The sequence below is a fragment of the Zootermopsis nevadensis genome, unplaced genomic scaffold, assembly GCF_977971745.1.
Source record: "Zootermopsis nevadensis isolate Lab colony 2312 unplaced genomic scaffold, Znev_1.0 Znev_ptg000030l, whole genome shotgun sequence".
Taxonomy (NCBI): domain Eukaryota; kingdom Metazoa; phylum Arthropoda; class Insecta; order Blattodea; family Termopsidae; genus Zootermopsis; species Zootermopsis nevadensis.
In genome coordinates, this window is record NW_028259162.1 from 15,024,680 (window position 1) to 15,168,858 (window position 144,179).

General features: G+C 37.8%; 4 long non-coding RNA genes across 4 annotated transcripts; 1 reads left to right on the plus strand and 3 right to left on the minus strand.

The window, feature by feature from the left end:
* Positions 1-8,538: 8,538 nt before the first annotated feature.
* Positions 8,539-89,743, minus strand: LOC110829778 (uncharacterized). The gene is made up of 6 exons (XR_002543076.2): positions 89,629-89,743; positions 13,158-13,592; positions 12,415-12,525; positions 12,132-12,226; positions 11,117-11,386; positions 8,539-9,107 (listed from the first exon to the last, which is right to left on the minus strand). It is a non-coding gene; the product is annotated as an uncharacterized LOC110829778 (long non-coding RNA).
* On the plus strand, positions 35,831-40,303 carry LOC110829780 (uncharacterized). Its single transcript, XR_002543079.2, has 3 exons — positions 35,831-35,934; positions 36,260-36,405; positions 38,176-40,303. It is a non-coding gene; the product is annotated as an uncharacterized LOC110829780 (long non-coding RNA).
* A 22,834-nt stretch (positions 89,744-112,577) lies between the features above and the next one.
* Positions 112,578-117,215, minus strand: LOC110829775 (uncharacterized). Its single transcript, XR_002543075.2, has 3 exons — positions 116,969-117,215; positions 115,102-115,823; positions 112,578-114,213 (listed from the first exon to the last, which is right to left on the minus strand). It is a non-coding gene; the product is annotated as an uncharacterized LOC110829775 (long non-coding RNA).
* Positions 117,216-129,932: 12,717 nt separating this feature from the next.
* On the minus strand, positions 129,933-136,055 carry LOC147872149 (uncharacterized). Its single transcript, XR_015537822.1, has 3 exons — positions 135,935-136,055; positions 131,588-132,117; positions 129,933-131,366 (listed from the first exon to the last, which is right to left on the minus strand). It is a non-coding gene; the product is annotated as an uncharacterized LOC147872149 (long non-coding RNA).
* Positions 136,056-144,179: the final 8,124 nt, after the last annotated feature.

Here is a 144,179-nt window from a genome sequence, read left to right on the forward strand (position 1 = left end):
TGGGGTTTGAAACTTTGTTGTTGAAAGTGAGGTACAGATGAGAAGGGATTTCCTCTCCTTTCCTCTGCCCTTTACACAACCACCCTTAAACCTAAACCATCTCAATACGCCCCTTGTAAAGGAAGGGAGACAGAGAAGTCTGGCTAATTTTGCTTTGTCCGCTCGGGGCATGTTTGGTGCCAATGTTTGTGAGCGAGGCAATATTTCTACCGCTTTCCTTCTTTACTTCCTCCCATTTGTTGTAGGGACCATTAGAATATATAGCACAATAAAATATACAGTATCTGAGCCGACAAAGGGATTAAGCGATAGGAGTCCCGGCTTCTTCTCTAAGGCTTTATTTGCTAACAGCTCAGGTTTTGACAATTTGGTATTATAAATTGCAGTTTGCACATTCTTTATGGCCTTATTTATTATATCTGTATAAAGTGTTATGACAGTTTCGGTGGCGGTAGCAGAACTTTATTTGAGCCTTGTTACAGTCGATGTTTCGGGTTAATATACAACATGTAAGAAATGTTACTCTGTAAGACTTGAGGTTCTCACAGCGGTGAGTATGAAGATTTCTGTCTTCTGGTTTGTTGAGCTGTGTAGTCTGGTCGATGTTAACCAACGTTTCGGAGGTCATACTGCCTCCGTCATCAGGGCGATGAGTATGAAGATTTCTGTCTTCTGGGTTGTTGCGCTGTGTAGTCTGGTCGATGTTAACCAACGTTTCAGAGGTCATACTGCCTCCATATGTATGACCTCTGAAACGTTGGTTAACATCGACCAGACTACACAGCGCAACAACCCAGAAGACGGAAATCTTCAAATGTTACTCTCATCGTAGCCACAAGATTCGAGAAAAGAAAATATGCGTCAGTAAACTCTCAAAGCTGAATCCCTGGGCGCTGCGTTCCTTATTGAAATAGGATGACAAATTTGTTTCATTAATGTATCCCAAAAGAAGAAAACATTATGTCCAATGGTGATGAAATTATCAGATAGTAAGCCACGACACAACAAAATTTATGAGCATCGTTTTAGATTTTCGCAGCGATTCTCAGGAAGGCAACACCCGCGTATAATGAGAGTTACCTTTTCCTTCTGGTTTGTCATGTCTTGAAATAAGGTGTTTTATTCTTTCTGACTTTGAAAAACAAAATAAACAGGGACCTATGTTTATGATTTGCGACTTTTCACGTTAAGTAATTTCAAAATACATTCCTAAATAAAATATTATAGAGGATTTCATGTTTTCACGGAGATGAGTCCGAAGATGCTGGTCTTCTGGGTTTTAGCGTCGTGTAATCTGTCAGAAGTTTACCAACGTTTCAGATGTCCTTGCTGCCTACAACCCAGAATGGAGCCTTCTTTGAAATTCTAGACGCTCCTGAAGTTAGCCTCGTGGTGGGGCGGTTAGTAGCCTTACTTAGTATTCGAAAACTCTTTGGTTCAAATCCCGGCACGGTGACTGATTTTTATGTGGTTTTGATGACTGAATTTTTGTGTTTATCCTCGGTTCCTCCAAGTAAATACTGAGACAGGACTTTAAATTCAGCCACGACCGCTTTCTTCCATATCCTTTCCAATACATTATTTATTAATAGTCCTGTTTTCAGACAGTGTTAGTCTGAGCTACTTTCAGCATCCTTAAACATACCTATATGCAATAGATTTTCTAGAATGGGTTTCGACAGTGGTCTAGGGTGAAACGTTTTGAGAGAGGGGAGAGCTGAGTGTGACAAGTAATATTTAGAGACAGCTAGGGAAAGCTGATAGAGAAGTAGGCCCACTTATATGAACCTGACTCAGGCCCTTTCATCTTTACTTTTAATTTTTTATTCTGTATACAACAGCTGAATAGACAGAATAATACACCGACAAAGGCCAGTGATAATCTACATGAGGGCGCTGATGTCAGTGTCTGGCAAATAAATAGATTGGTGAGGTCGTTTGTTCCTTTTCATGCCACATAACCATTTGCCATGGTTGGAATATACTGTACGTACTAGTATGATACCCGGAGATAAAGAATAACTAACTCCGTGGTAAAGAGTTTTATTTTTTATTGCTGATAGTTAAGCATCTGAACAAGAAAACAAAGATTCACCGCTGTGTTCACAAAAGCCCACCATGGAATCCTAATACAGCCAGTTGAAACCATACCATACCTTAAAAACTTATTTCATTAACATCTTTTTTTTTCAGTGTCCCACGATTTGGTCCTCAAAATATTCTCTTCGTTTGAGGCTTCCAGATCAGAGTGTTTGACACATTTCTTACTTGCTGATGCATGCTAAATTTCCCACCCATCATTTCCTTTCTTATTTAATCAGCCTAATAATAGGTCTAGTAGGTGAGCGAATGTTATGGGCTTTCTCATTACTGGTTCTATTATTTTGAAAAGGTTTTTATATGAAGTTAATTTCAACTCTGCATTACTCTGCTAATGAAGGAAGCTATGATATTCTAAGTTCATAAAATCTGTCAGTTGTACGTGACGTAATTAAGAAACACGTCCAATGTTTTATTGCCTTGGTAATGTGTAAAAATACAGAATTAAACGTGTTTTATTTTTATTTGTATTGTGAAGATTTTTATGACAGCCATTTCGCAACACTGTTCAGTTCGCAGTTTTCACTCATAAGTGCTGAGGCTGTCTTGGCATTTTTATTTCTACATCTGCTCGTCCCAGACACTCAATGCCACATATGGTGGCATAATTTTCTCACGCTTACGGTGTATGACCAGAAATGCAAATAAAAACCTTCTGGAAATTTGTTCATGTTATTAAAGTGACATATATCCCAATTAATTTATCGTCTGAGTTAATCGAAATGGCAAAAATATAAAGTTAACGTGATCACTTGGCACAATTTACCATTTTAATACTTTAATCTATGAAAACGTTCAAGTACATTAGGCAACGCATAGAAAATAAACTTTCAAATTGATTGCCCTGACGAAGGAGGCAACAAGGGACTCTGAAAAGTTGGTAAACTTCTACCAGACTACTCGGTGTTACAACCCATCAGATGACTATCTTCGTTGGTCATTTTATATGAGACTACACAAAGCAACAGTCCAGAAGACAGTCATCTTACTCGTTGCCTTGAGAACCTGAAATGTAATGATCATAAGACAAAGGTAAAGTTTCGATTTACCCAAAGCCTCGTGTTATTGAGGCGTTGGGAGAACGAGTTAAGAAATTAGTGTAACTAATAACAGTAAACTATGGGTCATAGTGTTGGCTATTTGTCATTCATCGCGGTGCCAGTTTGATAGGATTCTGAGTTGAACTAGAGAATGGTGAAGACACTAACGCCTAAAGATGGCAAATCTGCTTCATATGTGCCACTGTGCTCTCCATGTGACAATTTTTGAGTTAAATAGTGGAGTTTCAGATTTTACGATAAGGCAGCCGTGTGTTAAAAATTGGAGTAGTATTCTGTTCTGTTAATTTACAATAACCTATGCCGTGTTTAACCCACTGGACTATAGACTAACACAAAATCGTCTTGTTTTAATGTGAACAAATAATAAATTGGAGGGGACTATCTGCTAGGATATTTGTCTTGCACTCTGGTAGAAGTTTGCCGACGTATCACCAGTGTACATGGCGCGACATCCCAGAAGCCTCTCATCTTCATAGTCGCCGGCGCAAGAACCAGAAGTCTAATCAGATAATCACAGGTGTTTACATGTCACATTGTGTAAGTTATATGGACCTAGTGTTCATTATAAAACTCCATAAATCAATATTTTCCTAAAAATTGCTTCCTGTAAAAAGTTCTTCATTCTCTCCGCTGAATGAAGGCACTCGAAATAATAATGACCCAACACACAGTCACAAGTTTGTAGGTAATATGGAAATATTTTAACTGTTTTTTGATGATAGATTGTAAAAATAAAAATTATAATTCTGCGAGTTAAATGAAAATATGTCTATGTAATGAAATTGATGAAAACTACAGAATAAAATTCTTTGTTACAGTCTTCGCCCATTCCAGTGTTTGTCGACTTCTTTATAAAAAGAAATAATATTATGTGTTTATTGTACACCCCTGACCGCCCTCGTCAGATATGGGCTGGAACCATTTTGTCGGCAGGAGGCTGATGGTTATGGCAGTTGTCATTTCGAATTGTGTGGTATATCAACATTACAGGAATCCATCCGAGCTGACAGGCGGGGTGGAACTTTGCAGTGAACTTATGTGAAGTGAAGAGGAGGTAAGGGCAAGTCTGTTGCATGTATGCATGTTGTCTGCGTAGATGCTTCCAGGCGGTGGAACAGAAAAGACAGGAAGGTCATACAGAGGTCCCGGCTAGCTAGGTCTCATAAATCATGTCTCACTTCGCTGGCAGCATCTTGATGGAGCAGGAGGGGACAGAGGGCAGACGAGAAATGACCCGAAGTGGCTCAGACACTTGCTGGCTGTTAAGTGGGTAAGAGTCTTTGTTATGATGTGTCGTTCTGTTTGCATAAGGCTCCTGCCGAAACAGTCATCTCTGACAAATCTTGTATGTCTATAATTTACAAAGTTTATGTTGGTGTTGGTCTTCTGTGTAGTAACGCCGGGTGGACTTGATAGATACCAAAGTTTCAGATGGACATACTGTCACCATCTTCTGGCCTAAGACGACTAAAGCTTCGTTCACACTTACGAACGTTCGTAACTCATTTAATATAATTTGTATGAGATCGGTTCGTATGTAGTGAACGAGGCTTATAATATTTTATCAAGTACGAAAGCATTATATAAGATTTTTATTATATATATATATATATATATATATATATATATATATTCTAAAGCGATTAAATCACGGCTGTAAATGTTGTAATGGTCTGTCTAATTATGGGGCCTAACGCACAAACAATAATAAAGTTGTGTAACTTCTTCCGTGCCGGCATTTCTTGGCATTAAGTTGATGTGTAGTCAGTCGGTCGTTATTGCGACAACTCTATCCTTCTCTGACTCTCTCATGTGAGTTCGTATCTTGTTTATTATTAAAGTGTACATGTAGTCATACGATTGAGGGTGTTTGAGAACATGGTGATGAGAAAAACGATTGGACCTAAAGGACCCCATTCACAACGCCAGTCTCCATGTGCTAACAAGTGATTGCGCAAAACACTAGACCAACTGGATGTAAAATATTCGTTTGCTAAACGGATTTCAAACACTTCAGTTTAGTAATTTTACTCTGACATGAGTTTTAATTAGCGATTCAGCATGATTGGTCGTCATTTCTCTGTCTGCATCGGAAACGAATTTTTTCTAACTAGGGTTTTATACCCTTCAGCCTTTGAATTCCTGTTTTTTGTAGAATTCATTTTTTCATGCCAAAGGAACTTAGGAGGAATTTTCAGATGGTCGTAATAAATATGGACAATTATTACAGGTGTGAGTTTATGCCGATGTTCGACATCTGTACAGCACAGTGTAGCAGTAAAGTAAATCTGTCCCACTATACGCCATGTATGTGCTTGGGGGGAGTGGAGGTATAGCTCCTACTCATTCTTGACCTCGGTACTAGATGGGGGTGAGTGGTCAGCATCACGCCCCGGCCGGCTTTACCCCCGGGAAAGGACCCCGGTACCCATTGTAGAGGAGGCTGGGTGGGCCCCAGAATCGGTCTGGACGCAGAGGCTAGAGGAAAAATCCTCTGCCCCCGTCGGGGATCGAACCCCGGTCGTCCAGCCCGTAGCTAGTCACTATACTGACTGAGTTATCCCGGCTCATACAGCACAGTGTAGCATCTAGAGAAATAAAGTATGTTGGTGTAGAGGTCATTGTTATAGGTCTGCCGCCACTCTCCATGAAGCTGTTCCAATCGTGTACATGACGAGCTGTATAGTAAACGATTAAATTGTTTCACGTATCGATCGGGAAAACTGATTTGTACGGTTCCGCAAGAATTTTAGTTGTTTCGTGATTCTTAAGAAGCGAATTAATCGGTGGAGAAAGTATTCAACAACTCATTTGTTACATAAAATTAAGACGAAGCATTAAAAGTGAGTAATGACATTGTTTGTACAATTCTTCGTGTAACTCTACTACAAGTCTCTGTGTGGCCTTTGATGTGTGAGAAAATAAGAAGAAGAAATGGTCGTGACTTAAAAGAACTAAGCAGAAGAATGAACAGCTTGTTAAAATCCGTGATTCTGGACCTCTCGATGGTATGAGCAACATTTACTCTGTTAGTAGCATTGTTAGACGAATGAAAAAGTTAACTACAAAGTGCAGAAAGAATACAAGAACAAATATTATTGGTATTAGATTTTTATCATTCTCTAGGATGAACAAACACTGGTCATGTTCAAAAACTGAAATGAAACCGGAATTGGCTCAGAGCCCATAACCTTTAAATTATAACCCTTTTTATAACTTTGTATGGCAGAAGAAAGACAATGGAAACCAACCGATAAAAAATTTTTATTTCGATGTTTCATTACTAGAAACCGAATACGGTTTCGTGCAATGGTCTACTGCAGTGACTAGTTTGGGACGCTAACGTGTTTTGGATATTAAGGAAAACGTTCAAAAGGTTAAGAATTATGAATATGTTCTCCGACAGGAGGCCTATCAGGAGAAGAGTCAAACTGGTGAAGCGTATAAGAAAACGTAGCATTTAAAATCACGGTGTTAATGCTTGAAGACATAAAATAGGAAAGAGGAATACTCATTGGAACACTACAGTAGAATATGAGTTATAACCACTTTGCAGACGCAGCTGCCAATATCTAACATATATTCACACCGCTATCTCCACTTTATTGAATGAGAATTGACGTAAAATGGTATATATGGAACCCCCCCACAAAAGGCACGATTTAATATTCATACGTATCTGTTCTCAAAATAAATCGATGTAAAATATAATGGATGCCATCGCACAAAGAACAGAGGACAACAATATTTAGTGTTAGGAATGAGTTCCAAGATTTAGATAAAAGTAGTGTGATTTAATTTTGATAACACTAACCAGCTGATTCCGATGATTCCGCAATACTGGTTTTTTACATTTGGTCAGACGTTTGTTACACTTCCATTAAAGTGTGACGAATCTGTAGGGTTTGAGGTTTTCACGGCGGTGAGTCTGAAGTTTGCAGCCATCTTCTGTCAAGAATCTACTGTAGCACACCAACAAAGATGTGTACCAAATTAATTTGCATTGCTCGTAATTTGAAGCTAAATGGTAAATATTATGTACCACTTGTTATAACAATCAATAACTGAGCTTTTTGATAAAAAAAATGGGTCTTGTATGATTCTCATTGTAGGTCTAAGCGCGGATTATTTTCTTAAACAAGATTAACGAAATTATATTTATACTGTGGACGAGCTGCATTTCACTTGAAATGCAGAATGAATTCTTTGATGTTATTTACAAGAACTTCGACTTAAAGGTGGAGTTAACAGATGCTGTTTAGTAACCATTTCCCATTTGATTGTTTTGTATCTCACATAATACCAGTTTCGACTGCATCAGAAGTATGTAGAGGCAAAGAGGAGAAGCTTATTTATGTAATAGACGAGTTTTGGTTCGTGATAATTTTTTTAAAATTACTATTAATCTGCAAGCGTCGTATAAACACAGTCTCACCGAAATCCGTTTTGAGATCTCGGATATGAAATGAAGGCAATATCAGACAGATATGACCTCCCTCGTACACGTTCACTTTGTGCATTCCGTGAAAATAAAGGCACAGTTGCCTGTCCTGTTGTCTCCGATCTTCAAACCACATAAGTTAGACGAATATCATTTGTCAGGCGACACCAGCATAGAAGTCCGAATGACTAAGTAAACGGAGAAGCCTTTGGCTTCGTTATGAAACGAATCTATAATGAAGCATTAAGTTGTAACTACTGGAAAATACTACCAGCGGAAACTGTTACTGATCGCACACCTACTGTAATTTTAATTCAATTTATGGCCTAAATTGTCTTGGGAGACACGTAAGAAATATATTATCGCGGACAGAGGAGCTTGCACAGTGGGTAAGCCAAGTCCCGATACGCTCTTCGGGCCGCGCGGCCGTTCATCACTGCAAGGTCGGAAGTTTACACCCTCGTCCCGTGTTTGCTGCCCCACGCACAGCGCAAAGACAAGTTAGGTTTTTTATTACTTGCTTTTACATGTAGAACCTACCGCGAGCCAGTGGTCTTATTTTTACTACAGAAACACACAGTGAAGCAACATTTCGGCGGCATACAAAGATTTTTCCGGGAACATGTATACAAAATGTACGAACGAACATTTTGGATACAAAACTTCAAAATTGCAAGCTACAAATAATTAATTAGATAAAGTCATAAAATATAACTTATTTGTACAGTCTCATTTCTTCCATGTCAAATGGAAGGCGTACTGAGAAGCTGTTTTATACATGTATTCTTCGCGGTTGCATTTGGCATAAAACACACCTCGGCAGAGCTCGGATTGATTTAAAAAGATGGTGGGGAAGGTTTTAGAATTTCCTGCCCACACGGTGCAGTGTATTCCAGTACCAGTTGATAATCTCACTTAAGCACTACCCTGTTTTTTAACGATCATTATATAATTTAGATAATCCTTTGTCATTTCAATCAGTTTTACATCTTCATAACGTACATCGTAAAATATATGTTAAAACTATGCTTTTATACAAATACATCTCCCCCAAGTTATGTCATGTTATCAGGTTTTCGAACCAAAACGTATATTTTCATTGTTATCTCATATATGTCACGACTCAACTGCAGCTCAACATTTTTTAATGATTTCAACTAAGGAACAAGACTTCTTGGTACTTCAGTTGTATTCGTATTCCCCTCAGCTCAATCTCAGCTTCTTCATAGACTGAGAAGCCATATTTACATTCACACAAAACAAGCACGTCACTCTTTTGAACATTAATTTTTTTGGAAATCAGACAAATAGAACTTGACGTTAGCATAAAATCATTGAATTAAGTTTCGAAATGCATTTGTCTAGTGAAAGTGGACATATTGCTCCCTGTACACTTGCAGAGACACCTACAAACACGTATGGTTTTATTTATGATATTCTTGGGTCATGTGGTTCCACTGCTTTCTATAACCGTCTTTTCTTGTACTATGATAAAATGTGTATTTCTGAAACAAAATATCAAGAAACAGAATCCGTTGTAAATGCATTGTTTTCGTTATAACTTTTCAGCGTCTTAGATTAGTAAGCGATTTCTTTCAACAATTGGTGAAAAATATTACTACAATTTATTTTGTTAAAGCAAGAGATACATTTAGGGAAACGTTAGCAAAATTTAGAAAATACAAATACACGTAATTAAATTTTCCTACAAAAGTAGACAGTAAAATACATATCGGGTAGTCAGAGAGGCAAGAGCTTATACGGTCTGCTCACAGATAATTGCTGTTCTGAAGGAATTGTGAATTATAGGATCGCCTGACTCAACTATGTCCTTAATTAGACACGATTTCGGAAAATTACACCTCTTTTACAGTGTCCTTTCCTTTACGTGAAATCTTAGAACTGTGGTTGGCAATTTGTATTAATTCCACAGGAAGAACTTACAGAAAACGAGTTCGACTATAGTTAAAGATAATAATATCAGATTACCACGAAACAAACTGGCGCATTGCACAGCGCATGATAAATAGTTTCTTTTCGTTATGTTTCAAATAATAGTAAACGATAATATTTATTCTCCCATCTTCTTCGTCTTCCAATTGATCTTTCCAAAAGACGCTCCCTCAACAACAAACAATAAATTAATTACAAAATAATATCTAACCCTAACAATTAGGTCTAATTATATATATATATATGCATGTAAGCGTATATATAAATTTCTTAACGTCACTATCGTCTTCTGAAAAAGAAATGCACTGTTATGCATTATAAGTTCCATAGAGCGCCATGTAATTTTTGTCTCTACCAACTATGCAAATAATTCACTGGAATATTCAGTTGTAAAAATAATGTACAACAAAAATTTTGCGTTAATTAATACGTACTACCAAGGTCAAAGGTCACTTATAGCGACTCTGGGCTGGGGGGTGGGTTTGTTACTTGCAGTCAGCGGTAGAAATAGCGACAGTACAAATCCAGGTTGGTGTAATAAATGCACGTGTTATATGGAGGGTCGTTAATTTTAAAATGGAAACATTAATCAGAATTGTGGCAGAAGAGTTATAGATACACTTTTTCTTGCTGTTTGACGGGGTATTGGACTCTTCTGTCATGTTAAGTGTTCTGTGCATACTTTGAGTAATTAATAATGAACACACAAGCACACTTTATTTTGAATTCAATCTCCAGGCTCGTAAGTAACGAAGTATAATTACAATTAATGCCTTCGTCTAATATGGTTTTCAGTTTTGTGATTGAAGAAGTGCGTGCTTACAAAGAGCAGAATCATGATGCAAGACAGTCAAATATTTCTAGCTGTCACTCCTTTCTGTGACGTAGAACCATCAGTCGCCTTCAGTTAAAAATTTACAATTAAAATTTGAATTTTGCGCCACCCTGGGTTAACTCCAGCGTTGTTGGAGGACAATGTGTGGTGCTCTAACGAGGTTTAACTGTGTTTATTTTAATGGGAATGTGGAGACAATAATTAAAGTAGACTAGCACCGTTTTATCTCTGTCCTCTGTCCGTTTGCTAAAACTGAAATCGAAATTACCGCAGAAGAGTATTCTGCTGCTGGTAGGTTGGCAACATCCTTTCCTCGCGTCTCTATTTTGTTTGGAAGCATCTTGCTGTTCTTACTTTATTTTCAGCTCCGCTCATATTTTAAAGTTGCAATCTTACCATTGTTTCATGTAAAGGAATTTCGAAAGAAATGTGTACACGTAAAATGAAACAGTGCCGGCTTGCTATCCATGATATACAGAATGATACAAAAGACGAGACACAATGGCTGCATAGTTATATCAACGCGGAAAGCTGTCATTTTTAATACTTAAGTAAAAGAGTATTTTTATATGTGCTTGTAAAGTTATTCGTAAAAACAGACAAGAAAGTTAATTAAACTCAACGCAAAATCGTGAGACTAAAAATATACAGAATATCCCAGAGACATAAGTACACACAATCAGTTAATAAAATAAATATATTTTAACAAACTGAACCATTACATACGTCAGCATTGGCACTTGGTGAATTAGCGAATCTAGTGCAGATGTTCAACGAGAAAACCGTTAGCTTTGTGACACAGTCGACAGCGGCGAACAGCTGACTGACGAGCGGCGACCAAAGTTGATGCTGCTGCGCCTGAGCAAGACTCTTCAGTTTCTTGTCGGAGCTCGCGTCCTTGAAGTAACCCCACGAGAGAAAGTATGATGGGATTAATCTGGCGATCGTGTGGGTGACTCAACAAATCCTTTGCGTCCTATCCATCCTTCAGGAAATCTGTTGTCAAGATAGGCACTGATAATAATGGTAATTTGGTGGTGCCCCGTCTCGTTGTTAAACCACTGGTTCGTCTCCACACAGCTGATAATGAATTCTTGAATGAGTATAAATATTTTGGGGTCATTCGTTATTCCTGCATATGCGCTTAAATTCCAGCTGTGTTCTAACTTTTGCACCATTCTGTATACTTTAAAGTTTGGTTTCTACTACATTGAACTTCCTTGAATAAAGGCATTGGCTTTCATTGCATTAAAACCTCCTGCTACGTCCTTGTTACTTGTTGGGAATCCATTTTCTTTCTTCGCCACGAACCAACAAAACTCTCATAATATTATAGAAGTTGTTTACAGATAAGGAGGTACACATTTTGATTAGAGCTTATTATGCAGAATTTTCAGTCGAGTTGTTAGGATAGTGGGTGTCTTCTGAGTCGTTGCGAAATGTAGTCTCTGGAGCGGCGGTGAGCGTCTTCCAGACAACATGGCGCAACAACCAACAAGACAGTCGTCTCGACACTGAGCCTTGAGAATCTAAATTCTCACCGAGTTCTTAGCAATTTCAGAAAAGTCCCTCAGCCTATTCCTAAGCCATTGACCTCAACAGATGGTCGCATACAACTTATAATAATATCAATTGATACAAAGAAGCGGTAAGTTAGGCCCAATATTGTTTTAAATGTAAGGTAGAACCCTTCTGGTCAACTAAACAATGCCTCTTTTAGTCTTATCCAACCCTCACTTACCGGTGCTTCCCAAAAGCTCCTTCTTTTGTCCCGGACACGGCTTCATCTCATGGCCCCACCTGGCCAATTTCAGTCGCCGGACCTATCTCCTATCCCTATTCATGGCATTTCACACAATAAGTAACATAACGCATAATACGCTTTACAAAGCCTAGACTGACAGGCCGTCTACAGACACCGAAGTTTAAGAGGCTCCATGTTATTAAGTAATAAAGATACATAACAACATTCGACAGAGGAATGAAACTTATCTCAAAGAACTATTATTTTCCACATGTTCTACCTCAGCGACAAGGCAGCTCTTCAATTGAAAGTCGACGGACATGGGATCAGGCGTCCTCATCCAATCCACCGAAAAGGGAAACTCGCGTTGAGTGAGTCGCGAACGATGTTACTGTAATGAGGAGCAACGTCACGTTGAAGATTTTGACGTAAATACGTCTATATGTCATTCGGCAAAAAAGTGAAAGGAAAACATGCAACGAAAACGTGGAAAGAAAATGTGTAAGATCCGTATCAACAAATCGACAACAATGGTTACCTAGGGAACGTCGTGTTTACTCGGCATTGTTTTAACCTAGGAAACGTCATCAAAGCTTTGTCACATTTATGGGCTTAATGTTGATGTCAAATCCTCAATGTAGTACTACTAGATCAAAATCTTGTATAGATATGGTGTTTGCACAAAATGTTGATACTCTAAAGTGCACAAATTTTATAACATAATTCAGCTATCACAGACCCATCTTAAGCGTAACTAATTCAGGTTAAATAAGCAATGTCTTAATCAAACTTTACTCAATTGTAAAGCATGTATAAAGGAAATATTTAGAATAAAGCCAATATATAAACTTCCTTTCCGTATAGACGTATTTACGTCAGATTCTCCGGAACCGTGGTTCCACTGTCAAATTTTAACTCCTCCTGAGGACAGACGTAGATCTTAAGTATATTAAAATAGTTGATAGCAGAAGAAAGAAAAGTTCCAAAAATTTTGTAATGCAACAAACCACATTTAGCACTCACGGATATGTTGGAAACATTTTCTGGGATTTTCAGTTGCTGTTCGCTACGCCGTTGATATATAAAAAGTGGCTTCGTCCGTGAAAACATCTCCTTTCGGGTTGTCTGTATCCATTGCTAGGAAATCCAGAACAGAGATAGTAAAATCAAAGCGTAGCACTTTGTCTTCCTTATTAACTTGGATGAGCCACAACTTGTACGCGTACAAACGTAACCGTTTATGCAGGACGTTGTGCGCAGTTGTCTTCTGTGTGCTGTTAGCGGTTGCATTGTCCGTCGGACTTGTACCTGCGTGAAATGTATCGTCATATGCCGTTGAACATCTTCTTCAGAAATTCCCGGTCGACCAGCGTGCTTTGTTGGCAAAACATTAGTGGTACGGTACCTCGAAACATCTGGTGGCTTTGTCCATAGGTGTATCTCCGTGGTACGTTCCACCTAAACGGTTTTTGCAAGAGAACAGGACTTCAGTTCAACCAGAGCACACACACCTTGCTTTCGCTTGCGGAGGTTACTGACAAAAACTCTTTGAGATAAGCTTATTTTTTATGTCACAAGGTGTTATGTATCTTTATAGGTTTACATGAAATATAGCATCTTAAAATCCCAAATTCCGTAACGGGACACTGTGCATTATGTATTAAGAATCAGGCCTTTGAAACCGAAACACCAAGAAACAAAGCCTAAGGGGAGGAGTCTTGCTCGAATATTTAAAGATACAGTTCTTGTTCTCTAGTACATGGACCAATACTTAATGCTGTTTAAGGAATAATTCCTGTTAACTCGGAAAATCGGACGAAAATAATTAATACATCCTGTGCACAACGCGTAGTTATAGATTGTCGAAGCAGGTGGTACATGCAGTTAACACTGTATTTTGAAGGGTCAGTATGCAAGTTGTGTGTGTGTATTGTGGATCTGTTTAAGTGTGCAAACTATGAAAACGTATAGATGATATTGGCAAAGACTTTCGACAAAGGACAGACCCGCCCTCTCGTGAGATAACGAAGTCAACACTATCATGTCCCATTTTTCTTCCCATAACGTTACATGATTTTGGTATTTTATTACTGTTCGTATCACACTAAATACTACGAAATGATGGAATTATAAATAGGAACAGAATCATACCAAATAATCTACAAGCATTTTTCTTAATTTTTGCAGACAATAAATAATAAAAGTATAATATGAGTTATTGCATCTCCATGGTTTCAAGAATCGCCGGACATGTGTTTAAACTTATTATTTTTGATGGCATATGTCAGCGTAGTTCGTGAAGCTGTCAATTATTTGCCAATGTCTGTCACAATTTCACCAGATTTCCGTCCATTAGTGAGGCATAGGGTTCTGTCTAGTTCATGCCCTGTTCGCTTGGTGCTCCGGCTGCTCTAATCCGAAGTGATGCCACCGTCACATCGTATCAAGGTTCACTCGCGCCCACCCTTCGCAACTTCGCAACCAGTGTCACGCTACACAGAACCAAAATCTAGCTGACATCGACGGAAACATTTTCCATTCTTATTTAAAGTTTCATCCTGTTACTTTTGTTTGTATATCTCTGCCGGGTCATGTATTATACATTTCAACGATTGCTTTTACGTATAAGAAACTGTCACTGTAATTTGTTTTGATGCTAGAAAAGGTAAAGGTGTCTGTCTTCCGGGATGTTGTGTCATGCAGTTTGGTAGAAATTTATCGACGTTTCAGATGTGCTTGCTGCCTCCATCGTGAGGAAGCCTTGCGCGAGGAATTGGTTTGAGACATATCAAACCAGTTCTTCGCTCACGACTTTCTCATCGTCCTGATGATGGTAGCAGCAGGTACCTCCGAAAACTTCTTACTCGCCGCCGTGAGTACGTGATATTTCACATAGTTAAGAAAGTTATCCCTAGAAATTATTAAGCACATAGTAAATCAGTACAGACCTTCCTCATCAAAGTTATTTTTGTCGATCTTAGATTTCTGAGTTGTTATCGCATGGGGTTATAGGTACAAAAACAATATAGCCATCCGCAAGTTCTCGCGCCGTTATAAACCAGAAGACCAACATTAAAACTGCGAAGAAACTAAAACACGCAGTGAAGCTAAAAGCACATGATATAAAATATGTAAAACCATGAGTAAAGGACACAAAATTAAAAATGGAACAAAACCCTGCTGTGCCATTCTCACGGATTTGCAGTACATTTAGTAGACCACTCAGCTCTGCCCCTCTGCACCTGTTCTAACAACTAATATTATTGGCCATTGATATTTCTGACTGGACGGTAGCTTCTGCTCTGTGATTAAACTTCTAATGTGTGAATGACGAAGAGATGTCTTTCTCGAGATTTCGGACGCGTCACCCCATGCTCCGTCTTGGCTGTATATTACTGTAGAGTCTAATAGGGTCTACTAATAGCTAAACTCGTCGGAAAATACACGTAGACGTGAATCACACTGCGGTAAGTAATTTCATTGCAACGTTGAAAGTCGTTATTTCTAACCTTCACCTCATCTTCCTGATAACTTAAAAGTCTGCAGTTCCTCTTCTCCTTCAACTAAGCCACAAATATCTGATTTCTAGCGCTAATTTCTTAGGCGGCCTGCAGGTGGAATTCAACAAACTTCGTGTCCCGTCACTATTATCTACTTCAAAATCGCGAGCTTCTCCATAATCTACGCTCTACCGGACAAGACAAACGGCGGGAAACAGTAAGAAACTCAAAGATTGCTGTCTTCTGGATTATAGCGCCGTTTAATCTCGTAGGAGTTTATCAACGTTTATGAGATCATTGCTGCCACCATCACCAGGGCGATATTCCATATATGAAAATCATGTATGCGTTGTCCAAGTGCAAAGCAAAACTGACAATGTTTGCAGAACTGTGTGAGCATATTTACTGCTTTTGTCTTCGGATATGTCACTTTTTCTTCTAATTTCATGGCATACTGTTTACAGTTTCAGTTTTTAATTCTATGTCCCAATATTTGTGCTAAATAAAATAAAATTATTGTGGAGATAACTGTCTTCCGGTATGATGATGATGCTTACTGCTTCCATCATCGCACCCTGATGATGGAGGCAGTTGGAACATCTGAAACGGCAGTTAGTATCTACCAGACTGCACGAAGCAACATCCCATAAGACAGCCATCCTCATACTAACCGTCAGAACCTGATGTTTCTCCTAGTTGTACGACGTTAGTTACTACGAACAAGAGACCGATTAAACAATCTCTCGGGTTTGGCTTAAATGTCGGATTAAGTTGTTAGCAGGGGAAGTGAATCAGGAATTCGCCTGTGAACATCCTTCAAAAGACATGAAAAGTGAATGTTTGGTTGTATGTAAATAAGAACACAAACAACTATTAACGCTATAAAGAAGACACTATTGCCAACATATTTCTAGTATTTTATCTGAAATCTTTTTGCAAGAAATTGAAAAGAAGTTTTAAATAGCAATAGTGCTTGTTTGCTTATTTATATTCTAATACACTACACGGTATGCAAAGTTTTAAGATTTGGTTGTATGGTTTACAATTTTGTGGAATTAAATAAAGAAACCCTTCGTTTAAAGATGTATTATAAAATCGACCGCCAAGAGTCATATGATGTGGTTCAAGTTTATAGTAAAGCTTTGGTTTGCCACCATGGCGAATGGAGCCAAATGAGAAAGAACAATATTATGGTTTTACTAGCTATCTGCTAAGCGACGGCTTAAAATACTTTCGTGCTATTATGTCATAAATTATACAGCTCATGTGTAAAACCAAAGACAAGCATCATGCAGGAGAAGTTTCAAGCTGGTCTACCTCAGAGACAAGTAGACCGTTCTGCCATGTTAAACAACTTAACTCGCATTAATATCTGTAATAATGCAAAGAAGCTTACAGTATTTGGAACAAGTTTGTTAGGAATTATTTCCAGTTTGAATTTTGTGGTAGGGTGAGACAATAAGCGACTCCAAGCAACATTTATGAGATAAGTGTGGAGTAATCCCAGTTCTTGTTTTGTGAGATAACGGACTGAGGGTCTCACGGCGGTGAAAACCGAGTGGTCGTCTTACAGGTGGTTAGTAACGTTTTGGAGATACGTATCGTCTCCATTTTCAGAGTGGAATAAGTCTATTGGCTCTCCACCATCTACATCACCTATATAAACGTCCCACATTCTAATTCGATACTTAGCCTGAAGATGGAGGCGATAATTTCCTCCGAAACGAAATCATCTACACAACCCATAAGATCACATTTAACATGCGTCATACCACTTAACATAGAAATTGAAGATTTATAACCACCGTCAACACAACAGCTGGTTTTTCGACTCATCTCGAGCTTTTTCAAACGAGTTCTCATATTCATAGTCTCCTTCAGTGTTAAGGTAGACGTGTTTTATCAACATCATTTTGCTGGCAATATATTTAAACCATTCATGTTCTCAAAGTGCAAAAGAACAATGTCACAGTTATTGTGTTAAACATTTTGTCTGAACATACGATACCATTGATAAATATTCATATCATGATAAATCCTACTTGTTTTAGAACTAAGAACTTTTTATTCTTAAAGTAGCCAGGTAGCTGTTAAGACCTTTCTTTAATATTTAATCAGTCTAGAATGAAGACATTAATATTTAAACCCACATAGCTTCTAATTATAGCTCTACAATTGTATGTAATATGGTTCTGAAGGATGTAAGTTTCTTATGTAAAACGTGTCTGCGATGTTGATCATATGCTGAACGAAGAAAGTAAGTCATAATCATCTCAGAATCATCATGTGAAATAGCGTTTGGATTTTGATCCTGCATTAACAAAACAGGTAGTATTTTAAATTTGCATATCTATCTCTAACAGCGTCAAATTAGGTTATTATTTTACAAGATCCAAAATAGATGTAAATAAATTAACTGCAAAAATTATGACAATTTCAAAATAAACATGTAATAAGACATACATTTTGATTCAAAGCCGTCCTATTACCAAATACAAATACCTCGATGAGCATCGTCTTTCTCGAGGAGGTAATAGTTGCTCAGCTGGGCTGGACGACAAATTTCTCGCTTTTATGAAAGGCGTAGCTTTATTACCGTGTTCTCAGGAGCCGACCACTGGACTCTGTCCTGATACACATGATTCGAATTACATTTTACTTTACTATTACTCAATCCTTTAAGTCTGAGAACATTTGGCAAGATAATAGTTTTTATATTGAACACCCGCGTAGCCACAATACTGAAGGACGGCCCATTGTCGGCCGTTCGTTCCTGCTACTTGAGGACATATCATAGAGTGGTACTTGAGTTTAGGACAATTCTTTCATGTTCGTCAAGAAGGGTTCAAATCTAACGTAATTCCTGTTGAATTAAACCATTCTTTAGTGCCCGCCCCTCCTACAACCAACAAAATAATTTATTTTTAGAAAATTCTTATAATCCATAGAATTAGCGGCCAAAAGGAGAGCAAAGTAAAGACAAAGCTGAACGATATAGAACATGGTGTCACCTGCATTTTCTCAAGTAAACACAAAAGGGCAAGTTTAATCCACAAATTCTGTTCACGCGGTACCATCTTTTGTTTAACACCAAAGTCTGCGTTGATTCGATATCATCTTATAAATCATTGTATGACTACTCATTAATCATCAAAGTTGGACATGCACAGGATATCCGAAGTGACGTAGTAGGCGGGCTGCTATTCCCATGATGCCCCCTCTAGCGATGACAAATGACAGCTGTCTTACAGCATGCCATGTGGCGGTGAACTTCACACAGAGAAAACTCAGCGTTTGTCAGTCGGATTGTTTATCATCAAACTTCCAGCGTTTTACATGAAATGGCTGACTGCTGGATAATACATAAAATGTTATAGGCCAGTACTGCAACCTCCCGTGTTTTTATAAGTTAATCATAATTTAATGGTTGTGAAAGTTCACAAGTTATTAATCCAAGGCTGTCGCTAAATAAATTCCGCTTAGTTTTATGTGGTGTGTGTGAAATATTTTATTTTCAAGACTCATGACCATATCAAACTTTGTAAATTAAAAACGGCGAATTAAATGTTAAATTTGGCTGAATGATATAAAACACTATATCTTATATTTAGGCTGTTTTCGCTAAGAGATATAACTAATTTGTAACAAAATTGGAATTTTGCGACTTGTTTTTATAAAATTGCCATAAAACAGCACAAATTACTACATTTATGTTAAGAATAATATTTGTAACAAAGTAATCTGTGTTTTGGAAATTTCCCGTTGTTTATATTTCAATATTTCAGGCTTCTAAGGACGAAAGAAGATGCAGCTTCCAAAACGATGCAATTTTATTGAAATATAGTCGATGGATAAAGTCCAAAATATCACTCTCACTCCCACAGGCTCCTGGACCTACCCTGTCGCCAGAAGAACCAATGCCAGGCAAAATAGTTTAATATTACAAAAATTTGAAACAAATATACTCGCGTTCTGGAAACATTAGACATAAGAGTTGTAATGATTTTTATTCCTTATCACGGTTATTTTGTAACAGAAAATTTGTCGTTAAAGAACTAGGCAACAATGATTTTCAGTGTGGTCCATCATAAGAAAAATAATGTGCAGTTGTTATTTGTGATATTATTTTATTTTTTCCTCAAGTTTAGAGTGGTTTTGCTTTATATGCATCTGAGATGGTGTTAAGAACACAGTAAACTTATTACTGCATTTAGACGCTAAAAAATCGCCTTTTGTATATATATATATATATATAATAAAACGGTTGTATATGGCAGGAAGGATTTTTTCTGATTGTATTTTAATCTTTTTGTTTTATTTATATTACTATTGGCTTAATTATCTCATATTTCTGTTTCCACATATTTACAATTTCTTATACCAGATATACACATTTATTAAATTATTTGCTCACACTGTTTAATAGGGCTACTTCGTCACACAGCTGGACCTGGTTTTATTGTTATCCACAAATATAAATGTACACCTGGAAGGCCAATGTGGGCAAAACAATTTGATCTGTAACTATTAGCATAATTATTCCTTCTCAGTTTCAAACTAGCCTCTCATTTTTATTAACGCTACGTGATCTAATGGCCACGTGGTCTGGCATGGGCCTTGACCACTCGGACACTGGGATCGTGTGTTCGAATCTCGTTCAAGGCATGGATATTTGTCCACGACTATGTTGTACTCTCCTGTCTAAGTAGAGGCCTTGCGACGGACTGGTAACTCGTATAACGAGTCCTACCAGTGTTTAACTAGACTGAGAATTTTCTCATGTTTGAGGAGGCCAAGGTTCTTCAAAGACTATAGACCCACTAATGGTGAAGTAACCTCCCATGTGTGAGGCGCCAAGATTTTTCAAGGACTAGAGCCACTAAAAGGAAAAAAGTTCTCATGAATACAGGCGACCACAGACGATGTCTCCTTCTTCAGCTCTTGCCACCTACTGATTAATGTTACACGGTCTGTTTGAGAGCATAGGTCAAGCATGAAGAAATTCAGCCTTAAATTTCGAGTTTCGGAGACTTCCATCAATTTCAAACACTTTCTTGATTACTGAAAAGGCCTCATTGTTACAATCTTCAGTGGAATTTGAACGTAGCAAATATTGTTGTTGGAAAGAACATTTATTTTAAATAATTTGAAGACAAACTTATTACAGACTTCGATCGAAATGTCACGTTAATTAAATTTTGAAATCAAATAATATACTGAATAATTTTTAATCCAAATATTTCTTTAGATAGGTTTCTTAATTCTACAGTGAAATAATTTACTGGTTAATGATAGACTGAAATAAATTGTAATACTTTTTACTGAAAATAAAACCCGAGAGAAACGTCATGTCAACCCCGCAAGGTACAACACTCAATTGCATTCATACAAGACTTGAGTTTCACTTCATATCTATTATACTTCAAGTTTGTCATGTCTTCGTGCAATCTGAGGTTCCAGTCTCCCTCGTGTACTGTAGCAGGACAACACATTTGTTGATCTTATATTTTAGATACTCATTAGCTACTGGTTATGTAATTTAAAATATTTGCTCTGTATTTCTCTGACCCCAGTCGCCTTTATGAGAATTAAGAACTTGAATTGATTGTTTCATTAGTTAAAAAACGTCTGTTTTATCTGAAGAGGTTACGTAGCGCCGATGGATAAGGAAAATGAGACAGGCAGGCGTTTTCATTGTTATTTCTGTTCTCAGTTAATGCACGGAGCGCATTCTTAGATCGAGTTATTAATGGCTCATATGAAAATACCTGATTTACCTTACAGCGTGTACCTTGTAACAATGTACAAGAGTAAATAAATAATCTGTCAAGAATGGAGTGCCTGTTCTGCATATTGTCAAAAGCACCCAATTTACTGGAAATGGAAATGCGGGTAGATGCAGGAAGTAACGATTCATAAGAACCGCCCAATGCCTACTGGAACAGACATAATTTCTTTATATGATTGTTACAAATGTCATGATAGGTGATAAATTTATAGGATTATTTTGAGTATTGTCACAAAACTAAATTAATTTTGTGTGGAAGCAATCTTGGTAGTGCAAACTTAGTCGTAAGCGGATGATTTATTTTATGTGAAAGAACACGTAGTTTGTAATGTACCTTACTTTTTAAATTGAAGCATGTGAATACTGTAGTCCATTCGTTCCCAAACAGTGGCCCTCGAATCCCTTCGGAATAAGCAAATTTTTTCAAGGCATTTGCAGTTTAACTTATTAATAGTTGAAGTTAGTGCGTTTGTAGGCCTATCCTTTATGGGATATTCGTAAATAAACAATGTTGGTGGTGCTGTTTTATTTGCATTTTATTGCCTGTGTCTTTTTAATTTGATCATTGAAAACGGTAGCTAAAATAGTAATTTCCTCTAAGAAAGAGAATGTGTGACGCTTTAGAAGCGTTGAAGATTGGCCGATTTAAATTATGTATTGAAAAAGAGAAAGACATGCCAGGAAAAATGTGTTTAAAACCGCAGTCATGATATTAAGTGAATGATTTTGTGTCATAATTTTTTAAGTGAATAGTTCGTGCAGTGAACAAGTTTGAAAACTTATTCTTTAGACCTGTATTGTAACTTGTCCTGCCTGTGGTACGCCACTGATTAATAAATTATAGGACCAGTTACTAAGTGCAAAAGTAATTTTGTCTTAGTGGTCAGTTATTTCCAATAAATATCTAATTTGAAAGAAGAATAGGCACTTTACCCACAACTCTAATTTGGCTACCTACATTTTGTGAACTAGTAGGTCTACTATACAGTTCCTGAATGTATAATTTTCATTGCCACCTATCAATCAAAGGAAATTCTTAGGATTCTTCGTGGTACATACTACATTTATACAGGGTGATTGAGAAGTATGTTTACAAACTTCGTGTGCGTGTTCCAGGATCAAAAATAAGGAAAACAATATTCCTATGAACATGGGGTCGCAAATGTTTCATTTTAAAAATAATAGCCAAAAATAAGTTTCAATGAATTGGCTTTATATCAAAGTGAATCCAGCATCCAGCAAAGATTTTCAATTAACGTTTAGGCAGGAATTATTGGCGACATGCTTATTGGTCCACACATGCTTCCATCGCGTCTAATAGGACCTTCAAATCGGCGATTCTTAAGAAGACACTTGCCACGTCTCCTTGAAGATGTACCACTGAATACAAGAAGACAAATGTGGTTTATGCACGACAGAGCCCCAGCACACTTCTCCCATCGCGTCAGGTATCATCTCAATGAACAGTACACTCAACGATGGATTGGGCGTGGTGGCCCAGTAGCATGGCCATCGAGGTCACCGGACCTGACTCCATTGGACGTTTATCTGTGGGGTCACTTAAAGTCCGTCGTTTATGCAACACCCATAAACAATGAAGACGACCTATGTGAACGCGTGCAGAATGCATGCCGGATGATTCGAGGAAACCCTGGTGTGTACGAACGAATCCGCCAGTCTTGTGTACGTTGTGCTTGTGCGTGTGTGGAGAATGGAGGAACAACCTTTGAGCATCTGTTATAAAGAAACATCCCTACCCTTATACTTGGCAATAAAGACATACGTTGAAACTAATTTTTGGCTATTATTTCGAAAATGAAACATTAGCTACCCCATGTTCATAGGAACATTTTTTCTTATTTTTGATCCAGGAACACGCACACGAAATTTGTAAACATACGTACGTCTGACTCATTCTGTATAATGCAAATAGACGTAACCTATGCTGGAAAGTGATGAGGACAGGATTTGCGAAATCTTATTTCAAGAACAGCGCAAAGAAAAACGTCCATTTGTAATTAAAATTAAAAATTCATCACCCGAAATACATTATAGACTAAATAATAACAACGGAATCACAATACCTATCATAAGCTACAATAAACGGTGTTCATTTGTAGTTAAAACACTGCGGAGAGTATAGCTTCAAGGAACATCAGACAGAAGCCTATAATTAACCAACCAGACAAGTCATGATTGTAATTAATTACCAGTTCGAAATTAATAAAGCAGTTTACGTGTTATATATATATATGATCATGTGGTAGCGTTGCTTGCCTGTACAAGTTCTTTCGTGAAGGCAAATTATTTTGAAGGTACTCCTGTTCAGGATTTTGATAGATGAAGCTGTACTGAAGAAGTCCTGAGTGAGAAAGATTAAAGCAGCTGTTGAATAGGTACACATTATACGCGTATCTGTTTTGATCTGAAAATTTATATTTCTCAGTCCTAAACTGTGAATTTTGTTAATTCGATACGATCATTCATATCCTCCCTGTGAGCGCAATGGGAAAAGTCAGTTCCTGATATCTTACTATAGAGGTGATAATGCACAATGTGGGATAAGAGTTACAAGGAATACGAAGCAAAATGTAATAAGATATTCTATTGTTTGGTTGGAATGGATGGTATTTTATGAAAAAAGAATTATTGGCAGTGGAACTGGACTTTTGGAGATAATTGGCAAGAATATGGACTCGTACTTTCATTGGTATAAGACGAAAACAATTAATGTGGCATGACCATATTTAAAGAATCGCACGCAACAGACTGCCAGTTCTGCTGAGGGGTACCCGAGAATTAGGTTGATGGAAGGAATACACGATTTAATGACAGAGAGAGGATAGGAAGAAAGACAGGATGGGCAGAGATGAATTTCGACTGGGAATCGGAAGGCACCAGAGACATAGCAGAACAGAATGTCAATAGAATCATTTTAGTCCTTTCCGGTATTCGGCATATTGAGACCAGTTCCGGATATTACACGACGCCTTTCAACACGTTCTCTCCAGTTCAACATGATTTGTGTGTCCTGGTACCTCATTCCAGGATAAAAAAAATCTGTCGATGTGATTGGTGCATGAGCCGTCGGTAGAATCCGGTATTTTCCGAACTGGCCTGTACCAGACGGTTTGATTTAACCAGAAATGTATTATTTGAAAAAGGGTAATTGCACCAAGAATGACCAACGTCTTGTAATAACTAACAAACTGACCAACTAGCTAACAACCATTCCTTCTTGCTATGCAAATAGTTGTTCAGTTTGCCCAGAGAATCCCCGTCTTTTATGGAAACGGAAGGTTCATTATCGTGTTCACAACAGCCTACCATCGGTTTCTATCCTGAGCCAGATAAATCCAGCCAGCATCCTACAACCACATTTCACAAAATCTGTTTTAATTTTGTCTACACTTAGGAGGTATTTCGAGTGGTCTCTTGCTTTCAGACATTTCTCAACTCTGCCATGCCCGCTACATGCTCAGTCCATCTTTCCTTCACGTGACCATCCTAGTAATATCTGGTACGGAGTACAAATTACGAAACTTCTCATGTAATTTTCTCCAACCTCATACAAATTCAAACCTATTCTGAAGCAACCTCAACCTGTGTTCTTTCTTTGACGTGAGAAACCCTCAGAAAACAATATTTAAAGCTATAGTTTTGTAAAGTTTATTATTTGCTATTTTAAATGGCAAATGAAAACACAATGTTTTAATTACATTGTATGTAGCAAAATTAGGATCTGAGGTTGCACGGCGGTTACACGAAGATGGATCCCTTCTGGGTTGTGGCACTTTGTTTACCAACATTTGCTGAATCCATCATCAGGACGGTGAGAAAGCCGCGCGCGAGAAACCGGAAACGTTGGCAAACTTCTGTCGGGCTACAACCCCTAAGACAGCCATATTTCCATTGTAGCAAGCTCACATTAATTTCGATATTGAGATCTGAGGTTATCACAGCGGTAAATATGTCGATATTGGCCTTTTGTGTTGTAACGCCGTGTGTTTATAGATCCCAAAATGTCAAAGAAATAATCTGCATCCATCTTCAGTGCCGAAACTCAGAAGACCACCATCGACAAACAGATTCTATTAGTACACACAGGGACAGACAATTAAAAACGTACTGGATCTTTGTTTTGCCCATAACTCTCTCCAGTTAAAGCCAGTATTCACCCTTAAACTCTAAAGTAGCTGATTAGCTGGGAAGTAACCAGAGGAGGAAGCAAGCTTCTCTCTGACTCCGCCATACCCTCAGGTTGTTGGAGGCATTACTTGCTACTCAGGGTCTGCGCTCACCTCACCACACCTTATAATTACGACTTCCCGGCTAAATGGGCATGCTGTCAGCTAGCACCTTCATTTGTCTTAGTGCCAGGCGGATGTTGCCCGGGAGAAAGTGGCTGGTGGACTGACAGAACGATACTTATCTCAGGTGATGTCTGCACTATAGCCCAGTTCACAAAGCCTACTTACAACAAATGTTCAGTGGTCTTTTTACGTCTCTCTCTAATCTAAACAATGATCTACATAGATTTCTGTATGAGATATCTTGGGTGTGATAATACTCTGGTTTGGGATTTCCATTATCTGAATTATGTGGGCAGCATGTGAATTGACACTAGAAGGGGTAAATGTAGAACCATTGCCATTGTTCCACGAATCCAAAAATATTAATGTAATAAATATATTTACTTGAGATGTGATATCACTGCCTCTGTTGCTTACACCTTCTTATGCTATAAACGAGACTTGAGGTTTTTTGACATGTAAATAGTTAATTTATTTTAATTAAGAACCTGTGACTCCTTTCTTTGTCTCTTATTTAAAAACAATTTATTATATATATAAGTACATGTCCGTGCAGATATATTTTCTTTACTTATTGTTTTTATCAGCAAAATCGTTATTGCTTTCCTGCACTGCATCTCTTACGAGCGAATAGTTTTACAGACAGTCAATTGAAGATAACAAGGAATTTTATCGGAAAACCGGTCACTTCTTTCTTTTATTGAAATAAAAATACAGCGACACACTTTTCTTTGCAAATAAAATGACGCGTCACTTATTTCATATACAGGATGAGTCAGAAGTATGTTTGCAGACTTCGGGTGCGTTTTCCTGGATCAAAAATAAGAAAAAGTGTTCCTATGAACATGGGGTCGCAAAGGTCTCATTTTCGAAATAATAGCCAAAAATAATTTTCAACGTATGTCTTTATTGCCAAGTATAAGGACAGGTATGTTTCTTTGTAACAGATGCTCAAAGGTTGTTCCTCCATTCTCCACACATGCTCGAGCACGACGTACACAAGGCTGACTAATTCGTTCGTACACACCAGGGTTTCCTCGAATCATCCGGCATGCAATCTGCACACGTTCCCTTAGGTCGTCATCATTCTTTATGGGTGTTGCATAAACGACGGACTTTAAGTGACCCCACAGATAAAAGTCCAATGGAGTCAGGTCCGGTGACCTCGGTGGCCATGCTACTGGGCCACCACGCCCAATCCATCGCTGATGGTACTGTTCATTGAGATGATCTCTGACGCGATTGGAGAAGTGTGCTGGAGCTCTGTCGTGCATAAACCACATTTGTCTTCTTGTATTCAGTGGTGCATCTTCAAGGAGACGTGGCAAGTGTCTTCCTAAGAATCGCCGATTTGAAGGTCCTCTTAGACACGATGTAAGCATGTGTGGGCCAATAAGCATGTCGCCAACAATTCCTGCCTAAACATTAATTGAAAACCTTTGCTGGAAGCTGGATTCACTTTGATATAAAGACAATTCATTAACACTTATTTTGGCTATAATTTCGAAAATGAAACATTTGCGACCCCATGTTTATATGAAGATTTCTTCTTATTTTTGATCCTGGAACACGCACACCAAGTTTTTAAACATACAACTGACTCATCCTGTATTTCTTTCTTTTTAAATTTTCAACTACTGATGCAGTCTTTATGCCTTTCTGTATTGGGTCTGTTTACCAAAACAATATTGTCTAGTTCGCTTTTATTATTGGCGGAATCTTAGATATAAGTTTCATTGATGAAACTTCACTGTAAATTTGCATAAATAAAGGCATATAGGAGAATTACACTTTTTGAGGACAAATACCAAAGTTATTCAGAGCAGAAATGGTTAAATTGGGTAATACTCCTGAACGAGAAAACACGTCTTAGCTTATTAAGGTTAATATTTCTATGATCTGTAAGCAGGCCCGCAAATCAAGAAGCGTTTTGCGATGGAATATTCTCCTACCTGAGTCGTAGTAAAGATCCAGAACGAATCTCAGTTGACTTGAGGGCAAAAACGTAATAGGATGATGTCATTTCCACTAACTAAATTCCTGGTAGCAAAATCCGTAGGTTCAACACCGACAACACCAAAGCCCTCGACTAGCTACGATCTTAAGCTAACTCCATCCATTTGCCTTCTTCACAGCCACCTCTCTAAGATCTATCTTGTGATTATCCTCCCATCTCTTTCTTCGTCTGCCTAGTGATGGTTTTCCAGAAGGATTCTCCACCAAAACTCTGCATGCATCCCTTACCTCCCCCATACGTGCTACATGTTTAGCCAATCGGACCCTCCTAGAATTTACTATCAACCTGCACAATTCACTCAGCTCTTTCTCATGTAATTTTCTAAATTCCCCACTTATCCCATCCCTCCTAGGCCCAAATATCCTCCTGAGATAACGGAGATAACGCAGAAGGCTACAGTTGAGCCTATCAATTGGTATTAACAGGAAATTGTCGCAGTTATTCTGGCAATTTAACAGTTGAATCCTAGCAATGTAATTGATATTCTGTTACTGGGATACTGGGAACGACCCGTTCTTCGAGTGCCTGAGCACTGCGGGTCCCAACTTTTCGTTGGCTTTGATCTATGGACTCCTTGGACGAGGGATCGGCCTGTATATTCTGTTACTGGGGACTAAAGTGCATTGAGTTTAGTCCTGAAATAATTATTCTCCTTTTATAACCATATTATATTTTATGTTGTTATATATTCGTTGTGTAATATAGAAATGCGACTACAGACTACGCAAAACAGCTGTAATTGCTTAGTGCGCAAAAATGCTGACATAATCACATAAAGAGACTTGGAAAACAAAGTAGTCCACACTTCGGGCAGCAGGCCAAACTAATAGAGTTTTCTTTTACCTTGCCAGCTACTTGGTCGATCGGTCGAACGTGTCAGGGCATATTCATGTATAATAATGATTAATTAGGGCAATTTACATAGTTATCTGGCCGATCTAAATCCCTCCTGCCTCCTCTAACCCCGAGGAAAGAAACGACAGGTGTTTTTGTTGGTCTCTCACAGTACTGGCCAGTTCACAGTGGTGGCTCTGCATGGAATTCGAGATGCCTTATATATTTTATTCTAACTAGAATATGCAATTCCTTTGGAATAATTATAAAGTTATAAATTATTACGGATTCATTAATTCTGTTACCAACTAGTTGAGATGATCGGAAGTTACATCACATAATTTTGCCCATTTCTTTCAAAAATGAAAATAAAAATTATATATATATATATATATATATATATATATATATATATGCTGGAAATAATCTTTCGCCTTTTAATTGGACACTACATAAAATATCGTAATTGCCAAGAAAAATCTTCTAAATAAGATATTTAAATTTGGAAAATTGTTAGCTGCAAAGTTTTATTTTGTAAAATATTAATATTATGCGCCTGCACTGACACCTTGCATGTCGTAGTTTGTTTATAGCTCGTACCTCGTAGAGAAAATGATTTTTATGTTTTACTGCAGTTGGTTTTATAGTGCTGTTTTAGTGTCTGTTGGCATAATATAAGCCTGTGATTAAGAGATCATTTAATGGCTAACGTAAGTTTTATGAAAATTAATATACAGTGAATACCTTGAGAAATGAAACGGGTTATGTAACCTATGTACGTGTGGGCGAAAAACATTAGAATAGATCTTAAACAACGTCTGTCTTCGTTGAGTGGATTCATGGGTTTTAGGATAAGCTGTACTGAACTCTTTTAAACATGATAATGGACTTTTAGGTTCCATAAAAAATGAAAAATTTCTGAAGTAGCTGAGGGATTGCTAACGTCTCAAGAAAGACTCTTCTACATAATATTAGTCATAGAATCGGGAAAGCTTCAAAGTTTTGCACCGTTTCTACGTTATAATTTTTTTACACACAATACCCAAAGGGTCAGATAAGTTTTTCTATTATGTGTCTCTACGAAATTTCATTTGATTCATTTCACTGCTTTGTCAGTTTCTGTCAAAAGGGAACAACTGAATATTACCTTTAGACTTCGGTCCTCACAAGTTCTGAACAAAATAAGACTAATAAATTAAATATATTTTTAAATATTAACAATTACACAAAATATATTTAAGTGACACCACTATTAGTTGGGACAGAGTGCATTAGAATGATGCCTTCTTTTCGTTCCATGAAAACAAGTCGAATAGTCTAAAAGTTCTTCGGCGTCGGACAAAAATCCGCCACTGGTCTCTTGCCCACATCAGCAAATGGCCTTGTCCTTCTGTTACCACCGGTGACGCATGACTTCCTGACTGGATAAAGCATGAACTACTAACATGCAACATTTCTGTAGCTGTCAAGTGCCTGTCAGCCTTGTTAACTGGATAGTGCCTGTCTCTTTCAGTTGCTGACACCACAAGTGGTCTTGTCCGTTATTTAATCCAGATTATTTGAACTATCTTATAAAAATGATGATTGTATAAACACAGTTTTGCGGATGGCCTGATCACAAGTTCTGGTAACTTACGCACATTAAAAAATAAATAAATAAATAAAAAGAAAAGTTTACCTGAGCCACTGTCAGGTTTCATGTAACAAAAAGAAGTTCCCGCTGGCCCATGTTTTGTTTGTTAGTTGACAGACATGAAGTTGTGCCTTTGACATGTCTGCCATAATAAATTAACGTTGGCCTATAGCAGACAAAACCATTTTGATACAAGTTAGAAGCAGTTGATAATACAAACAGCTAACAAATATTCCTCAATTTTTCTTTTTGGTACTTCGTTCCTGAATCGGTGTCTCGTGGCAATTTACAGTCTCGACGACCAGAGTTCGATTCCAGGAACTATTCTCTTAGCCACCACGTCCAGACCGGCTCTGAACACTAAAACTCCTTTCACTTGGATAAAACTGTCGGAGCGTTAAGCTGACCACTCAACTTCCTGCACTGTTTGAAACTTTGCACTGATCCCTCAGTATATCTCTGTGTGTCTTGCACAGGGACAACTTCGCGTTTACCTTTGGCATTTCTGCCTTCAACCTTTCTTGCTTTTCGGACCGATATTATATCTTTAAATATCTCAAATCTTGTCATTAACAGCATGTTTAACTAACGAAATAGATGGCTTACGGAACCTGAAGATTCATCACCGAATTAACCAAAGTCCTCAATGCATACCATTCTGCAACTAAGCCATAGTTTTAAATCTAAATTACGGCACGCACTCTTTATTGCTAGACAGAAAATAATTGTGCTACTCGTTACCAAGGAGACAGACGTTACAACAGTGAAATGGCGCCCATGTTGAAACAACATCGGCGTCATGCAATGGACAACAATTTCATTTGACGTTCTTGTAATTTCCTCTCAGATCCAATAAAGTGAATTTGAAGACATATAGAAGGTGTTAATGCATGAAAACATTGTGACACTAGAAGAAATATAAGTACAAGAAGCCTCATAATTTGCCTGTAGATGGAGTATGTTGCACGCAAGGGGAAACAGATAAATACGAAATTGTAATCGGGAAACTGAAAAGGGGTGGACACTTTAAAACTTTTGCCTAGGTACCACCAAGGACGTCATTGTTGAGTTACAAAGAAAGGTTTCGAAGACCTATTAAGTTTCTATCATCAGCTTCCACTGATCGCCCGGGAGTATTTAGTAACTTTATTTGTATAGTATACTTCAAATATTACGTACTTAGGTTGCCTTTTACATTGTATTAATAATAAATATATTTTTATTAATTAACTTTTTGAAATACACAAATAGAAACTAATTTCTTGTATAAATATTATCCTCTGCTTGATCGTTAATTATTTTGTGTTTTAGTGCTGTACTGTTGTACACTGTGATTCTATTCTTAAGAAAAACTGTGTTATTAGTTATTAATGTATTGGCGGAATGTGGAATTTCGTGTGTGTGTGAAGGTGATAAATTATTTATTAATAGTTTTAAAAGCCCATAAATCTTGTACTCGCTGTGTGGCAATAATTTTAAATCGTGAGTTCAGTTCTTTTCATAATTTCCTGTCGAGTACTCACAAGCTGAGTTAGTTTCTTTTGTTAGAGAGCTGGTGTGTTGGTAGTGTTTTACGCTTGTATTTGGGTGGTAATTGTTTCGAATTTTGACCGGATTGTCGGCTATTCTGGCTATATTCTTACGCTTACTTCCTTATACTGTCCGAACAAGTACCAAGAGAGCAGCTTACAACAAACACTGACTTGCAATACCTTATACCGCAACGTAACGGTAACCTGGGTATTTAAAAGAGAGTTAAGGAAGACAAGAATCGATTCCCCAAATACTTTCACTAATCCCGAGAAATTATGTTTAAAAATTTGTTTCTTTCAACGAAGTTATCGTTTTACAGGGGCACTTGTTTCTTGGTAATAAATAGTTTTCTGCGTTACACATCTTTATACTCTTGTATGGTCAGAATCGCATGTCCTACGAAACTTATGTGAATGTCTTTCTTATACAAATTCTACAAACAAATATTTTTAATAAAAAAATAAATTATCAAATTAACGTACCTATTCTTACTAAACTATTGATATTTTCCATTTAGGCGCTAAATGTTTTGTGTTGTGTTAGAGACGGTTTCATTTAAAATTTTCGAACGTTGTTTTCGGGAACCCGAACATTTCCGAATGATCACAACTTTTCATTTTACACTCGCTCTTTCATATTCAGTTTCTGCTATACGTAAAAATCATAATCTGAAGTGGATATTATTTGATCGGGACAAGTGGTAATGATGAATCATTAGTTTTACTTTCCTCATGTTATATGTCAGGTTACGTGCGGCATAAATTGCTGTAAGGAACCGAAGCGAATAGCGATTTATGTCGGACAGGACGGAGAAATGTACACTAATAACAGCAGTGTAATGAATTGCTTCCTCTTCGTTGAACATACGTTATAGATCACGTCTTGCCTAAGTTACATGGAGTATAATACTCCTTAACGTCATCGAGAGAATTAGTCAATACGCACACACAGATACACGCTTTTATTACACTAGTAAGCATTATCCAATTACTATAACTCACTTTAATGTAACTCATCATGTAGTTGGAAAATGTCTCGACGTTGTGTCCTCTCAACAGGCACATCTAACAAGTGATCCTGAGAAATCAGGGAGGATCTTTAAAAAGCGAGACTTCTTAGGTTAGCGTTTTCCAGTGTTGACATTAGTCTACATTTAAACCAATCCAAACTTACTTCTTGTACTCTTCCTCGAGTTCTGTTTCTATGTCCTTTGTAATTCCATGTTACGAATCTATCGTAAACGACCAGTTTGACTTTGTTCTTCGTACAAATGAAGAATCTTTAGGCTCACCGCTAAATTTAGAATTCTATTATGTAGTTTTTTAAATTTATGCTAATTACGCATCAAGAAACTTCAAGACGCTACGTGTTCAGTGATAACAGAATAGAGTAAGCAGTTAATTCTTCTCTGAATATCTTGGAAGTGAATAAAATGGTAACTAGGTTACTAAAGGTCAAGGAAGTGTTTTTAAAATAAGGCTGTAACGGACGCTGGTTTTACTAATTACAGTTCACAGACAACTTAAATTTAGACATGCATAATAAGTATTAGGACTACAAAATCGACAAACAATGCCCATTGTTTAAAGTTTATCGCCCGTTTCTTTTTATTTATTCTTCCCTTTTCACGTTTGAAAGACACAACTATTTTCAATTACTGTCCTAAGAATTCCCCACCAACGAATGCCTGTCTAATTGCTTTTGTATTGTCCATTAATTATTAAAAAAATCCATTTTCTTTTGTATTGAAATTTTCATGGAAGTAAAGTGTTAATTCTCTTTTATTGTATTATCTTAAAATGTAATCAAATTCTGTTCAGTTCCAGAAATTACAGGAAACATATCGGAGTGTTTTATGCGAATTGCTTATTGCATTGCATATTAATCAAGTTCTGACTGACAGGTGCGTGGTATGAAAGAATGCCAATTATCGTAAAATATTCCGTTCAATAAAACATTCAAGGTGATGAAATTTTAACCTAGGTTTCATAATGAAACCTGGCGATAACAATATTATTATTCTCCGAAATGTAACACTGTAGTCTCCTTTTGTATCTCCTTTTGTACCCAACATAATTGGGCGAGGGAGATGTGCAAACATTATCTTTAAAAATGACATTACTCCGGCCAAGATTGTAACTGCTTTCTCAGTAAAGCGTTGTTAATGGCGAAGACGAAACCGAATGTAAACTAGACTTCCGATTTTCCTGGTCTTTTGGGAAATATATTTTCCGGGATAGTCAAAACTTAGATCATCGTTCAAATTATTGAAAAATAAGCAAACATAATAAATACGCAATTTTAATCATAGACATACACTACTTATATTTTTATAGACCTACTAATAAGAAAGATTTTGTATAAAACTTAATATAGCACGTATCAATTACTTTTAACAAAAATACTCCAGTAGATAGTAATAACGTCCTATTGTCTTAAACATCAGATTTTGGCAATAGTTGAGGAATGTTAATGAGTTGATATGTCATTGATGTATGTATTCCTTTCTTTTAAACACTCTATCTCAGGCCCGACCAACTTGTAGGTGGCGGACAACATGTTGCCCACGATAGTGTTATATTGACCGCTGAGACATTCGAAATAATAAAAGGTCTTTTAACCGATTCCCTGGCCAACGCGAGATATTACGCCAAAGCAATTCCACCTGTTTCCTGGCAAACTATGAAAGAAAACTTACCACCACTTCCATATTGCCCAGTGACCCTATCATAAACTTTATGAAAGCGGTTGTTCTTTGCCCGGATTAAAATAACTGTGGACGATTGCCGACATGAATTCTCACGGGGATGTTTTCTAGTTGACGACTTGCAAATGTGCTGGCACCAGCAGCGGCTTCTTTTAATATTTTCATTGCTGGTCTTACAGTCGGTCTTATTGTGCAAAAGATCACACCCAAGATAAAATCTATGCGACGTGAAACACAACACATGGTGGAGACAATCCTTAGCTTTTAGTGTTTTCAAACTGGGGGACCACCTTTTAAACTCGAGAGTCTGCAGTATATGTACGCCGGTTCCTGACTCTTAGTACGCCTGTACGTGTCTAGGCGAATGTTTGTGGCTGTCTTACGGTTTTCATGTCAGGTACAAAAGTTTTATATTTTTAGTGTTTTTGTGGGAAGAAAATAAAATTATTTCTCAGTGTAGTGGTCATGAGCTTTTTATTTATGGCGACATACATTACTAATTAATTTTGTAAAAATGCGCCAAAAATAAACACACCCTAGCCTAGGTTGTGAATTGCTTTTTTTTACAAGTTTTTTACATTATTATCAGTGTGTTTTATTGTATATAATGTACAGAAAAATACGCAGATAAAAGTATATATATATAAGTATAATTATACGTATACTTATACATTCCACATTTTATGTATTAAATTTCATGCTGCCCGCATACAGACCAAATTTTGTCGAAGTTGCCCACATAGCAAAAAAGGTTGGGCAGACCTGGACTGGAGGATAGTTTTGAAATGGATCCTAAGGGAATATGGGCAAGGCTATGGACTAGATTCGCTTGAGTCAGGATAGGAACTGATGGCGAACTATTCTAAACAAGGCAATGAACGTTTTTGTTCCATGAAAGGTGGGAAATTTCTTGACTAACAGAGTTATTGCTTAAGAAGAGGTTCATATTTTTGCTGTCGATGATATTAAAGTGGATTATTTTATGTTACAACACATAGAAATATATTATTCCTTTGAATATTGTTGCTTTATAGAAACCGATGAATCAGAATGTGGCTAATTTATTTATTGTTCTTGTATTTGTAAGACAAGTGCTTAACACTGTAACAGTATCAAATGCTGTTTGTTAAATAAATCTTATTATGAGAGATGGCACTATTTATGTTTTCTGCAATACTATTCTTGAAAGTTGTTTCTATTTTGTTAAATGCTTTTAAGAGATCTTCTCAAGGACCACCCGTCAAGCGCAAGGATACAGTCCGTAGTGCTTCTAGAGTTGAACTGGAACTTAAATAATTTAGCCCTGCTTCACAAAAAAAACACCCACTTTATTGTTTTTCACGTCCAATACGCAGCACAACCAGAGAAGCGCGTATCCAGACAACGTATCTGTGACAAGAGTAGCACGGTAAAGGTCTGATGATGACTTGAGGTTGAATGAAGATCCAGACGTGATAAAACGTATTGTGTTATATGTAAGTTTGTATTGTAGTCAGGACGGACTTTGCTTTTATTCAAGTATCATTCCAGGGTCACAAAATGCGTCGATCGCCGTTGTGATTATTTTAATTACAGAAGTTCTATGTTGAATCTTCGTGGTAAGAACGCACAACATAGCTCTCTCTAAAAACTAGGAGGGATGATGTACTATAACTTCTTAAATACTCTAGAAATATTAATGTTAATATTTTAATTTGTAAAGCATCATCATTTAAAGATTGTAAATATAAATTTATATTTAAATTGACAATTCAATTATTTAATTATTTAATAATTAAAATATTTACTTTCTTTCCTCAGATTGTCGTTGTATTGCGGTACATTTGACATTCAATGAAGATATGATACGAGTAATCTGAGGAGGAAGGAAGGGCCCAAGTGCTGTTTATATTCATAGACAAGGAACTCCTTGAAATTAATTACTGTGGGCAATGCTGCAAAAAGAGGTATATTCCAATTTATGGAAATGTTTTCCTTACGGGTCTGTAATAAACGTTCGGGCAAGGAAGGCCGATAAGAAATGCAAACATTAGTCGAATTTTCCTACAGTGACACTACGAACTTTCTCATAGTTTACTACAAGCCCTTCCCATTTTTATCTTCTGACGTCACATAATATTAAAGGTATTATAGGGCCTATTAGGATCTGAGGTTGTCACGGTGGTAAGCACGAAGATGCTGTCTTCTGGGTAAACTTCTACCAGACTACACGGCTGTATACAACCCAGAAGACAGCCACCTTCTCAACTTAGATTTAATGCGCTAATGAGAATTTCTGTTTCTGAATTTCACTGTCAGTCTGTGCAAAGTTGTAAAGCAAATAGACTATTGTATTAACCCGGATTGCAATGTTGAGGCTATGTTGTATTAGGTAAAATTGCATGTTAAACTTAACCTAGATGTGAGAGCTTACAGAATGAGCTTTCATGGAAAACAATGATAAAGTCTCCATCTTGCAAGAATTACAGTTCTCCTCCTTAGAAGGACTGCTTGTGGGCTAATGATAACTTAACTGTGTCTTGCCAGTTCTGCTTAGTCGTCGCCGCTCATTACCAGAGTTCCCTGAAGCGTGAGGTAAGTCATTCAGTGAATAGCCTACTGTGTGTTCACTGCATAGACCATTAATTATGTTCCCCTTCTGTCGACGTCTGGGGAAGTGAATTCTGTCTGAAGACTGACGAGACTGTGTTACGAACTAACGGAAACTACCTGCAATGCATTATCGCATGAATTTCCTGCAGTTGTACTATCACATGTTTGAAACATGGTTGTACATATCAGTCTTCTTTATGTCTAAAGGTAAGAGGACTGACACAAACATAACGAGACTGATGCTGTATCTAAGCAACCAGTGATAGTGAGGGTAAATAAACAGACCATGTTTGACCTTGATCTATCCTCCACCAGTGATTCAAGTTTAAATTTGATCGCTTCATTTAGTAACAGTGGACGTGTGTTTTTGTACAGACATATTTTAACGTTCGGTCGAAAAATGTCAGATTGTAAATTGGAACGAAGTTTTAACATTAAGTTTCTCGTTATACTTAAGAAATCCGCGGCGGAAACTTTCCATTTATTGACTGAGGCTTACAGTAAAGATTGTAAGTCTCGTGCACGTGTGTTCGAATGGCAGAAACGATTCTTGGAAGGCAGGGAAGGCATGGAATATGATGAGCCACCAAGTCATCCACGCACATCAATTATAAAATCATGATCTTTTGATTTATATTATATGAATTAACTTGCTTTTTGTGCTACTGATGATAACCTCTTGAGGTCGAAACGCATTTGGCATTAGTATCGTACACAGTGTAAACAGTTGTTTGTATGCACATATTATATTTCAGTGAATCTATCACTGACTTCATGGATATTCATTGCTTATTTAAAAAAAGATAAATTAAAAAAATTAAATTAATTATTTAAAAATATAGATAGACCTACTTCAAACTCGAGAGCATAATTTCATTTCAGATTTACTTGTAAGGCGAGTTTGTACATAAATTATTTGGGTGCTTCTTCCAGAGAATTTAATGGAATATTATGATTGTTCTGATGGCAAGTGTTGAGTGAATTTGTTAATTATCCAGCTAAATATAATTACAAATTTTTACATTTTTGAAATATGTGATTTACCAGCCCGCTCTGTACACATAACATACACATTTAGAAATTTACTAACAGATCATACAAAATAATATATATTGACTTTACAGTAAGGAGAATAGTGCTGAGTGAACACGAAGAATCACCACGGACATTTGTCTACAAATCACAGGTTTGGAAGGAAATACAACATTCTTTGACACAACACTCAGGGGTGTGTGGGGGTAAACTACTTGACACGTGAACGACCATTACGAGCGGTTCATGATGGTCACTATGCAAGTTTCGAGCACTTCATGGCAAAAACATTTATCTAGGTTTCAGCTATGGACAGCGGTTCAAGGCGTGTAGTCGACTCCAAGTGTGATCGTTCTGTTTGTTTTTGAAGATTTCGTTTTATTGATGAAGAGTATTATATTTTGCCAAGTAAATCACTTCTTGAGGCCAAATGTGTTTTGAATAACTAGTGGAATCGCTATAATGGTTTGCAATTGTGACGTCACACATACACACAAAATTGTTTCACATGTCTATAAGCAGAATTTGGAAACAACGCAGGAACCAAATGTCCAAAACGAGAAACCTAAAGAAGAGAAAGTTTCAGAAGCAGTTTAACATCACAGAATGGTGGCATTGTAGTATTGAAAGAACAAGTGGAGAGAAATGCAGAACATTTTTCTTCGAAACTCAATTACGTCAAGCCTTAGCTTAATATGAAACGTGGATGTGAATTGCGAAAACCAAGTGGAATTTCCATAGAAATTCAGCAGTCAATTGTCATAAAAATCAAGGAGAACACAATTTGCGAAGTACAGCTGATTATCAGCATGTTGACAGCATAAATTACGTGTGTCAGATACTTGCTAAGTACGTTATAATGGTCATGTCATGCTCCACTGAAGCTGTGTTAGTGATGTCCTTGCTGTCTGAATGACACCCATCTGTCTTGTGTCATTCAGAGTGACAGCTTTGGTGATAGGCTATTCACATTTCATAATCAGTGCATTGTCTCTTTCATGACAACCTAAGTCCCAGGAAAAATAGTGACAAGGGGCTCTAAAATCTCCACTACCCTTTCTTCCTTGAACATTACCTTCATCTTGTGATTTTCAGCCATTGAGTTAGGAGATTAAATCGTTTATTTTCTGGATTTGTAAATCATAGCAAAAGGAACAAACACGTCTACTTGCTTTCAAAGATTAAGATAATAATCAGTAAGTTTGAATTTTATGTGTAGGTCTATGGGTTTTGTGTAATTTCTAGTGTAAATAGCGATTGTCTCCTTAAGTAGCATTAACCAGTTGATCTGTGTACTGGAGACTTGTGTTTCTTTGAGAGAAGAACTGAATTCTTAAATGTCATTTAGACGATTTTCGGCTTTAGAATGGAAATGGTAAATGTGTGGGTAATGGGATCTGTGTTATAAGTTGTGCACACCCTACAAAAATAAAATAGTTTATTCTTGTAAATGGGAGAGCGTGGCAGTCCCAAAAGACGGCTTCGAATTTGAAGTGACCATATGCACTTCTGTAGAAGCTTACAACGCAGGCACAGAGAACGCAACCACGGCTCACTGTAGACCAACATTGGAAACCTCAAGTAAGACTTGAACCAGTGGACATTAAGCTGAGTAACTCAATTTAGATAATTCATAAACGTTCAGTGTGGTATTACATGAAGTATGGTTTTGTATAGTGCGACCTTTTTATGCTCACTGCTTTATAACAAACCATCGTTTTATTAATCGTATGTTTTTAATGCTGTTTACTCATTACGAGAAAACAATTCTGTCAAATAACCTTATTATTGATATTGATCTAATAATGCTGTAGGTTTAATTAATTAATTTATTTTTATTTTGGTGACAAGACTTAACTCACACGTGACTTACAGTGATTGTTTTCGAGAGAAATAAGTTTTGGTCCATTACCGGTTCAATACAATCCCAGCTCTGCTGGAAACAAACTCATGGCTACATTGCAATAACCAAAAGATTTCGTAAGAAAAATTATTTGATTAGACAGCCCTGTGTCGAGTACTTTACGAAATAATAGAAAAATAATTTGTAGTTTTGTGCACTGTCTGCTTGAGTGTGATAATGTAAAATAGTGATTTTTTTAAAATAAGTGCACTAAGCGGAGAATACTTTTTCACTTCTGTTGTTGTTGTCGCTGTTAGAGCTACAGGCGTCCATAACGAGATCAGTGTTTGTGTTCTAAAGTAGCCCTATGGCTTTGTAAGCGGAGGCTTTTAATTTTGTATTGAAGTATAAAAAAAATGGCTACGTTGTTGAACTGACAGCTTTTGAAATATTTTTATTTTCTAGTCCTTCCCTTATTTTCCTACCCCATTTGTCAAATGCAGAGAGTTTGGGTCCATTCACTATGACTGCAACATAGCATCAAATACAGAAGGCGGCCCCATAGTGTGACGTGGTTTCATGAACGTAGTCACCGAGACGTCAACTGCAGCCCACAGTGTCAACTAGGGCTCGCACTGTCGACTTCAATGAAGATGAAGGGGCACTTAACCTGTCTTACATGCATATACAATGCAAGGGTTGAGAGCAATTTACAAGCTATTCAACCTTATGGGCCATCATGAGTCACATAAGACCAGATAATAAAAAATATATGAAGAGAAGCCATCTTTCACATTTACTGACCTTGTGTCTGCAGTTGGCTGAGCATGTGGAGCCAACCTAGACATCTTGTGAGCAAAAACATGAAGTCAGACTCACCACTATCGACACCTTAATAAGCACTGAATAAACTGAACAAAGCCAAGATAACCTTCGTAATTAGTACACTTCAAGAACAGGCAACAGCTTTATTCTTGAAATATAGGTCTTGTATGTTCTAACATTGCTACAAAAATCACGAAGCAAATGTAGCAATTGTGAACTAAATTCAGCAACAAAACACTCTTTACGAATATAGGAGCGTTACTCTCACATATCTTTGGCAAAACAAGTCTTATTAAGCTACATTCACAAATTCCTACTCTCCTCTTAAAAATATTTCAACATGTTGCGATTAAGTTTAGTAGGCCGTAAAGATATGGATAAAACAATCCGCTTATTATAAGCTTTTGCACCAGTTTAAAGCTACTGTCGGTTTAACCCCAGGGAAATAATTGACGATGTCAGTTGGATGGTTAACTGATAGAGTTCCAGATCGGATTCTGGCTAGATAAAATATGATTCCGGTTATTCGTGTAGACTTTCAATTCTTGGCCCTAATTGGCCCATAACACATATATTTATTAATGTTCTATCACTGGCTATTGGCATGGGTTTTATGTACAGAATTTCATGAAAAATATAACGAATCATTCAGTAGTTGAATGACAAGAGAGGCAAACATTTATTTAGACGTAATAAGGGTTGAAGATTTCCGTCTTCTGGGTTGTTGCGCTGTGTAGTCTGGTCGATGTTAACCAACGTTTCAGAGGTCATACTGCCTCCGTCATCAGGGCGATGAATATCATCGACCAGACTACACAGCGCAACAACCCAGAAGACGGAAATCTTCATACTCACCGCTGTGAAAACCTAAAATCTTACATACGTAATAAGGTTTGTTCACACTCACATGATGTACTTCTTTCTGCTAAAAAATCAGGTAACACTGAAGTAATTGTGCAGAACTATAGTAGGAGAAGGTATTCGTTCTTCAAACTTGTACGTGGGGTGACTTCTCAGCAAGCTGGTATTTTAACAGCTTTCTGTTCAGTTTATCTCTGTCCTTTGTCTCTCACACACATACACACATTTACAGTAACATGAGAATGAAATACACAAGATGTCACTTTTTAATTTATTTCACAAGATAAGACACGTCCTGTCTCGTAGAGTGAATTGAAGTGTCGAAACAGCAGGGAATTTTATCGCTGGTATCCGTTTCTGTGACAAACGCTTCTGTTAAGTGCTATGTTTTTCAGCATTTTATGGTTTCATTAATGTAAAATACTGCAGAGACAGACTTTTCATTCTGATGGCGAGTTGATGGCGTCTTTCTTTCTCCCCATTGTTAGAAAAGGCGATCATCGCCACATACAACAGCGCTTTTGGATTCTGATAACGACCAGCACGAGAGAAATTTGTTAGTCACAAAGCCTATATTTTTTTGAGCTCGCTTTATTTTTATTTGTTTGAAGGAGCAGAATAGAGTAAATCATGTAATTTGAGTTTCAGTGTGGGACATGTAGCCTTAGAATAAGAATGAGAACCAGTGTACGTGTTGTTGTTTTGGACTATAGGCACAATTGATGGTCATAAAAAATTATGGTCTGCAGTAGAATTCAAGGTTTCATTGCTGTGATTACTACTACTACTAATAATATTAACAAAAATATTTTAACTACTTGTGTGTGTATAAAACCTGTTAAATAACGAGATTTATCGCCAAAATGATTTCAGTAAAAATAAAAATTTACCCAATAATTTTATCACCCCGTACATAATAGATCTTTCTTATTAAAGCTATTACAACCATGAAACTAGAATTTGACTAAACTAAACCTATAATGAAACCCGTATTTGTAGACTAAATCGAACTTCTCTTGTGAAAGTAAAGGAAACATTACTTATCCCTCTGTTAACACTCGCGTCGAAGTCTTGTGTCCATAAGAACTTCTTCGTTATAGAATTTATCGTATTAAGCATTTTATCTCTTCATGGAACACTATGTGTAGTGTACTGTTACATCAAGCCCTTGAGATACGAACCTAAATATTTTATTGCCGTATTAACACTCAACTAATGTGGATTTATGGTAACCTACAACATTATTTAGCCTACTGGAAAGGAAACAGTAAAGAGATTTGAGCATCTCTGTCAAGGATAATAGATGTCTATTAAGGACTATAACTGACGACAGCAGTTGTGTAGTTTATTCGACATATTACCATCGTAAACATTATGAAAGGAATACGTTGAACTGCACTAAGGCTTGCTGATCGAGAGGCAAATGGCTGCAACTTACCGTTATGTACACACAAAAAGTACTCCTAATTAAAGAATGTTAAGTGAATGCACAGACTTATTTGCTATCCATTGGAAGATGATAGGAGCAAATGTTGAAAGGCCTCGTTAAGAAATCCAGTGGTATTTGGAGGCGAGGTAAAATAATTCGACTGGGCTAACTTGTATTCTGCTACCCAGTCCTCTACAAAACTTTTCAGTTTGCTTAAAACAATTCCGATATTTCAAATTTTAAGTAGTTATATGTTGAACGCGGAAGTATAGAACACTGAACACATTTATTCCCAATAGGTTATATTATTTGATTTCGTGGCCAGTATCTCAGAGTACATAGCGTCTAATGATAGACGATTAATAAATAATGAATTGTAAAGGATATGGAAGGAGGCTTTCGTAGCCTAATGTGTAGCACTGTCTCGGAATTTGTCTGGAAATACTGAGGAAATCCACGAAAAACATCAGGAAGAATAGCAGATATCCGGATCAAGATGTGAAGCAGAGACCTTCCTGATAGGAGTGCTAACCACTTAGTCGCGCTATTCGGTGGGTAGTTTATGAACCGGTACGCCAAATTTTATAATTCATGAAATGCCAACATAGACTTACGTCCTCTCATTTGTTTACAAGAGTAAATAAATGTGAATGTGCTTTAGTGAGTAAATGGACCATGTCCAACAAAATGTTGAGCACTTTTCTATGCCATTTCTGAGTTGGTTCTTGTCTGAAGTTTTAACTTTAGCTAATGTAGCGGAAGACTTGCGATGGTGGAGATTATATGAGAGACAAGCAGCGCCACACGTAGTGAAATGGGAAGCTGCAGGTGGAACATTCCGTCTTGTTGATGTTCTAATTGCCATGTTCCTTTTTGCAGTCCTGCACCTTATCTGTCTCGTGGGATAATAATTACCTCGCCAATTCACGTGACCATAGTCTAGGCGCCTGGTCGTATCTTCTGGGCAGCCATTCATCAAGAGGGTAGGTAGCCATCTGTTTCGTTGGTCACCTCCCATGTACGCTCTGCGTCCTAAAAAACTAGACTTCAACGAAAGTAGTTGGCTGCTCTCTGGTGAAGCACAGAGGAGTTGAAAGGTGTCCACGTAGAAAAGGGAAAGTTCACAACATATCGGTATTATCACTGCAGTGGGAGATGGCGTTCTGACTTGTGACATTGAATAGCATTGACAGTTCTTACCAACATTTCGGAGGAACATACTGCCTCAGTTTTGAAGAAAAAACGGGTTCTGTACGGGCTAAGGTGTCTGGGCCATAATCCATAAGACCATAATCTAAACTGAGAGTATTTGAGAACCGGCTGCTGTAGAAAATTGTACCTAAGGGATAGGAGGATGAGGACAATTACGAAATTAGGAGTCTCGCCAGGGACTGATAGTGTTCCTCTCTAACGTTAATGAATTTGACTGAGACCATGCGGTGCAACATCCCAGAAGACATCTTTATGATAATGAATCATTGGATTTCATAGAAGGTGGAGATTCTCTGATCAGCTAAGCGACTAATAGTTTCTCAAGAAGGACTTTGTTAAATCGAACCAGTTGATATGGCTGGTCTGTTAAAATATTCTCTGTTTACTTTGTCGGTTGTAGGCTTTAATTCCTTCTCGATTTATTCCTCTGAAAATGTCTAGGACGCAGTCCCGATAAAACTGGTAAAAGAGCTATTAAGTGTGGGCAGAGTTTACGACCCACGATGTCGTGTATTTGCGAGTTTTAAAAAAGCTTGTAACTTGAACATACAATCTCCCTATAAGCTTTCGTGTTGCTGTTCTAAGTTCATGGATTACATTGCCTTTTTATGCTGCGTATAATCAATCAATTAATATTACTTTTATTAACTTCTGTTCCTTGTCAAAAAAGAAAACAGACGACTGCTGTTTCTGGTGTAAACATGGAAGAATCAGTGGTTAAGTTAACATTTCGAACAACTGTTATAAAACAATGTGAAGGTTATAAATCAAGTATCCTTGAAAGCGATGACGAAATGTGTGTGTATTCGCGTCAGCTAAACAAGGCGTAGTCGCTGCTTGACGACACAACACGTTTGTGTGAGGTTTGTCATCTCGTTTCCATGTGGGCTGAGTTCAAACTCTTCAGGACATGATCACGTCCTCACGACTCCCTGTCTCAGGCTGCATCTCTCTCAGCTTTACAGGTTTGGCTCCAAAGTTTCCATTCGTAAGGAGCGAACAAATTCTCTGTGGCTTTGATTCTTCCTCTTTCTCTCTCTTTCTGTCTCGAGTTTTGTTTCCTTTCTTGTCTATTTTGTTTCATCCTGTTTCGTAATATAGTTTTCTGGATCTCTTCCCATGAGACGTGGCCTAAATGCTGCACCATCTTGATGAACAGGACAAAACGTCATGATACGAATGTATTTTACTTACAAGTGTAAATACAAGCGTATCGTTACACAGCGGAGTCCCGATTACTGACCTTCGGTTTACCGACATTCACATTTATCCGAAGTTCCGTGCCGGAACGCTCCATTTTATCAACGGTCTGCATGCAGCTTTTACTAATTCGTTTAAAAAAATAAATTCTTTACTTTACAAATTCGTATTATGTTAAACACTACTTTTTTAAGAGAGATTTTCTCATTTGACCCCGTATTGTATTTTCTTCGTAATTTGATATTTAACCTTGTACTTTTAGTTAATCTTCTGCATTATCCGACCATCCTTCGGTCCTGTTAAGGTCTGTTAATCGGGATTCTACTTTAATACTTAGGTATAAAGTTGTTCACAATAAATTGCAGAAACAATTATAAATATTTTAATTTTTCCTTTGTTTTGTAACGTTCCTACCCCATTAATGACCATTTGTTAAGTCGTAAGAACATTTTGTACCTCGGAAATTTCTGACTTATAGGCTTAATTGTAGGTTTGATGTAAGGTCGTGTGATTTCTTAAATGCTTTCAGTGGAACTCAACGGCTGAGTATTTTCCAGTTAATTTCTCTGACTGAAAAGAACAATCTCTGCTCTCTCTTTCACGTCTCACTGGATCTTTCACTATGACCAGGAGTTGTTATTCAATTAAACCAGTCTTTTTTAATTTATATTCTTGTCTTCTAATTGCCTATACTAAATTACAGAAGACTAAATGTAAAGGTAAAGTTTTTCCTGGTATTGATTGATCACTCGGCCAAGAGTTAAGATCTGTCTTGACATATCCGTCTGCTTTGCCCCCTCGGACAGAATCCCAATACCAATTAGATTTATTATTTAAAATAAGAAATTGATTGTATAACAACGTGACAAATTCCAAGAACAATTCAAAATGGAAGCGTGTGATAGATGACAGCGAAATATGATAGTTATTAATAATACATGAAATATTTCATTGAATTTTGTAATTATTATAGATTATTAATGTTTATTTTTTATTTCGAAACTCTACTCTTTTAAAAGTCGACAGAAAACAAATTACCGCTTGGAATGTGTTTACCATAATAGTCACAAAAAATAAAATGCAACACAACAGGAAGTTGTAGCAGGACTAGTTAATACTTTGTCCCGCAATTAAGAAGAAACTCTCATCAAAGTGACTTGAAATGCTTGAACAACCTACAGGTACTTAAAGCAGTGATCAGTCATGAATAAATAAATACGTTCAAACCTGAACAGAGATGCATAGTCTACAAGAAGTACAGTATGCAGCACGATGCAAGTCTTGATGATTACTACATCGCCTTAAACTTAGATGTTTAGTACTTACATTCTGTGCCTTCGATTTTAAGTTTGTGTACTTCTTTCCTATTTTGCTTTAGAATGAAGTATTAATACGTTGTGCGGTGTGTATACACTTTATGAAGTTATAGGCTTATAACCCTTTAAAACCCAAAGTTTATTTAAACAATATTTAAAATGTTGGTACTTATTTGAAAGAAAACAAGTCTCCAATGCAAAGACTAATTGCTTAATGCTTTTTATGGTAATATTCGCTATTCATTCTGGAAATTACACGAAACTCGTAATATAGACTGTGCAAATTGCAGAATTGTTGACTGTTAAAGTAGTTGGTACATATAATTTAGCACTGTCCTTTAAATAGAGGAACTGGAAATATACAAGGAAATAATATGATTAAGATCGTACTTAAAGGAAATTATTTGCTGAAAAATTAAATTAGCATAGTCAAGTGTTTTGTGATGAAATCCTAGCAATTACTTCAACGAAAAGAAAGTTTTTTTTAAATTTTTCACTACGTTTCTGATGCCCCAGAAATAAAGACACTGCTTTATAAAGAATAATGAGTCTGATTAATAAAATGACGTGTTAGGGTAAATGTGGATGAAATGATAATACGTTATCCTAAAATCTTCCTTCTTTAATCAGACTGCGCGAAAACCTTGCAGAGTGGAGACAGTCGAGAATAGTAGGCAAAACGTCACCGTTTGTAACTAGAATTTTAAGGTTTACTTTGGACAGCACTGTTATGTTCATAGCCTGAAGATACAGACTAAAGATTAATTTACTGAACAAACCTACACACACATATACACACATTTGCTGTATGTCGAGTTTAGGTGAAAGAGAATTTACAACGTGAAAATTACCGGTTGCAACTTGGCTACCCTGTTCCAGCTTTACGTTTCAAAATAATGAAAAGAATCGAGAGTAGAAATACCGAATAAAAAAAGTAGAAAAAGGAATCAAAGGAAGATGTTGGTCGTGTGTGAGGGAGAGGTAGTTACATGAACGAGTTAGGTGGGTGGAATGGCGCAGGGCGAAGGATCGTGATTTACGTCCTCAAAGCAACATGGACCGCAGAAGAAGACTGTTGAAGCTGCTTACCACATGTACGAACAAGATGGATACCGGTCGTTTCTCTCCTTTTATCCAGACGTTGAAAAAGAGATGACAGTTCTTGTATATCCCTCCTTATAACATGTCTTCAAGAATAAATGCAGACTGTACGTCATGAATCTGGCAGTGTATAAAAGAGAATCTTAAATACACCGCACCTTTAATATATTTAAACAGTTCAACTTACTGAATATATGATCATTAACAATTCTGGCAGAGCTTCATCTTTTTTGCGAGGACCCCCGTGGTCGGATTCCGTCGAAGACGACTGCAATGTGGAGTGCCGAGTTGTATACGTGTGCTGTATAAATGCAGGTACGTTACATACACGCAAAACCTGACTACGTTGCCAGTAGCTCAGACTAAATAGAGTCGAATGATGTGATCATTCATGAATGAAGGATTTTAAAGGGTGTGGAAGGAAGCGACACGGTCTAATTTCAGGTATGCTATTATCCCGGTGTTTGCCTGGAGAAACTGAGAAAAAACATGAAAAACCTCAGGGCCGAGATTTGAGCCCAGGTCGTCCCGACTACGTAGCAGAAGTATTAACCACTCAACTAAGACGTTAGTTGGAGTAAGGGCTATGAAAAGCGTGAAGTACACATATTTTCCAAATTTGATCTTTACGCCTTTAAATATCTCACTCAACTCGATGTTAATTTACTGCATACATAAATATGTTAAAAGAGCGATAACATATTCTCGTAATTTCGTTAAATATTGACAAATTGAATTTGAAATAAAATTTATCGATCTTAATGACAAAGCCGCTTGTGAGAGCATGAAAGCTATTGTATTCCAGTTTCACGTGAACTAGATGTTATATTACAGGTTATACCGTTAATCTTTAGACTGGATCCGGCAGCTGACATAGCACTTTTCTCGCATGGAACCGCCGCGGTAGCCGATTATTCATAGCCCGCTTTCCGCTGTAGCTTTTAACTTTCCTTATTTTATAGGAGAGTCTCGAAGTAACGGGACTAGCATAGAAATTTCATACCCAATACTTTCTTGAAGGTTTTCCAAAGAGTGCGAATTTTTTACATACACATTTTAGACTGCTCTACAAATACAAATCACAAGTATTTAAATCGGGTGATCGCGAAGGCCACAATCCTCGACTTATAACTCGTTCGCCGAACACTTAATGTAATGCAGACATATAATTGTTAGCAGTGGGTGCTATTGCATTATCTTGCATAAATTTTCCTTGTGATTTTTCCCCAGCAGTCACATGATCGAAGAAGGTGAGAGATTCAATCCCATATAACGTTTAGAATTTATTGATTAAAAATAACACGGGCCTAATTATCCTCCGTGCACTAATTGCACACCAAATTTTAACTTTTAAATCGTGCAATGACACTTCATGAACAGCATGAGGATTTTCTGTGCTGGAGCATCTGTAATTTTGGTTGGTAACTTAACCACTTATAGTGAATGTCAGAATGAAACGAAGGTTCTGGGACAAGAACTCCATTGAATATCGATTTATGAAACAACCTGCAGATTTGAATTCTTGCTTCGCAATTTGAAGACAATTTGCGGCCATATTCTTGCAAGGGCGTAACTTTAACAGCGTTGTATTAGTTTTAAGCTGTACTTTTTTCCAATTCAACCTGAATAGCGAAAAGACGAAATGACTTCTTCGGGCTTGCTTCTAATAATTTCTGTTCATTTTCGAACTCACAACACTGCGAAATGTACGTCTACATATCTCAAGGACAACTAGCAAGGCTAAACACTCAGCGCTATCGAGAAATGCCAGCAATCATCGAGTGACAGTTGGACGAACAGTTTTCTAGCCGGCCGATCTAACGACAATTGGGAATCCATCTTGATCGATGCAAACAAAAGTTGAATTCGTAATGCAGACGTACACACCTTTGGAGTTTCGAAGTAGAAATTCTGATCTCCAAATGTAGCTGTGGCAAATTCGATACAAATCAAGGCAGCAATCAAGCACGTGGAGAGTCAAGGCAATTTTCACAAATAGCCCCTCTCATAGAACAAGGTAAGGACTTGTAGCTACTTCGGCTCGGACCACCATAACAACTTGCTACCTGTATTAGCCTAATACCGTTATCACGTCCCGGCCAGTCTTTAACCATTGAAACAGAATGGTTACTATATGTACCAGCTGCTATAACAGTCAGTAACACTGCTTTTTTTCTTTTTGGATTTGTTTGACTTTCAGGGTAAATTGGTAATATTTCCTTAAAAAGCATAAAGAAATTTTATTAAATGCTATTTAGATGATTTTCTGCTTTGAAAGGTTAACCTTGGAGTACTGAAGAGATTTTGATTGAAATTAGTATTTTAGGATTGCACTGAAATTAACCTATTATTATAGTCACCTTGGTTAATTTCGTTTCATTGTGCGAAGCTACCAGGGTTTCTTTCTGCAGATGAATGAATCTAATGACGCACATCCATCCCGATCAGCGGTTATCAACCCGCGGCCCACCATTGTGTTTTGTGTGGCCCTCATATATTTCTGTAATATTGAGTGTCATTCTGTACAGTGGTAAAATATTTTCCGCCTAAGTTAAATGTCTAATTTTAAGAGAATAGTTAATAATATTAGACACATTTCTTTAAAATTAGTCGATACGCTACTGTGCAAAAATGTCTACAACAAATTAGTTGCATTTTTAATAAATTGTCACGAACACAGTCGTCATTTGTAACCTGGCCATCTGTGGGTCGATCAGAACGGGTGCAATGTGTAGGGAATCCCTGATCTGGAGTAGAAATGCTTAGAGCTTTGTTTCCACGCCCTCCATTAATAAATTTTTATTGCCTGAATTTAATGCACAACGCAGCACAGCGTTAGCAGCCAAAACTATCACCAAATTGCATGCTTCAAGGCCACTTAAGGACTTAATCCTCCTTTACGTCGCGACGCCTAAGACAGCAGTACCGAGGTGCTAGTTTTGCTACGCTGCGAGTTCTGAGCTGTCTTCACTTACCTGGGTCTCGCTATTCGTTTCGTAACCTTGTACGATTTTGCTGTGGCTTTGAAGCATAGAATTTGGTGTAGGACTCTTTTGTTTCAACAGAGTTTCATTGAACGTCGCTCGCTAGTTCAGATAAAGGGTTGCCCCTAGCATCAAACATCGAAGACTTTTAAGGAACGTGTGTTTGCGCAGGATATTTGCGCACGTGATAAGTCATTTTGAAAGGACGATTTAAATGTGGACTAAGAGACGCGTAGTAACACCTGGTATTGGATATTCGGACCCGAAACGTTGCAGAGGATATGCAGTCGCTGGGGACAATAAAATATACAGAGCTCCGATACAGTCAATTAAGGAAAAGTTGTGGAGCCGGGAGAGTTGTAAATTGAATCGCTCTACGAGATTAGCTTTTGCCCGTTCCCCACACAACTTGCCTGTTAATATAAATCATTGATGTTCTCTGTCTCTTTCTTAGCCCCCTGAATAATAGGCACATCAGATGAAATACCTGATATTTTTGCTGGCATTCACGGCATTACATTTGTCTTTCAGCAGTGTTGTTCAAGGAAACACCCTGCATTACATGTTCGCACTTTCACTTTGCAAGACTTTAAACAGGTCTATGCCTAATGAATAATGATTCATCGTCTGGCAGAGCTTTCAGGAAATGTACTGAAGCGCCTAACAAGGCCAACAGTTCTTCTGCATTCGTTAAAGCAACGTCAGCTGCTTTGAAAACGTTCTTTCCATCGCAGAAGTTGCTTCATTGCACATCTGTTTATACCTGTAAATATGGCTGCGGTTTTCCTGGAACAGAAACAGTAAACGAAAACTTAACAAATGGAAGGAACTTGAATCAATGTTTCCGTTACTGATTTATGATACTTTCTTCTTTTTTGAGTGAACATACAATGTGCTTGTTAACCGTTATGTCCTTGTGTCTGAGCCTCCTCCAATAGCTTTCGACCAAACGATGTATTTTATGAATTTGGTACATGAAACATGCCATTAAAGAACACCAAATTTTGTGTTCTTTAATCTCCTATTGGTATTATATGGCAGTACTATGGACTTGTGAGATGTAAATGTCACAGCCAGGGTACAAAATTTGGTATCTCTTGCTCCCCGTTTGTCTTAAGGGGGTCCTCGAAAATATTTTACGATTCTACGTAAGCACATAACAAGGAGTTCTCTCTGAGTTTACTCGTATATTTGTTGGTTTATTTATAGCCTTTTGTGAACCCTTTTCGAATTTAAAAGCGTCTCTACAAAGCTTATCAAATATTTATTTCATTTATGTTTTATTAAAATATCACAGTGACTGCGGATCTAATTCGTGGGTTTTGACTGCATGGGTACTATGATCGTTGGTCGAATCCCAATCAAGTTATGCATGCTTGTCATGTTCATGCAGAGGTCTTGCAATGGGACTTCCCCTCGTCCAAGACGTCTTTCCAAATGTTGAAAAAAAACTTTCAAAACTTCACGTATGGAGGCGGATAAGAATCTCAAAAGATAACTGTTGAGCCAGGTTATGAGGGGGTTGGTTGGTATGGGAAGACAACACAATTTTAGGTAGTAATATTTTGAAGCTAAAATTGTTTGAAGATATTACCATGTCTTAACTATAAACCTCTACGGTGGGTAGGAGGTACTTCTTAGAGAGAATAAGAGCGGCTGCAGAGTGAAGCTGCTGATGGCTCACCTGGTTGTGCTGCCTCAAAATGTTCTATTCTTTTTACTTAATTAGTCATCCTGAGCGAGACTGTCGAATATTCGAGTCGCTTTATGGAACTCAAACAGGAGTCTTGAGATTAATTATTAATTATTCAAGACATAAACATTCCATATAGTTAAGAAGGTGTTGAATTTTCGATAGTCATTGCATGAATCTTTCCCAAACGAAATTATGAGACTTTTGAATGTGAATGTGATTTGGAAAATGAACTTGGAGACACGCCATCTTATAAGAAACAAACAAGGATGCTTACAGATACGAGGCCTTCCTTTTTGATATTTAAATGAATGTCGATTTAACTAAAAATGTTGCTGAATGTTCTTAATTTCTGTAATGAAATTTAGACTGCAAGCACTCTTACAGAAACCTGGCAGCTCACTCCTGCTAACAACGCATCATTCACTTCATGGAATCTGTTTTTATCTTGAGCTAACACGTAAAACTGTGTACAGTGCATAGTATGTAATTTATGTCACTGAAAACATCCTGTCAAATGAAATTCACTTTTGATCAATATTTTGTTTCTAAAGTTGTCCCTGTCTCAATTAAAGTTTGTTCAAGTCGACTGAATTGGATAGAAAAATAAAATATTTTATGTTCATTTTACGTCGTACATGACCCTCGATATACAACTCAATCCAATTTTATGTTTATGTCACACAAAGATACCAACCAACGCCCAATTAATTAGTTTTAAGATTTATACAAGTTTTTTTTTGTAGTAGAGTGACGTAATTTCAAAAAAACGATTCCTGTGCTGCCTCTGTCTCTTTTCTTTTGGATCGAGCCTGTTTCGAATAACTCTATGTGTCTCTATCCGGTTTTATATATGCAGACAACGTTATTTTCATTAACCCTTCTGCTCCAGTATTTAAATTTCTGTGTCACCTAGATTTTTATTTGCCTCATTCTGCCACTTAGCTACGATAGAGTTCGCTGCATAGTAATTTATATACATAATATATATTATACATATAATGATTATAATTATACAATAATATATATCTTTATGTATATAATTTATATATACAGGGGCAAAGAGATTTTCCTTCGGCCACTTACCCCACCTAGTGTAGAGGTTACAAATGAGTAGGAGCTATAAAATCTCCCCCCCAAGCGCCTACATGGCGTACAATGGGACGGCTTTACTTACTTTACTTTATATATTCGTAAAACATCCAAATTTTATTGAAAACGCTGGAGTAATCGCGCAGGGGCCAAACATTCCAATGCTTGTTTACTGTCTGCAATTGCATCCTCTGGATGTAAGGTAAATATAGTCAAGTTATAATTGCACTTTGTAACCCTCTAGCAATATTGTAATTTAAATAATTAATTTATAATTATTGTTACTTGTGATAATAATTAATTTGGTGTCATGGAACTACTATATGTTGAGTACTACTATCACTTTCTTTGTGAGTGGTGTTCGATTATTTTATTTTGGTACGAAGCCACTATATAATAATATTTAATAATAGGGGAGAGTAGATAAACATGACACATACTTCACGTATTAAAAAAATCAGTAATAGTGGGGGAAAAATGAAACTCAGAAATTTACAGTAATTTATACTCTAGGGAGTTTCTACAAAATCAAAGTCGAAGTTTGTATGATGTCTTATATCCACCTTTGTTAGGGCTATAAAATTAAACACCTGTTTCCTCACTGGCTGGTAGCTAGGTTGAATCTTGTTTTAAACGCTAAAATAGTTTTGCTTCGTCCAAGGAGATGTGTACATCGTCGATCCAAAATCAAAATTGGAGTTCTGCAAGAATATTTCAGAAAAGAAAATAACATAATTGTCAAACAATAAAATAGTTGCATCATGACAATTTCTGTTTAACTAGCAATTAGATGTATTTCCCGCTGGTTAAGCAAAAATTACCATAGAACAAGTGTTTAATTGACAACCAAAAAGACCTTTGCCTCTCCGGAATAACTATTTTTTTTACAGATTCGCAAATTTAATTTTGTGTAGACTATATGACGAATATATTTTTAAATCCGAAAGAAAATCAAAAGGCAACTTCCACAATAGTAACATTTTTAAGTCAGGAAGATTTTCTTTTAAACTTAGCAGAAAAGGATAAAGCACCCATGTATACTGGCCGGTAAATAAAATTTTCAATAACAGCGATAATTTAATCGTGAAAAGCACCTATCTTAGTTACAATTTTATAACTGTGTAAAATTTAATGAGTGTAAGACAAAATAGAGAAGATATGTACTTATTATATTGAGTAAGTCTTATTTTGTCACTTTAAAATCCAGCGTCGTAGAGGGTGTTCAAATTAACTATAAGGTTTGAGGCACCGTCCAATACTTTCTATTTATTCTTAAAGTACGTATTAAGAAGTTGATTTATGAGAACCTTACGAGCTGTAACTTTCTTCTTATCTTAGTATAAATAAAGTAGATGAATTTGTAATATTATAGGAGAAGAAATGTGATAAATTTTACCCACAAATATGTGATTTGTTCTATGAATGAAAGAGTAAAATATTATATACTTTATGACGTATGTTATATACATGACGTAGTATATATAGTATTGTCATGGAATTTATAAAGTCAGATCAGAAGACGAATTTCAATGTCCTCTAATCCACTTATTAAAATTGGCAAACCAGATTACTGATATTTAGTAAGAGCTTGGGAGTCACTGTATAGCAAAATAAATGTGTAGGAGATTACTTGTAAATTTACTTCAATAAAAGTAAGTTTTTAATTGCACTGAAGATAAATGTAACACATCTAGGCCTACCAAATGACAGAGTGCTTTATGTGTGCTTTTTTCTTAACACATTATTTCGGTTGTGTTATTATAATAATTATTTATTTTACTATTTAAAGTAGTTTGTCCCGCTACGTGCCATACAGGCGCTTGGGGTGAGTGGAGGTGTAGCTCCTCTCTTTCTTGACCACGGCACTAGATAGGGGTGAGTGGTCAGCATCACGCCCCGGCCGGCTTTACCCCCGGGAAAGGACCCCGGTACCCATTGTAGAGGAGGCTGGGTGGGCCCCAGAGCCGGTCTGGACGCAGAGGCTAGAGGAAAAATTCTCTGCCCCCGTCGGGGATCGAACCCCGGTCGTCCAACCCGTAGCTAGTCACTATACTGGCTGAGCTATCCCGGCTCATTATTTTGCTATTTAATTAATTAAATAGGAGCAATACATATATGCCTGTTTATGTACGAACAAAACAACAACATACAAATATAAGATAATAAGACTAAATTTATAACACAAAAAAAGTGTGTAACTAATCAGTAAATAAAAAATAAATAATTCTGAAGTAACTTTAATGTATTTTAATGTGACGAAAAGTGGAGCACTGTATAGGTTCAGTAAGATAAGAATGACACGAAGATGACATAACATATGTCGAAACAAAAAACTGTTCTTTGAAATGAAGTTGTGTAGATGGAACTAATAATGAGCAAATTATACGGATAACCCCAGTCGAGATGACAGCCACACAAATCTATGTTGTTAAACCGCTCTTAACAGGATTTAGAGCTTCGTAATTGGAATATGTTCTATATTAACATGGTGAGTTTAACATTGGTGTCCCAAATAGCTTAGAAGTATTGTGACAGGGTGCATATTTCAAAGGCAATTATAGTCCTATGCTACCAAACATCTAGATTTCGCTACTCGCTCAGTCACCACTATTAATAAAACTTAGGAAGACGCTTATTAATCTTGTCTGTTTGATGTATCTCTTTGTATGCTCTTAGCTGAGTTCTTGAAATGCGCTTCCTCCGACACTAATCCACCGAACAACAAGCAGTTTTGTTTCTTTCCGTGTTCACCTGTTCTGAAGAATCTATTGGTTCCCCACGTTCCTTTCAATTAAAGGAATTAGGTCCACCGCGAAGGGGGAGGAGAAAGGGGGTAGAAAGGAAATAGTAACAATAACTATAGGAGCAAGATACTAAACATAAAGATAAATGAGCATTGCTACCAAATAGAATGGATTAGAAACAACGTTATTATGTAGTAAGCCAATAACTTGCCACAACATTATTATGCTGAACTTATTAATTCTGAACGTTTTGTCAAGGTCGCATTTTATAGCTCATATCTGTAGACTGACACTTTCATTATAAGGTACCCACATTCCTGGGTTCAGCTGTCAGCAGTACAGCCAACTCCTGAAGAAACACCCATCTGAAATATATAATTTAATTTCAAAAAGCCATAACCTAAAAGACAGACTACAAATGATGGGCCCCAGGCAAAGCAGGAGTTTCCCCATTAACACTGGCATGTAAGAAATATGGGATTAAACCACTAGTATTTTTAACAGTCCATTAATTAAAGATGTTTGGCTCGGTTATATATTCAGTCCCGCGGACTTCTGTTTTATTTGGAAGTCACGGCATTACTTTATGGCTGTCTCTTTCGCTACTTTTTGCGGTTTCGAACTTTTAGTGTTATAAAATTTATCATTTTCTTCTGTGAACAACTGAAAAAATTACATTGTCCTTTTCTGCCCATTTACGAATTACACGGAGCAGAGTCTATTCTTGAGAAGCTGATAGTCGGTCAGATTGGCAACAAAATTCCCATCTAATACAGATCCCAATTACCATTTTTACATGAACCGACAGACTGGTTCTGGGGCCCACCCAGCCTCCTATCTAATGGGTACCGGGGTCCTTTCCTAGAGGTAAAGCGCGGACGGAGCGTGATGCTGACCACTCACCCCCATGTAGTGACGAGGTCAAGAATTAGTAGGAGCTATAAACTCCTCTCCCCCAAGCGCCTACATGGCGTATAGTGGGACAGCTTTACTTTTTACTTTTACAGACAGAAATTATCACACGTGTCACCAAAGGGGGCTTAGACGGCAGATTTGTAAATGTGACATTGTCGGTCACCGTGGGTTTCGTTCTATGTGTACGGGACCAGATAAACTTTCATCTTGACACATAAATAAGGTGAGGTCTTTGCTTTCTTTCTATGCAATTTAACAAATTGCACACGACAAAAGATAAACATCGAACTCTGAAGCACTTGAATTTATTTATGGGCAGTGATTTACACGAATTGATTATAGTTCTTGTGGGAATAAGTGTTATATTTATGTGGCATGTTTCAGTGTATTTCCTTATAATTTGGAATTATAAAATATTGGACTCAAACATTCATTAGAATCGAGATTCTTTTGACTACCTTCCACCTTCCTTCTAGCCCACCTACAATCTATCTTCACCTGCCAACAAATTCAGCGCCACATCCTACTTGTCACTATTGCAGAAATGTACAGTGAAACAGTATCTTAACTCTCCTATTTTTAGGCCGTGAGGTGTTTGGAATATGGCGGTCAGCTTGTGGGATTTCAGTCATACGATGCTTCTCCATTGTCCTTGCGGTGCCCAGATTATATAAACGAATAACTGCGAGGATCTGAAGAGATGTGTTTGTTGCTGCCTGTCATCGTTATTAATAGTATTCACTGTTCAACTCGGTTCCAACAACATGCAAACTTCCTCGTCTCACTCTTATATCAGTTAAAACTACTAACAAGTGACTACCATGATTTTAACATGAATGTCATCTGGGATGAGTCAACACTCTGATGATGGAGGTAGCAAGCACCTCCGAAATTTCATTCACCATGACTTTATTTATGTTCTGCTTGTTTGTTGCATTATTCTTCTGTTTTGTTCTGATTATATTCATCCTCCTTCTTCATTTTTTCATCATCATCCTCTTTCATCTTTACTCCTTCCCGATTGTGTTAATTTAATATTAATCTGTTGCATTAAAGGAACTGTTTGTTCATTTCATTAAAAAAACAAACAAATGCGTATATCTCTTCTTGTTGATGGTTACAAATACTGTTATACTGTTTAACGATGCCAACTCACTTAATTCATGACTGTTAGCATGATTATGTAGATTTATCTGGAACGGACTCGAAAGGAGAAGGAAGCGGTTGAGATCTCCTGTTCAATGCTGGGAATTGAGAGAAATCAAAGTGAAAAGCACTCAACAGCAGCAGGCAGAAATTAAATTATAATCCAATAGGCACACATCAGGGGCGATTATTGTTTAATTCTGTCCTGGATTACACTGATTCCATGCTTCATGTTTTATTAAAATAATCGTCTGCTTTGTTGTGGGTGGTTTTCCCCACTCGTTCCTTCTTATTCATTTTCTATTTTGTGTCTTAGAGCCTAAAGTGTAGTCTGTCACATCTTCCGCTGTAATAATCGAAATATTTGACTAAACTTCAACAATTTCTTGCTCTTTTCAGAACAGTCTGCATTTTCTTTTCTAATTTGGAGGTATTCCACTCTACCGCATGAAACAGTCCTGCAGTATAAATAGCCTATCCAACGGAACATCCATCGTCGCCCATTGCTCTACCGTTAACGAACATCTCTACACTATGCCCATCCCGCGCTGTGAAGCTGTAAACACGCCATTCCATCTTGGCTACAGCGTGGTGAAGGTAGCACTATATACCTTACAACAGCAAGACCGCTCCAGCCAGCGAGTCGTAAAAGTCATCCCACGTGAGCATTAATCCTAATTAAGGAGAGAAACTGGCGTGGTGATCGTGTGTTTATAACCCTCCCTCTGCCCTCCCCCTTCTTCCGAAATCCACCGTTCTCAAACTCAATCCGACAGCATCGTCTGTGAGGTCCAATCACTCGGCCAACCCCAAACCAGCATCTTAACTTCGGCAAGGCACTCGACACCACAAGGATTTGTGCCTGTATCCAACAATGTTCAAGAATGAGGTATAGAAGAATAATTACTGTACATTGTTTGACAAAGATTTTTCTGAATCAGATACATAATTGCCAGTAAAATTCCATGTTGTCTATTGTCTGATGTAGGCCTATGGCTGACATAAATTTTCGGAAGTTGAACATACTCACGTCTTCTTGGTGACTTGTTGTCATACTGAAATTTAAATTTAATGTTGTAGGGGCCTCCCCAGTAGACTGATTCAAAAGATCTCGGGTTCCATCGTTTTCCAACTATTCTTAAAATAAACGATTTGGGGCGAACATTTGTTTCGTTACAGTTTGCTTAAAACAGGTGAGCCTGGCGAACGGTCATTTGACAAGGACGAATGGGTTAATTATTCGACCTAACTTTGGAAGGAAGGTTGAAGGCCGTAGAACCTTTAATTTGTTGGTCCTTTGTCCAAGGTCTTCAGTCCTACTTCGAAGTCACTGGTCCTAGGTGCCTGATCCTAAAGAATTTAATTACGCATAAGGTCGTTAGCACTTTGCAGAACTGTCAAGGCGCTTAGCGACGCGAATAGATGCGTGACAAACAGCCTGAGTATGCCACTATTCGTGCGTCCAACGTTGTAGGTCCTGGGACCAAAGTCATTGCACCTAGGCCAAGGCCATTCACACAGATCCTTATTTTGTCATACTTTTATAACAAACGGAACAATTGAACGAAATTTAGACGATTTCCCGGTATCCACTCGTGAATGCTCTTTTACAGGCAGAAATATAAGTATTTTGACCAAGAAACACTACCTTTGCCTTTTACCAAAGAAACCAACAGCAGAATTGTCTTTCGGGGTGTTTGGCTCTTGTATACCTGGAGACTCCGTAATCGGTTTCAATGTCACCTCCGCGCGTAGAAACGCGTCGAAATATCGACAAATTTGAGCAAAATTCCCAAAATCAAATTCGTGAAAATCCCTTCTGTAGTACTCAAATTGTTTGTTACATTTGACACAAAAAAGGACCCACAGACAGGAATGGCAAAGCTAACAGGATTGTTTTTGTATCTTTGTTGCGAACGCCAAAAAATCTGGGTAGATATTTGATAACTGTGGATCGTCCTAATAAAATCTCCTAACTGGACAGCTTACACCACTGCTTCCCAAACCTTTTCCTTCATTACCCAAAACCGCTTATCACAAAGTCCTTTTTACCCACTGTAGGTAAACACTAACTGTACAGAAAACATATATGAGAAGTAAAAATTATGACTTGAATATTCATTATAATATTTTAAATAAATTAAAAATAATATAATGAAGATTACCTTTTCCAATTGTGTACGGTACGATTTATAAACACAGCCAGCGGGATACGTACCTCACACCCCCATAGCTAGCAACACACTGCACTTAAACTTTAGACTAGGCAACTAGACTCACTAACTTTAGTTTAGGGGGTCTGTACTTGTAGACGTATTTTTTTTTAATTCTCCACGTGCATGGGAGCGCGGCAAAAATGATTGAATCTAATAACAAGCTCATGGCGTATTTATTAAATAGCAAATAAATACTTGTTAGACTGTTTTAGAGTATCGGTGCACAATGACTGATCGCTTTCTTCAGAGTACTTCTTCTACACTTTCACGGTAAATTTTAATGTGTTGTTATAAAAAAAAATCATTTTTACCCTTTTTTGGGTAATTTATCCAGGTTTGGGAAGCACCGACTTACACGATAGCTATTTCTCCTTTCGTTAGGTTCTTTTGGTGCTGTTGGGAAAGACTTTCAAGCAATAAATAAACAAGATGGCTACACGCTGGTTGGACGGTGTCATGAACCTGAAGATCCAGCATGTTCGCGTGGGTTGACAGGGAATCAAAAGCTGTTTGTACCTACATGACTAATAGACAAGGCGAGACAGCTTGCAAGCTGCCAATACCATACTTCAGCAACCTGTCATGTAAGACAACACAAAATAATGATCCTTCCAGTAGCTGAATTGGTACCTCATTTTATTATTATATCTCGATCCACAAACTTGACACTACACAAAGACTATTTCCAGAGCAACAGAACGTTCGTTTTGAATGCAAATTGAACTACAATGATACAATATTGCCATCTATTCTTTAAGTCATATGTCCTCCTCCGTGCCCACCACTTTGTTAAATGTAAATATGAAAGTTTATTCACCCATAGAAACTTTTGACACATTATTTACATAGATTTAACTCCCCATATGAATATATTCATAGTCCACATGTTTAGTACTGCTCTGTCTTTAGTGATGCAGACCGCCAGTTTGTATCACTAGGTTCTTTCCTTGCACCCCTAAAACCAACGCCCGTCTTCTGATTCAAATAAAGTATCTAGGAAGACAATCTCCCATTGTAACACCGATATGTATCAGCTGGGTTTTACCGAACCAGTAACTGGGGCGGGCAGAGGAGTAAAGGGGAAAAGACGGTGTAATTTATGACACCATTTATCATTGTTCCACACCCTCTGTTGACTTCGAAGCCAATTTCGAGATATATGTCCGAGATACGGGACTCCAGAAGTTACGCCACAAGGCTTTTGGTTCATACTTGACTTGATACGTTTCACTCCTTTAATCTTATCTCCAGTAATTTTGAGAAAGTACAGTCTAGTCAGGTGGGTGCTGGAGCATTATCTCCCTTATTAGCTATATTGACTTTTGTTATTAAGGTTGGCAGTACTGGAATCTTAATATGATTGAAATATTTTTCAACTCTTGTGCAAGGCTGTCCAAAGAAAACTACTTGTGACATGAAGTTACAGAATTTGTTATATATATATATATATATATATATATATATATATATATATATATATATATATATCACTGCATGTAACTCATTTGATTATTAATTTCGGATTGTGTTCGTTAGTTCGATGTACGAGGTGCGATCGGAAAGTTTCCAGACTATGTCAATAGAGGGCGAACCGGATGTAGTACGAGCTTCTGCTGCTAGGGGGTGCGGCCTACATTCATAGTGAATCAATGTGCCAGCCGGCATCATCGAATTAGCATTTGTTTCTTAGTTACGGGCGTTTTGGTAGTGCATTACACCGACCCTCCTGCGATTTCGGAATGGCGGATTTTCATGAACAAATCAAATTTTGCCAAAGACTCGCCAAAACGGCTACGGAAACCTATGAAATGCTAAAGAAGGCATTTGGGGAGTCCGGAAACGAAGCAGCAATCTTCACAATGGAAGAGCCCATCGTCACCACGACAGAAGAAGGCAAGACAGGTCAAGAGCAATGTGAATTCAATGCTGATCTGTTTTTCGACCAGGAGGGGATCGTCCATAGGGAGTTTCTTCCTGCAGGTCAGACGGTCAATGCTGAATTTTACTGTGGGGTCCTGAGGCGGTTGCGTGAAGATGTGAGACGTAAGCGGCCGGCAAAGTGGCGCAACCACAACTGGCTGCTGCATCATGACAACGCGCCAGCGCACACCGCCCTCAAAGTTCGGCAGTTTTTGACCTCAAACACCATGGCCGTCATCCCGCACCCTCCTTATTCGCCGTGTGACTTCTTTCTCTTCCCAAAGATGAAAATTCAGCTAAAGGGAAGGAGATTTGAGACGATAGAAGAGATTCAGGCAGAATCGCAGATGGTGCTTGACAGGCTGACAAAGAAAGATTTCCAGGGATGCTTCCAGGCTTGGCAGCGGCGCTGGGATCGTTGTGTTCACTCCCAGGGGAACTACCTCGAGGGTGATGGATGAATTTAATACCTGAGATAAGTGTACGGAATTTTTTTTTTTTTTAAAATAGGCGCAGTCTTGAAACTTTCCGATCGCACCTCGTATACATAAGCCGACAGTGTTTTCATTACGACACACTTACCTGTATCCCCGATTCATGAATGAATTAGAAATTACGCAAAGTGAAAAAGCTTAAGTCAAAATATGCTGCAGTTTTCGTATATTAAATAAAGGGTTTACGTTCATGAGAGTGTATGTGAAAAATGAATGTGATAATTGTGGAATGTTTTGGTTATTTAAAAGTGAAAAAAATACTGCAAAAACAAAGCATTTATTTCATTGCAGTTTCTCTTACCCATTTGTCTTTTACGTGAACTCGAGCAACATTTTACTGTCGTAATTTGGTGAAGTAATAACAGATTCGATCTTTCTCTCCGGGAGGCAGAAGTTAGTCAATAGGACAGATTAAATCGTGTTGGAAATGACAAGACTACGGTATTTTTATGAGAGAGTATAGACTACAACTGTCAAAAATACCTAGCAGTAGCAAAATCTTGTGGTCTACGTCGACCTCAAAAATGAGACAGGTGCGGAATTGGCTGCGTGGGCCAATGTGTCGGACGGGCGTACATTATTAACGCTTCGAAGACGAAGCCTTCAAAATAATATTTGAAAGCTCATAACATAGCTTACAACACAAACATGACACTTTCCCTTTACAAATATATTTTTAGTGGTCAGTGCTAGTTAACGAAATGATCGCTGTTTACCCCTGAAAATTACATGAAACTCATAATTACACTCCTTTAGTAAAATTCAGAGTTATTGATTATTACACAGGTGGCGCCACAGAGATTTAAGATTGAAAACCACTTATAGGTAAGATAATGGGGAAACTGAATAACATAAATGCCCCTTTCGGCGTATTTAATTTTTTTCAGAAATATCTTGATCACCTTTCGACACCGAAAATATTGACTGGTTTTCTTACGTTAGAGAAACAATGAGTTTTTGATTTTTAAAAGGAGCAACTCTTTTTACAAATATTAGCGACTGAGAATTACAACTGAAGTGTATTTTGGCTTAATTTCTTGCTGGCGCGAACCTACACAATAATGTGGCAATATGCAAATTTCCGTTAGAGTGATCGTCTTAAAAACTTAATCAAACCTTTCAAACTCTGTACAAAGGTTAAGGTTAAAGTGACCCGCCGCTCTTCATATAGACGCTTGGTGAGACACCAGGTACAGCTGCTACTCATGACTACATGAGGCTGAATGGTCAGCGTCTTTACTCCAGGGAATTGACCCCGTTACACATTGTATAGGAGGGTAGGTGGGCCCCAGAAACTGTCACGATGTACAGGCTAGGAGAAAATTCGTTGCCCCTGCCCGGAATCAAACCAGGGTTGTCCAGTCTGTAGTCGTCTCATGCGGAGAAGAGTCCTTATCGAGAAACTAATACTCGCTCAGTTGGTCAGAGAAATTAACCGTCTTTTATGGACTCGGATTTGTCATTACCGCGTTCGAAGAGCTCACCGGATGAATTCAGTCCAGACTGTCTGATCCTATTCATTCAGGATAAAATTTACAGCCAACTCTCAAGTTATTTGAAGTCATAGATTAGTGACGGATACTCTACAAGGTATCGTTAACTTCTTTGAATATATTTGTTGTCATTTTTATTTGCAGTACGTATACCAGTTGTGGAGTTCATTTATGTTTTGTGTGCACCACACAATTAAGGCGTAAAGCGGAATTGGAGGTAAAGCTCCCAGCATCCTTAACCTGAGCATTATAGATGGATGTTAAGTGGTCAGCTTTATGCTTCAGTCACTTTACTTAGCTCGGGGAAAGAATCTACAGTTCTCATAGGATAAAAATCGGTGTTGGTCTTCTGTGTTCTAACGACTTGCGGACTTGTGGGTTGATACCAACATTCCGGAAGAACATTCTTTTTACCTATGAAAATATGGTATCAACCTACAAGTCCTCACGGCGTTACAATCCACGAGACCAACATTGATATCTTCACCGAGGTGAGAACCTCAAATTTGATGTCATTGAATGGACCGGTCTCGTGTTTGCGATGAGAATAATCCTCTGGGTTGAATGCGAGCGAAGACGTCAAGACCTGGACATTCTCTTGTCAGCATCGGCGAAGTGTCATGGCATACCAGGGCTTGATACGGTACCCAAGAAATGAATGTCTGAATTCTTATTTATTTATTATCGCAACATTTGATTGCGGGGAATTGAGAATAAATGACACATCGTATGTACTCCCAATAACCGGCGAATTTTCAATACAAAGACAGTGATCTATCAGTTAATACAGTGTGATTATTGTCTTGTTTACATTATCCCCCTTTGTGAACCATTATAAAATATATTGCTAGTTATTTTAGTTCGTTATGAGGTAGACAACATGTTTAGGGAACTGTGCTCTGTGGAGTTCAGTGAATGATGTTCTGCTAGTGAACGCCAGAAGAACGTAACCTTGAATTCAAAGTACTGTCCACTGATGACGAGAAAAACCCTGCTGGGGGAAGTCGTTTCTGGTGCGGTGCGGGGAGAACGTTACTTATCAGCTGGACTAGAGGGCTGCTATTGGTGGGAAGTGTTGTTATGTCAGAGTTTTACTCTATTGCACACAGACTAAAAACATCAAGCAGTTAAGAGTAGCGTGTAGTGAACGCACTTGTAATGTGTTCTGCGGGTGGTGCGATAATATTCTGGATTAAATCACTGTGCCGCTGTGAGGTAATCTTAAAGCTGTACCCATTAGAACACATGAAAGCCTGTCGTCTGTTGTTCGTTCAGTGGTTGTGGAACGAATGCTTTTAGGATCGGTCGTCACTCACCGCGTAATCTTGCGCATGCGCGTATATCGAACTCCTAGCATGGATTTTCTCCTGATCTGTGGACTGTACCAAGTACAGCTGTTTCCACCACGAACGGTACAGGCGACCCCAGACCGTATAAAGCGTGCCGATAGTTTGTTGTTAACAGCAGACGATAAATTAGTCCAATTAACCGCAACAAAATTCTTCAAGGTGAGGGAGCTAAGGTGGCTGTAGCTCGGCAGAATGTGTTACCGGTTGTCCAGTCACGGCAACATTTGGAGCTAACCTTGTATGGCCGCATAGAATAAAGACGAACAGCAGGCTCACATCTGGGAAAGAAATTAGCACGCAAATATCTCCACAGAAAAAAGAAAGATGGCTGTCAGAGAAGTGCAACAAGAATCTGTCAGTAATACCAAAAATGCTATCAGCTAACCTTCAGTTTACTGTTAATAGTCTACTAATAATCAGCTGCAGACGATATTTTCTTCGGTCTCTGTATTAACATAATAAGGCTCGATTTGAAACAGAACTTAATGTGTGAAGTACTAAATGCTGTTTTCTAGGTGTGCCATGTGGAAATATTTTAAACGCCATTTGGAGAATAAAAATGAAATAATCATCTGTAGTGTGTTACAGAGGAATTGATGACTAACGATGATGATGATGATAATAATAATAATAATAATAATAATGAGGGGGCTTCGTAGAAAAAGCTGTGCAAGATGAATTTTTATCGATAATTTAAAGAATAGATAGAACAGTCGCTGATAATCTATGTACCCAATGCATATTAACACACAAAACCAAGTAAATTAGAGGCCTGTGCTTAATTAACATGATAGAAATGTTATTAATTTCTTTTGATCGTGATATTTTGAAAATTTAAGACGTGTGTGAAGTTAGCAGTTCAATTAAATACTCAATACAGAGTTCATAAACCTAGACTCTTAGTGAAAACGTATTTAAACACTTGAAATAGGTAATAGTAGATTATACAAACCACGTTTCAGAGGTGCTTGTTGCCTCCTTCATCATGGCGATTCTGATGGCTGGAGCAAGCACCTCCGAAACGCCGGTGAACCTTTACCACACTACATGGCGCGTAACATCCCAGAGGACAGTCATCTTTATTCTAGCCGCCGTAAGAACCAGAAATCTCATCTTATAAGCTGTTTGCCATTACGCAATCAATTTATGTCTCATTCTGCAACGCTGCTTCAAAGTTCTCTGCTCCTACCGTAAAGTGTTGACTTGAAGTGGATTAAGAACACCTTCAAAAATAATAAAAAGGGTGATAGATGAAAGCTAAGAAAGGAAACAGGCGAGGAACTGGATGGCTTTGTAGATTGTAAGATTAAACTCGACAGCGTACCAACATTATCGAGAGAACTGGGCGATGTCTAAGACAAACAGAACACGAGGCAGTTAAACAGGTAATTATAGCTCAGGCAGAGCTCATGGTAATGATGAGGTGTGGAGAGTAGTCGGGGTAATAAATTATGAATTCACACGCAGTACGATGAACAAGCCCATAAGAAGGGCGGGCAGGAGACATGGACAGAGTAAATTAGTAGAAGCAAGAGAGAAGTCTAAGTCGACTTATAATTAGCTGTGATGGGGAAAATAGACATCAGGTTGAAAGAACCAGTATTCACTACAGCTGCAGCTGTTCTTTGTGTTTAGTAGTTACTGCTGAGAACGTTAAGTGTTGTTATGTTGACTGCTAGCTTATTAATGGTTGCATATCTGTTGAAGAGTTTAAAAAGATCGTACCTTTATACAATGCGGGAAAGGATAATATACAAATGAAGGAAGATTAAAACAACACTGTAAACTTATACAGTTTAGTTCTGACAGGCGCTTTCGACGTAAGTATATATATATATATATATATATATATATATATATATAACATGGCTAACATCCATACTCTTCAGATTAATTATAAGAAGAGAAAATATAGCAAATACGTTTTTCTGTAGAATGAATAAAAGTGATAGATTACGTCAAGAAAATTAAGAAACCTCTGAAAAAGTATTGATGTTATAGGTAGTCTTTGAATTGTTGGTCTATTAAATGTGTCTCCAATTAAGCTAAAGGTCCAGTTATAAAATTTGCTTATAATAGTTACAGCGACAAGCTGAAAATCTTTTGTACTGTTGCACGAAATAGTCGTTAAAACTGTCCGATCTAAGTTTAGACGGTTTTGCGTAAAATTTTTTGTTGTCAAATGTAATAAAAATCGAATTTTAAGGAGTGCATCTGGTTCCGTGTTTATCAATAGGTTGAAAGTCCGTCTATACAACAATTTTTGATTATAGTATTATCGCTTATTAAGAAAACAAAATCAAAATCAGTAAAGCCACTCTAAAGTTGTTACGTAGACTCGTAGTGGTTTTAATGGAGGCAATGACCGAAAGGTGGCGTTACAACTAACTGCCAGCTTACTGCATCTTGAAGGCAAGTTGTGATGACGGACTTTTTGCCTTAGTTTCTTTTCTTTGTGCGCTGTGAAAAATGTAAAGGTAAAGTTGTCCTTATGTCTAAGTAATGTAGATATTTTTGGAATTGGAGGTCAACATCCATGTATTAATATTTTTCTTTATTTGTGGTTTATTTAATGACTCTTTCAGTAGCTCTGACTTCGTATCGTCGAATGGTAGAATGATGAATGAATAATGAATTTGAGAAGATACTGAAGGAAGCTATAGTCACCTAATTTATGATACCGCGAAAGAATTTTCCTGAAGTGGATTCAAGCAAACTGTCAGGCTAGCAAGTCTCTGGGCCGAGATTTGAACGCGAGACTCCTAAAACTTAGTGACAGAACTATTGATCCTGCAACGTTGTTCTGTCTGATGTATTCTTAAAAGTGGCAGAAGATGGAGGTGAATTATTACTAGTCTTCACACAACAAATCAATATTACGAGCTTTAGATTTGTATTGGGCGTCTGTGTTTATTTTGGTACCTACTAGTATAAAATTATTGTTTAATTAACACCTACTTATACCAATTCTTCCCGACTTACCATTCATAAATATTATTTCATCTTTCTTTAGGCGTTGCAAGATATAGCTAACTGATGATTTATTGTCCTTAATTTGCTGTTTAATATGTTCCATCATTGACAGTTATATGAAGTCCTTAATTCTTTGCAAGTTAAAATACGGTCTGTAAATAATACATCTTGCATCTTCAAATACTGACGTTCCATTAGTTGCGAAGTAGGCACAGCGTTGTTAAATAACGTGTATCTTCCAATTTTTCAAAATTTTAAAACGCGGATAGTGTTATTTCACATACGCAAAAATCCCTTCGTTGCATCTTAAATACGGAATTTGAGCTTCCAATTTATTTTTGTTGGAATCCCATAGGTATATAGGCTTATCGATTGTTTCCTTGTTTACCTCTCAACTGTGTTCAAAACTCTTTTTCAATAAAACGAAAAGGAGAGAAAATACCTGGGTAAGTATTACGTTGTGTCTGTGCTTGTGGGTTTTGTGCCATGTAGTCTCTCTCCTCTTCTCGGTTTGCAAGGAATCAGAGCAAATCCAGTAAAAGCCAGTCACATAGGCGGGTCGCACTGGGACTGTGGTGGCACTTTGCTCGTGGTCGCTGCAAATAAACGTCTCAACCTTTCCTCAGCGCCCCCTAGGGACCAATCCAATCCATTCGCGCCCTTCTGCTACTGCTATTGCAAGGGTTCAAGTGAAAATAGTCTCGTGGTCATCTGATGGTGAGGTGTGATTCTTCCCCCGAAACCACTGTATCAACTTCTCTTCATAGTGCTCACGCCTAGATACTCCGCAACACGCCACACACACATTGCAGAGGTGCATGAATAAGGCCTATATCTGTGATGTGTTTCAGAAATCGCCCAGTCTGCCGTGTAGATTTTAATTTTAATTTGAAACATTTAATGCGAATAATTCCTACAGCTTTAGTCCCAATTGTATCACGCCGACCGACCATGAAGTTGATTTTGTGGTTGGCGTTCCATTTATGGTGGATATTTCCACAAAACTAACACTCAGCCATGCACAGACGAGGTAATTGAGACCAGAAGAGATTACATTTTTATTCTCTGCCTAAATGTAGATATTAAAATATAATACACAACATCCCCTGTGCAGCATATTGCAAAATTATGGACGGTTGGATTTATGTCGTAGGTATTTTTGTTTCCCTAGATGTTATGAAATACTCCCGTTTCAGTGTCTTTGCCATTTAAAATAGCCCTCGCTGTACAGTAATTTAGGGTTTGGAAATTTTTATTAGTCATTTTAATTGTAATATCTGTGACAATTTAGTGGCAAAGGTGATGCCCTATTTGGGGCTAGCTGTGTTGCACAGCAACAAAGTTGTACTTGGTGACGATTGTTTCAATTGTCTGACCACTGCTTATATAGTAAACAATTCCCATCGTCCAAATTTTTACGTCATTGTTTCTCAGTGGAGAGGAAAATTTACACTTGTTTGCATCACCCCTCGATCAAGCCAGATCATTACTCATGTACTACATTCAATGATAGTGCTGAAAGAAAAATAAATCTCTATTCTTATCTAACTTATTCAATAATTTTACCCGCTAAAACAGAATAATATTGTTTTGATTAATAGTCAATAATATCAGTAGTGAAATAAACAGGGTTGATATGTATGTTCATCTTCTTACAGTCTCGCTTATGGTAAAAGTAGTAGAATTGTGAGCCCGAAATTGAATGGTTCTGTTCAGCTATTTTTTAGTTTTAATATTTTTTTGTGTTTTAACAGTGTTGTATCTAACGGCTTAAGTAAATTTTCTTTCCCAAGTTTTCTTCAATTAGTAACGTAATAAAGGTAATCAGGGTTTTATTTTCACCGTGTTTTGGAAAGTAAATTATCAGAAACTAGCAGCTACACATTATTGTATAAACTACCCGTTTACAAAAATTATCAGAAAATACGAGGTGCGATCGAAAGGTTTTCAGACTGCGCGTATAAAAACCCGTACACTTATCTGAGGTATTAAATTCATCCATCACCCTCGAAGTAGTTCCCCTGGGAGTGAACACAACGATCCCAGCGCCGCTGCCAAGCCTGGAAGCATCCTTGGAAATCTTTCTTTGTCAGCCTGTCAAGCACCATCTGCGATTCTGCCTGAATCTCTTCTATCGTCTCAAATATCCTTCCCTTTAGCTGAATTTTCATCTTTGGGAAGAGGAAGAAGTCACACGGAGCTTAGAAAGGAGGTTGGGGTCGGTTCTTGCAAGATCTTTGAGCTCCTGACAAACGAGAAGTCGATTCTGCTTCTGGTTCTCAGACAGGTTGCGTCGCATGTGGAGTTCTTCCTTTAGAATCAGCTGACAGGTCCCATAGCCTATCCCAACAATGTCGCACAAGTCGTTGATGGTACGACGTCGATCTTCGTGAATGGCCTGCCGAATCTTCGTAACATTTTCGGGCGTTGTGCTCGAAGATGGTCGTCCAGAACGCTCGTCATCATCGACAGAGGTTCGGCCATTTTTAAAACGTGAATGCCACACAAAAGTTTGTGCACGACCCATTGCGGACTCTCCAAATGCTTGCTTTAGCATTTCATAGGTTTCCGTAGCCGTTTTGGCGAGTCTTTGGCAAAATTTGATGCACACGCCATTCCGAAATCGCAGGAGGGTCGGTGTAATGCACTACCAAAACGCCCGTAACTAAGAAACAAATGCTAATTCGATGATGCCGGCTGGCACACTGATTCACTATGAATGTAGGCCGCACCCCCTAGCGGCAGAAGCTCGTACTACATCCGGTTCACCCTCTATTGACACAGTCTAGAAACTTTCCGATCGCACCTCGTATACTCTTATATGTTGCTTAGGTTATTTAAGGAAAAGCGGTAAATTGGCAAAATGGGGTGTCAAACGCCTCTAAATATGGCACTATTTATGATGTACAGCTACATTATCCGAGATTACAATCCAAGGTCTCCAGTACTATATAGTTTATAAATTAAAATTAAAATAAAAAAATTCTTACTAATACCTGCTAACTGTCCAATTGCAAAGTCCTCCTTCAGAAACAAATAACTTCTAAACTAGTCATCAAAGCTCCTCCCATTATGGATCCCGAAGGCATATATATACAAGAACCTGCCACTAGTCACCATTTTGAGCCAGTGAATTCGGTCCATTCCATCCAACCTCATTCCTTTAAGACATAATCAGTATTATCCTCTGGTTTAAATGGCCTCCCATTCAGCTTCTCCCTACTAATATTTTGAATGCACTTCACATATATCCTGTGCGTGCTACATGCTCCTCCCACCTTAAAATACATTTGATAATACTAACAATATTCGGCGAAGAGTAAAAATGATTAAGATACTCATCATCAGTTATCTCCAGCCTCGTGTTATTTCCTCCCTCTTAAGTAGTAATACTGTCCTCAGCATTTTCTTCTCAGACGCCGTTTATCCATGTTTTTTCTCCTTAGACGGAGAGATTAGACACACATTCACAAAAAGTGTTGAGTAAAACCATAGCTTTTTAGGTCTTCTATAAGCTTTAATGTAAGCTTAGCCCGTCCATATTTACCTGTCGCGTTATTTCGAACGGAGTAGGCAACCTGTGTGACCACAGGTCATTTTTGCAGAAGAATGGTGAGAGAGATTCTTATTGGAACACATCGTTGCGCAACTTGGATCTCGAATCGCATTAGTGCAAGAATCACATAAGGAGCTACAAAGCCCTCGGTTTTCATTAATGCAAAAATGAACCCAAGGAGCAGGTTAATGTAACAATGACCAACACGATATAGCGTGCACAACACGTTTCGAATGTTAGTGTACTCCGAAGAATACACTATTCCATCCTTGTTACATTTTTAACGTAACATGTTTATTTAAGAGACCGTGCAGAAAAGAATCTGAACCGAATAATAGGCTGGTATCCAGATGAATCAGATTTTTGCGTGAAGGTTAAAAGATGATTTAGCTAATAGTTACTGTGGACATAACAGATGGGTGTGAAAATTGTGAGAAATTCTGGCGTAACCTCGTTCATAGCTAAGATACAGTTACTAAACTCTGCTTTGGGTAGTTGTTAGTTGCGTTAGTCTGTTCAGTAGATAATTTATGTTCTGAGATAAATTCTCTGACTTCATTACGCCGAGTTTTCACCGAGCAAGTTACTAACGTGCTTCTAATACCCTTACGTCAGTAGTTAATTTATGATGTTATGCTGTGATTAGCTCGTTCACAATGTGAAATACTAGTAGGCCCATGCTTCGCTGTAACATTTATACACTAGCCGCCTATGGCAATGTCTACTGAAAAATTACTTGCGTGCACAAAGTTGAAGTGAATTTTAGCGTTTGCATCCCTTTGTACCATGGGCAATAGACTCATTTAATAGGATAAATAATGAATTGAAAGTTATGTGGAATGGACCCACCATGACCTAATTTAAGACTCAGTTTGGAGGTATTGAGAAAAGCACAAAAGCCCTTGGTCATAGACGGTCTCCGAGCCGAGATTTTAATTCAAGACTTCCTATTACAAAGTAAGAGTGATTACCATTTGTCCACGACGTTTGGTCTTAAGCATGTTTGTAGCGGTTTTTAGGTACATATATTAAAAATGGTGTGGTAAAATTTAAATACTTTTACATACCAGGAAAACTACAAATGAAACACTAATGATTCTAGCAGTTTAAAATTTGTTTTTCACAAAAACTAAAAGACATGCAGAAATTGAACTAACAACATTGGGAAGAAAACTTAAATATTTCTTGTAAGATGCAAGTAAAGTAACGTAACTCTATTGCTAGCCACTAGGAGCGCAACTGTTGACATGGCAGTAAAATGACGACTCAACCTGAAAAGATTAATTTAATTCGGAAATGGAGAATAGTTATGAAATTTTCTTTATAATGGTTACTTACTACGTGAAATTAAATTCGAGTAGAGTTGCCATTTTACTTCCATGTCGACAGTTGTGCTCTTAGTGGTCAAAATTATACTTACCTAAATGCTAATTTTTTTTTAAAGTTTTTGCAATGGTGTAGGCTTCATTTCTTTATGGCGTTTAATTTCTGTTAAGTAGGTATTTAATAATTTATTCCCACTTTATAAAAAAACGGGATTTTTCTTGTTGTGCTGACTAATAATAACAATTCCTTTAACTACGCTAGAATCCGAAGGTTCAACTCTACTAATGTTAAAGTTTGATTCTCACAACACATCCCTACGCTCTGATCTAATATAATTTACCCATATTCTTAATCTATCCTTCCCCACCCTCATAACACTCATCCCTAAGCTATGACTTGGTATAATTCTTCCATGTTCTTATTCACAATTCGATATTTCCGTAACGTGGCTCTAGAACACGCATTCTTCGTAAACTCCACCTATTAGTCCTTATTCTTTTAAATCACTGTCTGCGTACAATTCTGAGGCATCTGTTTAATTTCATTGCACAGAAGATCTTGTATTGAACAGATGTTAACGTTGCATCCAATCCTGAAGCAAGACAACAGACCCTTGTGAGCTCTCCGCTACATCTTAATAAGTGTTATTGAAAAACACAACACACGAAATAATATTGTACTCTTTTTTCATATTATTTTGTTTTTATCTTTTTCCTACAAGTTCTTTGCGTATATTTTGCATATTAAACCTTATTGTCATGTAAAACATTCTGTATGGGCACACCCTAAGTAATCACTCAGTTTCGCCAAGACCCAATCGATTAGTGCCGTGACTCACACTATTATCAGGTACATAAATCTTTATAGACAAAGCAGTGATATGTGTTAATTAATATTAGGATAGAAACAACATTCTGAAACTACAATGAAAGAGGAAGTGAATCAGACTGCGTGGACAGTTCTTTCTTTGTCCTGTTTGACAGATCGTTAATTTCGTCCGAGGTTAACTTTGTAGTGTAATGCACAGAGCGGAACGCTGTCCGCCAAGCAGCGAGGATGTGAAACGCTGGCTAAAATGAAACACAATGTATGTGTTTAAATTTCAAAACAGTTCAAATCATCGAATTTGATACGTCACGTAACAAACGAAACCTGCCACGTGTTTCCTAGCGAACATTACTAAGATAAATTCTAACTGATTTTAATAAAACACATGTAATATTTTATTTGTTATACTTGCTCAGTAGTGGGTAGTAAGTAGGCTTTTAAAAACCGAGTTTAAAAACCGGTTTCTTGGATAAATTTGTAAAATTCGAAAACCGGTTTTTAAAATTTAAAAAACCGGTTTTAGATAATAGAATTAATATGTAATAATTTCTGCTAAATGAACTAAAAATCTTAAAGACTGAAATTAGTTCCAAATTATTAAATGCTTTAGGAGTACGAATTCAAGAAAGAAGACCAGTTGGATTGGTAACCCTTTTGCTATATTTGCAAAATCCACAAAACATTTCAACAAAGAAATCTAGTGTATTTCCACTAGCTTCAAAACTCGATATTATTAAGTTATCTGGAAAAATATTGTCTAGAATATATCCAAATTCTTGTATGGAAACAGATTCCGATGATGAATATATCAGAGACAGAGAAACTATTAATCAGGGCAATGCTCTAAAAGAAGCCATGAAAAAATCAATTCATAGGTTTTTTGAGGAACCTGAAGAAATAATATCAAATCCGAAGACACTGAAGGCCGAATTTTCAGTATTTGAGGCAACCAATAAAAGAGCAAACAATTTAGATTTATTATTTGCTGCTCTGAAAACGGTAAAACCAAGTTCAGTAGCCAGTGAGAGAGTATTTTCTATTTCAGGCAATTTTGTATCTAGAATAAGAACAAGATTAAGTAATCGTTCAGTGGACATTTTATGTTTTTTGGAATCACATTTCCTGAAGAAAAATACTAAATGAAATAAAAATGTATAATTTATATTTTGTACGGATTTTAGTTATTTTAGTTTTTTATTTGGTTTTGTATAGAGTATATTTTATTTTGTTATGTTTTTGTAGTTCCATAAATATTAAATAAACTGAATTTTTCTAAAATAAGTACAAATATATTTTATTGTTTTAATTATATTGTTTTTTTATAAAAATTCTAAAACAGGTTTTTTGGAAATACTGAAATTTGAAAACCGGTTTTTTTAAAAGTCGGTTTTTGTATAAACCTTAGTAGTAAGAGCTACAAATCTAAAATAAGTTGCGACATTATTTTAATACTTAAACGTAATTTATTTACGTATTTATTGAAAGCAGACTGCAGGATATGAAATGTAGTCAGCTGACTCAGAATAGGGTCGAATGGTTGGATTTTTATGGTTGTGTGCCTGTGAGGTCTGTAATGACCAGGACATCCTTGAAAAACTAATTACGGTTATTAAGTGTTGATTTTGATGAAGGGTGATTGTGTTGGTTGGTTCGCTAGCCACCTTACCTATTAGTTAATACACTGGGTCAGTAATTTAAATAGCATTAATGATTAATGTGTCTTATTCCGCAAATAAGCTTAAATGAGACAGAAAGTGGGGGGGGGGGGGGTGGGTGATAAACTGTTATTGGCGTGAGAGAGGAAACAACATTTCCTGTTACTGCCTGTATTTACGACGTATCTAGCTATTCATCTCACATTGTTTTATCACCTTGACACCTGAATACAGCCAGGAAATATCCCTTTTTCCTTATTTTTCCTGCTCGGACTACGTTACTTGTTGAAGTTCTGGCCACAGTTGAAAATGATGACCCTCCACGATAACCTACAATTTCCATGTATTCAGACATGTAACTTGACCCCGACTGGTTCAATCTCAAGATACTAGCTCCAACAACGGACAGCCTTGTCGACAAGCCGTCTTGAGCATTGTAGTCAAATCTCTTTGCTCGTTTGTAATAAGGAAAGTTCCGATGCAGAACATGTAGTCAGGGACAGACTTGAATTTTCAAACAGCTGTTAATATTTACATGCACGTGACTAGTCGAAATTGTTGTCCTTTTTATAAAATGAATTTGCAATTTGGTTAATTCTGTAACTTGGTAGTGTGAATAAAAGTAAGATAACACTATCCTTTCACTGAGAACTGCAGCCATTTAATTAATGTCATAGAAATAGAAGTTACGCGTCGTATGGCTGTGAAGAATGATCATTTCCAAGCTCTGAACGCCTTTACTTCTGAAAAGTACATTTACTTATCTTCTCAGCAGTAAGTCCGAAATATTCCTAGTGCAGGGTTCTCAGGTACCTTGCATAATTCGGATGGCTCCTTATTCTATTGCGTTTTCCCGTTGTCTCGGTAATCAACATTTTCCCTTGTGTTAAACGGATTTTTTAAGACTTTGCCTATCTTACATGTATCATTAAAGCGCAACGTTTAGGAAGTTGTTTATACTTCTGTCTTCAGGTAAAAGGATTACAGAAGTCTAAATGTTGCCCCTCCCCTGTTTAAGCTAGTCTGAAACCTGGACGATGTATAGAGTAAAAGAACAGTTTTACAGAATATGCGCACCTTCATCACAGACATTCAGACTTCGACTAATTTTCATCATTTAAGTGACCCTAAAACCTGATCTTGAAACATGAATCAGTATACTAATATAAACATTATTATTATTTTATTGTTATTGTTATTATCATTATCATCATTTGTTTTTGTATGTAATTTATATTTTTTGTTTATTTTTGTTTTAGTGTTTGCCTGCCATAGGCTCTTTGCTGTTGGCAAACACTCTAATAAAGGAATTGACTTGAATTGAATCTGTGTACATGTTCGTAACATTTTGCTATTGTATCCGAAAACTATCCCGACGGGGGCAGAGGATTTTTCCTCTAGCCTCTGCGTCCAGACCGGCTCTGGGGCCCACCCAGCCTCCTCTACAATGGGTACCGGGGTCCTTTCCCGGGAGTAAAGCCGGCCGGGGCGTGATGCTGACCACTCACCCCCATCTAGTGCCGAGGTCAAGGAAGAGAGGAGCTATACCTCCTCTCCCCCCAAGCGCCAACATGGCGTATAGTGGGACAAACTTTACTTTACTTTACTTATCCGAAAACTATGGAAGAGGTGACGTCACCTAACTAGAATCTTCATGGGGCTTATTTACACTGTTCATCTACTAGTAATATCATAAGATAATAATATTAAGTACGGATTGCAAGGCATGTTATGTGGATGGGAAAAATAAATTAATTCCGAACGTTGGGGTGGCATTTCTTCGAACGTAAAACGAATGACAAACACACACACACAGCATGGTGATCTCGTAAGCCTATTATTCTTCCCCACTGAGAAGAATACTGTAGGCTAAGAAATACAAAGATAGAAATTATGTAAAGTGTATGTTCTTCATAATAGGTTTCATGAATATTTATCTAACCTACATTAACACCAACGAATTTTGTATAAAACAGTTGCAGTTTATAAGACAGATGCGTTTCAGTTCTGCCGGACGTCATGAGTGTCCGCTGAACAATTTCACTGAGGGCTATACAAAAAGAAGTATGCAAAGTTTGTTGCTGGTTTGTGTCTTAGTTTCCTCTTCCATCAGATTATCAGGGCACCATACACACATCTTTTCTTACAGGAATAAGGGATGTAAACTTCGAACTACGGTCGTGGACCGAATTTCGAATTCAGTACCTCTCAGAATGATATTCAAATCATTTCCTGCTATGGTAACCTGCTCTGCTCATAGCTATGAAATCAGGCATGATACGTACGTACATTGTTAAAGGACTGAATGTATGATATGAATTTCAATCGGGATTACTAAATTCTTGGGCTTTGTCCATCGTCTGTTATTCAAAAGAACACAACGATCCGGAAACAGCTAACCTCAGTCACTGAGGTTAGCTGTTTCTAACGGAACCAACAGAGTAGGTGTCCCTTCCCCTTTCATACGAGGACGAAAACAGATCCATTTCCCGAAACTTTGTGCTTTTTTTGAATACCAGATGATGGAGACAGTCCAAGAATTTGGTAATCCTGAGTGTAACACACCAAAGTCAGAACCGTTTACAGTTTACATATACACTGCTTAACAAATATTGTCAGACGAAGACCGATAGAATAGGTAACCGGTAAAAGTTTTGGGAAATACCAAAGGGAATATTTTCGTTGTACACGTATAAATTCCCGGGCCTAGTTATTTAGTTAGTTAGTTATTATAATTATTAAACTTACAAGTAAATAATTTTAGCTCCACACCAAGCAGAAATTATACTGAAGAAACACTGCAAAAGCAACTGCTGTTATACAAACCTACAAATTTTTTAAGTTTATGATTTCAACAATCAATATCTTCTTGACTGTTCCATATACGAAATGGTCAGCCAATTCTTTAATTGATTGTTAGTTATTCGTCACGTTCTAGCTTGAGCAAAGAATACTTTATAAGCCCTTTCGTGTCTGTTTATCGCATTTTCTTAGGACGAAATGTAGGTTCAGATTGTCGCTACAATTGGTACCAAAAATATTGTTGGTACATATTTTTTAAACAATTGGAACCGAGATCGTTGTTTGAATGCATTGTTGCAAGGGCGCTATTCTAATATCTTAACATAATATTATTAACATTATTATTAATCTTAAGATAACGGCGCAGAATAGTTGAAAGAAGCTGATAGTCGTTTAGCTGGTCAAGAAATCCCTTACACGTGCTACAAACATACAAAGAAATAGAGTATAATTCTTTTATATATCTTAATTTTCGGTGTTTTTGACGCCAGATGAGCCAATAACGGTTTCTACAACAAAATAACATTTTTCCCAGAAATTGCATGTGTTCTGTAGAATGTGTTTCAGCAGTAAGACCTCCCTGCCCGTCAGACATGATGCAGCTGGCTTGGTTCTGTTTAGCTGACAGTCTGGCAAATTGCTGGGGACACTAATTCCGTATAATACATGATGTGTTTCTGATTAGTCCCTGCTGATAACTGATTTAATAGGATGCCGAGTGCATTGCGCTTTGTCCCCATGTGTAATGGTTAAACCAGTGAACAATTTATTAATCCAACATAACTGACATCCAGCATCAGCGAGTGGGAAACAAACAAACGTCGAAAATAATTAAACCACGCAGTCACAGAGGGAACAGCAGTTTTAGTCGGACAAAGAAAATCTTAGCTGGAATTTCCTTTGAACAAAATATGAATTGTTCAAAAATACGACACAAAAACATGTTTTGCGCCAAAATAACAAGCGACCGAAAAGTCGAAAACAATGTTCAAACTGGGAAAGCGCAGTGTCGATTCGCGTCAATTTTTAAAGAAGTATCTGTGATGCATCATTCGGAACACGTACACGCCCTTTTGTACACTTTTCTGTAACTGATTTTCAAAAGACTAACACGAATAATAAATGTTGATTCAGAAACGAAACATAAAAGGTCACTGTAAAATTGTTTAATGTGTCTTACTGCATCGTAGTCTCATGTTTGTAATTTGTGTTTCCAGTTCCTGGTTTAAATTTAATGCAAAAATGTAAAGCTTATGTGTTCACGCTGTTGTCATGTTTTTCATAATCGAAATGCAATTATACACAGACAATATTAACGCTACTTCACTCTGCACACAAAGTGAGGTGAGATTAATTGTTAATAAATTTCACTACTTAACATTCAGTCGAAATACAAGCTTTTAATTTCATTGAGGATGTTTTTTTAAACAGTGACTTCAGTGAACAGAAACCTACCCTTGGCCAGAAGTATAGAAAATTTAATTTCTAAATATTATCTTAAATAAAGTACTTCAAAAGTAATATATTTGTGTTTATATAAACGAAAAGACATAACGTTTATTTTTTATTTTTAGTTTGTTAGTGTTTTATCTTGCCGTCTTCCGTAAAGAAACATAATTATTAAAATTGTATCCGTTGATTTGGATGGTATGTATGAAACTTGTGATATTTGAAGCTCTCACGGCTATCAAGATGTCGGTGTTTGTCTTATGGGTTAGAACGTCATGTGGACAAACACGTATATATTAACGTTCGGAGAATCATACTTTATCCATCTTCAGCACGAAAATAATCACTGGCCTTGTCGCAATTTACCGCTATATGCGGGAATTTTCCTGGCTTCCATACAGTAAAACCTTCACCTTTATTTATGTAATGTAAACGATCACTTTATAGAAGCCATCCACTCGCTATGGAAACAAAATAAGTTCGTCTCCTAAAATCATGTATTGGCGCTGATAACATTTCAGCCTTTGCTTTTCCTTTAGAGATGGATAAATTACATCTTCATGAATCGTGACTTGTCACAGGTTTGTATTTATAACTCTGAGTGCGCAGAAATTGTACGCCGAATAAAGTTGTTTCGGGCGTGAGAAGATAAAACAAATAATTTGTGTATAGTTCTGCCATATTTTATAAGGGATGTGGGTCGCTGGCATTTTATAGCGTTAAACCACTGCGTGAACATGGCCTAGGTTACCCGAACGTACTAAATGTCCGTGTGTGGAGATGTAACTGCAGAAACCCCATTTCGAGCTATTTACTGTAACGACACTAGGAAAAAAGGGTGAAAAGTGAGAGCAAGAGAAAGGGAGAGAGGGGGTCGAAATGTGATCCAGTTTTCTCTTTTTGTAAGCGTGTTTGTTCCGATTGAGGTTATTCATGTGTCCTCTGGGAAAAGGGCTTAATGAACATAGGGGCGTTTCCTGTCCATGCAGAGGTCCTTTTTTCACCCTTATTGTCTTGTCCCCGTGGGCGACATAATTTCCGTTTTATAACCGTGTACAGTCGCTGCCTACGATGCTCTTATGTGATTAATGTGCTGGATTCCATTAGGCGATGATGTTTTTGTTTCTGCGATGTCCTGGGGACAGTGACTCACGAGTTACAACCCTCCTCCCCAACTCCTATTCCTTGTTGACGTCGCCCTAACGGTGATGGTTGTGCCTACCATCTTTGAAAGAGTTCTCCCCCTTGCAGAATTATCGTGCCTGTAGGTATTATAGTGCTGAAATGTATTGGCTGATTTATATATCCAAACTCCTGATCTTAGCCTTTATGAAAGAAGGCAGTTGGGAGATCTAGGCATAGACGGAACGATAAAATTAAACAAAATCTCAGATAAATGGTTATACTTTGTGGATTTAACTATATCATGATATCGACGTTTGTTTTATGGGTTGAATCGCCGTGTGGATCTGTAGGTATATAACCACCGTTTTCGAAGAACACGCTGCCTCCATTTCGTCCTGAAGGTGGATGGAGAATTCGTTGAGAAAGATATGTAAATCCCAGGTACAAGAATTTCCCTCTTCTCCGCCTTTCATATTTCGACTATTACAATAAACGACAGAATTTTTCTTCCGGGTTATAGACTTGTGGGTAGACAAAAACGTTTCGAGGAAGTATATTGTCTCCATCTTCACGGCTGAATACTGTCACAGTCCAGAAGAACGTAGTCATCATTACCGTCATGAGAACGTCAACACTTACATGATGCGAAACAAGCTCATCGATTTTCTATATGTCGCTTTCTTGTGGATGTTGAACTGGATTTATATGCAGAAACAAGTTTTGTTAGAGTGGGATTAATAAGACTGCTTTTGCACAAACACGCAGAATTAAATGTTTCTCAAAACAATTTATCCATCGCCGAAATAAAAAGTTACAGTGGAACCACGGTTCCGGAGAATTTGACGTAAATACGTTTCTGTATTTAAATTATATTTATGTCTCTGTAATGTAATGTAATGTTTTTTTATTTAGTGTTCTGTCTGACGACAGGTCCATATGAACGGGATCCTTCCATCCTTTTCTCGGACTGGGACCTGTTCATATACGTTCTTGGCAGATGATCCAGAAGTAGTTTGCCATTGCCTTCTTCTGTGTGTGAATGGAGTAATTGTTGGGATGCCACGGAGAAACCGGGGAAGCCCCCGGAGGAAAACTCCGTGTTGCCTAGACCACGGCCTTGTCCAACACAAGCTATAAATTCGGGCACCGCCGGGAATCGAATCCGAGACCCCAGGATTACAAGGCCAGCTTTCTAACCGCTAGACCACCGTGACACAATGTAATGTAAAGTAATGTAATGGAATGTTATCTTCAATGTCATCCATCTTGTTACGAAAGCGGATTGTTGACGGCAGTAATGTAACACAACAATGTCGAGTAAACAAATGACGTTTCCTAGGTAACATAATAATGCACGCCAGCTGACCATTGTTGTCGGTCCATATTTATACATTGTTGTCGAATTGTTGATATGGATCTTACACATTTTTCTGTCACTTTTTCGTTACACTTTTTCGTAACACTTTTTTGCGGAATGACCCTTCCATATAGACGTATTTACGTCAAAAAAACAAGAAAAAACATAACAATTCGGAAGTCAGTTTTACTTCCATCTTCATGCGATTTGTCGGAAGTTAACATCCCTGCTATATTCTACCCCTTGGTCTATCTAGTCTCAACCTTGCCTTAAGGTAAGTAAGTCTATCAGAATGGTTATACATTCTGTGTCTCACCGTCGTGAGAAACCGATAAACCTCTTAAGTCCGCAAATTCGTGTTCCTGCAGTAGAACCTCTGGTCAGGTGCCTAGAGGGTTCGATTTGAAGGGGGATGGAAATCACTCTTGCCCTGAAGAACGATTACTCACTGAGTCAGTGATAGGCAGTCAACCACGATAAAATAGTACAACAATGGGGGTGGGGGGGGGCAGGTGTCTCTAGACAGACCGTCATTTGTCAATTCTCTTGATGGCTGCCACACCAACAACACAGGATTCATTACGCTAATTATTTCGACAATCTAATTTTTTTGGTAACCAAGTTAATACTGACAAAGCATAGAGATTGCAAATGAAATTGAAGTTTGAAATGTAGATACAGATTAAAGTACAGCTGTTACTCTGTATCAAAAGCTTTATAAAAGAGCATAAAGGTAAATAAAAGTTATTTTTATTTCAGTTATCATTGATTTTATTCATAATTGTGCTGTTCAAAAGATTTTTAATAATATAAGTATATTTTACGATGTTTTGGACACAGCTGGATTGCAAAATATAATCCTTGCAAACCAAAACATTAGACTCAACTACGTGGTTCGACAAATAGCGACTTAGGTTTACAGTCAATAGTTCCACACCCTTGGTCTAAATTCCGTTATCTACACACCTATCATACGTTTCTACTGCGTGTTTCTGTCCAAGTGGAGAAGTTCTAAAATTCATCATCCCTACATATTTTTAAGGGATTAGACATATTTTGACACAACTATAGGAATTTAAGATTCTTCGGCAGTTTAAGAATGGCACATAACCTTAAAACTCGAAATTTGTGAAGCAGTAACGTGTATTACATGATCCTGATAACATTATGTAACAAGATACGAAATGCAGGCCTAGGCGCAACGTAAGATTTCTGACGTTTTCTCCATAATCTTATCTCTGACCATTGCAAGTGTCACCCCTGATGTCATAGTAGTTTGGAGGAGGTCAGTGGTCATTTCGCGGGCGGTGGTATCGCCATCAAACTGGTTGGGCGATTTCGTCATCGCGGAGGATTCCCCCAAGTGATTGCGTAGATGCTTGGCGCACAATTACATTTAGATTTTGTTGTAAAATGCTTGTTGTTTGATTTGAAAAAAGATTAAAATGTGTCGACAGATATTAGTACGTCAACCTCGGTATAAAATTTCATGAAAATCTACTCAACTCGATTTGTTGAATGCGGACAATATGGCGTACAGAGAGACTTGACGAAGATATTAGGCGCATTTCTTCAACTTTTTGTTCCGAAAGCGCTTAAAGACTTAAACAATTTTTCCCTAGGACTTCTGAGGATAAATTCATTGCTCTAAGAGGAACAAAACGAACAATTAATATCTGCTTTTGGAAACAGATCAGTTATTTATGAATTAAGGACGATAATTGAGACATCCATACCTGTAATTTGATAAAGCTTATATTTACTTTTTAATAGTGTCATATTGCTACTATAAATAAATATAATAGATCTTGTTCGTATGTCTACGGATTCTAAAAAACTTTAGATTTTTTCGGAAAGGAAATAATTTTTATACCCCTGTTACATGATGAGAGACAGTTCAGTCATATTAAGATCGAAGTAGAAAATGTGTAAACCATAAAAATATGCAGACTTTCACAGGCATAAACTATATTACTGTTTCAGTATCCAGTATTTACAGCCATCACCTTTATCCCTGCCATTTGCGTCGATGAAATTACGTTAATTAATTAATTAATTAGCGATGGTGTCAGACATTACCCGCATATCTCCCGTATACATCTATAAACGTGGAAATCAGCTAATCACTAATTATTCGATTACACCCTTGTAATATAAATTAGATTAACGTTTCAATGCAAAGATATAACTTATGAAAGTACACGAATGTGAATATCTTGTATTTACGTTTTCACATAAATCTAAATTGAAACTGAAATTCAAACAGAGTAATACAGGGAAAGCGCTGTTATCTAGGTTTAGAAATGGAAGGTGCAACTAACACTGCAGTCGAAAATAGTTTTTCAGAGTCCTGCCCCGTAGGCTAGTTCATTCCACGTGCATAAACAATAGTCATAGAATTATGCAGATGTTTATCTGGAGACAATACCAAGGATCCTATCCGGTGTGAAGCGATTTAACTTACAATGAAGCTGTTCTTGTCTCTTGCATATTTGGGCTTCTTGTACCTCATTACTGAACGGCAATATATTACATATGCATATATGCATGACGTAGTCTAATCGAAGCTGTCATGGACTTTGACAGTCATGAGATCGAAAATGGAGTTCATGTAGAGCCGCAGAACATAACGAGGACAAAAATTTTATTACGTATTTTGTTGTGATGTTTTTCTCCAAGGGTCCTTGAGTGAAAGGTTTGTGTCTGCTGGCAAAATCTTCGCATGAAATTTTATTTTGAAATATTCTGAAGTCTAGTCATAGGCCTAAAATTAATAAATAGACCTGCAATGTTAACGGATTTATCAACCTCAGGAGTGGTCCAGTAGTTCAGTAATAAACCTTCGTGTTTCATAAAAGAACAGAGCTTTTTGGACTAACTGGGTGACTACTAGCTTCTCAAGGACACTGCTCCACAGGGTTTGTTAGGAATGGTGATAACAAGACAAGAATATTTGAAGTAATGCTTTAAAAAGGAATTTAAACTTTTCTTTACTATTTGGGCCATTTCCCGATCGCGTTCATTATTTTAACAGGTGATGAAGCGGTTGGCCCCACATATATTCAAATTTGCGATTGGTGGTGTCCCATGTTTAAAAGTATAAATACTTGTACAGTCCACAGACCAGGAGAAAATCCCTGCTAGGAATTCGATATACGCGCATGCGCAAGATTTCGTGGTGAGTGACGACCGATCCTAAAAGCATTCGTTCCACAACCACTGAACGAACAACAGACGACAGGCTTTCATGTGTTCTAATGGGTACAGCTTTAAGATTACCTCACAGCGGCACAGTGATTTAATCTAGAATATTATCGCAACACCCGCAGAACACATTACAGGTGCTCTCACTACACGCTACTCTTAACTGCTTGATGTTTTCAGTCTGTGTGCAGTAGAGTAAAACTCTGACGTATCAACACTTCCCACCAATAGCAGCCCTCTAGTCCAGCTGATAAGTAACATTCCCCCCGCACCGCACCAGAAACGACTTCCCCTTGTAGGGTTTTTCTCGTGATCCGTGGACAGTATGTGGAGCCGTGGTACCTATTAGGTCAGTAAACGGACAGCCCAAGGTCAGAAGTCTCGGAGTTTGTTTCTCGGAAATGGGACTGACGTTTCCTTTATCAAGGCACTGCCCCTACTAAGCCTTCCATTAAGAACGTTTGAGGAATGTTTTCCGTGCGACAATGACAACCTGAACGCGAGGCTATCCACTCGTCTACATTTAGTGCCCACCAAAGGACGTTTGGCTCCTTATTCTATACCTCCTCTTCGCCATTATGTTGTGTATTATATATGCATATTTATACCTTCTTAATCATTCTTTACACGAAGAACATAACGTGCAAGCGTCGTGGGCTGGTCCTGTCCGTCAGTCCGTCGGTCTGTTCAGTCGAACCACTGGACGGATTTGGATGAAATTTGATGTAGAAGTTGTGCAATTCTGCAGGACCTCAAAATTGTACCTTTGAATCTCCTACGACCGGTGATAAACTGACGGATATGGAAAATCTTGAGGTAGACATTGAGGTGCGCCGATCTGGTGGCCAAAGTGGGAACTACCGAACAAGGCGGATTTAATACTCCCAAATTCAAAGAAAGCACGATTATATTATGTGCATCCTGGAACGGAATACATTTTCCAAGCTTGTTGTCTACAATTTTTTGTGTGTACTTTACAGGTGAGGGGAACGCAAACAGTTAATTTATTTTAGCTGTTTTGTTGGGAACACTGCTGTGCTGTATCTTTATTCTTGTAATATGGGTAACGTCTTACAGTAGTGATTTGTTTCAGTTCATTTTTTCTGCCGTAATTTTTCGTTTTGAATTTCTCCACCTTTGCTTCATAATCGTTCCTTCCTTTTCTGCTCTCCATCTTGGTTTATTAGCTGTGATACCGAGTTCTTCGTTAGTGCCATTAAGGAGCAAGAAGTTTATATTTGGCTTTAAAGGCCGTACCTGACATACACTACATATAACGTATTCACAAACAATTATTTGAGGATGTTAAACCACATTTATAATAGGTAATTAGAGCCACATTAAAAACCATGACATTAGTACCTTTTTACAAGTAATAGAGCTGTGTGGATTAGATTAATATAATCTATACGTACACATTTTGAAAATTGTTGGCACAGAGGTCGTGCCTCTATTTGATGATGCTTGAAATTAGTTCTTCGGACGGAAGTCATATTATTTCCAGGGTTATTGCTGTTTGCTCTACTTGTAAGTAAATAACCTGCCTCTAGACACAATTGCTAGACTTAGTGGTAAGTAGTCTTGCGTATTTGCGAACCACCGTTTTGAATTCAAACGAAGAATTGACAGCGTTACATTATTACGCCCGAGATGGGAATTCCTACGTCTAACGTAGGCGCGGCCAGGGATCTTTAAATTTTGGCGTCAGTGTAGCAACAAAGTCTTTTGAAATTGCAATACAAAATCTGTGCTTTGAATCTGACCCGTAAAATCAATGGTAACTTTTAATATCATAATCTTTTCCATTCAGTTGCTCTAGTAACAAGATATCTGGGTTTTGTATGATTCTCATAATTCACAGAAAGTATACCTTTAAACACATTAAACAGGTATTTTCTTCAATGGAGACTGTCAGTCTTTTATTGAGATAAAAACTGAGTTTTGAATAAGACGACAAAGAGAAATGAAACAGCGCACAAATTAATCAATTAATTAAACGAATCTGAGGACCGGCACAACTACATGCGGAATCCCCCATGATAACACTGCCTAACAAGACAGGCATCATCATACAGGGTGCGCCAGAAACACCTGACGGTATTTGAAATGTAATAACTTTTCAAGGCAGAGTGGAAAAATTTATTAACACTATCAGATGCATTTACATTTTCGTCGAGAATTTGTTATAAGCATCGCTGTTTGAGTATAACATCTTGCAGGTGACGTCCTTGTTGATCAACACACTTTTTCAGTGGATGCCATAACACGGTGTAGCATTCCATACTGTCACTTTCGCACTATGCAGAGGTCGTTGGTGAAGTACACGCGAATTGTTTGCAGCCCAAAAACGACAAGTTTGTTCACTTACAAAACCTGAAATGGGAAGTGGGCCTCATCTGACATCAGTAATGAGTTCACAATGTTGCGATTATTATTCACCAAGTTCAAGAATTTATTGCAAAAATGAAATCGGTTCACTAAGTTACTGGGCAATTTGGATTTTGCAAGGATGGTAATGCAAATCTTTGTGCAGAATTCGCCGAAAGCTACTATCCTTTAAAACAAGCGCGAGAGTTTGCCGTCGAGCTGACCTGTGGGGGCTTCGCCCCATGGCTTCTCTTACTCGCTCCGCATTTTCAGGTGCACCCACTGAACGTGGACGTCCTTCGGGTTTACTATCCTTCACTGATCCTTGTTGACGCTTATTCAATACCCACAACAGCAGAGTAATTCGGCTAGGTGCATCGCGCGCTGTTGCAAACCACGCTGTATAGCTGCAATTGACTCACTTATCATAAACGGTTCCACAGCCGCAATATGGTATTGCAATTGACCAGCGCTCCATATCAACTAAACTCCAAAGAGCACTCTACATGACGAATGTTAGTATGGAAGTGCAGCGTAGCGGGAAAGATGGTAATTGCATTTCAAAAACCGTCAGGTATTTCTGGCACACTCTGTGTAACCCACCCACGCAAATGTCATAAACCCCAAGTAACTATGACGTTAATGGCGCTGTTCGCAACGTTAAGAGATTGAACTGTGTCGAATGCACCACAGGTGATACGTTATACGTGTTTGTAACTTCTTCTCATTTAATGACGTTTAAAAACACAATAAAATTAGCCGTGCAATGGGCCATATTACAATCAGACACGACGTGAACTAACGGTCCAATCACCGTTTCCAAGTGCGGTTTAAAATAAGATGTAAGCTTAATTAACAAAAACAAAATATATATTCTGAATTTAAATAGAACACAATAAAATCAGAGAAGTCTTAATGTTTGATGTATAGTAATATGTAGCAATGCGACGTAACACCAGGGAGGACAAAACAAAATATAACGAAAGCCTCCACCCCCCAAAAAGAAAACGACCCGACGTCCACCGCCACCAAAACCAAACACAGGAAAATAAAACAGGTTTATAAATTACCAGGTGATGTCGCGTCGGATGACCACTGTAACAGGACTTTCTCCGGGCGCCGAAACGAGATTCACAAAGCCAAACCAAACTATATTTCCACAAGATGTTTTCCAGAAGGTAGACATCAAAGTAGTCGTGCAGGGTGGGGAGAGGAAGAATGCGCATGTCAGACAGGGCGCTTTCTTGAAGCAGACGGAAACAAGATTTTTCCGTCCGCCGTAGATTTTTGCGCACACAACCATAAATGCTGTTTTGTATTAAACTATCTGCTACCATTGAAAGAAGTGGCTAGGGATGGATAACCAGACTTCAATATCAAGCTGGAGCCAAATCAATCCAACGAATGGGGGAGTTTGTTCCTCGGACAGTAAACTTGCCGGAACGTGCAGTTGGCCATATACCTCTATCTGGTGACAATATCTAGAATGCATGGAGCTTTACATTTATACTTTGCTTTTGTGTTTAAGCACAGTGGGGCTCTTAATTTATGCTTGCTAGATTCCTGTTTTACACAAATAGAATTACCACAAGTGCGAATAGAATTTATTAATATCACATACACATACGAGCATTTATTCATTATTCGTACTTTAGTTTCAGTCTCTTGAATAGCGTGCACACTCTGTTGAGACACACCAGGTTTTTAGCTCTTGACATTTGATATCGATTTAGAATTCCCCCATGATTACGGGTATAAACAGGATAGAAATGTTTATTTTTATTTTAACTTCAATGCCGCATTTTAATACTCGTTCATGTTTCATTATCATAACCCATATAAATATACATACAAAACTGAAACGTTCTTCATCTTGACGTCTTATCTGTTTTTGTCATTCAAACAAGGCGATAACAAATGATAGATTATGAGTACAAATCAACAAATTTTAATCGTAGTTTTGAGTCTGAAGTTTTCAAACATGTAGAGTGTATTCAGACTTATTGCGGGGAAATTCGACAAATTCTCAGATTTCTTATCAATCTTCCTTGCCCTAAAACTTAACCATGATCATCAGACATGTATCATTTCATACAATAGGAAAATGATTATGTCTTTACAATATCACCTACAGTAATTAGTTTCAAAGGAATTTTTCAGGATTTTACCCATTCCTTATGCATGAATATAAATAGCATTTGAGCCCGTTCTTCCTTCTTAAGTTAGTTGCACAATAAATTTAATGAATTCTGTGTTAGATTACGTACGGATGAGTTAGATGAGGTTAGGTACGATTAAGTAGGATTAGGATAAATTAACTTGGGTTAGGTCAGATGAGGTTAGGTTAGTTAAAGTTAGGTAAAGTAAAGTTTAATATGGGAAGGTGAGGTTAGATTAGGTTATCTTACGCACGTAACTTTAGTTCAATTGAAATACGTACGTTATATTGCATTTGGTTTGTTTTGTGTTCTGTGTTTAAATTCAGTTGAAAGGAGATATTTCCACCTCTTGACTCTGGGCGTCTGTTTTCCACAGTTTACCTTTATTCTCCAACAAGCTTTAATGTCATGAAACTTAGAGAAATAAATTAAGAACCTCAGCACTGTATTTATATGTGATTTACAACTACGAATATCCAATATAAGGTGCAGAAAGTTAGTTGTCAATACTATACGTATTGGATAAAACAAAAGAATACTGTGGATTAAGTATGCGGTAAGTGACAGTCCTGTATACAGGAATGATTTAAACAGGACTGTATATCCATTTTCACATCGTAGTGTCATGCATATTTCGATTAAATGCTTTTTAGCACGTCGTGACTTTTTGTTACAAGAAAACAGGACAAGTGTAACAAGCTGGACTACCTAAAAAACTGACAAAATCCCTGGTAGCAGAATCCACAGGTTCAACGTCGACAACACCAAAGCCCGCCACCGGACACGATTCTGAGCTAACTCCATCCATTTACTATCCTCACAGCCTACGCCCCTAAGATCCATCTTGATGTTAATCTCCTATCTCCTTCTTGGTCCGCCCAGTGGTTGTTTTCCAGAAAACTTTCCACCAAAATTCTGTGCGCACCTATTGTCTCCCCCCCAATCCCATGCGTGCTCCATGTCCATCCCATCGGAGCCTCCTAGATTTCAGTATCCTCACTATGCTAGGTGACTCGTACAATTCACGCAGCTGCTCGTTATGCAGTATTTTAAATTCCCCACTTATTTCATCCCTCATAGTTCCAAATATCCTCCTGAGCACATTGTATTCAAAAGATTGTAATCTACGTTCTTCTCTCAAGGTGAAAGACCATGTTACAAACTATACAAGATAACAAGCAAAATTATTATTTTATATATCATGATTTTTAGTATTTTGGATAGTAAAAGAGATGACAACAGTTTTGGAATTTAACAAAAACAAACTTTCCCCGAATGTATTCTACTCTTAATGTAATGATGTGTTGTTTATAATTATGTTCTGTCGTTGTTGATGATGTTGACCCAGTATTGCGCCAGTATTGAGTTTTGCCTACATTTACTTCTAGCCTGTGGGAGATTTTCTGCATTCTTGGTTCTGGTACCCACACCATCCACCCCAGCAAATTGACGTCATCAGCATGGACAAGTACCTGGTGCACACCATTCAATTCGAGCCCTTCGTGATTCCCTCTGACATTTCTGACGACATGTTCTAGAGCAAGATGAAAAACATTTTGGATAAAGCATTTCCCTATTTTAGGTCATTGTGCGCTGGGAAAGGATTCAACAGAAAGTTACTTATACAAACTCTAATAGATACCCCATCCGAGCACATCTTAACAAGCTGGACAGTGAGCTTATTGCGTAAAATGTCGTCCGGGTTTTTGCACTTATTTTTTTCATTAGTTCTTCACGCGAAACAAAAATATTAGTAACTCCACAGAACAGAGTCATTCTTCGGAAAGCAATAGTCACTTAGATAGTCAATAAATGTGATATAATTTTTACTATCTAGTTAATAAGAGCCCATCACAAAAAACATATTCCTAGACATATAAATAAAATTCTCTTCTCCAGAATCTGATAAAGATCTTGTCTTAATATTATTATTCTATCTACGCCTAGATCTTCCGAATGGTCTCTTTCTGACTAAAATTTGTGTATAGGCTATTTCTTGGTCCTCCGTTTGTATGCTACATGCCCATCCTATCTCATTCTTCTTAACTTCTTGATCGTCGTATTAATTATGGTCAAGAATACAAATTATGAAGCTCCTCATTATGAAAAAATCTCTTGTCTGTAGATCGTAAAATGATAAATAGTTGCTCTGTTTTCTTGAGATGTTTGCTGTTAGCATGCCTAACGGCATGAAAGTCACTAGGGCCAACAATCCCTCTAACATTCTCTACTTTTGTTAGCGATCAGTCACCATATCACGAAGCAATACATAAGCAGACGACTGACAGAGGTGCCCTCTCTGTATGTGCCTGTGTATGTTTATAACGTATGGTTGGGCGCTGTGGTTGTTATTACATCTTTGAGTGACGACGGTAGGCTCAGCAGATGGGAGAAAGGGGTGGAACGGAATCTATAACCTATCCCGTTCTCGCAGTAGCGATGGCAGTGATTAATTACCGCCATCCAACGGACCCAGTATCTCAACACTGCCACTTTTCATCTGTTGGAAAGTGAGGCATTTCCAACAGCTTCTCTTGACGTGTGTAGGAACAGAATGCAGAAGCACCCGCCTTGCGGGGACTATTCAAGTGGGACGACGTATACAGGCCAGATATCAGGCCGAAGCCTCTTTTTACAGTGTTTACTGGTGAATTCAGTTTTTATTTAAATTATAGAATTTTAGACTACATTGTATTATCCTAAAAAGTAATTTAGTGCACTATTGGGAAAATAAAAACAGAAAAATTAAAAGAGAGGGGTAAATTACGGAACGGTTAGGAAAGGACACTGCAAATATGCACTGTTTATTATTAATCAGCGTGATATGTGTAAGCAGGGCTTAACAATTAATGTTGACTGAAGAATATTCACACATAAAGCTGTCTCTCTCAACACCGAAATTTTTGTTAGATTTTTAAACACAGGTAAATTTATTTTAATTAAAATTTGGTGGATTCTGATTAAAACCATCCTTGTGTTAAATGGGAATAGAGTCGCATAATAATTAAAAAGTATATTTTATGATCATTTTTGTGCTCTTTTCCAGTATTCTACTGCATATTAATTAGCAGGCAATTATTCGCTGAATGGTAGAATGGATTTTGAACTTTTTCTTCTCTACACTTAATTTACGAAGTTTACAGAGTTTTACTTGTCACAGAAACCTATTATTTACATATAAATGGAGATAATTCTCGTATATAAAACAGTAATTATGTGCTCTATCTTAGCTTTGTATGAGGGTGTAACAGAAAAATACTGAGGAACATTTTAGGGCCCATGAAACCAGACGTAACAGAGAACTGAGAAAAATTCGTAATGGTCGGGAAGACATAAGGCGTAACAAAGAATTGAAAATGAAAACGAGCCTAAGCTGAGGCACAGTAAAAGTGGGAAGGGCAAATGGAAAGGGAGCCATATGTGGTATTACCTTCTCTCTATCTTGCGACACGTGCCTCTGTTAACAATGTATGTTTTCATTTGTGAGCGTGTGCTGTCAAGCGATTTTGGGCCTTATAGGATTTTTATGATTATGTCTGTTCACTGCTTTAGGTATTCCAGTCCTTCTTGAAGAGAAATCTACTAATTGATTCTGAAGATATATGTGATCGAAAAATATTATTTTTGTTTACATGCGTGTAGACTATGTACAAAAGTGTTTCGTTTTTGGTTATACTTTCTGTAGACTGAGACCTTCCAGTCCTCTAAACTCTTCTTGGTGAAAATAAATATAAACACAGGGTCGGTTTCATCAGTTGCCTTTTTCACCAAGCCATACCTAGGCAATAAAATGGTAGTATCTCTAAACATCGCCCGCGTATAAACAAGGAGTTTCCGGTCCCACACAGGACGCTCCATACTCAGCTGCTCTCAGTACTGCCATTATGGACCAAACTGAAGATGGCTTGTCATTCGCTTATGCACTGTGCTCCCAGCTCAAGTAATGACTAATTAACGAAACAGAGTAGGAAACGTTCAGTCCTGAGAGGAGCATACAATTTCCTCATGGGTTCTTTTCACCTTGTCATTCTGTACTCTTTCTTCCTGTGTCTGTGCGTGTGTGGACGAGAGGTGATATATCTCCACACATTCCTAATCTCTGTACTAGATGAGACAAGTGGATAGTATCACGAGAAAGATTGTGCCCAGACTAATTTACTGAGAAACTTTTTCTTTCTTAGTCGTTGTGTTCTTCTGCCCGCAAGAGTCGAGATTATTCTACACTTAAGCTGTTAGACATTTCGTAGGACTCCTTGGACGAGTGATCAGCTCGTCGCAAGGCCTCTACCTATACACAGGACAGCACAACACAGAAAGACGCGGACAGACATCCATGCAATGAGAGGTTTCACACCCACGGTTCCAGTTTCCACTCGTATAAGCCTACGCCTCAGACAGCCCAGCAATTGTAATCAGCTACTGAGAAATTTATTAAGTAAATACACATTAATGAAGTAATCCCTAGTAAAAATACTTTAAGATTCAATACAAAGCCATTTGTTGGATCCGATCCCGAACCAATTAAAATCCTTCCCATCTGCTAAGATAAATATTAATATCTTACTTTCATCTTCCTCTAAGTGAAAACTGATTATTCAAACTGTGTACACCATCTGATTGCATTTGTGAATGGCTGAAAACATGTTACAACATAACCAAAAGCTCATTAAATTTTTTCTCTGTTGTGAACTAAGCAACATTCTTAATGTTGATGGTGTTGGCAGTGGGCTTTATACTTAAAACATTTCCTAAGCTACCATAATTAGTACTTAAATTCATATAACAGTGAATGGTTAGCATTCCTATATCGTAATCAGGACGTTTTGGGTTCACATTTCGACCTGGAAACTGAATATATTGCCTGAAGATTTTCGTGATTTTTCTCAGTTACTCCAGACAAATGATGGATGATACGTTAATATAGACCATCACTGCTTCCTTTCGGAGCTACCCAATTTATCATTCATAAAAGCTACTTGCCTTTTGACGCTTCATAACGAAAACAGTTGAAATATTGTCGTTAAATAACCGAAGAATGAATAAATCAACACTGTCCATTACCGTACTACCATTTATTTTAATTCCAGTCCCGTCCCTTTGTCCCTTTAGCAGTTTTTCCCATGAAGTAATCGATTTAATTTTCAACCGTAAACGTAATTAGTTTCACTGAATAAGCACATCATTACAAATAATAACAGCACGTTTCCACCTCAGCTTACCGCCATATGTGGTAGGGAAAGTGTCGGCCCGCACGCCAGCTGAGGGGCAGACAATAAGGAGCTGGATGATGTATGACCGCCATCAATCATTTTCCTCCGGCCTGATAACAAGCGGTAGGACTGCAGCGGGAGCAGCGAACACAACAAAGAATAAAGAGAGAGCTGCTTGTTCAAGTCTGACAGCCTGTCACCAGAGGGTGTTGCGTCAAGATGTTCCTAGCTGCAAGAATTTGAAAGGCTTGCGATTCTACGCTAACCGGTTGTTTTTTTTTCCAGCACAACACCGAAGCTTCCTTCAAATGTTACGAAGCATATTAAAAGAGGAAGAGAAATATTAGAATATTTTCGTTGGATGATTGGCAAAATGCTGAAGTCTGGTCATTCTGTAGCTCAGGGTCAGACGGTGACATGCCACGAGTGTGGTTCACCGAATGAGCGCAACTTGAAGATGGCTGATCCACTAAAGGTTTGCACCAAGAACAAGCAACATACGACAGTGCGTTTATTTGTGTGTGTCTGAAGGAACTATAAGGGCAGAGATCCATGTACTATTAGCTGCCAAGTATGGACAGACCTGCTCGCCACAATCAAGTGGGTAGAAGTGGATCGAAATGTTTAAAAACTGAAGAAGTAAGATGCAGACTGAGGTTTAGAACCCCTATTCTGTTATTAGTTCTATTTATGTCTGTAATTTATTTATATTATTTAGTGTTCTGTCTGACGACAGGTCCATATGAACGGGATCCTTCCATCCTTTTCTCGGACTGGGACCTGTTCATATACGTTCTTGGCAGATGATCCAGAAGTGGTTTGCCATTGCCTTCTTCTGTGTGTGAATGGAGTAATTGTTGGGATGCCACGGAGAAACCGGGGACGTCCCCGGTGTCTGTAATACTGTGTCATTTATCGTATTAATTTTCAAATTAAAAATAAAATTGCATTCCTTTTTTCATGTTTTGTCAAGTACCAAAGTGTTTTCAGTGATAAAATTAAACTCAACCTCAGGCAGGGCACCCACGAACCCTTCCAAGGTTAATAAGGAGCCCGCGGTCTCATGGTTGCCGATCCCTTGTATGCGGTTAAGTCATTCCTCCATATTCACGGTTTAGCTCTCAATAATGCGTTGCGCGAATGTGAGTTGAAAACTTCTCCGTCGTATTCTTCGCGAGCTTCACGAAGCTTATCGGCATGCAAGACTCCCTTACGCCTATCAGCGGCCTCGCGCTTTGCACTTTGTAAGCGTAATCACTGCCACGAGTCTTCAGTGCCCACTGTATTGTGACGTTTAGGGTTCAGGAACCGGCCAGAGCAGATCTTTTAAACACGTGCTTTGCTGGAAGACAGCTGTGTTGCCTCCATCCGTGGCGAAACATCGTAATCGAGATCTTCCTGCCCTCAGTCGGAGTTCGTTGTTGTCAGTTTTCCATACAGACATCAGTAAAGTAAGCAAAGCTTGTCCCTCTATACGCCATGTAGGCGTTTGGGGTGAGTGGAGGTATAGCTCCTCTCTTCCTTGACCTCGGCACTAGATGGGGGTGAGTGGTCAGCATCACGCCCCGGCCGGCTTTACCCCCGGGAAAGGACCCCGGTACCCATTGTAGAGGAGGCTGGGTGGGCCCCAGAGCCGGTCTGGAACCAGAGGCTAGAGGAAAACTCCTCTGCCCCCGTCGGGGATCGAACCCCGGCCGTCCAGCCCGTAGCTAGTCACTATACTGACTGAGCTATCCCGGCTCATACAGACTTCAGTAGAAGACGTAAAAAAAATCCTGTTACAATGATGGGTTATTAGACCGTTTAATGTGACAGAAACTGACCGATTTTTTCTATTATCAGCCGATGAGTAAGCCTCTGATGTGCTTGCTTCTTCAATCATTAGGGCAATGAGTTTGCTACGAATTGCTCACGATTATCTCAATAACGTGTTCCTCGCGAATGTGGATGCCTGTATTGCCAGAGTCAGTTATTTCAATTCTGAATTCTGCATAAAGCCATTCTGCAGTTATATTGCTGGGACGTTGAGGTGACGTGGAATAGCGTTGAAAGCCCACAAGCGAGGGGCAAAGAGACGTGATTTAGTTATGTCCGTCTTCTGACCGAAATTGACCCATTTCTCCAGAGGGCAACCGTGGCACCGCAATTGCACGTTCACCTTTTGCTATCAGCCTATCTATAAACTTCTTCTCCGTGAGACGTTCGGCAAAAACGTCTACACGTAAAGTGAGAATATAATTAAATCCTAATCTATTTCTCATTAAACAAATGGAAAATGGAAATAGAATCTATTGACTATCTGTGTGACTCTTTATTTCTTAAACACGGCTCTGCACCATGCAGAAATATGCAGTGTCGCTGTGCTTTCTAGGAAAGTCAGCGTATTTTGATGGTCATTGAAAGATTTATGAATCTCTTCTTTCATCATTTTCAAGCTGATTCAGACTTTAAATATCCTAACCCGTGAAGGCGGGGACTGCAGCTAGAAGTTATCGATAGTTTTACAATTCACAGTTATTCCCGTCGGCAGACCAAAATGACTTATTTTCAACACAATTGTTTGTTGCTTCATATATCGCTTAATACAGAAGAAAACGAAACACTTTCATAACAGAATTCAAAAGCTTTTAGTGCAACTTTCTATTCTCTGTCGTGACCCATGATTTTAACGGGGATGCACTTCAAGCAGTCTGCAGCAGAAAAGGAACTTGGATCGTTTCACTCTCCATCACGATTTCTGATATCAGTCTGAACCCTATTGTTATTCACCGTCATTTTGCTCTAAATTACTTCACCCCTCACTAAATCCCACTACGTCTTCTTAGTCACGACCCTTCACTGATAAATTCCTATGCAAGACAACTTCCCTCTTTTTAATGTCAGAGCCAGCGTAAAGTTTGATCTAAGAGCAAATACACTTTTAATTAGGCCTCTGATGAACCTTGTTATTCTTTTAAAGTGATTTAGTGACAGAAGCTGTAATAGATAAACCTATAGTTTTTATTATTTGTAGTTTATTTAACGACGCCTTTTAGTAGCTCAGACTATGTTCCTCGAGGATCTGTAGCATCGAAAACTGTTCAAGAAGACAAGGGATAAACCAGAATTATAGATGACGAAATGAAAGTCTTGGCTTGAAAAATACACATGAATTGATAATAAAAGAAGTCCATGTTATTATGATACGGTTAAATCCGTTCTGCTCGATCACTAACTGTAATCCCGGCTGTCCAATCCTTGGTCCGTCATCGGTTGACCAAATTAGAAGACGAATTCCTTATTCATAAGTAGCTACAGAAATTTGTATAGGAACTTACCATATTTTGTATTAATGGAAAGCCAACAGTTTCTGAGTCACAAACTTCGAATCTGTATGTAATTTCTGTGTTACATTATTATTATATGGATTTGTTGGAAGAAATTTTCACACCCAGAAGCAGAATTGGAGGTTGTATTTTGTGTTATTTCTACAGCATATCTATTCGCTCAGATGTGTAAACATATTTAGTCGCCATCCCGTTTTTTTCCCCAGCCGAATCATTAATTTATGGATAGGCTTGTATAATGGATGGATAAGCCTGTCAGTCAAAAAGTGATTGCTAATTCTCCAAGTACCATCCATCCTGAGTCATCAATCTCCCGTGAATGACGCTGTACTTTTCAACGTGATGTATGCGATAGACAAAGATAGGAGATAGATAATATAATGCTTTTACCTTGCCTTCCATATAATGTGATTATGAAACTCACGTGCGAAACACCTACAACAAAGTCTATGATATTATTGAACAAATATAATAATACACAACTGTAATTTCGGTTGAGTTGTAGTGACGCCATGTTGAAACGGTCTTATAGAAACAGGATTTGAGGGTGTGGAAATCTTTCAGTTCAAGATGGCTGTCTTCTGGATTGTTGCGCCGTGTAGTTTGGTAGACATATCAAACTACACGACGCAACAACCCAGAACACAGCCATATTCATTCTTGTAGTCGTGGGAACCTAAAATCTCTTTACTCATCCTTACCCATAATCATCTTCACATTTAACACAGTTAATAGTCGTTAAGCAAAGTGAACCAATCGATGAATCTTATAAATGTAAAGATGTTTTATGGTACTCAGGGTTATGGCCGGAACACACCGGAGAACATCTCGTGGTGACAATCCTAAAAGAAATCTCTGATAGAAAAGCCTGCACCGCAAGAACCAATACTCGCAGTTGAACACGAAATTCAGTCAGTTCCATGAGCCTCCGACCGTCAAAACATACATCCGTTGTTACATCTTAATGTTATAATTCTCGCCCTTCGAAATATTCGTTTCCCCATCAAAATACTGTATGAATTTTTGTATCCGCCATCGCAGCTACAAGCCCAGAAAATTATAAATTGATGAATTCTAGTATTCTAGCAGTAATACACGGCGTGCACTATTTAACTTCCTCTGTAAATAACGCCATAAACTTCACATTTATTTTGTTATTCTTTGCCTAAATATTCTAATGTTAACTCTGTTCGGTAAATAATTTATCATCACTGAAGTCACTATATTCATAATCATCCTCGTCATCAGACCATCAGGACAAACACACACACACACACACACACACACACACACACACACATATATATATATATATATATATATATATATATATAGGGTGAGTCAGAAGTATGTTTACAAACTTCGTGTGCGTGTTCCAGGATCAAAAATAATAAAAAATGTTCCTATGAACGTGGGGTCGCAAATGTTTCATTTTCGAAATAATAGCTAAAAATACGTTTCAATGAATTGACTTTATATCAAAGTGAAGCTTCCAGCAAAGATTTTCAATTAAAGTTTGGGCAGGAATTGTTGGCAACATGCTTATTGGTCCACACGTGCTTCCATCGCGTCTAAGAGGACCTTCAAATCGGTGATTCTTAGGAAGACACTTGCCACGTCTCCTTGAAGATGCACCACTGAATACAAGAAGACAAATGTGGTTTATGCACGACAGAGCCCAGCACACTTCTCCCATCGCGTCAGATATCATCTCAATGAACAGTACCCTCAGCGATGGATTGGGCGTGGTGGCCCAGTAGTATGACCACCGAGGTCACCGGACCTGACTTCATTGGACTTTTATCTGTGGGGTCACTTAAAGTCCGTCGTTTATGCAACACCCATAAACAATGAAGACGACCTATGTGAACGTGTGCAGATTGCATGCCAGATGAAACCCTGGTGTGTACGAACGAATCCGTCAGTCTTGTGTACATCGTGCTCGGGCATGTGTAGAGAATGGAGGAACAACCTTTGAGCATCTGTTACAAAGAAACATCCCTGTCCTTATACTTGGCAATAAATGCATACATTAAAAATTATTTTTGGCTATTATTTCGAAAATGAAACATTTGCGACCCCATGTTCACAGGAACACTTTTTCTTAATTTTGATCCAGGAACACGCACACGAAGTTTGTAAACATACTTCTGACTCATCCTGTATTACTTATGCAGAAGACGATATTTTTTATACCGGTAAAAACCCAGTTTTAATAATGTTCACCAATAACCTGACATAATCATATAAAACTAAATGCATTTTTTATTTTCATCGAGACTTTCTCAATGTTCAGCCCTGAAGATGAAGACAGTACGTCCTTCCGATACTTTGGCATCTATACCCAAGTCCACGAAACCAAATTAGCATCTTCATCACCGTGAGAACGTAACATGTGCTTATTCCCATTAACGTATGTAGGTATACCTGTAAGAAAGCGCATAAAGGAAACGATATACCATTTACAACAACATTCGATTAAGTGAATAAGCTTATATTTACATAAGAACCAAAACAAAAATCTGTATCTGACTTGTGCATGTACGAGTTGCTTTAGAAGGTGACAGCTTTTTGAAATCGGGAGTCAAATAATTGTATTCATGACGGAAGGTTTTACACAGCCAACAAAACACTTCTATCTTGCATGATGAAGTTTATTAAGTACCTTGTACTATATTTTCGTGGCAAATGTAGAAACTTCTAACTTGTCACATTTTTGTAAGGACGATGGACAGTGGGAGTTATGTTATTTTTTAGTAAATACAGCTGTTATGAAACACTGAGACATTGATGCTCTCCATTATGGTGTCTGTAATTACAGGCTGTGTGGTTTCCACTTCGTAGAACTCATCACTCGACTTTTTTTTTTGCATCGGGAAAGTCGTAAACTTTCTGGTTTGTCTTACATATAAATTGTAAACTAGACCTTTCAGCTGTACTTTGACAGCTCTGCCTGACGTAATAAAAACTGCACAGGAAATATAAGAGAGCGCAAGAGAAATGCCCCCCAGTGAAGTTTATTCAAAATACATGGTCGTCGTGTCTACGAGAATGGTGTGTGATACTGTCTGCTTTGCACAACCAGACGTGTCACAAGAATCAACAGTGAGGAACGAAACATGTGTTAAGCCTTACGTGATCTGCACATTCAAATGCAGACGTCAGTTAAAAATAAGGTATTTTGGTTGATGTGATTGAAGGACTACGGGGGTTAGTGACCGACTGGATCGTTTCAGTTCTCATTCTGTATAACGACGATGTTTTAAATGCAGATATTATTCATGTAGAGGTGAGTGAGTTTGGAAGACCAGTGAGAGGATTACGAAAGGTGGCTTCTGCTGTATTTTAAGATACTGTACCACTATAGCAACACTCGTAAATCAACGAAACTTTCAGTAACGATATTCATTTTGCATGGCCGAAATTTGAACCGGGTACATTTTTGGATTCAAGCCCAGAGTACCGTCAGTCGCGGCCGAGTGTTTAGTATTCGTGCGTCGTATTCAGAAAATCTGTGATTCAAATCTCGAGCCGATGGCTTGTTATCCTGACTATTTTCTTAGCTTTCCTCAGTCCCTCCAGGAAAATGCATGGATAATACCTCAAATTATGACACAACCGCTTCGTTCTAAATACTTTTAAATTCATTAATCATCATATCATCTAACGTTGTTTAATATGCACTAATGGCACCATCGTTAAGTAACGTAAGTTAAGTTATAAATGAAGAATGTTTTCAGTGCTGTAGACTGTTTAGTTTCTTCTGTATCAACTATTGAGGTCGTGTAGAGATGCATGTGTTGTTAAGTGTTTGTAAATGTGAATAATATCATGATTTCTTTTGCCGACCAGGACTTAGGCTGGGTACATTAAATATTTTGGAACAGGCTGCACAAAAATAACGTTTGACAGCGGTTCTATTCTCGTCTTTTGGAAAGCAGATCTTAAAGAGCAAGAAACAGGACAGTATTTGGGCACAGACAAGTTTATTTTAGGTTCAATATCCTCTCCCCAATCCCTGGCTCTCATTGGCCGTTCACACTAATCATCCTCGAATTACCACATAAAACTCTCCTCATTTTAACAAACTCTCCTCATTTTAACACTGAAAATTGAGGTAATATATTCCTCCGGAACTTCGTACATGGGCAGAAGATACATGGCCCACTAGCTCCTACCTGTACTCATTCCATTGTGAATGTCACAAATCCTACACAAGGGAATGTAGCTTATCAGACCCTTAGATAGAGAGGCATGTTTAAGTGTTAATGTTTTCTAGGACCTGTAAAATTGCTGGGCTGGGTGTAAATCTAAAAAAAAGTCTTAAATAAATAAAAATTCGTCGATTTGTTCAAACGTTATTAAAACAGGAACAGACACGCATACGGACAGACAGACACACACATACACATATCCAGGAACATGTTGTAAATGTCAATTTTCGTTAATATAATGAAACGATTAAGGCTGGCTTGGAAGGTGGGGGAGAGAGAAGTGTAGCTCGTACTCATTTTGCACCTCGGCACTAGGTGGGGGGTGAGTGGTCAGAGTCACGACCCGGCCGCCTTTTACCTCTGGGGAAAGAACCACTGTACCCATTGGATGGGAGGATGGGTGGGCCCCAGAGCCGGTCCGGACGCAGTGGCTAGATTAAAAATCCTTTGCCCCTCTTGTGAGGAGAGATTCCAAAATACATTGTTTCTAGGTAATGCGGACATTTCATTCATGAACTGAACCTCTTAATTATGGAGCAAAGAGGTAAATAAATTATAGTTACATGCATTCAGACGTGATGTAGCACTTAAGTAAGTTGGTGTATTTGTGTAGCCTACATTTACTCACATACTGAGACCGAAAGCATGAAAATTGCTTGTACTTGTCCGTAAATAAAGAACAATTTCAGAATTATGTGGTATGGGAAGTTTTTATTTTGGTGGGATCTCAGGTTCTCACGGCTGCGAGAGAAGATGACTGTGTTCTGGAATGTCGCAACATCCCAGAAGTCATCTTCAGTTCTTCACTGGTTCTTGAATCAGCGTATTCAAACAACGCGCTGTCCGGATGGACTTTCAGAATCCTCAGAGAAAAGGCATGTCGTTAAAGCAGGGCGCTGTTCGAAGGAATTCGCGGCCTTCGTGACTGTCGGCAACAGCTTGTGCCAAAGAGAGGCGTGAATCAGGAGTGACATCAGCTGAGAGATTGGGGTCGTCTGAATTTAGCCTTGGGGGGCGTCATGGTGCAGATCAGCTGCTGCAAGAGCCCGTCTGCTAATGAATGTGATATAGCCTGCATGTTTTATGAATAGAGCTTCTTTCTCTCGATTTATTACTGCCGCCACTTTTACCCATCACCATCTGTCGGCGCAGTCTCTTTGAAGTGAAGGCTCAAACTCCTGCCCCTCATTCTTCACCGCCCGTTACATAAGGAAGACAAACTGTTCAGGGGGGCCCTTCAAGTCATTCTCCACTTTATATGCTTGCCATCTCTTTTCCTTCCAGTCATACAGATGAGTCTGGGTAGTAAAAGTAGGCGGAGTCCCATGGGTCAGTGGGCAGGTCCATACTAGATGACGTTGCATTGCAAGATGGCTTCTTCTCCTTTTGTCTATGCTTATATTTTTCTACACGGATCCGGAACGGGTCCGACTGACTGAATAAAATTTCGTTTTCGTTTTAATATATTTCTTTTAAGAAATTAGATTAGCGAAATCATCAGATTTTTCCAATGAGATAATCTAAATTACTTGTTCAAAGAAAGAAGAAAATTACAGAGGCAAGTGAGTAAAAAATATTTTTAAGAAGAATTGGTGATCCTGACAATCATTTATTTCCGTGTCCGGCAAAGTTTAAATATTATTTTTCCAAAATTCTGCGGCGATAATCGTCTTGCCGTTAGCTAGCATCAACTCAGGTTGCGTACAGACTTCGCCCGTCTTTGGACATGTGAGTAGATGCTCTGGGCTCTGAGTCTGCCTGCAATCGCGCCGTTCTTCATATTGTGACAATGGAATGAAATGACTATATTAAGTTGCTTGAGTGTAAAGTACGATTGTATTATAGAGAAAAATAAGACCAATACTTCTCTTCAGCTTCAGTTGCACCAGCGACCCCTGATAATTGTGTTGTTTCAGATAATAGCCTCAGATCAAGACGCACACTGTTCGTGCCCCAGTCAGAGCCTTGAGATTCATTCATTCGTTTCGGAAAAGAACTAGGACCGACCCAGTTTTCTGCACAGTGGGTACTTGGATGAATGCGTCCACAACGTGAAGCCCTCCTGCAGTTCTTTTCCTTTGAGACGTGTGCAGATCCAGTGGCACGAAGCGTGGTACAGTTGTAGCTTTTCAGTCTGCTGAGGAAGCCACTCAGTGTTGAAAATCTACATGGTATGAGCATAAAGGTGCAGTCTTCTTGATGGACAAATGCCCCCTTCGTAATTTCTGCTTCGGATACTTTGTATTCTGCTCTTCATAAATTCATTCAAGTAAGTACGTTATTTAGATGACTGTAGCCCTGTTGATGGAAGCAGTAACCTCTTTTGAATCGTCTGTCAATTTATACAAGATTACACGCTCAACGTTCCAGAAGGCAACCATCAACCAACCTGACACCTCACTAAGTATGTCGTATGGTAACTAATAAATTAGATGGCAAAGGGAACCCGAAGGTTCATCACCGAATTAACCAAAGCCCTCTACCGGTCTCTTTCCTGGGACAACAAAATCCAATTGCCTTCAACTCCCATTGATATTACCCTCCCATCTACTTCTACGTCTCCCCAGCGGACTCTTCCTTTCAGGATTCCCGACCAATATCCAGTGCACACCTCTTGTCTCATCCATGCGCACAACATACCCCGCCCATCTCATTCTTCTTGACTTAATCACCCTGACAATATTGGGGGAAGAGTACAGATTTTTAAGTTCATCATAATGCAGTTTTCTCCAGACCCAATCGTCTTCTCTCCTAGGCCCAAATATCCTCCTCAACACCCTATTCTCAAACACCTGCAATCTACCCACTTTCTTGAGGGTGAGGACCATGTTTCACACCCATACAAAACAACAGACAAAGTTGTTGTTTTGTGAATTTTGATCTTTCAGTTATTAGAAATCAGACGGGAAGACAAAATGTTTTGAACTGGAAAGCAGCAAGCACTTGAACAATTTAGCCTCCTCCTAATTTCCTCATGAATATAATTTTGATTTGTTATTATTGTTCCCAAGTATTTTGACTTTGTCACACTTTCAAAGATTTATTAGCCACCTTAATATGATTTTGCTCACCCACGGGATACTAACACGTAATTATCTTTTTCTGAATTTATTTCTAGGTCCGTCGTTCTACTAGCCTCTAGTAAAACTTCTGTGTTCCTCTTTATTGTATTTATATTGTCACCCGATAAGTTCACATCATCAGCTTATGCCAATAGCTGATGTGTTCCACTTAATTTCAAATCCTCCTGCCTATCTCGGACTTTCCTGATGGCGTATTCTAACGCAAAGTTAAAGAGCAATGGAGACAAAGCATCTTTCTGGAAAATGAGTCAGATAAATATTTACCTATGTATCACTTAAAAACAGGAATTTAATAAATTGATATAAATATTGAAACTGTTACGTGCATGTTCGACTAGTATACCTTTCAAGATACTCATAAGTAAAGTAAATGTGATAAACCGGTATTCATGTTGGTTTTTCTTTTTAGTCCGTACCAAAGTAACTTGTATTGTGAACATTGACAGGTTGTGCAGATATGTATTGTAACCGTCCCTCTTCTTCCTTGCATTGTTTTGCTAAGGTGGGATCGGGTTCGATGAAGGAATTTATGAGACTCTTATGCTGGGTTTACGGGATTTAATTAAAGATCACCTCAGCTTTGTCTTTAGGTATTTATTTTCGGGTGATTGCTGAATTAATTTCTCCGCACGAAATTGGTAAAAGTTAATGTACTACACCAATGCGTCCGTGATAACCTTTCAACTTGCAACAACTGCCAACTGACCGACGACTGACTCTAAAAGAAGTTTTCTCCCAAATATATTAATTTCGCCCACTCATTCCGAAATCTGAATTTTGTAACATCATTGGTTCGACTTCCCGCTTTGTTTTGTGATTGGTTGAATAATTTAAATTTAAGTCAGAATAACTTTTCTCTGATTGGTCGGTTCGATACCCGAGGTCAACTTTGGCAGTTTACATCGCGTGGTGACACTAGGTCACTTATGCCTACTTTTGCATAAACCCAGTTAATAGGTGTCCGACCTCCTAGGGGTGAAATACTGCAATGGCCTGTCAAAGAATCCAGTTACAAGAAGTTTTGAACTTCTTGAATGTGGATTTTTCGAAAGGACAGCTGTTAGTGACAAATGTAGGTCTGTGTTCCGCTGATCCTTCGCGACATGTGCGGGCGTGAATGTATTGAAAACGGAAACATTACTTCATTCTTGATGGGCGGTCATAGTCTGAGCTCGACCTCACTTCTAAACGATTACTGTATGGACGTCTTAATTAACGCAACCTGTTATTACAAAACACAAAACACAAATAGTGAATAAAACAAATCATTCGCACAAAATAATTGTAAGATTTTTTCGGTGTAAGATAGTGGACTGATAAAGTACGAAATGAGCTGGTCTTAGACAGGATAGGCGAAGGAAGAAGTCTATGGAAAAATCTTACGAGAAGAAGAGTGGGACACAGGATTGGTTAATTTGGTACTGGAAGGAACAGTTGAAGGGAAAAATTGTAGGGGGATACAAAGATTGGAATATGTGGCGCAGATTTTTGAGGATGTGGGCTGCAAAAAATATGTGGAAATGAAGAGATTGGCGCAAGATAGGCGAAAATGGAGGACCACATCAAACCAGTCGAAAGACTGATGACAAACAAACAAAACATGATAAGATTCACTGAGCATAGTACTGTACATGACAAACGTGTCTATGTGCTCTCTAGAAACCAGTCACCATTGTGTTTACTGTAAGATACAGAACAATGTGATCGATATAAAAAAATATAATCTAAAAGTATTTGCATAATTCATTGCGTGTCAGTCAATATTAATTTACTGGAAAATGTCCTTCTATACGATTCAACTTTTTAAATTAAAAACCTAAGGACTACTATTCCTCATCACAGGAAGTCTCACTGCCCATTTAACACTTAGTATATATTCCATACTTGGAAAAAAACCTCTGTATGCCCTAAATTAAAAATATTAAAATTAAAAATAGCTTATTAAATTAAGACAGTTAACAACACAGGCCTACTCAAATACTTTTGACAAAATTTCTTGTAATGTATCTATATTTTTATAAGTTTAATTACTTTTTCAATTGTTTCTTAATTATTTATTTATTTTTGCTTTATGAACAGTATTGATTTTTGCGGTTTTATTCTCAATGTCGCTGTTAGGCCAATTTACAAACGTTGTGTTCCAATCAGCTTCTACCACAGATGTTCAGTGCAATAATATTTCAATGCTATAGGCAATGCTGTCAGGCCCCTTTGCAACCTGGTAAATTTTATCACTTTCCGGCATACAGTTTTTTGTGTAAAAACTATTGATGTTTTTACCCAGTGCCACTGTTAGCCTAGCATGTGGGCCGTAATGCAACTAATTTTACCACAATCCGGAATGTGACCTATGGAACTGTACTGTTTTCAGGCACAAATAACGTTGGATCCTGAAACTCCTCTAAACCAACCAGCCAATTGTTACTGAAAGAATATGAATGAATAATTTCATTAAATTTATCTCAAAACTAATATGTTCTTTTATTTTTGTCACATTTCCACCAATTTACTTTTCATTTATTTGAGTTCGTGAGACCAGAGCAAAATGAACATTCGCAGACACAACATATTCAATTTATTTTCGTGTAGTGGCCATTTTTCGCACAGGGTTCATGACGAATTGCCAGTTTAGATTATGCTAAGCCAGCATTTGTGGACAATACGATGAAAATATACAAGCAGTTCTAATACAGGTGCTGTTAGAACCATTTACTTATGGTTAAACAGAATGGTATTTACTTTTTTTAAAATAAAACGCTCGCATTTGAAATGCATGCATAGTCAAGACCAATAACATATTCTGACACAGTTCTTGGTGATGGGCATTTGTTCAATTAGGTATTCAATTAAGCCTATAAAACGTCAATGTTATTAGTAGCCTGATTAAATTAAACTACCAGAGGCGAATATCAGATTTCGCCTCATGAAAATTGCACGTTTTGTCTTATTTGAAAGTTACTGCTAAGTTGTAAAGTAATCATTAATAAGAAATCTCTGACACCACTATACATGTAAGAATCAAATTAAGATATGGAATTCTCGGTCTACTGAAACCTAATGTCTCTTACAGATGTTTTAAACCAGGAAATTTATGTAGAAAAATTCTAACCACATAAGTTATTCCTACTATTATCATATTAACGAAATCTCCAGAGCATCTTTCTTCAGAAGCTGATTGCTACTCAACCAGTGAAGGAATTTCACGTCTTTTATGGAAACCGGTGGATCAAATGTACCCGCCACTGACCATATCCGGATCTAGTTGAATCTAATCTATACCCAAACATCATATTTCTTTTATAACCATTTTAACACTTTCTCGCTTCTACACATAGTAGGTATAATAAGTAATACGGGGGCTAATCCCATAAGTTTGTATGACAGAAACGTACACAAAAATCTCCCCATGCGTTCTACACGTTTTGTACCTTGGATGTAGCGATTATTATACTGCCCTAGTTTTAAAAATATCTGGGTTATTAGATTTGGGGTCTTCACGGTTGTGAAATTGTCGTTGTTGATCATTTGGGTTAAAACGCCTTGTGGACTTCTAAGTATAATGATAGTACACCTGCAGACAGAAACAACAGTAAGCCCTAATAAGTCCTTAACATATATAACACTGTCATACTTGGATGGACCATCAAAACTACTGCAAATTGTACGGAGACTATGAAACAGGCTGTAATCATAATTAGTTTAAATTCTGTGCATGCTAATATCAAATATAGGCCTACCTCAGGCAATGTAATAGTGTAGAGTGTCCCATAAGTCCAGCATCATACGAAAAATACTAAAGAAACCGCAAAATAAAAGCGTCACAATACAAGGTGGAAGATGTCAGGAGTAATGGTGTTACATCCCTCAATAATGCGCTGCCGCAAATGTTCAACACGACTAATTTTCATCAGTTTATCTCCTTGAAGACGCACTGCGTTATTTATCTTCTATGGATCCTGTTTACTTAAACTTTGCAACAAATCTGCTAACACAACTCTGTGTCATTGGCTCGCGGTCTGGATGCAGCCTGTTAAATTCAGCAGATATTATGGCCTGTAGAAATAGAAAAATATGAATTATTTTTTATAGAATTAAAAATTATATGATTGTTTTCTCTGATGTTGGACTTATGGGACACACTGTGTAATGTATCATTTGATGTATTTAACATTTATTCACCTCCGTAATTGCTGATATGTTCACCTCATTATTTCTTCCACTTAAATGTTTCCTCCAGAAACGAAATCGATCACCCACTCATCCCTGCCGCAACCAAACTCAGGTCCATCAGCTCTATCGTACATTTTTCAGCCTCACTCTACCTTTCCTCTTGAAACTCCATTCGAAAGCTCGCAGAGGCCGTGAAGCCCACACAGGCAATTGCAGACAATGGTGGGTAGAGGGCAGTTTTGCAATCTCTTGAAGACGTGACATGCAGTGCTCTGACCCTTACACCCGGTCTGACCCTTAACTTGACCTCCTCCTTCCTCCTGTCTGACTCGTCGTAAGGGAAAAGAAGGAACGGAAAAATGTCCATTTGATTGCAGCTCTGGGTTCAAACCATCACACTTCTAACTCCACCTCACACATTCAAAGAGAATTTTCTTTTCTTTTCATCCTTATATATGCTTTCCTATGCGACTCTGGCAGCGACAAAAAAAATCCATTCTAGAGCGCTCTTCGTCTTTCCCTCGCTGTGTCTCAACGGGGCCGTTCTCGTAATCCAACTCTCTTCCCTGTCCACCAATACACACGAACACTTCTGGTGGAAGAGGCTCTTCAAAAAGTATCCAGCAGCCGGTAGTGCCACGACGCGCAGTTACCGAAAGTAGCCATGGGACTGCCCATAAACACACAGAAAAGCCATTCCATTCACGGAATTTTTCCCTCTTTTCACTCTTCCCAGTTTCCTTTCGCACTTTGTAAATATTCATTTCTTCTGTTTCTGAATCGTAACACGATGCCAGTAAAATACAGTAACTCAGCTGTTTTATTGCATTGTAACTACCATTTTAAAGTATTTAACTCCTGGAATAGGCCTGTAGTCTAATTCTTTCGACAGTTACCTCATCATGCATATAACAATATATGCAATATATATTTTTATTTTACGAAACATTGCTTGGTAATTGATTTAACACAAATTAACTTTATTATTTTCTGAGTTTCCAAAGCTAACCAGAAATGTAATTAAAGCAAGGAATTACAAACTATCACTGACAACCACAGAGACCTCAGAAATGCTGTAGACTACTAAAAAAAAATCTACTGATAAATACGCAGATATTTACTGTATGAAGTAACACGACACGCAAATCTCAATTTTCAGTTTATTAATTTCGTAGTTAATGCAATTTAAATTTGTAGCCTTCGTTTCTAAATATTTTAACTTTGTCACGTTAGCTAGACCGATTTTGTCCAGTAGTCTGGCGACGATACATAAGCGTTTGTTCACATGTAAACACAAACTTCTAGGCATAAGACTTGTGGTTTTCCAATATAATCTTCTAGGCGATTAGCCGCATCAATGTGGAATCATAGTCCAACGTTTCAGAGATACACTCTGTCTCAATCATCAGGGTGATGGAGACAGTGTCACTGAAATGTTGGACTACGATTCGATATTGACGTGGCTTGTCTCCCGGAAGATTTTATTGCATATAACTTCTACACACTTTCGTACTAGCATTTTAATAGAGCTTCTGTGTCTTTGTTTATAATGTATATGTTTCACCCGGCAAATTAACACTAATAGCATTGACCATAAGCTGGTGTGTCCTGTGTAAGTCCAATCCATCTTTGGTTTCCTTGGACATTCCTGGTGACGTAGTCTAAAGCAAAGTTAAAAAAACAGAGCTGATAAAGCACGTCTTTGTTTGAGTGTACCATCGTTGCCATGGCACCGAATAGTAAAAAGACTTGTAAATACCAAATAAATCAATGTCAAGGTAGTCGCAGTAATGTGCCAAGAAGCTTCTCCATGTTTGTCCGCCTGCCAACAAGTAATAACCCAAGAAATCGCAAAAGGAAATTTAATTAAATTTAATATTAGAGTTTTACTAAATTATATCGATACATTTTATGTCTAAAATCGGACAACAGTGGACATTTTACACAAAGACCTATGCCTGCACAATTCTTTTTGGCTCATCTCGATATACTTCGAAGAAGAGAGAAGGGAGTGAAATTTAAAATGACAAAATTCTGGGATATTAAGCTGTGAAGTCTCGTAGAAGTTGACGTTCTGGAGGTGGTTCCTGCCTCCATCATCAGGGCGATGATACTCGGTCTCAAGAGTCTAATCCCCTCCTTATCTTTTGGTCTGACAAATTTTCAACATGCTCCAACCTCCTCCTGTTTTTCCGCCATCTTCTCTTGCTCGCGGTTGTCTCATCTCCCTGATATTGGTGGCAGTGTGCACCTCTGAAACGTCGGCAGACTTCTAAGAGAAAAAGGAAAAACACAAAGCTTATGCCCAGCACAATCTCCAGATAAGCTTAATGGTTTGACAACAAAAGGGAATTCTATGTGTCATCTCATTATTCGATAACCGATTTTGTTCAGATTTTGTGTTACAGCTGTTTGTCACCCCTGCCTCTTTTACGCTATCTCTAAGAGAGCATCAAACTTAGCATTCGCGAATTTAAAATGAAGGAACAACAACAGATTCAGCACGCCTGAATTTTTTCGTTATGCGTACATTTCCTAAATAATAAAAAAATTAATTAAGATAATAAAAATAATGATTTGATTTTACATGTTCTTTACGCGTTCGCATATGCGAAGAACATTTAACCTAGTGGGCCCTTTCATGTTTGTCTCTTATCCAATTGTGACCTTGGATCTCATTGTTACAACAATGATCTGCAAAACAGCGGAGACCTTGGATACTGTTGTTGCATTTGGTGTTTCCTGGGTTGTCCTGCTGATATCGCCGTTGAGATCGCGTATAAAACGCCTTTGGAATTTCAATTTATTCCAAAGAGTGTACCTTTCTTGAAGTCAGCCATCTTCGGACTCACCGCAGTGAAAACCTGAAATCCTACATGTACCTTTCTTGTCAATTCTTGCAGAACACTATCATTCGTGTGTCTGTTAAGAAGTTATTAAACGTAACAGATATAAGACTGATTTTACGATTAACTTAACCGAAGCATTATGCAAGACTGCATTAATGAAAGGTTTGAAATAAATAATTTAACGTTATAAGTACAATTTAGCTTGTAATCTGCAATTAAAATATTAAAAATTGCTTGTAGAAAGTAAATTCTGTTTAACAAGTCGCGCATTACGCAACAGCAGTAAACAATCAATCAAAGGGGATGAGAGGTAAACCAGAGTTTATCATGGTTTGTGTGAAATCGGTACGTGAAAAAGCCAGAGCAGCAGGGAGGTATTCTCTATTGGCTGGATGATTTACATGTCGGAGGCAACCCAGAAAGAGAGGAGAGGTGGAAGGGCTCATTTTCCCTTGCAGACCTGATGGCTGGACCGCTCGTAAAAGTGTCGTAAATCTCTGGTGTGGTGTAGTCGACCTGTAATGCTAGTGCAGGTCTGTTCTCTCTTCAATGGCTTCAGCGGCACATAAAATACGTTGTTTGCAGTGACCGTCAGACGCCAAGCTATCTCCGTGGTTGCCATTTTTCTTCTTCATCCAATAATCCTGCATCACATCAAGACAGTGTAGAGGCCTTTGATTTGTTACACTTTATATTTGCTAAAGGATATACAAAAACCAACAGAAATGCAGGAAGGGTGGTGGACATGTTTGTTTGGTATTATGTGTACAGGACCTACAGCTTAAATTTAACGTCATGGGATTCTCCTTTACACCAAAATCCTGAAATATTCTGTATCAATTGCAGACGTTATCAAACACTCTCGTGTTTATTTGGACGTTAATTTTCACCACAGTTTCCCTTGAAAATGATCTTAAAAGAGTTGAATTGTCTTTATAATAAATGGTAATTAGGATTTCCACTTACAACGCCCATAAGTTTCCATGACAAATATGTTTTTTTATGTTTTACTGAAACCATAACTGATAAATATATAAGGATTAATCACAATATTTCAAGTGGCAATGAGAAAATAAGAGATAAATTCCTAAAACTTTTGAAATTGTGAAGGGAATAACTGTAACGCTACTTAATTCCACCGGGTCCAGTTGGTGTGTGAAGTGGCCGTGAGGTCAAGTGTACGAATCTATGAAACAAAGATGACAAATGACACTAACAAACAAATGTGCAAAACACAAATAGTACAAAAATATCTGTAAAACATACTGCTGGGTTAAAAAATTTACAAAATAAGTTTAGTTACTCCTTATTTAAACTCATTAGTGAGGTGACATTACAATATAAGAAAGTATTTTTAACGTTGTGTTAATATTGATAAATCTTTCATAGACAGTGGACAGGGCGTTACAATTAAGTAGATTGTTGTCAGTAACAAAGAAATGCTAGAAAAGTACACTAAATTGTAGGGCAACGAGGGAATAAAACCGACTGCATTTTTCCCACTACATATTCTCGAAAATTAAAGGGCTCACCTGGTCAGCATGGTGAAATATTTGTTTGTTAACTACAATACAAATCAGAGAGAGGGTAATATATTTTTGTTCCACGGTTACAAAATGTATTTTTGTCCAGTGTAACAAACATCATTGTCAACTGCTCCAATACTGAATATTCTGAGGAAAGAAAATACTTTCTCTCTGCAAAAGCACAACTCCGTGGCCAAGTTAGAGCTGCCGAAAGCACAGTCTGTACCAAAGATTGGCTAGCTCCCATTTTACATGGTTGTTGTAACAAATGGTGCAAACTGCCCTTTCTCTTTGCGTGGCGGTAAGCATTCATCTCGCAGGTACAGCTCGTCGCCATCAATGGATTAGCCGAAGAGTATGGCGAAGGCCAAAAGATTTAGCTGCGAGGGAGAGACGCTGACTTGCGCGTGGTAAGTTCCACCAGACCGTAAATTTGTTAGTCCTTCGCCCCTCGTTACAATGCCCGTATAGGGTATCATGAACTTTGCGAACAGCCGGAGGAAGAGTCTGGAAAGAATGCGATAGTAGACACGGAAAAGAGAGCGAGGGACATGGACTTTGGGTGAACGGGCTGTGACGTATCTAGTGGCAGGATTTGTCTTCATAAACTTCATCTCCCACTCTCTGAACCCGTTTCACTTATTTTCGTAGTTATCTGCCAACTTTGAAACGAGTTTACAAGGGGGTTTCTCTATTAATCGCGGAGAACTTTCCACGAAGCGTTGAGTCTGGAAACGTAAAATTAACATAAGACAATTAGAGAATTATTATTATTTATTATTAACTGCAAATGGGTTTATACCCGGTGGCAGTGGAGCTACAATAAGACACAACAAAACAGTGAGACACAACAAAACAACACACATCACACAAAATAACACACCACACTCAAAATAAAACAACTCATAAAATTATAAAACCATAAGGATACAAGTATTTAAACACAACAGATAACCTCAAGTAGATAACTTAAAAATTAATACCAACTAGACATAAGACACTAACAGTAATGAATTACATAGACTAGCTCTATCTAAGGGATCCAACAGAGTAGGTACCTCTCACCTGAAGACGGAGACAGAACCAACCTCCGAAACGTCGTGGGTTTTAAAGAACAGACAATGGAAAAGTCCTGACAATGAATAATTTTAAATATTTTCTCGGATTTTTCGGTGCACGTTTCAGCATTGAAGAGGAGAGTCATCTTTATTGAAATGTCGGAGGTCAGACCTGTACTGAGGAGTGTTTAAATTGTGGGCTGTAAACGAACCACACAGAACAAAATGCAGTGTATGCGAATGACACTTTCTAAACCTCTTCATATATCCTGTAATTTGCGGAAGAATAATTTTGATTCTCGATTAAATTTCTAGTTTTTTAGACTTGCTGTTCTTTTCATCACTCGTTTGTTTATATCTGATTTATACTCATTGATATGACGTTGCTATCTTGACATACTGCGCTATTGGTTTTTCAACCTTTGACGTTGTTTTATGTTTAGCAAAATCGAAAAGAATAAAGCAATTGGAGACGACTGAGTGACGTCGCATTCAGACTTATTACTGTGAAACATCATCATCAGTTTATAATTACTATCTTCTTAATTGCACTAACAAGAAAGCTGTTGTTCTAAAAATCATACAAATAAAATATATCTCTCCGCAGACGAAAGCAAGTAACTGCATTTGGAATAAAATAACAATAAAGCATAACGAGGATTTACTATCGTAGCCGCACAAAATCTAATACATATTTTATGCCATATTCAAAACTAACTTAATTGTATAGTCAGGCACAAAAGTTGTACATTGTCTGATAAACTTCAGTAATCCTATAGGTCTATCTGTAACGATAATCGGATAACATTACTCACCTCCCTTTAGTCAGCTGGGGGGATATTGGTGAGTTGTTACTGTAGTTATATGAGCGGCATGTATTGAATAAACAACAGTTGCATTGTGTGGTCCGAGAACAGTTAACTAGCCTTGTAAAGTCTGATCTATCCAGTCCAAGACAGCACTGTGACTGAATGACAGCTGATGAGACTTTCTAGACAAGGGATTCTACTTCTGCATGTCACGAGCGACAGAGGCCGGTTCACAACACAAATGCCAACACTGCAACCACGTAACCTTAAGCTCGGCGAAAGTTACTCAGAACGTATGAATACATTACATAATCACAGAGAAACAAACCAGATGAGTTCCTGAAACAAATTCATTTAATAATAGGCCTAATATAGCTGTAGATAAAATTATATTAAAACATATTAATTCAGCCCATTAATCTGTATATTGAAATCATACTGGGATACTGGGATCGACCCGTTCTTCAAGTGCCTGAGCACTGCGGGTCCCAACTTTTCGTTTGCTCGATCTATAGACATTCGGTAGGACTCCTTGGACGAGGGATCGGCCCGTCGCAAGGCCTCTACCTGTACACAGGACAGCACAACACAGAGAAACGCTGACAAACATCCATGGCTTGAGTCGGATTCGAACCCACGGTCCCAACGTCCAAGGCCCATGCCTCAGACCGAGCGGCCACTGTGACCCCATTAAAATCATACAATTCATAAAACCATGGTTTGTTATAAAGCAATGATCATAAAAGGTCGCACTTTATAAAACCATACTTCATGTAATACCACACTGAACTTTTAATTGCACATGAGTTGGTGTATTATCTAAACTGAGTTACTTAGCTTAATGTCCACTCGCCTAAGTTGAGGTTTCCGTTGTTGGTCTACGGTGAGCCTTGGTTGCGTTTCTATGCATGAATTGTGAACTTCAACGTTGCTTGGGTATTACTGTCACTTTTAAAAAATGTGCAGGCTTTATAATCATTCTGACCAACCAGTGTGGCCATCCACTGCATACTACATTTAACTTGTTTCTGTTTACTACCAGGTCAAATAAGACATTAGAGACGTGGGTTTCTGTTTATTTATGATGTTTAGCTTTTTTCTAGTTTTATAGATGTGGAATTTTTCTAAAATGTGAAACATTTTGTCTTTTGGGCTATTCTTATTACGTCCATGATATCCTCCACGGGGCCGTATTCGTGTCCGTGGTCGAGGATGTGTTGAGCGTATTTTGATTTTGTTAAATTGAATCCAATGTCGTTAACATGCTTTTTAAATCTGGCTTTAAATTCCCTTCCGGTTTGGCCAATACAGACCTGCTCGCAGCTACCGCATTTTAACTGATAGTGTATTTCAGTTCAGTGTCGTATTACATGAAATATGGTTTTATAAAATGTGACTGTTTTTATGCTCGGTGCTTAAAACAAACCATCGTTTTATGAATTGTATGATTTTAATAGACAGACTAATGAATTAATGTGTTTTCGCCACTGATGATGACCTCGTGAGGTCGAAACGCGTTTGGCACAAAGTGTTTTTGAAGTGAAAACACTTTTGTTTGTATGCATAATTTTATATTTCAGAGAATATATGAGATAATTTTGTATAGGAATTCCCGCTTCCTGAAGGGCAAAGGAACATTGGCTTGCTGTAATATTAAAAAAGTGTTAAAAACAAAATTCTTTTTCATCTATCAAGAATTTGAATGGAACTGACGATAGAAAAGATACGCTAACAAATAAAATATCTTAGGAATTAACAGAAAGAAGTTAACATTTCAAAATGTGGAGCTTAATAATTTATACACTTCAACAGAAATTATCATGGTGATCAAAATCAATCAGGATAAGATTAGCTGGGCATGTAACACGGACATATGATGAACATTAGGAAGTGCATATATCATTGTATTTGTAAACTCTGAACAGAAGATACTATTGGGAGTTCTAGACGCAGATGTGAGGAAATATTAAGCGTATCTTAAAATATTCGAATATGATTCGTGTAGCTCAGTTCAGGTGTCAGGGGCGGTGTTTTGTGAATACAATAGAACTTCAGGTTTTAAAAGACGACAAATTTCTTGACTAATTAAGCGACCGTGAGATATTAAGAGTTACAAGATCCGCATTGCATTCCAAGATTATATAACAACTGCCAGCTTATATGATAAACTACATGGGATTTGTTTTGAATTAGTTGCCACCTTTCCAAAAGCAAAATAAACATTTACGTAAGCAAATAATTTTTGTGTTCGGTGGTGTGAACCGAGCTTTGTTCTGCCACATAATTGCACCAAAAGGAAGATGATATTATTGAAACGATTTAGAAATCAAACTGATGAATGTTTCGATAACGTTGTAGTTAAATGGGCCTTCCGTTTTAACTGATACCGTATTGGTAGAATACCAGTGGCCTACACCATTATAAATGCCTGTTAAGTTGATGATGTGCCGTATATGGCGTCTTCAATTGAAATCCTGTGCATTTTAAATTGCCCCTGTTGCGGGACGATCCTTTCTGAAAAGAAGTCAGAGCAGAAGATTGACATTTGATTCTCGTCCGACATGACTGCTTGGAGCTGTGTTGAATCCGATCCGACCACGTCAGATACACCAAACGCCCAAGGCATTTGTGGCCCATTTAATGGATGTAGAAGAAAGGCTTTGTTTTACTGGGTCGTGGTTACAGTAGTGGACTCACGTAGTACCTACCTGAAGTGGGTGTGAAATTAACGGGTAATATAAATGATTACTGTAATGCTGGACCTCAGCAATCAGAGTGAAAGCCACCTAAACATTAGTCAGAGAGACTCGAATATATAAGTATATAAGTAGAATAAATACAATAGTTTTTTTCAGTTTGCCGTTAATCAATAGATCTACATATAAATTAATACACACACACACACACACACACACACACACACACACACACACACACACACACATATATATATATATATATATATATATATATTGGTTTATTGGTTTATTTTACGATCGCCCTGATGACGGAGGCAGTATGACCTCTGAAACGTTGGTAAACATCGACCAGACTACACAGCGCAACAACCCAGAAGATAGAAATCTTCATACTCATCGCCCTGATGACGGAGGCAGTATGACCTCTGAAACGTTTGTAAACATCGACCAGACTACACAGCGCAACAAACCAGAAGACAGAAATCTTTATACTCACCGCTGTGAAAACCGCAAATCTTACATACCTAAATTATGTTGCCGGAGTCCGGGCCGAATTCTTATCTCGGGAACTGTCGAAGGAGAAACTCTAAAGCTAATCGCTTAATCCCGACTTTCAGCGAGTGCGTGCGTGTATTCGTTCGAACACGTGTGCCGAAACGCAGACACGCTGGCTGCCCGCGAGGGGGCCAGAGGGTGGCTTGGTTTGCTGCGCCCCTTCGGGTGTGCGTGCATGAAGTTTGTGACTAGAAGGTGCACTTAAACTTTTCAACGTGTAAGAAATTTCATGGAAATTTTTAGACGGCGTCTATTGATGAAGGAATTGTTTAGGGCAATTCAATCTTTGGATTTCCCTTTAGCAAATCCAAATTTCTATTGTACATTCTGCAGACATAATTTTGAGACAAATTTTACATATTTACGGTCACCACATAAATTTCTAAATACTTTGATTCGCTGTAGCAGATTTGTTTTAATTTTGCTCAATTATTTTAAATATAGGACATATTGTAGCTTTATCCAGGTGCGTTATCATTGGCAATTAAACTCGTAGAGATCGATTAAAGATCGCCGTCTACATTACGTAATTTATGGACACTTTTGAAGTAAATCTTTCTGTTTTCGTTGGACTAAATGTAGAACTTCATAAATTGTACTCCTCATATAATATTATTTGGATAATTAAATCAAGGAGGATCATAGTGGTGTTGCAAGTAGAATGCAAGGCAAAGTGCCTAAAGATTTTAGTCGGGAAATCTAAAAGACCTAGGCGTAAATGTGAGGATAGTATTCAGATGGATCTTAAAATATACGGTATTAAATTGTGAGCTGGATGTATCATGTTCAGAATACGAACGTGTGGTGAGTTCAAAATGGTAATGAGGTTTGGTTTCCATAAAAGCCGCGACATTTCTTCACTAGTTGAACAACAATTAGTCTGTCTTCTCAAAAATGATTCTACTCCATGGGGTTACTTGGTTGTTTAATTACGAGTAAGACATGCAGACATTTCAAATAATTTTTCTTTCTACTGGCACTAGAGACGGTTCCTCCTTGGTATGCCAGAAGTTCATTACTTCACAAAACGCGTTCCTTCTTGTTAGTTTTCCAAAAGAAGTGTACACTGTAATATTCTGCTCAACAAAAGAGGTTGCTTTGCTGTCCTGGTTAGAAACGTGACATGACGGACATTTTGATATGAATGAGCCTGTGATAGACAGCTGATTGGGAATAACAAGTCCACGTATATTGTTAACGTTCTTTTAGTTGAGCCCATATTCGAGAGCTTGTGTTTCAGCCTTCAAGTCTGCTCGTATAATTTTCAATACACTCGACAGCGCAGCATTCAAATTAAGTGAACGGAAAAATATTTTTTCCTCCCCTTAGTGAATACACATTATATTTCTCTGGACTGTATTCTGTTTAGCGACAATAGTAGGACACACAAGCTTGTCTAATGGGTTGATGAATCAAGTCTTGGACTCTAAGATTACAAAATTGGTTCTGTACTTTTCTATTATTTTTTATTATTATTACTGTACTTTATTATTATTCCTTTTCTTGCGTTCTCACATATTGCTCTTAGCATACTGTTCTACCACCGTCACTGACTTTCACGAAGAAAATGAACATATCATATACCTACCCAAGGCGAACAGGTCAATAAGTGTATGGTAGTCTGGGAAACTGATACAAAAAAGAGAGTACATTCCAAGTGTTTGCAGGTAATTTCATTTAAAATTAAGGCGTGTTTAGAATCGTGTTGCTAAGATGAATTTGTATGGCGAGATTTGAGATTCTCAAGACCGACAAGAATGAAGATGACTGTCTTCTGAGATAGTATAATTTGAGGTTCTCGTGGCGTAGAGTATGAAGATGGCTGCCTTCTACGTTGAAGATATCAGATTTACAATCAGTAAATGGGAGAAACAGCTACTGAATGGGCAAAATGTGATATCAGCAGCTACAAATAGTTTAAACTAAAATATTTATGTGTTTTTCAATTTTCCCTATTCTTTTTGATTGTTTAATATTACATTTTATACTGGTCTAAAAGTGTAAAGTCTTTCCTCAGAAGAAGGTAAAGAGAACAAGAGAGGGCTCGAGATCATACTTTATCCAACACCCTTTTTTAACTCGGCCCTAGTTAATGTGATATAGAGATTATATTGAGGTGTCTCGAAAGTCTGTGGGAAGAATCGATGCTGGACTTTTCCAGTTTTTACGTTACAGACGTACGTCAAGCCAAATGAGTTTGGATATTAATTCATAATTAATGGAGACCTGAAATTCTTTTAACCATGTTAATGCACCCAATAGTTAGGTTAAAATTGACGGATATCAATTTCCACCAGGTGTTGCTCATACCTTAAGTTGTGCCTCGCCACCCTATCGGTAGTAATACCAGAGTGGTGGCTTCAGTTTCGGGTTCTGTAAAGAGATACACAATGAGGGTTTGTGGATTGTACTGTTGAATTTACGTCCTTTTGTGGTACCTTCCAAGCTAATCAGACGTTAGGTAAAGACACAACAGATGGTCCACTCAAGCAAGGCAGGTGGTTGTTACCAGAAACCATGGTGGCTTCTGTCATTGTAATCATCAGTACTAGATATCGCTACCATAATTACATTGTTTGTACTTTGAACAAATTATAATCTTACAGGAGAATTTGTATGGCAAACCTATCTTTTCCGCACATGAGTGTTTTGAAACAGCTGTCAAAGTTCGATTATTCGTTTCATCATGATGTGTCTTCTTTATATTTGCTACACTGACAGATTGTGTATCTAGGGCTAGCACGAAAGAAGTAATTTTGTCAGCTTTAATGACTTAATATCTGTGACAGTGTATGACAATTGTTTTACTTTGTTCAAGTTATTATCCTGGAAAATGACTAATACAGATCTTGGCTGTATGACTTTTGACGATACTTGCAATTATTTTCAGTAGTTTCCGATTTTGTATATTGTGATGTTCAAGCTCCTTGAAAGCAACGTTTCAACTTGTTCTCCTAAGACAGGTTAGAAACAGAATTAATTATAATTTTGTTTCCTATAGAAAACTATAATTAAATTAAAGTAATATAACTCATTTAATAAATCTGGTGTTAGAAACCTCAACAGCTTTTGCACATTATTTAAAATAATTTAACCCAATATAGAATTGATTTTAGTAAGTCTAATTAAGTAGGCCTACTGCTATTTTGTCACTGTTTCAGTTCTTCAAGAAAGATTTGTCAGACTGCCTGCCATCATTCAGTTTGTATCTATTTTTTTATATGGCCCGTACGTGTCTCTACTGGCTTAAAAGTCCGTTTAAGTGCATCACGATTATGTCGACGTTTCCAATTATGTGAGGTATTTGACTTAAACATTTTGGGAGATATTTTTACCCCGTCTTCAGGCGACTTGTTATAAAATAGATCAGCGTTTATCAACATATGGTACGCGTACCACTGGTGGTACGTGAGCCAATGTCGAGTGGTATGCGAACTAAGTAAGAAAATCAAAAGATAATATTAACATAAATAAGTTTTCCCTGATCTCACTTGGTTAGTGGTATATTTGAAGTGTTAAATTATAATTAGTGATACGCCAGCGAAAAAGGGTGAGAACCCCTGATATAGACGACCAACGTTTTTATTTTAATTTCGGGAAACACAGTCACGATCCAAATCTATAACTGTTGCTCCCTTGTTTTGATTATGATGTGTTTTCCCGAAATTCCACTGCAGATGCTGAGGAAGACACAAAAATACCAAAATATAAAAATATGAAGATAACAGACTTCTGGGATGTTGCACCGCGTAATCTGGTAGAAATTGGCCATAATTTTGAAGATTCTTACAGCCTCCATCATCATGGTGATATCAGCGTCTGTCAGTTTTTACCAGACTACACGGAGGAACATCCCAGAAGACGGTAAACTTTATAGTCGCTCCCGTCAGAGCCTGAAATTGAAGTGTTAGAATAGTCTTTCTGCATATCCGGATTTAAGCCAAGAAAATTACGTACATGAAGCTGCAACCCTCTGTCATTCTTCCAGCTGTACGAAGCAATACTTTTGTAACAAGAAAGAACTCAACATATGGACCAAGATTGTATTGTTGCCAAATGGTGTCTGAGGATTAATTAGGCCCAATGCTGTAACATTACAAGACGGTAGAGGCAGATTGCTGTCACAGATAGATACGGATTTCTGCAAAGACTTTCCATTATTCCGTGTGTTGAATGTAGAAAGTTTAAACACCTGCTTGTCGGTATGAGGCAGACGAACAGTTGAATGATTACTGTTTTCTTCTTATATGTAGGTCTATGGTTGCATCACAAAATTAATCATGAGCACGTGAAGAATTTTCTGTAACTGCAACATAGTTTCGTACTAAAAATCTGAAGACGTGATACTCTTTCACTTTCCTGTTGCAAAAGACTGTTTTGTAGAACGCAGTAGGAATGCGAGGAGAACAAAATTGGACTTCCTGTCAGGATGTCAGTGGCGTAGCTTATAAACAGCAGTGCCAATCGGCTGTGAATTTATGTTACAAATAATAATAATAATAATAATAAAAACTTAAAGTCACGGTTGATTGGTTAGAACTATGATTCGTATCTGGAAAATTCCATGTTAAATTCTTGACCCGGAAGTTTCTTTCATGGTTTAACTCAGTTCCCCCCAGGCGAATTCTAGAAACCACTGCCGGTTCTTTTCGTATACTTTCCACTTCATCATTCAGATGATGCTTAGGCCTGGAACTTTTGTAGATGAAATGGCGCCTTATGTATTGTAAGACACAAACGTCTTGCTTCAGTTGCAGGCTGTCGGCCTTTTTCCTGCTTTATATTCCTGAGGCATGATGCTTATTTGTAGGGTAAGCCACGCAATGTTAACAGCTATGTAGTGTGGGTCTAATTGACTCCGTAGTGTGTGGGAAAATGTTTTGTGCCTATTTTAAATGTAATACTGTAGGTTCTGTTCCTGGTTAGGTTTGTCAAAGGTAAATTCGTATATGCAATAAACGGACTCTTTACTCCATCTCTCCACTCAAACGCTTTTTGTACCGACAAACTTTTCCATTGTGTGCAGTTTGCTGACGCCACATGTGGATTCATGGATCTATACACCTAAACTTGTTACTCTCAGTTTACTGTTGCAAGAATTAAAGATCTGCGATTTACGAGTAAAGGTAATCTTGAAATAGGTTGTCATTGCATGAATATTATTGATTACATTAGTGAAGGTAACATATAAGCTGCAGAAATAGGAAAGACTTAAATCCCAGGATTTATATTCGCGAACGATTTAGCAATTAAAGATGTCTGTCTTCTGGGTTGCAGTGGTACACCCGAGACATAAGACAGCTGTCTTCGAACTCACCTCATCCTCAAATCCTATTTACCAATTAATTCATTTACGGTTAATAGGTTACATAAAGTGATAGCCAGGCAGTAAAATACTGCAGAGACTGGAATTTAAAATGCAATTTGAAAAATACCAAAATATTAGTTTGCAAAGAGCGAGGTAGATTGAAAAAAACGAGAGGGTTTATTAACGACCAATTTACAGAAATAATTAATACAATTTGTTATTAGGAGTTATCTTCGAAAACACAGAAGGCTAGAACAAGCATAATTCTAGACAAATGACAAAAGGAAATCAGTATTTAGTAGCTATTGAGAAGCGTTTAACAAGAACAAGTGAAAGTTTTTGAAAAATCTACATGGGATTTTGTAGGAGTCCAGACTGATGAATGGAGCAGAGATATTGGTATTAGAAAAAGGGGGGAAGGATATTGATACCGTTCACGGCAGATTTGATACAAAAAAAAAATAAAGAAAAGAAAACGTATAGAGGATTATCAGATATGCAGCGAATGGTGCTACTCAACTTGAGTTAGAAGAGACAGTAGGAGGTATAAGGTGTGGTGTATGATCGTAAAATACTGGCTAAGAATATTACAGACAATATAATATAAATAAATAGGCTTGCAACTTATTTGGCAAGACCGAAAGGGAAACAATGTAAGTAAATGTAAAGTAGGATATGTGAAATATTTAAAGAAAGATTTATTAAAGTAGAAGAGACAGAATACACAAGAAACAACACATGGCCGACACCTAAATTTTAGAGGGAAGAGAAGGCTGGCCCATCTGACTGCTGAAAGATTAATGGTGGTCAGGTGTCAAGCTTTTGCAGTATTTCTGTTATTGCCCAAGCAGAGTCTCGCCCTATTTAGCTTAAAATATAACACAAGGAGATGCTTAATATTTGATTGCATTGACCTTAATTCTGAGTTCACATTAAAAATATAAATTTCCAAATTCATCAAATATCAGGGACTAAGAAACAAAAGTAATTAATTAATAAATTCCTGCCTCTATCATCATGGAGGCAACAAGGATCTCCGAAACGTCGGTAAACTTCTACCAGAATACACAGCGAAACAACCCAGGAGACAGCCGCATCAAAACCCTAATGATGAGGACAGAGATGTTCCTGAAACGTCGGTTTCGTCTTTTAACCATCTGACGCGGCTGATCGTCCGAGAGGATATTATTGAGTTACCTTTCCGCGAAATCTTAAAATCATATATCAGTCATCTTCTGACTCAACGTCGTGAAAACCTCAAATCCTATTCGTTTTTGTATACTTTACTAAATATCTTCGAAACTAATTTTCCAATTACATATAAAATTATGGACAAAATAAATAATGATGGGATTACTCAATGAATGACTATATTTTGCATAAGATGTCCATATATCAATAGTAGAAACAATAATGACACAAACACAACAGCGTTTTATATTAAATATTGTAGAATCCTGAATATTATTATAAAAGATGCTAAAAACGGCATTACAATAGACTTATAGCTAAATCGGATAATAAAATGAAAACAAAATGGAACATAATAAAAATTGGGTAAGGAAAGATACATTTAACTGAACAGATGCCATTTCTTCTTACAAACAATAAAAAAGTAAAAGATACAGGAACAGTAGCTAACGCATTCAGTGATTCTTTTCTAACAATATGATTTATGTATATATTATAATGTAAAGAATGTAGAAGAGTCAGTAATTATGAAATTCTTGGGTTTGCAAATGGATGACTACCTAAATCGGATAATGGTATTAATAAATTGGTACCTGATTAATGTGGACCATATTATGCATGTCAGCAACGTTGACATATTCAATTTATTTTCAATTTATATTAGTTTAATATTCTTATTTCACTCTACAAAGAAGTATGGAATTATTTTTTGGGTTTTGACGTAAATACGTCTGTATTTTAAGGTCAGTGTCATTCGGCAAAAATGTGTAACGAAAATGTGTTACGAAAAAGGGAAACGAAAAAGTGTAACTTCATTGTTATGTTACCTAGGAAACGTCATCTGTTTATCAACAAATAAACATCAATGGTTATCTAGGAAACGTCATCTGTTTATCAACAAATAAACATCAATGGTTACCTAGGAAACGTCATCTGTTTATCAACAAATAAACAACAATGGTTACCTAGGAAACGTCATCTGTTTATCAACAAATCGACGATAATGGTTACCTAAGGAACATCTATTTACTCGGCATTATTGTTACCTAGCAAACGTCAATTGTTTACTCGGCATTGTTGTTACCTATAAAACATTTCATTACATTACCTTACCTTACATTACCTTACATTACCTTACCTTACATTACCTTACATTACATTACATTTCATTACATTTCATTACATTCAGCTACCACAGACCAATCTTAAGCGTAAGTAATTCAAGTTAAATGTCTTAATCAAAATTATCTCAATTGTGAAGGATGTATAAAGGAAATTTTTAGAATAAAGCCAATATATAAACTTCCTTTCCGTATAGACGTATTTACGTCAAATTCTCCGGAACCGTGGTTCCACTGACAATTTTTTTTTATCTAACAGCACAAAGATATTCACTTTGCAAAGAAAAGCGTTAGATTAATGGCTGGTGTCAAACCTAAAAATTTATGTACAAGTCTATTCAGTAGGAAATTACTTATATAAAATTAGATGTGTATTGGAGAACAATATTAGATATTTATAATTTTAATTCAAGGTAAGGCAATAGAATTATATTGATAAGAATATATATGTGTAGTAAGAGAATGGGACCATGAATTATTGCCAAAAACCCGGGTTTAAATAGACACAGCCTCTGTGCAAATATATAATGATGCATCGAAATCGGTCTTCGTTTCAAAAGTACACACTGCCTTCGCTTTCGGGGCTGACGATGGAAGCAGTATGTTCTGCTGAAACGTTGGTGTCTACCTATAAGTTCTTACAGTGTTACCACACAGAAAACCGGCATTGGTATTATTACTAAATAAATAAAGAGGCAAGATTTCCAAATGGTATATTTCCTTCAGGCTTTCAGAAAAATCCAGAAAGTGTGTAGTATGAAAATCTACTATTACAGACATCTTGTATTTTACACACAGCTTGACTACTAATTAATCGTAAATAAACTTCCATTATTGTTATACATAGTCATTATTCTAACGATTGCCCGAAACAGTAATTTCCAAAATGTGTTCTTCGAAATGACGCAATGTTGTGTTGACTTCGAGCTGTTCCCAGAATCACTATAAATATGCCGAACCAGTAAGTGAAGTGTCGTGATAGGTGTTTGGCTCCGGGAGAGAGCTTTCGAATACAACTTTGTGTTTCTTATTTGGATATATTGCCCCATTCCTTTACTTAAAAGCTAATACTCCGTTCGCACTATGTTGACTTTTCATAACAGTCGTCAGCTGCAAGCAGTTTAATTATTACCAGAAAATTCATTTAGGATTCCTGTTTATCAGACTATCATCGGATTGACATTTGCTATGAATCTGATTGATACCTTGTACAGAGAAATTACGTAAGTAAAGTAAAGTTTGTCCCGCTATGCGCCATGTAGGCGCTTGGGGTGAGAGGTAGTATAACTCCTCCCCTTCTTGACCTCGGCACTAGATGGGGGTGAGTGGTCAGCATCACGCCCCGGCCGGCTTTACCCCCGGGAAAGGACCCCGGTACCCATTGGATAGGAGGCTGGGTGGGCCCCAGAACCAGTCTGGACGCAGAGGCTAGAGGAAAAAAAAAATCCTCTGCCCCCGTCGGGGATCGAACCCCGGTCGTCCAGCCCGTAGCTAGTAAAGTATTTCAGACTGGCGTCAATATAAATAAGCTCTTATGTTGGCTTAGCTCCAGGTGTTAGACGCTGATCTGTCTCACAGTGACTCATATTTGTAAATGAACTTGACTCAAAGAAATATGAATTTAAACTTATTAGCTATGATTTTTCTCTACCTATGTCCGTAGTCTATATGCACATCATAAAATACCTTTATAAATGGATTTTGATTAAATTTGATAATCGAAATCTTGGTATTCTAGCCAATAATTCGTCTCTTCCACCACATCTGTGGAAAACATATTCTACAATAGTTTGTAATTAACTAAATAAGCTATTAATATTCAAAGCAGGCATATCGAAAAATGTTTCAATGATAATTTATAAGAAGATTTCTGTCTTCTGGGTTATTGCGCTGTGTAGTCTGGTCGATGTTAACCAACGTTTCAGAGGTCATACTGCCTCCGTCATCAGGGCCCTGATGACGGAGGCAGTATGACCTCTGAAACGTTGGTTAACATCGACCAGACTACACAGCGCAATAACCCAGAAGACAGAAATCTTCATACTCACCGCTGTGAGAACCTCAAGTCTTACACGATAATTTATAAATTCATAAAGTGGACGTTTTTTATTTTATTTCTTAAATGAATCATCTCATGGGGAAATGGCTGCCAGAACATAATACAGAAGTAAACATTATAACTTTATAAAGACAACTGTCTTTTGTCTTGCCCCATGAGTCTTGTAGAAGTTCACTAACGTTTCAGGGATGTTTGCTGCCTCCATTATAAGATATGATATGATACTAGATTTTAAACCGAATTCCACTCGTTTCAAAATCGTTTTTGCAGAATTCTTGTTCATGGTTTGGCAACCAATAGGCAGATTTTATTTTCATTTTCGTCTTTAGTACATACAGGAAACTCTTTCCACATGACACAGCGTAGTAGATAAAACATGAAACAGGCTAGTAACCACAATTTAAATGCTGAGGTGGAGAATTCTTTGAAATTTGCCCGCACTGTTCCTATTTGTTCTCACTGACGCAAGATTAACTCACCACCTCTTAGCTGTCGTTTCTTTCTGTAATTAACTACAAGACGCCAGAAGTAATGCTTATACACAGTAGCAGGCCTAAACCGCATCCTGTTTGTCGTTTATTTCTGTAAATACAACAAGTCGCCAGAAACGTCGACACGGCGTGCTCGAACCCACTCCTGGTGCGACTTGGCATCGCCTTTATTCTCATTGTCGAGACTGTCACCAGAGCATTGCTAGCGTGGACACATGCGCACGATTTTGCACGATGTCTTGAATTTAACCTCCGGAACGACACTGAAGACTGGATAAATGCAAGCGGCGTGCTCTTGTCACGTTTTTATTGTTTTCTAACTTCATGTTTGTTGACTCACAAGAAGAAGTAAGTTTGACTAAACTCTCATAGGATTCCAAGTAATGGCAATTAATCACATTTCTGTGAAACGACGTAATGGAAAAGAGAAATAGTTCTGATATCACAGCAGCACACTTTTAGAATCTAAATGAAGTCATGAACATGACAGAAAAAGCATGCCAAGGTATTTGGCATCGTTTTCTGGAAGTGTTATCTGTTGCAGGTTTTAAGTTTGAGTTAATTTGGGTCTTCAGCTTTCCAAGTATCAGTAACTAATTAACTGCATGTTACGACGACTTCCTTGAGAAGCTGATAATTGCTAAGCTAGTTAAGAAATTGACAGTTGTTGTGAATGTGAAGATTTATTAACGTCGTCACAAAACCCACCATTGGAACGTGTTCTAGAACTAACTGAATTCAGACAGCACTTTCTCTTCTTATTTTTCAAAGACTTGTTTTAATTTTATACCTGTCAAACATATTTATGTTTCTGCAATACTGAATACTTGTATCTGAGATAGTCCCACCTTGAATTTCGGACAAGTTACCGACTTTCGTCTGTCTCTCCAGGCGAATAAGTAGTGAAACGGTTCTCTGCTATTTCCTTCCAAATTCCTGCTGCAACTTCGTTCATGATCGTATTTGGTTTTATATATAACCTGTGGAAATGAAGCAGTTTTCTTATGAAACCCAAAATTTATCAAGAACTGACCTCCCATATCTGTCTCGGTTTCCAAAACAACCTTTTTCCTTTTCAGACAAATTATTCGTGATTGTAAGTTTATAATTTATCGTACGTGCTACATGTTTAGCTTGTATCTTTCAATAACTTATTTATATTGCATACTTTGTTATTTATATTATTCCATAATGTACATACATGTTCTGCACATCTCCGACTACAATTATCTGTGTTTTGATCAGTATCACAATAAAGTCATATTTATCCCTCGGGAAACAACTAGTTAATGTCGAGCTATATATAAGTGCAGCAGCGAATTTCCTTGCCATGGGATGGCTTGTTGAGCCATGTTGATTGTTGATGTTATCTGATGGGGAGGTATGTTTGCAAGAGGCTGCCGACCGCCTTGCTTTTCAATCAACCTCAACTCGCAGCACGTGACAACCCAGATGGATGAGGTCGCTATCAATCAATCACGCGCAGCCAGTGCTGTCTAGCGGTGGACCACCCATTTATACCGGAATGTGTAGTCACTTTGGATAAAACTTACCACTCACGATTACACAACACCTTTTAACCATTCCTTCTTATCCATTTTATGGCATAAGCTTAACAAACCTCAAGAAACATCGACAAAGCTGTTCTTCTGGGTTTTAGCGCCATGTAGAATGGTCGGTAGATGTCAGCGTTTTGGAAAAATATATAGTCTCCATCTTGAGAGCCTCGGCCTGTGTAAAGTCAACAATGACAAGTCGGTACATTTCCTGACAAACAGATAACCTTGTGAATAGACACCTTTAGTCATCATAGTCAGCTGTACGATAGTCTTGTACTAATAGGTTCTGTTTCGTTTTTTTCGATTGTTTGTTCTTTGTGCTTGTTTTCGTTAGAGGTTATAATTTCTGATGTGTTCTTTACACTACATACGTTTTTCAACGCGTACAACAATGACAACGTACATTCAGTATCACGTTATTATTTTTTATCCTGTAATCTAAAGCTTAATTTGGTGTAGAATTTTTGTCAACACTAATACAAAAAATTAATTTTTGGAAGTTAATCGCGAAGAAGGGGGCCCGATATTTTGTACCCTTGCGCTGGTTCTGCAGTGACAGAATGAAGCAGGGGTTATAATAATCCCTTGACCGCAAAGTTCATTCTGTTACATATGACTTGTTTAGTAGATATAGTTGCGCCTATTTGTCACAAATTTTCGTCTCCTCACTACGTAAATAACGTCTGTATCTGAGCCTACTATTATGCGCTTACTGCATATCATAACCATATCTCACTTTTATACAGAGGATTTTTCGCAATGAAATATGGACACAGGCAAGCTATGTGCATTGTAACGGATTAATACAATCTGTTTTATAGATGTTAGACTATCGCAAATTTATTTGACAGAACATGGAAACAATCTCTCAGCTCATATTTCATACGAGGTTTATTTACAAATTTTCAGTTTGTCGTCTGATAAATTTCCTATCACCACCTCACCTGATATAATCCTATTATCATGATTTTCAATTTCCATTACTAGGTCTCAGCAAACATGACATGGTAGAATGAATAGCATTACAGTAACTTCAGGATGTAGGAATTCCAAACAATTAATTGTGCGTTCTGTATTCTGTATTTTAGAATCAAATAGCAAAGGTTGTGCACCAGATAAAGACAGGTGGTGTGAGGGGACCACCCAGTGACACTCACATTAGCTTGACAGCTTTGTTATGTTTGGTTTGTCTTTGTATAAATTAGAATATCCAAATTAGTGGTTTCGGGTGGTAGAATCGTTATCAATAAACAGCACAAATAGATAAATCGTCTAACTAATTCAACTGAGAAGAAGAAAGTTATGATTGACTGACTCCACAGAGCACAGTCCTTTCTGAGAAGCTGATAGTCGTTAAGATAATCAGATAATTCACGTCCTTTTATGGAACGTAAATATCCATTGTCGAGTTCACAGAAATACATCTGTAAAAAAATGTAAAAAATGTAACTTGTTTAAGGATCAATGTTGTGACGTAAAAATTTCCTAATAAAATTACGTTCATCCGACAAATATTCTAGGCCCCTTGATTTTTATAATATTCCTACTATGATCTTCCTTCAGCAATAAATACTTCAACAGAAGCCGAATATACAAGCGTTATGATTTCTACTAAATTTATTGATGATTTCTGTGCTACTTCAGTCATAGTTCTCTCTTATGTTTTACTGCTAACAAGTTGGTTCTAAATCTAGATAAAAAAATTTATAACTACTCTCTCACGACAATTTGCTTTATGTATTGGTTATAATGAAAAGTATATATCAGAATCAGTAAATACAAAATTCCTTATTGAACTTCATTGCAAATAACCAATAGCATTTTCGAACTAATTCTGCTGTACACAGTGTCAGCACAAGGAATAAGAATGAACTTCACAAACCAATTGACAACCTGAGTGCATGTTATTGAGACATCAACATTTCTATGTTTGCCATCAAGTGTCACGAATTTTCTGAATGAAAGGCATAACTTAAAGCAACATTAAAAGGTTCATTAAATAATCACTCTGTTGATGAATTTCTAATATTCACAAACAAGTCATAATGTTCAGTAGTTTCTTGTCTTCATGTAATCGAAATGGGCAGTATCATTTACCTACTCTATGTAATGAGTGGATGTATTTGTAACATATCACTAATTATGTGAGCCTGTGAGCCCTCTGCTAATAAATGAAATCTTTATAAGAACATGAATTATATTTGCATAATATGTATACTCTTAGTGTGACTTAATCCATATTTTATTGCCATCTGACAAATTAATTGATCAATGGACTATAATATCAATGTATGACGTCTGTATCGTATATATTGGTAAGAACTGGCAAATGAAATAGACCCGACGTTAATATTAATGAGGACGACAAATCAAATACGTGAAGAAGTTTGAAGTGCACTTTTGTTTCATTTACGTCTGTTTACGATCCGATAAAAAAGTTAGACCGGTCATAGCGGAAAATATCCCAAAGACTCGTAAGTTATCCAATGCGTTGCACTACAAGTATAAGAGGAAAGCGGCCTACATTTGTATATTGTGGGCAAACGATTTCAAAACAGAAAATCGACCTTGATAATCCTTTCGCCGAGCAACGGATTTACTGACCAAGTGGCTTTATTTGTAGTAAAGTCGAAACTTTATCACAAGTGAACCATTGGTTCAAATCAATCTTACGTTACCGAAATATGCAGTTCTTATATTTCATTATATTTTCTGAAGCGACTGTTTGCTTTATGTTATTTTACTGATCCACCTCATTGCTTTCTTAATGACAACGGGGAGTTTCTGTCCAGTTGAGTGACCATCAGCTGTTCGAAAAAGGTCGTTACAGCGAGTTACTTAGTCCTTGGACAGGAATATCCATAATAAAAAGCGGATGCCTCATTTTCCGACCTCGACTGCACTGCCGTAAGTCGTGTCGTTGTGAACCAATCTTCTTTCTCTCACCCCATCTACTCCCTCTTTTTTATCGTACATATTTCTTGCTGTGTTTTCTTTGTCTGTGAAACCCCTCTCTTCTACTGTCATGCCCAACTTGGTATAACCACACGGCGGACGGGATAACTTATTAGTGGTTCCGAAAACCAGTAGCCGACCCCACAAGGTCCCGGCCCTATACTCAGACTGTCAGCTGAATTGAAAGAGAGCCACTAACTAAAGCTCTGAGGCTGCCTAGATGGAAAACCTACAACGTGGAATCTGACGGAAGCATGCCTGCTCAGAGCCATGAATCCTTCTAATCGTGATATGTATATGAAGGAATTGCTGAGAAGAATTTGGTTGCCTGTACTTGCAATTTAGAAGGCGAAAACCTCTGGAGGCTGAAAATGAGACAGCTTTTACGAAGTCATAATTTTCTTTCTGGTTTTACTGTTTCCTGTGTAGAAATATTACTGAACTGTAACGTTTTTCTGCCATATTTAAGAGCAAAGTTCTGAAAAGCTGCGAGTTCTAACTAGAAAAAATGTAAAAATAAAAAGTTCTTTGGATATTTTCCATCGTCTAATAAAATACTAAAATATCTCCGGTGATAGGGATTAGCTCTATCTATTGGGCCCATCAGAGTAGGTACCTGAAGACGGATATAGAACCCATCTCCGAAACGTCGTTCAATTTTATTATTTTATTAGACGACGGAAAATATTCAAAGAATTTTTTATTTAAATAACCCACCATCGTCAAGAACTTTTAGATTTGATATAGAAGAATTGTACATTATCATGGAAATAATTTTTTTTTAATTTTATATTGAACGTTTTCCGTTTAAAGTGCATATTTGTGTGGATTATCTGTAGATAAATATTCGGTTACATTCGTGACAGTCCTATATGAGACAAGATTTTGGTTACACGCTCACAGAATTTTCATGCGTCCATTATGTTTTCTCTTAAATTTTTAGTCTGTTTAACGAAGTTCATAACTTTGAAATAAACGAAAAAATTATGACGTTACTTAGCATCATTTTAAAATATTGTGACTCTCCTACTTACTTTTAACAGACGTTGCAGTGGATGATGTTTAAGGCCATTCTTCGGGTTTGCCAACGAAAGGTTTTCCCCACTTCGTAGTCCATTGAGTTGTGTGATGGAAGGCTCTTTGGTATTGGTCTAATTTTATATATCCCTGACATGATTTTGCGTGTTACATGTAAAACCAGTTTTATTCAGTGACTCTGTTAAGGCCAGGTAAACAACAGAATGAATTCTGTTCATTGTGTGTAAATATTTTTACCATTCCTTTCCTTAAGTAGTTGAACTAGTCAAGAAATACCCTCTTGGGCCATATGGACACAGTAGATTCGTTACTGTCATAACAGACTTTGCGTCTTTGCGGATGTTAGAAACAGATAATCTACAGAAGTCACAGAATCAACATTTAAACAACTTTTGTTGTGTATATATATATATATATTCGAAAGTACAGTTTTACCACAGCCACGAGGAGTTCAAATAATTCATGCCTACAAGTCATCAAGTACCATTACATTTTTTGCTCGAAATAAATAACATTACATTGCATTGGCCTAATAATAAACTAAATGTTTTTGTTCCTCTTAGAGAAAACTTGATAATTTTCATTCGGTCTTGTTTTGTTTGTCACACAGTAGTATAAAGAATGTGATTTCATCATTTAGGCCCAACTTATTTTTTCCCAGATTGTTCCAGACGAAAACAAATGGCAACCAGCGTACAATCCGCTATTGATTTGGAGTCTTCTGAAGAATGACGGTGTGTAAACAAGGAAGATGTGAAGTCAGTCGCCCCTCCTCCACCCATACGAACCCCCTTCATAACATACAACGGGGATCTTAAAGGAAATTGTCAGGCAGTCAATTCTGAAACTGCGAAGAGGAAAGGTACACGACACTGTCTACATTCCACGTGCTGCAGAAGTTTTATTCCTTTGTGTAACTGAAAGCGGAGTTGCTTTGATCTTCTGTGGTGATGGTTAAATATTTCTGATTTCCCCTTACATGTGCCTGCTAAGTCCGATTGCAGAATAAAGTTAAAGTGGCGTGAAGAATTCCGTCCCACTGCTAACATCGCAGTGAAAAACTTGCTGGGACTGCATGAAACATTGTCCAAGAGCCTTTCTCGAAAAGTCGATAGTTGCTCAGTAATTTCCTCGCTTTTATGAAATCACAAGGTTCGTGTTCACAAAAGTCCGCTCTTTAGCCATTTAATCCACAACCTAACACCTTTATTCGTGCCCACATGCATAATACACTTCAAGTTAATCTTATGACAGAAAAATAGTGCTTAAGAACACCACAGATCAAACAAGTTCATTTTACTCAATATCAGGCAAAGTCACCTTGGTTCTTATATGACTTCAAGACTTTATGGCGACTGCAAGTGATAAAATCTGTCGGGCAATCATTCGCGTCAATCTGGAACAAGTGCAGGGTTTCGGAAAACGTCATTCCCTGATAGTGGGAACGAAGAAGATTTCCGAAACGTTGAACTTCTGTACACCAGTGGTCCCCAACGCGGTGCCCGCGGGCGCCATGGCGCCCGCCAAGGCTTTCTTTGGGTGCCCGCGGGCGCCATGGCGCCCGCCAAGGCTTTCTTTGGGTGCCCGCGTTGTTACGGAAAGAGGTTATACTGAATAATGAAGGCCGTTCAACCACGAACATTATAAAATCAAAGCGCAGATCTCGACTTACTGACGCCCATCTTGACGATTGTTTGCGAGCAGCAACGTCATCTTACACTCCCAAATTTGAAAAACTGGCCGATGAAATGCAGTGCCAAACATCACACTAACTTCCCACTTGAGTAATAATAATTGTACTTATAAAATTAAATATTTTTGATTGTATGGTTTCTTGTATCATTAAACGTCCTGTTGTTTTGTGTATTATTTGGTGTCCATATCTTATTTGCCCAGAGAAAAGAAAATTTGGCTCTGTTAATTGGTTGGTGCCCGCCACGATCTCATAAACTCTCAAATGTGCCCGTAGGCACAAAAAGGTTGGGGACCACTGCTGCACACAGTTGGAATGTACCCTGGAATACCGCACCACTGCTAGGAGCCCTGACGTCACGCGCGTGCGCGGTGGCACGAATTTTTTCGCTACATTCCAATATAACAATTTGTTGGTATACCAGCACATCGTACCGGCAAACACAATTCAGATGAGGCTTCGACATGTCCAACCGGACTGATAGCTTGTATATTTTATTTTCATTATTATGATCAAATCAATCGACATTCATGGAAGTGTTCTACATGTTGATACGCAACTTCACATCGACTACGGATTATTTATTATGGTAGCTTTTTGTTTGTATTTCTGGCAGCCGGGATCTATAACTACCTGAATTTCTTTTTCCGTGTGGCATAATGCCCAAGAGAAGGGGACCGCGTGGGTGGTGATGGGAAGATGGCGTGACAGGCAGCGAGAAGAGATGTATGGGAGAGAAATGACAAATGTTCTTCAGCTCCTAGTGGGTAGACACCAAAGAAAGCCCTAACCATTTGTTTCCAAGTGTCTTTCAGCAAAGCACAGTGATCCATCCATCCTTCCATCCCCCCCTCACCACCCAAGCTGCTCATCATACTACCCGATCATTATCAGTTACCCGCCAACTCAATGCTGACGCTGACTCCCTGCCTAATATTTTTGAAACTAAATGATGATGGATGAGGTGTGACAGTATATACCAACGTCTTTTCCATCGTCATCGAATTAGATACAAATCTGGGGAAAGGTCTGCATTCTGAAACTTGACTCAGCATATTGTTTTCGCTTCTTGCTTTAAAGTCTTTGAATCTGGCAGGATTGCCAGTTTGGGTGTAATAAGAAAGGAAAATGTCTGCTTCCATCTTCAGAACAGTAGCCACTACGTTTCTACACACATATTTTCTAAGAATGATTTTTGCTATTTTGCATAGTCATTTTCCTCGATTATCATTTATACCATTGGTTCCCAAACCCTTTATTCAGAGCCTTTCTTGATGAGAATAAAGAAGTTCCAGGACTCAGCCCCCCCCAGCCAACCCATGTAAATGACTTAAATTACGAGTTTCAAATTTTAGAAAAAATTATTACTGATGAACCTTAATCATATCTGAAAAATGCCACTTCTACAAATTGTATGTTTGTAATTTAAAATGGCATCATCTCAAAGATTTAGGCGTATATATATTACAAATATGCCATCCCCCCCTTAAAAATGTTTCGAAGCCTCTGGAGGCCGTCTCTCTTACTTTGGGTAGCATAAACAGATCTAAGTTAGTGTGAGCTTTCGGTCTATTTTATATTCTGAAACGTTACGACCTACCATTTTTCGAATGCTGATCTGTTTCAAGACAAACCTGTCAATTTTATTTATGTTTCACGTAAGGTATGCTTGACCGGTAGGAAACACTGCAAGCCCTAAACACTAAATTTAATCTAAATCGATTCAATAGCTCCGTAAATAAATAACTTGGACGGTTAGGTGGGCACGTCCTGTTCTAAGGATGGTGACCACTTCGGTTGTTACGCAGTGCACAGTGCTTCCATCTTCAGTGCTGCAAGGTTTCAGTGAAACAAACAGAAACGGATTTCTAAATGATGGAAGGTGGTCTACTTAAAATCTGAAGTTTCATAAGTTTCGTTATTTAGAAGTTTATTGTAAAGTTCTGATCATCGGCCAACTAGGAGCCAAATTTGAATTTATGTTTTACTTTTGCATACTTCTGTGTTATGGTATCGGTTATTTTAAGAATCTGTGACATTAGCCTCATCCAGTTCATTGCATTTGGAAAACATGTAGTGTACATATATATATATATATATATATATATATATATATATATGTGTGTGTGTGTGTGTGTATGTGATATCGACATGTAATTTGATATTCTATACTTTAACAATATCTTTAAGAATTTGTTTACATATTATATATAAAATTAAATAAGTAGAAACATATATTTAGGCTTTAGTACAAGGTCTGCCAAAGAAGAATTTAAATAGAAATTCCGCAAAACCCTGCACATTAAATAAATTCTTCTAAGGAAAGAAATATGTGTATATATTATATTTATGTAAGTAGTATCTCCTGTTTATTTAAAGTTAGATAAAATAAAGAACTGAGTAAAAACAGGAAAAACACGAACATTCCATATCCTAAAAACGTAGGATCGAAATCAGTTCTTGGCGATAAATTATTTGCGCCGTCGCATACAATTTAAATTTTTAGAACGTAGATGACGATAAATTCTGTCGCAGAAAATAACATAATTTTGTAAATAAATAAGCATAAAGAGACGCTATTGATGAATTAGTTTTGCTTTTGCACATAACACATTTTCTTATTCAAATATACCATTATCATAAACTGCAGAACTTCTTATAAATTCTCGGAATTTCTTACATGTTTTCAGAACGGTTGATAGTTCGTGCATGCAGACTTTACTGCAGTATTTTCCCGTTTTAAGTGCGTGATCATAGTTCGAGTTTAGGGGACCAACTGACGCCGCTGTAATTTTTTGACGGCACCTTTTTATTTATTGACCGTGACGAATGACTTCTTGATTCAGCTTTCGCGTGCCTCCGCCAAGCGACCGGAATGAATTATTATTATTACTCGTCGCCCAACTCCAAAAGTCAATTTCTCTTCCTCTAATAGGAACTAGTCATTGTCACCGCGCAACATAACAACTCTCTACCACTCTCGCAATGAAAAGTGCAACCACTGTTCACACCGTTGGATACTCACTAAACTGATTGCATGTCTGCGTCCTACTTCTACTGACAACCTGACTGTCGAGCTATCTGGAACAGGGGTGCACAATTATTTTTACTCATTTGCCAAATGGAGTTATTTCCATGTGACCGTTCGAAGCAGACTCTAGACATAAACATTCTGTCTTTCAGCTCTTAAATAACTACCTAACTAACTAGATGGCTTACCGAACCCGAAGGTTCATCACCGGATTAACCAAAGCCCTCCACCGCACCCTGTCCTGGGCCAACAAAATCCAGTTTCCTTCAACTCCTATCTCCCATAGATCCCGCCTGAGATTATCCTCCCATCTACGTCTAGGTCTCCCCACCGGTCTCTTCCCCTCGGGCTTCCCAACCAATACCCGGTGCACACCTCTTGCCCCATTCATGCGCGCTACATGCCCCGTCCATCTCATTCTTCTTGACTTAATCACCCTGACAATATTGGAGGAGCAGTACAGATTTTTAAGCTCATCATTATGCAGTTTTCTCCATGTCCCATCGTCTTCTCTCCTAGGCCCAAATATCCTCCTCAACACCTATTCTCAAACACCTGCAACCATAGAAAACAACAGGCGGAATTATTGTTTTGTATATTTTAATCAGTTCTTAAATAACTATCAGAAATTTGCATTGTCTCAACATACTTTATATATTGCGCAATGTACACCAAATGACAGATAACATTAGACCTATTAATAATTCAGATGCGATCCTAACACCGATGTCTTCAAAATATTAAGACGAGTTTATTTAAACGTGGAGTGGCTGAATTATGAATTTTTAGGTTTTAACAACACTATTTCAAGTAAACGTTTTGTAGCATGCATGTAATATAACGCAATGGTAATGACAAATTTCATTACAGAATTCTCTAGTACAACTGTGAGTGAAGGCTACACACGGTATCAACTGAAGATGACTGACTTCTGAGTAGTAGTCTGGAGGCAGCAAGGACCTCTGAAACGTCAGTAAACTTCTTCCAGACTACACGGCGCAACAACCCAGAAGACAGCCATCTTCAGACTGGAAACCTCAAATCCTATACGGTATCAACTGATTAGTTATGCCACGTCGAATTAGAGATGGAAAGATGATTGTGGATATTGATTTGGAAAATACTGACATTTACCTGAAGGAAATAAAGAAACCTAACAATTATAATTTCTCAAATAAAACTACTTATTATGAAACAACAAATTTTGTACATGGGCATGTCATCTGTCTACAAGAATAAAAGTGCTTGAAGACAAATAACAGAGCTTGTTAATACGGTTGATAATTTCACAAACAAGTAACTGACAAGAAAACATGGCGGCAAAACCATTTCATCTACAGTTGTGGAAACGACAATGAAGAATTCAGAGTCAAGGTGGTATAGTTATTAGATAAATGCAGAAAAATGTCACTTCCTAAAAGCAGTTTGGTTTAGTTTCAACAGTTGCCAAATACTATATAATTTGAAGTTTTTGAGATGTTAACCGCCGCGAGTAACCAGTGAAGTGGAGGCGAGTATAAACCAGCAATCAGTCTTTGATCTCCTTTCTATGGGAGTGAGACAAAATTATTAGCGAGGAAAAAAGACTTATTTCATGAAGTGCTCACTTAACCAAAAATCTGTCACATGTTTTAATCACGTACCTTTGAACATTTGCCATAGGTATGCTAATAAAATTCAGTCGTATAAAAGGGTAATATTTTCGCATAAAACCGGACATTTTTGAGCGGTGGTAGAGGACAGGGACTTCCCCGATAATTTTACGATAAATGCAGCTGTGGTGAATGATAATCCACTCCGATTATCTCAACCATAATTGTAAATATATAATGTGACAACCCAATAAAATAATAAAACCGCGTTGTAGTCAGAGACCTAGAGAACAGATATTTGTCTGTTTTTATAACCAACATCGACTATTGAACCTAGCAGAAAATGCATGTATCATGAAAGTACAGAATAGATTAATCATACGTCTCATTTCAGAAGTCTTAGAACCATTTTATATGGTGACAGGCTTCAAATGGCCGCTTCGAAAATACTGACAAGTGATGTGATATTCCATTCCTCTTGTGTGTGACCACTTACCTGTGAAGTCTGCTACTGACCAGTTACCACGTGGTATATCACGTCATGTGTGTTTTGTGCTACTTAAACAGCTAGGTAATTATCAAACAAGAAAACTGGTTGCAATATTAAGAGTCTTACTTGCTTCCGTGTGTGTGCTTCAAGGTGATTAGGCTACGTAGAGTCATTAAATAGGATGTCAGTTATACGGCGAGTTTAAACAGCGAAGCCGTGAAGCGAACTTGATGCATTATGAGTCGGCCAGACTTGACGGAAGGAGCGTCGAATTTGTAGGCTGGGTCCCCCGCCAAGGTAAATAAAAAAAAGAAAGATGAAATATGTTTAACGTTACTGTTTCTCCATCTGCGTGCGTATGGCAGCGGCTGCAATGAGCCTTAGAATGTTTAGGAACTTGAACTGAAATAAATATATTTCATAGTTTTACATAAGTTTTATGATGAAAGACAAATAAAAAGATATGTTCTACGCAATTATGATTTACTTGCATGTCAATTTTATTTCGTTGTATTTTGTCTTTTTATTGGTACCAAGGTGCAGATATTTAATATGGACTCCAAAGTATCTTGCATGCCTCTATTGTTATGATGGATGCATATAGTTAATTACGAAACAAGGCACGAATAGATATTTGTTTTGGAAACAAATTATCGTAATAAACCTATTAAATGCCACACGCTCTTTATAAGGGGAAGAAAACTATGAAGGAAAGTAGGAAGATAAGTTTATCATTAAGCACAGAACAATGAATAATGAAGATATATGAGAAACTGTACGTGGCATTTTTATGGCTACCATTTCCTGTAGGCGTTATTTACGGACATTAATCCTGCGGGCAGCAGAGGCTATTAGGCGCATATTGATTTTATGATTTTATAGCGCAAGAATAATTTATTTTATGAGGCAACAATTCTCGGTAAAGATAATGATTATTCAAGCATTCTAGTTATCATTTTTCACTTGGAAATGCTTTCTTATGTCTTGATAAATTTACAGGCCTATATGTATGTGTAAGTAAGACTCCTTGGACTCAGTTGCAATGTTTTACTTTGATTCCTAAAGGTTAATGGATCTTTCTAAATCATCTTAATCATGTAAGGCGATCGCCTTAATCGTGGAGACAGTAAGAACCTCTGATACGTTGGTCGGTATGTACCGGACTTCATGGTGCAACATCCCAGAAACAGCCATCTTCAGCATTGTCGCCGTGAGAACCACGAATTTCAACAATCATTATTTCGTCCTTCTGTAGATTAAGTTCATTTGACAAGAGTCCTTAAAGAAGCCAGAGGATACCAGATGGATGGATTTTTCCCTACAACTCCATCCTCCCCACATAAAATATCCCGGTACTCGCTTCTCAGAAAGAGCACTCATATTAATGTCTGCGGATGTGAAATAATTTAGCTGCGCGGACTACCTGCCGTGTCTT